The 129,867-nt window shown below is 51.3% G+C and overlaps 4 protein-coding genes across 10 annotated transcripts in view; 2 read left to right on the top strand and 2 right to left on the bottom strand.

The window, feature by feature from the left end:
* Positions 1 to 30,531, bottom strand: part of CLPTM1 (CLPTM1 regulator of GABA type A receptor forward trafficking) — a 38,547-nt gene extending 8,016 nt beyond the window's left edge. The window contains exons 1-8 of one of the 2 annotated variants that reach the window (XM_075071413.1): positions 30,427 to 30,531; positions 29,298 to 29,410; positions 17,083 to 17,206; positions 11,568 to 11,726; positions 9,317 to 9,434; positions 5,052 to 5,137; positions 2,604 to 2,724; positions 729 to 973 (exon numbers count right to left, since the gene is read on the bottom strand). In XM_075071413.1, coding sequence (XP_074927514.1) covers positions 729 to 973; positions 2,604 to 2,724; positions 5,052 to 5,137; positions 9,317 to 9,434; positions 11,568 to 11,726; positions 17,083 to 17,206; positions 29,298 to 29,410; positions 30,427 to 30,477 — 1,017 coding nt within the window. In that variant the 5' untranslated portion in view covers positions 30,478 to 30,531. Of the gene's footprint in view, positions 1 to 728; positions 974 to 2,603; positions 2,725 to 5,051; positions 5,138 to 9,316; positions 9,435 to 11,567; positions 11,727 to 17,082; positions 17,207 to 29,297; positions 29,414 to 30,426 lie in introns of both variants that reach the window. The other variant, XM_075071412.1, reaches the window with a different exon arrangement.
* Positions 30,532 to 42,111: 11,580 nt separating this feature from the next.
* Positions 42,112 to 67,749, top strand: RELB (RELB proto-oncogene, NF-kB subunit). 4 transcript variants are annotated; one of them, XM_032798050.2, is made up of 12 exons: positions 42,126 to 42,352; positions 43,686 to 43,766; positions 46,319 to 46,366; positions 48,970 to 49,484; positions 50,172 to 50,329; positions 52,082 to 52,173; positions 58,174 to 58,305; positions 60,714 to 60,818; positions 61,579 to 61,794; positions 63,475 to 63,543; positions 64,346 to 64,423; positions 66,406 to 67,749. In XM_032798050.2, the coding sequence occupies exons 2-12, from the start codon at positions 43,715 to 43,717 to the stop codon at positions 66,720 to 66,722; spliced, it is 1,782 nt and encodes a 593-aa protein (XP_032653941.1). In that variant the 5' UTR covers positions 42,126 to 42,352; positions 43,686 to 43,714; the 3' UTR covers positions 66,723 to 67,749. The 4 variants fall into 4 exon arrangements, with proteins under 4 accessions (XP_074927519.1, XP_032653941.1, XP_074927518.1 ...); XM_032798045.2 differs by lacking the exon at positions 42,126 to 42,352 and adding an exon at positions 42,765 to 43,052; XM_075071418.1 differs by lacking the exon at positions 46,319 to 46,366 and having other exon boundaries at positions 42,112 to 42,352.
* Positions 67,750 to 75,077: 7,328 nt separating this feature from the next.
* Positions 75,078 to 119,520, top strand: CLASRP (CLK4 associating serine/arginine rich protein). Of its 3 annotated transcripts, none has more exons than XR_004376155.2 (23): positions 75,078 to 75,098; positions 82,912 to 82,990; positions 83,479 to 83,554; positions 85,389 to 85,502; positions 87,081 to 87,178; positions 91,221 to 91,322; positions 93,230 to 93,309; positions 93,921 to 94,005; positions 94,806 to 94,951; positions 95,774 to 95,870; positions 96,822 to 96,900; positions 97,294 to 97,367; positions 102,039 to 102,080; positions 102,408 to 102,629; positions 104,800 to 105,054; positions 105,454 to 105,633; positions 105,927 to 105,970; positions 110,100 to 110,160; positions 110,251 to 110,309; positions 110,732 to 110,778; positions 110,859 to 110,941; positions 118,577 to 118,601; positions 119,285 to 119,520. XR_004376155.2 is itself a non-coding variant. In XM_032798043.2 (23 exons), the coding sequence occupies exons 4-23, from the start codon at positions 85,404 to 85,406 to the stop codon at positions 119,325 to 119,327; spliced, it is 1,917 nt and encodes a 638-aa protein (XP_032653934.1). In that variant the 5' UTR covers positions 75,078 to 75,098; positions 82,912 to 82,990; positions 83,479 to 83,554; positions 85,389 to 85,403; the 3' UTR covers positions 119,328 to 119,520. The 3 variants fall into 3 exon arrangements, 2 of the variants coding, with proteins under 2 accessions (XP_032653934.1, XP_074927515.1); XM_032798043.2 differs by having other exon boundaries at positions 105,927 to 105,966; XM_075071414.1 differs by having other exon boundaries at positions 75,082 to 75,121; positions 105,927 to 105,966.
* Positions 119,521 to 126,443: 6,923 nt separating this feature from the next.
* Positions 126,444 to 127,861, bottom strand: GEMIN7 (gem nuclear organelle associated protein 7). The gene has a single exon (XM_032798086.2). The coding sequence runs from the start codon at positions 126,916 to 126,918 to the stop codon at positions 126,505 to 126,507; it is 414 nt and encodes a 137-aa protein (XP_032653977.2). The 5' UTR covers positions 126,919 to 127,861; the 3' UTR covers positions 126,444 to 126,504.
* Positions 127,862 to 129,867: the final 2,006 nt, after the last annotated feature.

Below are 129,867 nucleotides of genomic sequence, written 5' to 3' on the forward strand. Positions count from 1 at the left end.
CTCAGTCCTTTGTGAGACCAGTTCAAGACTGGGCCTGTGCATACTTGGAGCACTTCCTGAAGCCACAGAGTGGCTGATTCTCTATCCCAGAAGAAGAAAGGTGGGTGTTGGGTAGAGAAGGCAGGAGAAGGTAGAGAAGGTAGGAATCAAAGCAGGAAGCCAAGGGGACCTGGGCAAGCCCAACAGTTGCAGGGCCAGAAGGGAAGTGCTGGATCTTCCAGATTTATGCAGAATGCAGCAGCACGATCCAGACTCTGCTGTGATTTGATAGAAAAAGGAAATTGAAGGGATCCCAGATGGTGGTGATGTGTGGGCCAGAAGAGAAGGATCAGGAGAGGGTAGGCCACTTGGGAATGTTCTGAAAAGTGCCTGAGCTACTTAGGGGCCTAAGATGCATTTTCAAAAGTGACTTTGCCATTTGCAAGGCTCCTAAGTCACTTAGACTTTTGAAACTCTTACCCTAGCAGCTCTGGTTTGGCTATGTGAAAATTAAGCAGATAGTATGAAATGAGGAGCTGCTGGAAAGGCCATGAGTGGAGAGGTACATTTGGGAATCATCCACACAGGAACAGCAGTTGAAGCTCTGTGAGTGGGTCAGAAAGGGTGGAGAGGTGCGAGTCTAGGACAGAGGCCTGTGGGATCTCCGTGGAAAGTGGCAGAGAGAGGCACCCACCAAAAACAAAGCTGGAGAAAACCCACCCAGAGGAGATTTGTCAAGGCTGTCTAACCTTTACAGAATCCTGCTCCTCATCCGATTGCTCGTACAAGTCCTCTCCCAGGAAGTTCCACAGGGACTTGGTGCTCTGTGCGGCATAGAGCTGCCAGCGCCACAGCGAGAGTGGGCAGAAGGAGAGGCGGAAAGGTAGCCGCTCCACTGTCTCGTTGATGGGGAAATAATCCTTCTGGAGGTTCCAGTAATCGTTGAAGTAGAGGATGGGGTAGTAGTCACCACTGACCGCATCGAACTTCACATCTGCAGCAATGGGAGAGAGCGCAGACACAGGCCTGAGAGAGCAAACAGGAATGGGATATCACAAAGAAGGCTACCTTCACTCACTAAGACAGACAATGGAGACCCACCTCATCCTGCAACAACAAAAATCATCCTGGACCAGCACCAACAGAAACCCCAGACCAGCAACTGCTTTTGTACAGCTGGCTGGTACATGGAGCCTGAGCCTCCCGGCCTTCCCTCAGGAGAAAGATGCCAGCTCCTACAGCACACAGGGCACTAAGCGATGGCCAGAGTGTGAAGGAGGGGGTCTTGCTTTGCCACAGATGGACGGGAGAGTATAGCACCTTTCTCTCAGTGCCCAGAGCTCAAACCCATTCCCTCTGTATATTACTGACCAAGCGCAGACTCAGGTATTGAAAGCAGTCTGACAGCATCCAATTAACACCCTCTGGAAACCAGGCCATTTGCAGGATTCCAGTATATCAAACTGGCTTCCAGGAAGTTTATGGTGCCAGCTATTTTCTTCTGAAGAGTGTTTGTGATTTGAATCTCAAGCTGATGGATAGCGCCGATCTAACAACCCTGGAGACGGATGTTCATTTAGCCACAGAACAGCATGGGAAGCAGCAGGGAAAGTCTGCCACAAACATCCTTCGCTGATAGCGTAACAGAGTCCTTACTTAGGGGGCCACCTGGTGAGAGTTTACGCTCCATGACCCATTCGGTCCTGGGTTGCCAGTGAGACATGCAACACAGGGGCCCAATTACATGGGTGAATTGGTAGGGGTTTTTGGGTTTTTTGTTGTGTTTTTTGCTGTGGAAGCCTGCCTCTTAGACGCTGCACTGAAGCCATTAACTCACTTCCTGTAAGCAAGCTTGGTAGAATTCAATTTGCTTTTTTCAAAATAATATTGACAGCTATCAATGCTTATTTTTTTCAAGTGTTTATCCAATTTTTACCTATTTTTTCACAGTTGCAGGATATTATGGAGGGAGGTGTCTGACAATAATTATTTAATGACAGACGTTGAGATTAAGAAAGTTAAAGGTCCCTAAAAAGGTGCTCTGCTCTAGCTCTGTTATTGCTGGCATTATAACACCCTCTTAAGCACGTTATGGTTGGACTCAAGTTTTCAAGCAGCATTTTTCTTACTTTGTCTACCTATCAATATTAATCATCATTGATGGAAAGAGTCGTGTGTATGTGGTGAAATCAGTGTTTACCAACATTTACTGCTAAAAATCCAATCCTTCCAAGCCTACTCACAAGACAATGAACAGACAGGAACAATTTAGTTACTACCAACTTGGGAGAAATTTATACTACTGAACTAGAGGGAAAGTCTCCAATATTCCATTCCCAAGCCCCTCAACTGCCCAATCCACAAGCATGCTGAAGAAATTAAGCTAGTCCAGAGCAGACAAAACCAACTCCACTCGCATGCAACTACTACATTACAACAAGTGCCCCAAAGTGGGCAAATAACAGAGGGAAGCTCTGCAGAGAGCTGAGATGAGAGGAGATGACAAGACCAGCTATAAGAACTAGACAGATAAGCTGTGAAGAGATGAGGTCTTGGAGCAAACACACACATTCCAAAATGGCATCTCAGAGAAAGGGAAGTGCTGGCAGATCCCAAGTTCTTACATTGGTCCAGAGGCGGTGGCACACTACCCTTCACCCAGGGAGTATGATCGTCCACTATGTTGATGGTGAGATTAGGGTGCCAGTGTGAGATCACCTCCACAGGGCCAAAATCTTCTGCTCTCTGCAACAAAAACACAAAGTCCCATTTGGTACAGGGTACTGGGGCATATCATTGCTCTAGCGATAGCAAGAGGGCGCCACATATACAAAAACAGCCAGTGCAGCTCATTAGATTTGGGCACTGTAGGTAATTTTGGATTTGGTCCTGGGGAAAGAGAACACAGATAAAGGCACTGGACTTCCATAATGCAGCTAGAGAGACCATCTTACAGGGATGTAAGGACCTGAAGGGTTTAAGACCATGAAGGAGACAAAGGGGAAGACAGTTTCATCCAGATCTTGGCCAAACGTGGGCAGATGTAGATAGATTAGAGGACATAAACTTACTCCTGGAGGAATTCTGCATCATTGCGCAATTCAGAATTTCCTTTTCCCCAAAGAAATGAGCTGCAGTGCTAACAGCCACTACTAGGGGCCACCCGACATTGCAGAGCCCAGCTCGCACATAGGAGAGGAAGACAGGAGAGGGAGCTAGAGGGTTCCTGGCAGCTGCAGTTCCCAGCATGCCCTGGGAAGGAGAGGGCAGCATGTAGGAAGCACTGTGCAAACCTGGGACAGGCATCACGCTGTTTCTCCCTCTGGATCCCTGGCCTGGGGCGGGGGGAAGGATGATGATTATGTAGTGTTATTTTGACAGATAAAATTTGTAGAATTTTAAAAGATTGTGTGCAGAATTTTTAGTTTTAAACTGGGAGATTTTTTTACAATTTAAAACCCATAAGAACTCTGCTAGGTTTTAGGGAGCAAGGGTCTTCGTAATGCTAGTTACTAACCCTTCTAAAGGCACCACTTTGACAGGGCAGCTCTAGGCCAAACTGAAAATTTCTGAACCAGGTCAGGGCATGTGTCTGGTAGCTCACTTCAGCCAATCAACCCCTTCAACTGTCCATCAGTTTTCCCCCTCCTACGGGCTTTTTTGAGTCTTGTGTTTTTGCTATCTTTGTTCTCCTCCAGCCAGGAGGGAGCGAGAGATTAACACATTAAGAATGACCAGACTAGGACAGGTCAATGGTCCACAGCCTACTAACCTGTCTTTCGACAGCGATCGGCAGCAGAGGGAACGAACAGAACAGGGCAATTTACTGAGCAATCCATCCCAGCTTCTAGCAATCAGAAGTTTATGGACACCCAGAGCTTGGGATTGTCAGCACCAGCCAGTCACAGATAGGCAAACAAGGATTAGATCAGACCAGACCACAACCAGCAGGGTGACCTCTAATAATGCTTTTCTGCATCTCATTAGGCTATAAATCAGCAGCACCTGTGATCCAGTCTGGCACCTCCCAGCAAATAGCACTGGGCTGTCCTGGGCCCAGAGAACATTCAGAACAGGAAAGCACATGCCTTAGGGGTGAGAGCACCAGCTCTACCCTTTGCAACACAAGGGCAGGAGGAAGTCTTCTGTAGCTGGTTTCTACTTCTCTATCATTCTCAGATTTGTATCCATTTTCAACAGCAGGTTTAACTGGGCTCCCTTTCTGAGTTAACCCTTTAACAGAGTTCTGCCTGGGACCCTTCTCCTCCTCAGTCACAGACTGTCACAGGACTAGAGAGTTGAGCCGAAAAGGAGAGATCCACAGGAGAGGCAGGAGGAGAAGTGATATAGCAGCAGCACGCATATAGGAGCAGGAAAAGGTAGTTGAAACAGAGTCAGAGTCCCCCAGTGCAATTGTCTGATAAAGGGGTGAAGGAAAACCTTGTATCAATACATCAGAGGGAGGACAAGGTAACAGTTCATTAAAGAGAAGGAACAAAGTACCACCCTGTGTAGGCAGGAGAATTCCACAGAAACATCTCCGCAGTACCAAGGATCAAGGAGGGTGAACCAACAAACATCTAGGGAACATTTTGGACTTATTCACTGCTGAGTCTAAGTTCTACTTCCCACTGTTTGGGAAAAGCATTAACCCACAGCAAACAAAGGGATACACGGATGATAAAAAAAATCTGATTTCTTAATTTAAATTATCAATCCACTTGTAGCAAAGCAGCTATTCCCAGGGCAACGATACCTGGGATACAGGAAATTCTGCAGATGTCCAAGTTGTGCTAGGGAGTTAAGATGTACTTTGAAATGTCTTTACCATGTGTTTTACAAGTCAATTTGACTCTTGGCCTCTCTGGGAAATGCTGTAGGCCAGTGTAATCGCTCCAACACCCCACCCCAGCAGAGATCCTGACCATTCATCCTATTCTCTCTCGAAGTGGAAGTTAGTACCTGACTGCAGCAAAGCCTAAACTTCTCTCCAAGCAAAAAGACACCTGGGTGTGGAAGCAGAAGTGAGAGAAAAGCCAGGGCCTTGCTGAATGAGGAAAGCAGTTAGATACCTTTATCATTTCTGGATCTGCTTCCGTCTCCCCCGTCAGAAGATTCTTGGTTTTCTGGAACCGTCGACGTTTATATTTATTTATCACTAGAAGGAAAGAGACAGGCAGGCAGATGTGAGTAATGCTGAATTCTTCCACTTATCAGTAACAGACTCTGCAGGAGGCAGCCGCCCAAAACAGATCCACTTCAAGCAGCATCTCCCTGCTTCTCCTGAGCTCATGATTTGGGACAAAGTGGACCACTGACTAGGTGAATGAAAATCATCAGTCTTTGACACTTCCTGAAGATCTTTCGTCCAAACTGGACATCTCGTGACACCCCCTCCCCCCCATGTAATAACCTTGTGACCGCCTGTGGGGTCACGACACCCAGTCTGAGAGCACCTGCTTTAGATGTATACAAATATTAAAAAACCTTATTCAAGGTTCACAGTAAATTAATATAAGCAAAGCATCCAATGGAGACAGAATAGGTTCTTAAGAACATAAGAATGGGCATACTGCATCAGACTAAAGGTTCATCTAGCCCAGTATCCTGTCTTCCAACATTGGCCAATGCCAGGAAATGAACAGAACAGAGAACCATCAAGTAATCCATCCCCTGTCATCTATTCCCAGCTTCTGTCAAACAGAGGCTAGGGACGCCATCCCTGCCCATCCTGGCTAATAGCCATTTGAACCCTGTTATAGTCGGCCTTCACAACATCCTCTGGCAAAGAGTTCCACAAACTGACTAGGTTGTGTGAAAAAAAAATACTTCCTTTTGTTTGTTTTAAACCCGCTGCCTATTAATTTCTTTTGGTGACCCCTGGGTCTTGTGTTATAAGAAACAGTAAATAACACTTCCTTATTTACTTTCTCCACACCAATCTTGATTTTATAGACCTGAATCATATCCCCCTTAGTCGTCTCTTTTCCAAATCAAAAAGTCCCAGTCTTATTAATCTCTCCTCATACGGAAATCCTCTGACTCCCTGTATTACACAGGACTTCACCTAGTTACTCCGGCATCGAGCCCAACGGTTTGTCTGGCTGAAGTATACCTTCCAGAAAGGCAGTCAGCTGGAGAATCTGCCCCTTCCCTTGGCAGTTTGCACCCATGGTTAATCACCTCCCTGTTAAATTTGTGCCTTATTTCTAATAAAAGTGTTTGGCTTTATCTCAGTAGCAGCTTTGCATATTTCAAAGACTATCTCTGCAAAAGCCACATTGGAGAGATTTCTATAAACCTCACTGAGATTATGCTCAGATGACATTCTACCTAGCTTCATGTTACATGACAAAAGACAGCCACATTCCCATCCTACGCAGCACAACACACTCCCTTTCCAACATAAAATTGCACCCACTCACTTCTGATTCATAGCACATAGCTCTTCTGTAACTCTCTAGGATCACCCCAACTTCTTCACGACTTCTCAGAAATAAATTTCACTTACCATTCTCCAGAAAACAACTCCTAGCTCTGTTGATGCCCATCTGTGTGTGTGTTTTAAACACACAAACATGTCCCTTTCCAAAGGGCATTTATTCAAATTTGTATAATAAAAATAGAGACAGAGTTTAAAGCCAGAAGGGACCAACAATCTCTAGTCAGACCGTAAAAGGCCCTTGAATTAATTCCAATCTTGATTTTAAGAGAGTCAGTGATGGAGAATCCATGAAAACCTTGTGACTTTACTAAAAATAGCTGGGGGGAGGGAATGGGAGTGTGCAGAGGAATGATTGCTGGAGCCCCATGGGGGGGCACCCCTCCGCCACAGAGAGGCACAGAACCCCCGCTCCAGCCCACAACCGTGGTGCATAGTCGTGGCTCCAGTCCTGGGATGCACAAACAAGGGAAAGTCAAGTACAAGTAGAGAGGTTCTTTTGCCTCTGTATTCCCAACTGGTGTGTCCAGTTCTGGTGCCCACAATTCAAGAAAGATATTGATAAATTGGAAAGAGGTCAGAAAAAGAGCCATGAAAATGAATAAAGTATTAGAAAACCTGCCTTTTAATGACAAACTCAAGGAGCTCACTATTCAGCTTAACAAAGAAAAAATTAAGGGATGACTGGATTACAGTACCTACCTGGGACACACATATTTGATAATGAGCTTTTCAGTCTAGCAGTCTAACATGATTAATACTTGTTTGTCCAGCTGCCAGGGCAAATTGCCCCGATATTTTGCACTCCGGTGCACAGGCGGAGGGGGCTCACGCCTTGAACTCAGCCCCGGCCCCGCCCCGACTCTGCCCCCTCCCTGCCCCATTGGATCTCTCCTCAAATCCCTGCCCTGGCCCCACCTCTTCCCCAAGCATTCCTCCTCCTCCCACCTCCCTCCCAGGCTTGTGCAAATCAGGGAGCAGCAGGACGCTCAGGGGAGGCGGAGGTGAGCTGGTGTGGTAGGGGGCGGGGAGCTGTTGGTGGGTGCTCAGCCCCCACCAATTTTTCCTATGCTCTGGCGGCTTTTTTTTTTTTTCCTTTCTTTTGCTCCACCAGTGCCCCCCCGCGCCCCCATGTCCCGATATTTCATGTCTCTCATCTGCTCACCCTAATCCAATGTCTGGAAGTTGAAGTTAGAAAAATTCAGATTGGAAAGAAGCTACAAATTTTTTAATAGTGAGGATAATTATCCACTGGAACAACTAACAAAGGGTCATGGGACATTCTCCGTCACTGGGAATTTTTAAATCAAGGCTGAATTTTTTTTTTTAAAGTAAGAGATTTTCTACTTCAAATGGAATAACGCTGGGAAAGTTCACTGGCCTGTGCTGTACAGGACGTAACAGCAGTTGTCCTACTATAGACAAAAGAAGGGGGCACGATCAAGTAAGTTTGAGAGCCACGGCTGTAGAATCACACCACAGCTTGCCACACAAAGGGTACATGTCACCAACACGGCACTACGGTAGCCACTCAGTTAGTTCTTCTAGTATTAGAACACTTCTGTACTGTGACACCAGTTATCGCACATGGCTCAAGCACTATGTACATAATCAGGTGGTCATGGAGTTTAAGGCCAGAAGTAGGGTGACCAGATGTCTCAATTTGATAGGGACAGTCCCCATATTTGGGCCTTTTTCTTATATAGGCGCCTATTACCCCCTACCCCTGCCTGATTTTTCTCACTTGCTGTCTGGTCACCCTAGCCAGGAGGACCCCCTGTATTCCCTATAAGCTGGGAGGCTGCACGGGAGAGATTTAAGTGCCGCCCAGCTGATTAGCTGAGTCCCCACAGCCAGCTGCATGTGTTCAGGTGCCCCTCCTCCAACGCTGATTTCCCCAGCAGCCAGCTCACACACTCCCTCCCGCCCGCATTCCCATGTACCCCATCTCTGCAGAGCCGGGGACAGGAGACCACAGGGCTTAGGAGAGCTTTCCGTGTGTGTCTTAAAGAGACAGTGCACGGTTTTCCCCAGCAGCCAGCACACACACTTGTGTTATTGCTGCTGTTACTCCTTGGTACTTCCTGCAATGCACACGTATTCTCTGTAATTTTATTCTTTCAAAGTGCATTATTTTAGTGTTTTGACTGGTTTATACATTTCACAATTTTTATTTCTCTTTAAATTTGATTCTTTGAGTAGTGAGTTCTAAAATGCCTAACCTGTCCTGGTGGAGTAATTATCCCTATGGTAACTTTTTAAAAACATAAACAGATTGTCAGGTTTTTTGTTTCTACTGGTGGTGCACATCTGCACATACCTTGGTACACAACATTTATTACACACATGGATAGAAAAAGTTAGAGGGAACATTGGGGACCGCCACCTCAGAGTCTGACCGCCTATATATCACAGGCCACCAACAGTACCCAGCAAACACACAGTAAACTCAACAACCAACATTAGATCTAAGCATTACAGCTCACAGGAGACTAGACTATTTCATGCCACAGGCAGAGAACAGAAGGGACGGAGAGCCGCCAGTGCCCAAGATCCCCACAACTGCAGGGAAATGATTATGTGAGATACACCAGATAATCTTAGCAAGTGACCAGCACCCACTGCTGCACAAGGCGAAAAACCCCAAGATCCCTGCTACACTGACCACAGGGAAAATTCCTTCCCAACCCCATGTATGGCAACCAGTTCAACCCTGAGCACATGAGAAAAAACCAGGCAGTCCAGCACCTGAGAAAGAATGCTCGGTGCCACCTCAGAGCCCTAGCCCACCCCAGCCAACGTCCCATCTCCAGCCATGACCATCCCTGATGCTTCAGGAGAATGAAGTCAAACATTGTTGAACCCCACCACTCATGCCAGCACGAGCTGTCTTACTTCGTGATGTGTGAACCGTAGCAAGCCTTCTGTACAAGTTCTTCTGTTTGGGATCCGGATGGAAGCCACTCTTCGTAAAAAACACATGGACATACATGGAGCCATTATGCTGCACGCTCTGAAATCACACACGCCAACAGGACAGTTAGCATCCTCATTCCCTGCACTGGAAAACCAGGAATGACATTGCCTAGGCTATGCAGAGCAGTAAGCATCAAGAAGTGTTCTGTTCCTGTCAAGACACGTTGTCTTCCTCTTCTGGATGCATTAATAGTATCCGTTATGCTCCAGTGAGTCCACTAGCCAATCCAAAGTGATACGGCTACTCCCTGTGCAATGAAAAGGCTTAATACGTACAGTCTGTACGAGGGGATCATGACGACACTGGTTTTATAACTAGATTTACAGATCTCTACAATTCTAAACATAAAGCTTCATCACCACACGATCATTGCTCTTTCCAGGGAAGGGCCACGCCTCCCTACTCCAGTCTGCTGTTTGTTTATATTACTACAGTGCCAAGGAGCCCCAGTAATGGACCAGGACCCTGTTGCGCAAGGTGCTGTACAAACCTGGAACAAAAGACAACCTTGCCCATAAATTAGCTCTGTGCATAATACATATGAACACTGGGAGTGGCTGCTCTTGGAATGCTATTTGTCTACTCATGAATGGCTAAAGAAGGTTTCCCATGCACTGTCTGGCTATAAGAAAGGCAGGAGCTCACTCTTAACCATACAGAGGCTGCAAAGTATTAAAGCTTTTGGGGTTACTCAAGAGATGAACCTGTGACAGATGAATAAGACTGTTCTGTATTACAGTAACACCATGGGGCCTGAGGGAGATGAAGTCCCATCGCGTGGGAACCGTTCAGGCATGGATGGTTTGAAAAACATGCAGCTTAATAGCACACAAGTCCAAGTGGGCATAAAAAAAGAGAATGTGGGTGAGAAGTTGAGAACAGCGATGGAATCACATGGCCCCACCACCTCAATGGCTCCCCTTGCAACTTGGCCCCACCACATCTTATCTTTGGCTCTACCCACAGCCCAGCCCAGCCCACTCAGCGGCTCCAAGTAACTTTGGATTGTTTTTTTTTTAAATGTTTAAAAGATTAAAAAGTAAAAGACAACCAAGCCAGGCCTTGGTAATCCCCAAGGGCCATTTGTCTGCCACTGCAGTGGTGAGTGTCTTGCAGCAGCAGATTTTTAGGAGGGTTCTGGAGAAAGATTGGGTAGTGGCTTTACAGACCAATTTAGAGATGATGATCCATGCCTACTTACAGCCCAGAAGCAAGCACTAAGGGAGCTACAGATAGGCAGGCTATTGAGGCAGACACTGCAGGAGGAGTGGCAGGAGCCCACTTGCTAGCAAACAGTAACAGCTAGGAGGAGGGCCCTGAAGAGTGATAGTGTGCAGCTGAAGTCTGACACAAGGTGAAAGGGGGAGCTAGCGAAGCAAATGGAAGAGGGAGAGTAACAGTCCAACTGATGTACCAGGAACACTATCTCAACAACAGCATTTTGAACAGGCCAGAGGTAGCAAGGAACCAGAGTCAGGATGGGACATGAGGGGCCTGGGTGAGAGTTTTAGTCATATAGGCAGAGAGAGATGGCTGGGTTTGAATAAAAGAAGATCAGGCAATCAGACTATCAGGGTTGGAAGGGACCTCAGGAGGTCATCTAGTCCAACCTCCTGCTCAAAGCAGGATCAATTCCCAACTAAAACATCCCAGCCAGGGCGCTGTCAATCCTGACCTTAAAAACTACCTCCCTAGGTAATGTTCTAGACTTCACCATTACTGGCAGAGCAGCAGCTCGTCACCAACCAAAGACCGCACCCATTTGCAAATAAGAAAATGGGGCTGGTTTTGCAAGCTGACCAATGCTTTGTGCAGGTACACCTCAGCATCTGACTCCTGCTCTGGAACACAAGGACAGAAAGGACACTGCAGGCAGGGGAGTTTATTGCTGGCCAAATCAGGAGAGTGAAACTCAGGCCTGCAATACAATGCCAGCTACACCTTACTTATGGAAAGTTCAGTCACTCCATAAGATCCCTGAAGGCTGCAGAGGGAAAGCCTGCAATGCCTTAGCCTAAGCATTTCATCTAAGGCCTTAAAAGGAGGAGGACAGAGCAAAAGAGGGGAGAAAACAACTCATCTCCAAGTCAGTGCTCCATTCTGTGGCCCATTATCCAGTGTCAGGAGAAAAACCACCTAGAAAGAGAGAAATCACAGTTATGTACTAACCTCAGGAATGTCTAACTCTGCATAGCGTTCATAGCACCCATCCGCATTCTCACCACCGGTCCAGTCACCATAGACAAGGTCCCGTTGCTCCCAAAACAGTGCTGAGGTGACATTAAAATCTGTAAAGTGCTCATGCTCTGAGATATAAACATGAAGATCCTGCAGGGAGAAGAGAGAAGGGTTGCTTCTGGCAGGCAGTTCAGGATGATGGTGACATCAAAATAGCAGAGGGAGGGTGTGTGAAAGGGGATACTCCCAGGAGCAGATAGTCACCCTGGACGGAACTCCAACTGAAGTGCTGTTTTACTTACCTGTGAAGTGCAGTTCTGCTCTGACAAGTGAGCCCTTTTGACTCAGCAGATGGCTCACAAGACAAAAGACGTAGCACTGCTGCCTAACGTAAGTTTCTCCCGCTTTTGACTCCTGTTAACCATGCAGAGGCAGCACAGGAATGAGAGGGGAATTGGGAGTCTGTTGTGGCTCATGTGCCATCAGGATCTTTAGCTGCATGGCAGGACTTGGCAGTTAGCCTCTGTCATAACTACGTGATCCACGCAGGGCAACACGGTTGCAAAAGTTTACATGACTGTACAATCTTTATTGCTGAGCCAGAAAGACCCCAGCTTGACTCTCAGATCCCACGATGGGTTTGCAAGGAAAACAGCTCTATATCTGTAAACTGAGCAGGTTAGCTATGGAATCACTAAGGGCTTGTCTACATGGAAAAGTTATACCAGTATAAGCTAAGGTCTGAATACAAACAGCTATAGTTATACCAGTATAACTCCCTGCGCAGACACATTCATATTCCCATAGAACAGGGCCTTTTTTAATTTAGCTTATGTTGCTTGGGAAGGGGTTTAAACTAACCTGAAAAAAACCACTCTTGTTCTGGAATAAGAGTGTCTGCACAAGGAGTTACAGTGGTGGTTTAATTATAGCTGTACAACTGCAAACACTTTCCTAAGTAGACAAGCCTTAAGGGCTTTTACATAAAGCACTTCAGTGTAGATGCTACTGTCACTGACGGGAGGGATTCTCCCATTGGTGCATGCAATCCACCTCCTGCAAGAGGTGGTATTTAGGCTAGAATTCTTCCATCAACCTGGCGCTGTCTACACTGGAGTTAGGCTACGTCTACACAGCACACCTTATAATGGCACAGCTGTGCTGCTGCCACCGTGCCATTGCCAGATGCGCTGTGTGGCTGTTCTTTATCATCGTGAGGGTGCTCTCCTTGTGAAAGAACAAAACCACCCCCAACAAGGGGCAGCAGCTTTGTCACCGGGAGTAGCGCCGTCCGTACCAGCTCTTTTTGTCGTTAAAACTTTTGTTCTTTGGGGGTGTTTTTTCACACCCTCAGCAGCTAAAGTTTTAGCAACGAGAGTGCTAGTGTAGACATAGCCTTATGTTGGTATAGCTATGCCTCTCAGGGTGTGGATGTCACACCCCAAGACACAGCCATATCGATGTAAAATTCTAGTGTAGACCAGGCCTAAGATAGAGAACATGGAATAAGTTCTGTGATGTGACAAATCTGTCTATGCTCTGAGGCCACAGTGCCACTCAGAACTGCTGCAAATCTACATGCTTATGACACTGTCCAACAACAGACTTCAAAACGCGAGAGCCAACCTACAGCAGGAAATGCACTAGCGTTATCTCGTCCCTTTTAAAGTTAAGAAATTGGAGACAATGAATGAACACCCTGCTTCAGCTGCATCGTGGAGTAGAGGATTAGGGGCAGGGCACCACATATTCGATGTCAAAGTGGGACAACCCCCATGGCAAACACCTCCCTCTAGGCAGAAGGGAACAGAGCCAACCTCACTGTCTCATCTCCCTGGGTCTCAGCTGCTGAACCAGACAGCCCTGGTCATCACCTGCACTTCCAGCTTCCCTGTTGCCAACTAGCCCCCAACTTTTGCACTTGATCCCTACAGCTTGGTCCCATGGAGCAGTGCAGGAAACATATGCTGGAATCCAGTTAACTCTCCACTCGTGGGGAATGCTGCAGAGCAAAAGGCGGGTGCAGACAGGATCCAACAGAGCAGGGAGACAGGACAAAACATCAGCACTCAGTCACAGCAAAACCCACAGCAAAACACAACTCTGCAACATCTTGGAAACACTCTAAGTTTGAAGGTGCAGAACCTTGGAGTCCATAGGGTCCTGAGTGAATGGGGATTTACACCTTAGAGCTATTTTGTTGGCTCTCTGCAGCCCTGCACTGGCATCACAGCGGCAGTTTCTGCTTGTCTCAGTTTTAAGGTTATACGACTAGAAACATACATTTAAAAAAAAATGAGAGCTGAGATTCTGAGCCCAATTCTGCAGCAAGAGCCAAATACTCGCGGCCATGGTTAGAGGCACAGGCCTAGGAGACAAAAGACTGCAGCTTGACACTGGTCTGCCACAAGTTTCCCACGTGACTTTTGACAAGTCCTCTTGGTGCTTTGTTTACCCAGTGTGAAAATGAGGGAGGAGGGGATGATGTGCGGGCAGGAAGTGAGTGCAGCTGCACAAAACCGGGGTGACATGCATGGTCAGTCAGCGGAAGAAAATGGTGAACCTGCAGTGTCCCAGCCCCATAGCAGAGCCTGTTGGCACAGACCCATTTGGGAAGTGCTGATTTGCGAGAAGCACGGAGCTGACAGGGAGCAAAGTCCATGGGTGAACACGTTACAAACTTTGCTGGATGTGCTCAGTGTGTGATGTCCAAACCCAGAGTACTCTGGAAAGAGGCAAGACACTGCTCCCCAGTAAGGGCTAGCCCAGCTTTCAAACCTCCACTACTTCAGCTCCAGGGCTGCTCGAATAAAGGCCACAGGAATCTGACAGTGGCAGGTTAGGGTTCATTTCCCAGAATTCTGTTTTCACTTCCCTCCTCCTCAAGCTGCTCAAACTTCAGAGCTTGAGCCCCCAAGTCTCCTAACCAGCACCTGGCTGATTGCTGGGGGAAGAATGTTTCCCTACCACATCCTTCTCTGCGTCCCACCATGGATAGGAATTGGAAAGAATTCTTCCAGACTCCTATCCATTAATGGAAGGAAGTTATTTAAGGGCTCAAAACCACTAGCCAGAAAACCGTGGTTTGGGGACCAGGGTGTTCTTTGCACACTCAGGACAAGATATCTCCACTGGCTCCCATTTTTCTGCCCTTTAAACCTCTCACTCATTTCCCTCACTCCTACACGTTCTCACTCCTACACGTTCTCACTCTTCCCCACCTGTCTCTTCTCATTCCCGCTTTACTCCTGGGGGAATTCTGTGCCACTGCACATGTGCAGAATTCATATCCCACAATGACTTGAATTCCCTTTGCTTTCTGACAGGAAAGCAAAGGGAATCCACAAGAGCTGTCATGTAACCCTCCCCAGCAGTATGTTTTGGGTGCCCAGGGAAGCCAGCAGAGAGGTAAATCACTGCAGGGCAGAGGACAGGACTGGGGAAGACCCAGCTGGTGGCTCCTACACTGTGCTGGGCTCAGCTGGGCAGGACAGGACTTCCTCTTCCCCCACACAGCCTCCAGGGCTGGGTCAGACCCACCCCCAGATTTCTCCCCAGTCTTCAAGAAGCTCTGCAAACACCTCCCCCAACATCCTTTTTGCACCCACCGCTCGTCAGCTGCAGGGGGAGGGATCACAGTATGGGGAAGATGCTCCCCCATCCACCCAACCCCCATGCATCCAGACTCCTGCATACCCAGACCCTCCCTCCAAGTCTCACCCCCCCCCCACCTAGATCCCCACTCCCCCAGCTTCTGGACCCCACACTGAACCCCTTACACCCAGACCTCCCTGCTGAGCGCTATTCCACACACCCCAGACCCCTCAACCCCACTGAGCTCCAACTACCTTCACCTGACCCCTCTGCAGAGTCCCATTACCCTTGCACCCAGATCCACCCCACACCCAGATCTCCCACTGAGCTGCCCGCACCCAGATTGCCCCACACTGAACCCTCTCAACCCACACCAGGATCCCCCCCCATGCTAAGCCCCTCCACATTTGGATCCTGCCGAGCTGAGCCTGCCTGCTCACACCTGGTGCACCTGGCACAGAGGGGCAGGGCTCTGGGGTATTTCTGGGGCAGCCATGGTCCTTGTGCTGCATCTGGGTCGGGTGCAGCCTCACCACTGAGTTCATGTCACGGGGGAGTTGCAGAGAGATCACCCACCTCCATGCAGCCAGTGGCCTGTGGTCCCCAATGCCATGCTGGAGCCTCCACATTCATTTGACAAATAAAATTTGTAAAATTTTAAAATAGTATGAAGAATTTCTTTTTTTTTTGGGTGCAGAATGCCCTCAGGAGTACCACTTCAATTCCCCATCTGAGAGCCAGGCCTGGGTTTTCCCACTCCCTAGCTGCTCCCTAGCGTTCCTACAAGTGCTGCTTCCTTCAGCTCATAATCTAGCCCTCTGCAGCAGCTGCACTGCTTGCCCTTCTGGCTGTGAGACCACCTCTCAGGTGCACTGATACTCAAACTGCCCTTCCCTCACAGGGACGATCCCAGTGGCTGCAGCAGCTCCCACCTGGCCATGCCCAAGAGGGACAGGAAGGTATCTGGGCTAGTTTATATGCAGGAGAGAAAGGGGTTGCTAGGTTCCCTCTATGCCAACCTTCAGCATCAAGAAACAAGGCTGCTCAGGAAGGGGCCTTTACCCTGGGAGAAGACCAATATGGAGCGAGAGGAGCAGTGACTATGTAGCAGGCTGGGAATTGGAGACACCCTTGGGAGCAGAAGAAAGGGAAATGAACTCCCCACCCCTAGATTCTATTTATGGCAAAATCCCAGTGGGACCTGGAACTAGGCCCACATAACTCAGCTGAGTTCACTACAATCAGAATACACTGAAAAAAATGCCCGTGCCTTTGGAATTCATCAGCTGCACAAAGTTACATGTACCAAAGCATGACCTCCCCGCCTGCCCATCAAAACAGCCCTTTCCTCCCAAACTCTTCCTAGAAACAGTCTCCCTACCATGTTCCCCTTCCCAGAATTAGTCCTCTCCCCTCCATTGCATCATTCGCTTTTTCAAGGTTATTTTCACACCCACAAGGGCTAGAAGCTGTTTTTTTGGTTTTTTAAAAGGAAAGCTGAGATTCTGGAAGACATTTATGATACAGGGTGGATTCTGCAATTCTGTGCAACATAGGAGACCCATACTGCCCTTTTAGAGCATCTTGAGGATTTTGGCCTGTGTCAGGTACATTGACTAATTCAGTCTTCCCACCCCGGGAGATGGTATCATTTTCCAAGTAGGGGCACTGAGGTGACATGACTTACACACAGTGCAGTGCAGGGTTCATTTCCCAGAGTTCTAGTCTTAGTGCGCTGCCCCAAGCACTAGTTACTATCCTCCTAGGACAGGATGATACAGACACAGCATGAGGCCATATTTGCCCTACCTCTGAGATTGGCCGTAACAACTGTCTGATATCCATGCAGTTGCAATGGCTACCCCTGCTCAGAACCTGGGTCAGCTAACAGGCCTGCTCCTTTCACCATTACCATTAAAGTGTCTTTAGGGAAAAGGTTGCGGCTCGGAACGCGGGGTGCTCCGCCAGCGCTACTCTGATCCTGTGGTGCCGGCCCACGACGGAACCAACTGCTGATCGCCCAGATGATAAAGATCCTATGGAAGAAAGAGGAGGAGTGAATTAACACTGACATTTTACCCAATCCTTCTGACACAGCCAAATGCCCCCCTTAATCACATAACAGAAGCCCCACACCCCAAGCCTTCAACTGAAGTGCTGACAGATCTGCTAGGAGGACTGTGCTTGCTGTATGGCCAGCCAGTTCTGTAAAGAAGAAGCTTTCACCGGTTTCTCTCAGTCACGTTGCTTTCTCAGACTTACAGACTGTGGTTATGAGGCCCAGCCAAGGCAAACTGGTTCTGTGCCAGTTCACGGTTACAGACTCCTGCTGAGCAACACTATGAAAAACTGACTAGGACTGTGCTGGAAATTAAAACCAAGTATGCTCAGTACATGACATCGACACAAAGAGCTGAGAGAACACCCAGTGAGATGAACGAGCCATTTCACACCTTTGCAAGCCTCATATGGGTGTGCAGAACATGGACCCCTATGTTAGGCTCCAATATGGAATCCCAAGTTTCTCCTGCCACTTGCTGTCTCTAGCTGGTAGATGTACTCTTCATAGCCCCTCTACCACCACTTTCCCTCCTCCCTCTGGCCCTTCTAGTTCTACCACAGAGAGGCTGGGCAGCGTTGGTAGCTGAGAAGGAGCAACGTGTGCCCAGCAGGAGGCTCCCATATGCCCCAACCCCGCAGGTGCCCCATAGTCATAACCTCTTCACTGTCACCACCACTTCAAGAGAAGACCAAACGAAATTCACAGCCAAACAACTAAAAACCAGAACAGTAGTTGCCTAGTTTCCGACAAGACCCTGAACAAGGGGTTACATTTGTAGCTCCTGGTTTTCAGAAGTTTTAAGTTCAGCTTTTCTCCACATTCTGGAAGGGTACAAGGCAGCATCCACCAGGCAACCTGAGCTCTGCATTAACAAACCTCTTCAGCCGTCCAAATAGTCCATGAAAAAGCCACATAAGTGAGAGGTGCCCAACGAATTCTCACACCGTTCGACAGGACAAGGCAATAGAGTAAGTGAGAATTTACTGGGATACACAGTCCACAGAAGTTGGCAGTGAAGTCAGCTTTCAGTTAAGTACCCCAAACCTAAATGCACCTATAGAAGGCTGTGCTGACGCTTGAAAATAAACTATAGCGATACCAGGGACTGAGAGAACCCCTAATCACACAGAAATCTGCAATACTGGATCCCTACCTAGTAGATCCCCAGATTCCAAGGCCAGAGGGGACCACTGCAATCAACTAGTCCGTCCTCCTGTATAGCATAAGCCAGAGAACTGCCCCAAGATAATTCCTTTTGAACTACAGCCTATCAAACGCTACTCAGCCCTTTGAGCTAAGAGGGGGCATGCCAAGTAGGTATTACAATGGATTTTGTACACTTAACACTGAAACAGCTAACTATGTGTTGCACACTTCCAAGTGGAAAGTCCTTACTGCCAGCCCTTCTGCAAGCTAATTTGCCTTAATAAGTTGAAAAGTTCAAAGTTCCAATTCTTTCAAGGTTCAGTACCACAGAGGTATGCCAGTTACATAGCCAATAGTTACACCAAAGACTTCGCAGGTAGGAATTTATTTTCTAGAGCAGTTAGCCACAAAAAACTTGTTAAAAATGTGTTAAAGACACAGAACCAAGAGAGGCAGGACACTTCAGACACTGAAGGTGCGTGCTGAAATTTGTGTCCTGCAAGTCTCGCATCTACTCTGAGTGCCACATTCCAAGCTCAACTTCTTTATCTGACCAGCCCAAGTCAGCCCCCTCCGAGTCACTGGGCTGAATTCCCACATCTGCTCTGTTGAATGTAAACTTCCACCCTTTACCCTCTAGGCCCCTGCTCTACTCTCATCTCACCTGCTGTCTCCACCCTCGCTACAACAGTGCAAGCCCCAGAGTACACCTACACCCTGATTAAAAAAAAACCCCACAACACCAAGTCTCAGAGCTCAGGTCAGTGGGCTCAGGCTGATGGTCTCAAGCTGTGGGACTAAAAATAGTGTAGCCACACAGGCTGGAGCCTAGGCTCTGAGACCCTCTCCCCTTCTGGAGTTTTATAGCCCTGCAGCCCAAGCCCTTGAGCCTAAGTCAGCTGATGTGCCAGAGACGGATGTGCCACAGGTCTTTTACTGCAGTGTAGACATACCCTCAGAGCCCTTACTATTCCACATGCCAGCCTGGCCCATGCGTGGAACAACCCTCCAACTCTACTACCCCTGCGACTAGATAGGTTTGTTCGAATCCCAGGATTTTTCAGGAAAGCAAAGTGGCCGAAGATTTAGTTCTCTCCTGGCTCAATGAATCTTTTTCCTGGCCCATGGGCAGGAAGCTGAGTGGTGATCACTTCCGATGAGAGTCTGCCAAAGCAGACGAGAGTCAGAGCACCATGTGAAAGAGTAAGAACATGATCCTGGTGGTGTCAGGGAAAAAATAAATTCCTCCTTTGAGAACGTGGCATGAGGAGGTGGGTTATTTTGAGGAGGCTGGGTGCTTTGTAGAGGGAAGGCCAGGGCATGAAGGGCCTATGAAGCTAAAAAAGGGTGGGGTGGGGCAGATGGGGGAGAGCTCCTTAGAAAATGGTGGGCAGTGGAAATCACAGGGGAGTTTGGATTCTGCCGCCTCTGGTGGAGATCCTTAGTCTGCTGCCCACTATAGCCATGTCATTGCCACCTTAAGGTGACTCGGGGGGAGCACAACGCTACCATGTGCTGGATATGCAGAGACTTGAGGGCAGGGTGGAGAGCAAGTCAAGTCCTCAAGCCTGTGGGTTGTAGCAGGACAAGACAAAGCACAGAGAATGTGTACAAGACAAAAAACAACAGCTGTGACCACAGCTCATCTGGCTGATCAGAATTGTCTCACTGGTGCCTCACACTTCCCCATCGGTTTCTGGAATCTACTATGTTGTATCATGTCTGTCTTTGATTGTAACTTCTTTGGGGGCAGGAAGATTAATTGATTCCAAAGCTAGAAGGGACCATTGTGATCATCCAGTCTGACCTTCTATATACCACAGGCCAGAGAACTGCCCCAAAACCATTGCTAGAACAGAACTTTTAGAAAAACATCCTGATTTTAAAATGGTCAGTGACGGAGATCCCCAACCCTTGGTAAATTATTCCAATGGTTAATTACTCTCACTGGCCCAATCTGAATTTGTCTAGCTTCAACTTCCAGTTATTGGATCACATTAGACCTTTCGCTGATAAACTGAAGAGCCCATTATTAAATATTTGTTCTCCATGTAGATATTCATAGACTAATCAAATTGCCCCTTAAGTCTCTCTTTATTAAGCTAAATAGATTCAGCTCGAGTCTCATTACAATACATGTATTCTAATCCTTGAATCATTCTTATGGCTCTTCTCTGACCCCTCTCTTATTTATCAACATCCTTCTTGAATTACAGACAACAGAACTGGACACAGGGTTCCAGCAGCAGTCACCAGTGTCAAATACAGACATAAAAGAACCTCTACCCTACTTGAGATTCCCATTTATGCATCCTAGACTTGCATTAGCTCAGGCGTCCCCAACTCGATGTGCGCGGGTGCATCTTAATGCGCCCGTGTCCTGGCCTGCAGGAGAGCACCCACCGAAATGCCGCCGAATTTCAACGGCATTTTGGTGGGGACACCTCTTGATGACGATGCTTGTCGCCAACAAGTGACGTTATCGAGAGGTGTTGCCCCTGAATTTCGGCAGCAACGCCTCTCGATGACGCCGCTTTCCGTCGACAAGTGGTGTCATCGAGAGGCATCGCTCCCGAATTTCGGGGGCGACGCCGCTCGATGACGTCACTTGTTGACAGCAAGCAGTGTCGAGAGACATCGTCGCTGAAATGCCCCCGAAATTCAACGGCATTTCAGTGGGTGCTCCACTGCCGCAGTCGTCCTTCGTCCGGCGCCCACCAGACAAAAAGGCTGGGGACCACTGCATTAGCTCTTCTGGACCAAGTGTCATACTAGGAGCTCATAGGAGCTGATCCTCCACAATCCCCAAACCTTTTTCAGAGTCAGTGCTTCCCAGAATAGAGTCCCCCATCCTGTAAGTATGGCCTAAGACTCATCAAGTCTAAGGGGAAAAACAACTGAAGACAGTTGGCAGTTTTTCAAAGAGACATTAAGGGCACAAGAGCAAACTACCCCACTGTGTAGGAAAGATAGGAAGTATGGCAAGAGACCAAACTGGCTTAACCAGGAGATGTTAAGTGATCTAAAACTCTAAAGAGTCCTACAAAAAGTGGAAATTTGGTCAAATTACACAGGATGAATATAAACAGATAACACAAGTGTGTAGGGACAAAATTAGAAAGCCAAGGCACAAAACGAGATAGAACTAGCTAGGGACATAAAAGGAAACAAGAAAAACATTCTACAAATACATTAAAAGCAAGAAGACGACCAAGGACAGAGTAGCCCTGTTACTCAATGAGGGGTGGGGGAGAGACAGTAACAGACAATGCAGAAACGGCAGAGGTGCTTAATGACTTCTTCGTTTCGGTGTTCACCAAGAAGGTTGGTGGCGACTGGACATCTAACATAGTGAATGACAGTGAAAATGAGGTAGGATCAGAGGCTAAAAATAGGGAAAGAACAAGTCAAAACTTACTTAGACAAGTTAAGAGTTTTCAGATCACCAGGGCCCGATGAAATGCACCCTAGAATACTCAAGGAGATGACTGAGGAGATATCTGAGCCATTGGCAACTATTTTTGAAAAGTCATGGAAGAAGGGAGACAGTGCGGAAGACTGGAAAAGGGCAAATCGAGTGCCCATCTATAAAAAGGGAAATAAGGACAACCTGAAGAATTACAGAGCAGTCAGCTTAATTTCTGTACCTGGAAAGATAATGGAGCAAATAATTAAGCAATCAATCTGCAAACACCTAGAAGATAATATGGTGATAAATAACAGTCAGCATGGATTTGTCAAGAACAAATCATGCCAAACCAACCTGATAGATTTCTTTGACAGGGAAACAAGCCTTGTGGATGGGGGGGGAACCGTTAGATGTGGTATATCTTGACTTTAGCAAGGCTTTTGATACTGTCTCATATGACTGTCTCCTAAACAAACTAGGGAAATACAACCTAGATGGCGTTACTATTAGGTGGGTGCATTACTGCTTGGAAAATCGTTCCCAGAGAGTAGTTGTCAGTGGTTCACAGTCATGCTGGAAGGGCATAACAAGTGGGGTCCTGTAAGGATCAGTCATGGGTCCAGTTCTGTTCAATATCTTCATCATTGATTTAGATAATGGCATAGAGAGTACACTTAAAGTTTGCAGACAATACCAAGCTGGGAGTGGTTGCAAGTGCTTTGGAGGATAAGATTAAAATTCAAAATGATCTGGAGAAACTGGAGAAATGGTCTGAAGTAAATAGGATGAAATTTAATAAGGACAAATGCAAAATACTCCACTTAGGAAGGAACAATCAGTTGCACACAGACAAAATGGGAAATGAATGCCTAGGAAGGAGTACTGCGGAAAGGGATCTAGGGGTCATAGTGGATCACAAGCTAAATATCAGTCAGTGTAACGCATTGTAAGCAAGACACAAGAAGTAATTCTTCTGTTCTACTCCACGCTGATTAGGGATCAACTAGAGTATTATGTCCAGTTTTGGGCGACACATTTCAGGAAAGATGTGGATAAATTGGAGAAAGTCCAGAGAAGAGCAACAAAAAATATTAAAGGTCTAGAAAACATGACCTATGATGGAAGATGGAAAAAATTGGGTTTGTTTAATCTAGAGAAGAGAAGACTGAGAGGGGATATAACAGTTTTCAAGTACATAAAAGGTTGTTAACAAGGAGGATGGAGAAAAATTGTTGTTCTTAACTACTGAGGATAGGACAAACAGCAATGGGCTAAGACTGCAGCAACGGTGGTTATGCACTGTGATAAACTGCCTCTAGAAGTTGTGGAATTTCCATCATTAGGGATTTTTAAGAGCAGGTTGGACAAACACCTGTTAAGGATGGTCCAGATCAGTGTTTCCCAAACTGTGTTCCGCACAATGTGAATAGGTGTTCCATGAAAGAATCATAATTAGAAAAAAGGGTCTTTAAATTATTTTTTATTTTAAATTTGGCATATTTGAAGTGTAGTTTACAATTCTTTGAATGACTATAATTTAACATAAAACTTTTTCCAGTTATTGATAGATCTTGTATTGAATATCATGGCGTAAAGAGAATGTGGCACATCTACCCCTTTTGGGCATGTTTCAGTTAGTGACGTCGTACCCCTTCCGCTCCAGGCTGCGCGAACTGCAGTGGTATGCACACACCATTCTCTTTACGCCATGTTGAACATAACATTCACTCAATATGTTCAAACCTGTGGGTCTTTACTGTGTGTATGATAAGCACAACTAAACTAGCTTCGCTCAAAACAATATAAATATTTGTGACAAAAAAACTTGAAAAAAATCAGTATTTCTAAATATTGTTACTAAACCTAATCACCATGGATTTGTGGCTAAAAGAAGGAACTTAGAAACAAAAAGCAAATTCTTCTGGTATTCCAACTGTGGCCAAAATAAACAAGCAAACTACTGTGACACTTCAAAGACAGGATGAACAATCACAGTCTTTTGTTGCCGAAAAATCTGTTAGTACTAGTGAGTTATCCAAGGTGAAAGAATTTCCACTGAAGTACATCAAGAAACAAGAAGCAGGTGTTAAAAAAGACCGAAATGAAAGTATGATAAAAGTTATTTGTCTTTCGGTTTTGTGTGTGTTGGAAATAAAAATGTTCTTGATGCGCAGTGCGTTGTGTGAAACAAAATACTAGCAAACAGTTCATTGGCTCCTGCTAAACTTCGTAGGCATTTGGAAACCAAGCATGCTGAATACAAAGATATAAATTTTTTCAAGAGGAAGCGTGACTCACTTGGAAATTGTAAACTTTCAATGATTAAAATTGCTAAAACAGACAATAAAAGTGCAACAGAGGCATCTTATCGAGTAAGTTACCGTACAGCACTTGCCGGAGAAGCTCACACTATTGGAGAAATGCTTATAAAGCCTTGCGCGAAAGATATTGTAATGCGCATGTTGAGCAAGCAGTCTGGTAAAAAAAATTGATGCTGTACAGTTGTCAAATAATACTGCTGCATGCTGTATTAAAGATCTTGCTGATGACATAGAAAAAGAGCTAGTTTGCCGACTGAAAATTTGCCATGAGTATTCACTGCAGTTAGATGATTCCACTGACGTTTCAGGACTTGCTGCGCTACTAGTATCTGTCCGATATAGGTTTAATAATATTATTGAAGAGGACCTGCTCTTATGTGAATCTCTGCAAAGCAACACAACTGGAGAAGAAATATCCAACTGCATTAACAATTTTATCAGAAAGCATGAAACTGGTTGAGGAAGATGTATTGATGTATGTACTAACGGTGCTCTAGCAATGATCGGGAAGATGAAGGGAGCTGTAACGCGAATCATAAGTATGGCACTAGAAAGCACTAAGAACCATTGTGTTTTACATAGACAAGCACTTGCAGTTAAAAAAATACCAGCATATCTGAAAATTGTGCTTGATGAAGCAGTACAAATTATCAATTTTGTCAAATCTTGACCACTTCAATCCAGGTTATTTAAAATTGTTTGTGAGGAAATGGGTAGTCAGCACAAAGTGCTTCTTTTACATACAGAAGCAAAGTGGCTATCCAGAGGACAAGTGCTTGCGAGGCTTTTTGAGCTTCGCAGTGAACTACTGGTATTCTTCACTTCAGATAATTCAGGAGGAAAATTTAATGACTGTCTGACAAATTCCTCATGGCTAATGAGACTTGCATATCTTGCAGATATTTTTGCAAAATTAAATGAGATTAATCTGTCGCTGAAAGGAAAGAAAGTGACTATTTTTACTACAATGGATAAAATTTCATTGTTAAAAAAGAAACTGGAATGTTGGGCATCTTCAGTTGAAGAAAATAACTTCAACTGCTTCCCTACAGTCCATGAAATTCTGACTGAAATAAATTCTACAGTCCATGAAGTTTCCAGCCTCATTTTACAGCACTTACATGGCTTGTAGGCCTCTTTATTAGAATATTTTTCTACAACTACTGATGATAATGCTTGGGTTCGAAATCCGTTTGTAATTACAGCCAAACTAGTCGGCTTTACTGCATATGATTATGAAAGCCTAACTGACTTAATTTCTGACTCTGATTTGAAACAGAAGTTTAAGGATCTCTCGCTGAATAATTTTTGGAGCAGCCTATCAGAAGAGCACCCTAATGTGGCTAAATGCGCAGTTTGAGTGGTTCTTCCTTTTGCGACAACTTATTTGTGAGAGACAGGATTTTTGTATTATACTGCAATATAAACCAATATAGGAATAGACTTGACTCTGCGCCTGACATGAGGATTCAACTTGCGAGCATTATTCCTAATATTAAGCGAATCTGTGACAGAAAAACGCAGGAACACCAATTCCATTAAATCCAAATTTGTATCTTTTTTTATAAAAATAGATTTTCCTAGTAAAAATCTAATTTGTTTGGTGTTTGTGTATATATAAAAATAGGTTTTTTTAAATAGAACACTTTAATTTTGACTCTTGTACTTGATTTTTGTACTACTTTATATGCGCTTTCCAGTTAGAAATTGTTAGTTCAAGTTATTTTAAATTTGTATTTTTGCTTTGTTTTACAAAATAAAATATATTTGAGCATAAATAATTTTTTATTTGAAAACCAAATGACTACAAAATAATATTATAAGCGTTCTGTAACAGGCTAAAAAGTGTTTCGTGGGCAAAAAAGTTTGGAAAATGCTGGTCTAGATAATACTTTAGTCCTGCCTTGAGTGCAGCGGATGGGATTAGATGACCTCTCGAGGTCCCTTCCAGTTCTATGATTCTATGACTTGTAGGCTCTAAAGCAGGGGTCGCCATGGCGCCCGCCGGGGAGTCTACGTGCGCCCGCGTACTGGCCACCGGACGAGCATCTGCCAAAATGCTGCCAAAATTTGGTGGCATTTCAGCAGCAACACCTCTGGATGACGTTGCTTGCCACCGACAAAGTGCGTCATCTAGAGGTGTTGCTGGCGCCATTTCGGCGGCGATGCCACTGGATGACACTGCTTGTCAGCGGCATTTCGGTGGATGCTTGTCCACCGCCACAGTCCTCCATGGCTCGCTGTCTGGTGCCTGCCAGACAAAAAAGGTTGGGGACTGCTGCAAAGGTTTGCATTGTTTTGTTTTTGAGTGCAGTTATGTAACAACAAAAATCTACCTTTTAAAGTTGCACTTTCACGATGAAAAGATTGCATTACGGTACTTGTATGTGGTGAATTGAAAAATACTATATCTAATTTTTACAGTGCAAATATTTGTAATAAAAACAAAAAGTGAGCACTGTACACTTTGTATTCTGTGTTGTAATTTAAATCAATATATTTTAAAATGTAGAAAAACATCCAAAAATAGTTAATACATTTCAATTGGTATTCTATTAACAGTGCAATTAAAAGTGCAATTAAAACTGCAATTAATCGCAATTGCTTTTTTTGTGTTAATTGCGTCAGTTAACTGCAATTAATTGACAGTCTATTTTTAATCTCTCCTCACACGGAAGCTGTTCCATGCCCCTAATCATTTTTGTTGCCCATCTCTGTATCTTTTTCAATTCTAATATCTCTTTTTAGTGATGGGGCGACTAGATTGGCAAACAGTATTCAAGATATGGGCATACCATGGATTAATATAGAGGCATTATAATATTTTCTGTTTTATAGTCTATTCCTTTACTAATAGTTCCTAACAGTTAGCTTTTTAGACTGGAGCCGCACATTGAGCAGATGTTTTCAGAGAACTAGCCACAATATCTCCAAGATCTCTTTCTTGAATGGTAACAGCTAATTTAGATCCCATCATTTTGCATGTATAGTTGGGATTATATTTTCCAACGTGCATTACTTTGCACTTAACATTGAATTTTACCTGCAATTTTGTTACCCAGTCATTCAGTTGAGTGAGAGCCCTTTGTAAGTCTTCGCAGTCTGCTTTGGACTGACGTATTTTGAATAATTTTGTATCATCTGCAAATTTTACCACCTCACTGTTTACCCCTTTTTCCAGATCATTTATGAATACGTTGAAGAGCACTGGTTGTTGAACAGACCCTGCAGGACATTGCTTTTTACCTCTCTCCATTCTTAAAATGGACCATTTATTCCTACCCTTTGCTTCCTATCTTTTAACCAGTTACTGATCCATTGGATCCCTCTTATCCCATGACTGCTTACTTTGCTTAAGACCCTTTGGTGAGGTCCCCTGTCAAAGGCTTTCTGGAAGTCTAAATACACTATATCCACTGTATCCCCCTTGTCAACATGTTTGTTGATCTCTCTCAAAGAATTCTAACAGATTAGTGAGGCACGATTTCCATTTATGAAAGCCATATTGACTCTTCCCCCGACAAAGCATTTTCACCTGTATGTCTGATAATTCTGCTCTTCACTATAGTTTCAACCAATCTACCTGGTACAGAAGTTAGGTTTTACTGGCTGTAATTGCCAGGATCGCCTCTCCAGCTTGGAGTTTCATTTAAGAAGACTGTTAGCCTGGGAACCTGTCTTAAATACAGGACTGTTCCAGTCTTGAATGAATTAAGTTAACTTAGAAACATGGTAGGGGCCTACACCAGCCTGGAAAGCTTATCTAGTCTGTAAAAGACTTGTTCTAACTCTGGGGGCTGGGAGCTAAACAGCATCAAGCTGTATGGGAATCTTTAACCTAAGCTATTTCAGTTCCCATGGGACTTTATTTTTTCCCCTGTATTTCCAATGCTCCTGACTCTCCACATCTTTTTTCGTCACAATATTAGAGCCCACAACTCTCAATTCACACACAAACTACTCATCACCATCACCACCAGTGGTAGAAATCTCATCTGAAGCTGATCACGTATGTCCATTTTTTTTTTTAAATATTCTTTCACAGTGGCCGTGCAAATGTTAAAGAATTTTTTTTGACTCTACCACATCTGCAAAACCTCCAGCAACAATTTCTTTCAGGTTAACAATTAACCTGATTAATCACATTCTTTCCACACAGTGGCTGTTGTGAAGCCTTCCTGTTCCCAAAAAAACTGAGCAGATTTAGCTTGAACTGTCCGCAGCCATAGAAGCAGGACAATCTCTGAAGGAGACACACACTTGGCTCTCTCCAGTCACATTTTGACCAGCATTGTTCACTCAGATTCTGGATGTCCTGGGACAACATTCTACTCAACTCATACTTTATCTCCTCCTTCAGTGCTGCTGAAGGCTAGTTGAGAACACTAACATCTACTCAGAGAAGGGCACGATGCTCACTGCTCTAGTGGAGGCATCTCTTCAGATTCTGCTGAAAAGCTCTCACTCGATGCTGATTGTCACTGGAGAGACTAACTAATACCCATATTTCCATTTTTGGTTATGAAATGGAGAAGCTGTGATGAGACATTCTGAAGTAGCTCAATGCCTCGCACTTCCCACTGACAACCAGGGCTGTGACCTGGGTATGTACAGAGACACGGCTATCTCCTTTCAGTAATGGATACAGATGAGGTGCCTGTGTCAATACTAGATCATGAGGCATTAGTCTCTCAACTGCAGTGCATGGTAGAGTGAAAAAGCTGAGCTCAGGTGGCTCTGTTCTTCTCCCTCCCACCTGGAGGAGCCCCAGAGATTAGTGTTAGGCAATGCAGTTAGGGGACTGCAGCATTCTATGCGATAGGAGACTGGTGGCAGAGCTGGCGGGTGAAACGTTGAACTGTGGGCGAAGTGCTGTCAGTATGCAGATGACCCCAACTTTATAGCTTTGTCTCAGACCAGAACATGTCTTGCTCTTGCAGCAGCGGCTGGGCTGTGGGGTTTCTCAAGAGACCAGAGGAGCGGGAGTTTTTAGTTGTCAATGTGCCCTTGCTGAATGGCAGTTTTTAATATAAGATGGGATCTGTTGATGTTTTGTTACTAAATGTATTTGTAATAATGCCACAGCACCTACAGCCAGGGGCAAGCGACTCAGAGGCCAAATTGAAATTAACATCAGGTTTTTAATATGTGTTGAGCACAGGGCAGCTGGGGAATCAGCCAGGACTCACCTGAACAACACTCCTTTGATGACTTGCCAGGCATTGGGAGCTTGTTGCTGGGGCTGGTTCTGCTGCTGGGTCTCTGCAGTTGGGGCCCCCCTGACGGTTCCATTACTCATTACCTGCTTTAGAGGGAGGAGCAGATACGGGCTGCTAAGCAGTGCACAGGGCAGCAGATTATCTGGTATTGCTGGTGGGAAATGGCCACTTGTTGGGCAGGGCCAGGTGGTTCCCCCAGCTGGCTATGCAGGACAAGCCCCCAACCAGGGCCTCTGGGGGAGCCCAGAGCTCCAGTCTGGAAACAACACGGGAGCGTCCATGGATTCCAGGACTGAAGGACCTGGGCCCTAACAGAAGGGATGGGGCGGTCCAGAGAGATGAAGCCAGGCGGGAGAGGAGGCTGGAAGCTGAGTCGGGGCAGCCTGGCGAGGAAGGCGACTGAGGGGGTCAGGAAGCAGAGCATGGGGGGAAAGGGAGGAGGTGCAGAGCTGAGCTGGGACCGACCTAGGGACAAGTGAGGGTAAGGGGGGCCCGGCTGAGTGGAGCCGAGCCGCGAAGCCGAACACGGCCAGGGCAGGGGAGGGAGGAAGCGAGGAGCTGAGACGGCCAAGCCTGGCGGGGGGAGGGGGCAGAAGGGGGTCGAGCCCAGGGAGAGCAGAGTCGGGCTAAGGTGGGGAGCTGAGCCGCCCGGCCCGGCGGGGGAAGGGGCCGAGCCCGGGGAGAGCGGAGCCCAGCGGGCAGGGGCGGGGAGAGGAGAGGGGGCTGAGCCGCTACGCGGCCGGCGGGGAGAAGGGGGCCGACCTCGGGAGAGCGGACCCAGCGGGGCAGGGCGGGAGGAGGTGGGGCTGACGCCGCCGGCCCGCGGGGGAAGGAGGCCGAGCCCCAGGGGAGAGCGGAGCGCAGCGGCAGGGCGCGGAGGAGGTGGGGGCTGAGCCGCCCGCCCGGCGGGGAAGGGGCCGAGCCCGGAGGAGAGCGAGAGCCCAGCGGCAGGGGCGGGAAGGAGGTTGGGGCTGAGCGCGCCCGACCCGGCGGAAGGGCCGAACCCGTGGAGAAGCGGTTTGAGGCCCGCGGGAACCGACACCGGCCCAGGAAGGGGAAGGCTCCAGAGGACCCGGCGACACCGCCACAGCGCCGCTACCTGCTCTCCGCCGGAACCAGGAAGCGCCCGCCTGCTCTCCGGCGCCGCCATCTTGCTGCACCGATACCTGCGTTGATTCTCGCGAGAAGCTGCTCGCGGCCCCGCCCCCTTTGGAGGATCACACTGATGAATCTGGTCATTGTGACTGTCCTCGCTGAGGAGCCAGCAGTTCCTGCGCGGTCAGTGAATGGGGCCGTGCCGTTAATGGGGGGGAGGATTGAGCTGAGAGGAGCCGGTGCTGAGCCGGATGGGGGCACGGGGCGGGGGTATAGTGGAGTCTTGGGGGGGTGAGCCGGGGCGGTGTGGGTAATTGGGGAGGCTGGGGTTGGCGGGGGAGGAGTGGGGGGAGCTGCGCCAGAGGGGGAGTTAGTGGGGGGAGCTGGTGCTGAGGGAGCTTGTGAACTGGGTGAGTAGTGTGGGGGAGCTGGGCTAGGGGGAGTGGCAGGGGGAGTAGTGGGGGGAGCTGGGGCTTGGGGGAAGCTGAGCGGGGGAGTAGTGGCGCGGAGCTGGGGCCTGATGGGGGAGCTGAGCCGGGGGTAGTGGGTGAGCGGGCTGAGGGGGAAGTGGCGGGGGGAGTTAGGTGGGGGAGCTGGGCTGAGGGAGTGCCAGGGGATTAGTGGGGGAGTGGGGCTGAGGGGCCTGAGCGGGAGGATAGTGGGGGAGCTGGGGTGAGGGGAGCTGAGCCAGGGGGAGTAGTGGGGGGAGTGGGCTGAGGGGTGACTTGACGGGAGGGTTAGTGGGGGGGAGTGCCTGGGCTGAGGGGGAGCTTGAGCCAGCGGCAGTCAGTGGGGGAGTGAAGCTGGGGCTGAGGGGGAGCTGCAGCCGGGGGAGTAGTGGGGAGGCTGGTGGCGGGAGGAGCTGCCAGAGGGGGAGTAGTGGGGGGAGCTGGGGCTGAGGGGGAGCTGAACTGGGGGAGTAGTGGGGGGAGCTGGGGCTGAGGGGGAGCTGAGCCAGCGGGAGTAGTGGGGGGAGCTGGGGCTGAGGGGGAGCTGAGCCGGGGGAGTAGTGGGGGGAGCTGAGGGAGTTGAGCCAGAGGGGGAGTAGTAGGGGGAGCTGGGGCTGAGGGGGAGCTGAGCCAGGGGGGAAGTAGTAGGAGGAGCTGAGGGAGCTGAGCTGGGGGGAGTAGTAGGGGGAACTGAGCTGGGGGACTGTAGTTAGTGGGGGAGCTGAGCCGGAGGAGGCATAATGGGCAGGAGGGGTCGGAAACTGAACTAGTGGTGAGGTGGGGGAGGTGATAGTTTTAATCTCTTATTTTATGTGCCATTAAATGTGTTTCTCCTGCTACAGCTAAAACCTGCAGTGTGAGGCCCCTAGTGCTGGATGCTCAATCCAGAGCGGGCTGTTCAGTCTCTGCACCTTGGCTCCCCATCCCCACACTGTGGATATAGCACTTCTCCATCTCACAATGGGGTTTTGAGGCTCTGTGCAGAGGTGCTCATAGTACAGTGCTGTGTGTCAGATAAGGACCTTAGGTAAAAGGTTATATTGTTTTAAATCAAAGCCATTTAATCACTGATTGTAACCATGATTTACATCAGCAAGCATGCAATCTTGATTTGAATAATCAATTTTAATCTTATTTTGTATTTGTAGTGTTCAGTTCTTTTCCTAAGGATAGGTTTAATCTCATAGGCCTGGTGTACACTGGGGAGATGGGGTGTCGATATAAGATACACAACTTAAGCTACAGGAATAGCGTACCTGAAGTCGATGTATCTTATTTCGACTTACCTCCCGTCCTCATGGCGCGGGATCGATGGCTGCAGCTCTCCATTGACTCTGCTTCCGTCTCTCGCCCTGGTGGAGTTCCGGAGTCAACAGGAGCGCATTTGGGGATTGATTTATTGCATCTAGATGAGACGCAATATTTTGATCCCCAATAGATTGATCGCTACCCGCCAATCTGGTGGGTAGTGTGGACCTCCCATAGGCTCCTAACCGTTAAAACATAGAATCATAGACTATCAGGGTTGGAAGGGACCTGAGGAGATCATCTAGTCCACCCCCCTGCTCAAAGCAGGACTAGCTATATCTGAACTAAGCATCTAGTCTTGCAAATATAGTTAAGTAATAGCAGAAAAGAAACGGGTTAGATTACCTTTTATTTTAGCTTGGGAATTTTTCCTGTGCTAAAAGGGAGGTTTAGTCCTGTTTTTGTAACTTTAAAGTTTTGCCTAGAGGGGAAATTCTCTGTGTTTTTGAGTCTTTTGTTATTTAGTAAAGTACTTACCATCCTGATTTTACAGAGGTGATTTTTTTAACTTCTCTTTAATTAAATTTTTTTTTTTTTAAGAACCCGATTGATTCTTCATTGTTCTTAAGATCCAAGAGTTTGGGTCTATGTTCATCTGTACCAATTGGTGAGGATGTTATTCTCAAGCCTCCCCAGGAAAGGGGGTGTAGGAGCATAGGGGGATATTTGGGGAAGGTAGGGCTCCAAGTGGCCCTCCCTGAATGTTTGCTTAAATCACTTGGTGGTGGCAGCGATACTAAGGCAAGGAAGGAATTTGTGCCTTGGGGAAATTTTAACTTAAGTTTTTAAAAATAAGCTTAGGGGATCTTTCATGCAGGTCTCCACATCTGTACCCCAGAGTTCAGAGTGGGGAAGGAACCCTGATATGGTGGCAGCACAGTGGGATCTTTTTGAACTAAAAGCCCAGTAGGATTTTAAAAGGGCAATTCCCTGCCCCCCCCCTTTTTTTTTTTGGCTGCTTAGAAAGCAGAGAGAGTTTTGTGTTTTTTTAAGCTATGGAGCAGCTGGAGATTTTTTTCTCTGCCTGGGGCAGGGTAGTTAACTTCCTACAAGGGAATTCACAAGTGTTTTTTTTTTTCTTTCTAACTTTCCGAGTTAAGATAGGATGACAGAAAGTGATGTCCAGAAAAAACTGGAATTAGCCAGATCTGAAGCTGAGGAAAGAATAAAAGAACACAATAAACAGGTTACCAGGGAAGAAGCTGCCCACAAGAGAACTATGGAGGCAAAAATGGCCAGGGAAGAAACTGCTCACAAGAGAGCTGTGGAGGCAGAGGAAACTACTCACAAAAGAAACTGCCCTGCACCGAAGGGTGGCTCTATAGACTGGCCGCTAGGCCACGCTGCCCTGCACCGGAGGGCTGCTTTATAGACTGTAACCACTAAGCAATGCTACCCTGACCCTAGTAGTGTAGACTGTCACAGTGGCTCTATAGACTCTGGCTCCTGGGCCCCACTGCCCTGCACCAAAGGGCTGCTTCATAGACTCCGGCTGCTAGGCTGCACTGCCCCACACTGAAGCTTTATAGACTGTGACCGATAGGCCACTCTGCCCTGACCCTAGGGGCTGGATCGTCACAAGTGGTAACAGCTAATTTAGACCCCATCATTTTATATGTATAGTTGGGATTATGTTTTCCAATGTGCCTTACTTTGAATTTATCAACATTGAATTTCATCTGCCATTTTGTTGCCCAGTTACCCAGTTTTGAGCGATCCTTTTGTAGCTCTTCGCAGTCTGCCTGGGACTTAATTATCTGGAGTAGTTTTATATCCTCTGCAAATTTTGCCACCTCATTGTTTAGCCCTGTTTCCAGATCATTGATGAATATGTTGAATAGGACTGGAGCCAATATAGATCTCTGGGGGACACCACTATTTACCTCTCTCCATTCTGAAAACTGACCATTTATTCCTACCCTTTGTTTCCTATCTTTTAACCAGTTACCAATCCATGAGAGCGCCTTCTGTCTTATCCCATGACTGCTTATTTTGCTTAAGAGCCTTTGGTGAGAGACCTTGTCAAATGTTTTCTTAACATCTAAATGCACTAGATCCACTGGATCCCCCTTGTGCACATGCTTGCTGACCCCCTCAACAATTCTAGTAGGTTGGTGAGGCATGATTTCCCTCTACTAAAACCATGTTACTCTTATCCAACAAATTATGTTCATCTATGCATCTGACAATTTTGTTCTTTACTTGTAGTTTCAACCAGTTTTCCCAGTACTGAAGTCGGGTTTACAAGCCTGTAATTGCCGGAATCACCTCTGGAGCCCTTTTTAAAAATTGGTGTCACATTAGCTATCCTCCAGTCATCTGGTACAGAAGCTGATTTAAATGATAGGTTATAGACTACAGTTAGTAGTCCTGCAATTTCACATTTGAGTTCCTTCTGAACTCTTGGGTGATACCATCTGGTCCTAGTGACTTATTACTGTTTAGTTTATCAATTTGTTTCAAAACCTCCTCTAACAACACCTCGGTCTGGGACAGTTTCTCAGATTTGTCACATAAAAAGAATGGTTCTGGTTTGGGAATCGCATCCTCAACTGTGAAAACCGATGCAAAGAATTCATTTAGTTTCTCTGCAATGGCCTTATCGTCCTTGAGTGCTCCTTTAGCATCTCAATCATCCAGTGGCCCCATTAGCTGTTTAGCAGGCTTTCTGTTTCTGATGTACTTAAAAAAAAATTGCTATTACTTTTTGAGTCTTTGCCTAGCTGTCCTTCAAATTCTTTTTTTGACCTTCCTAATTATATTTTTATAATTCACTTGCCAGAATTCATGCTCCTTTCTGTTTTCCTCACTAGCATTTAACTTCCACTTTTTAAAGGATGCTGTTTTGCCTCTCACTGCTTTTTACTTTATTGTTTAGCCACAGTGGCTCTTTTTTGGTTCTCTTACTGTGTTTTTTAATTTGGGGTAAATTGAGTCATTTAACTTGAGCCTCTATTATGGTGTCTTTAAAAAGTTTCCATGCAGCTTGCAGGGATTTCACTTTTGGTGCTGTTCCTTTTAATTTCTGTTTAACTAACCTCCTAATGTTTGTGTGGTTCCCCTTTCTGAAATTAAATGCTACAGTGTTGGGCCACTGTGGTGTTTTCCCCCATCACAGAAATGTTAAATTTAATTATATTATGGTCACTATTACCAAGCAGTCCAGCTATATTCACCTCTTGGACCTGACATGTGCTTCACTTAGGACTAAATAAAAAATTGCCTCTCATGGGTTCCAGGATTAGATTTCCAAGAAGCAGTCATTTAAGGTGTCAAGAAACTTTCTCTGCGTCCCATCCTGAAGTGATATGTACTCAGTCATTATGGGGATAGTTGAAATCCCCCATTATTACTGAGTTTTTTATTTGAAAAGCCTCTCTAATCTCCCTGAGTATTTCACAGTCACTATCACCATTCTGGTCAGGTGGTCGGTAATAGATCCCTACTGCTATATTCTTATTATTGGATTAATTAAATTTATTAATTAAATAAAACGGCCTTAAATGTTCTGGATACATAAGAAAAAAATAAATTATCAAAATATGTCTTACATTTAAAATTAATTAACTGATTATTCACCAAGGGAAGTATGATCTGTTAGTGAACTGAACTGATTGTTTTTGGTCACTATGTCTCTCAAGATTTTAGATCTAGTTTTTATCTCCTCATATCTCATTTTTATCTGTTGACTGGGAGAGGAAAACAAGCTTTCCTGTTTTTTTTAAGTCCCAGTCAGTTTCTCGACTTTGAATGAACTAGTCATTAAACTGAACTAGTTGAATAAAGTAAAGTGAGGAAAATATTCTCGATGCACTGCAGAAGTGCCTACCACTGTCCAAAGTTGGTTTAGCATATCAACAAACTTTGTTCGCAGCATAGGTGCCAACTTTCCCCAGTGCCAGTGTGTGCTAGCACCAGTTGGTGCTCGCGCTGCCCCTGGCCCCGCCATGGCCCCACCCCCATTCTAACCTCTTCCCCAAAGTCTCCGCCCCCTCCCTGCCCCATTGGATCCCTTCCCCAAATCCCTGCCCCGATCCCGCTTCTTCCCCAAGTGCGCTGTGTTCCCTGTGCTTCCCCCTCCCTCCCAGTGCTTGCCGTGCAAATCAGCTATTCTGCCACGCAAGTGCTGGGAGCCGGGGGAAAAAGCAGGCACGTGGTGCGCCCAGGGGAGGAGGCAGAGGTGAGCTGGTTCAGTGGGGCAGGGAGCTGCCGGTGGGTGCTAAGCACCCACCAGTTTTTCCCCATGGATGCTCCAGCCCTGGAGCACCCACAAAGTCAGCACTTATGGGTCCAAGTATGTAGCCAGGGACTCCCCCAATTCAGTGACTAGACTGTCTTTAGAACTTTGGCAGCAAACTTCTTGCTTAAATGATACTAGACCATCGAAAGTTTAGACCTTAATATAGGTTGTCATAATTTCATTTCAAATAGGTGTATTTTAAAAAAGAATGATGTAATTAAATAAAAATCCAATATTTTTAAAAATGTTATTTGTATCCACCCTGACAGATGGCAGTCCCTAATTTTTAATGGGTTCTGAACACTACCAAGTCCCCAAAGGTTCCTGTGAGATTAGCAGGTGATTAGCTCCTCTGAATATGGTTCAGGTGCCTACAGTCTGGTAATTACAGCCTGTGACTGTGATTTTTGGCGGGGGTGAGGGCTGACACACCCATTGATTCAAACCAACTGCGGGGTGCTCAGCACCTCTTAGAAAAAGACACAGGATGTGATGTCAGTTTTCACGATCATGTACCACTGCCTTACATAGCATTTTTGTGTGCTGCATGTGTAGGATCAACAAGCAGTGCCCCAGGTAAGGCAGAGGGTGATTCTCCCCACTGTCAGGCATGGTTGCAAGATGTTTTGGGTTAACCTACTTGCCTTTCAGCTCTGAACAAACAGGTATATATCGTGCAAATAAGGGTCTGAAAATCTGGCTCAAGGCCAAAATTTGCAAAAGTGGCCCCCAAGTTTTGGTATTTTAATGTTCGGTACAAAACTTGAAATGCTAGAATGTGATTATAGTCAGGCGGTGGCGCCATTATAGAGACTAGTGGAGACTAGTTCACTGTTCAGCTGTCAGTTTTTCTGAGTGCTCTAAAATCTATGTGCAGGTTTAGCTTTTCTTTACAAAACTTGACATCTTCAGGAGGATCTAGAGTAGCATTAATCATAGGCGCCGACTCTGTGGGTGTTCCAGGGCTGGAGCACCCCTGGGGAAAAATTGGTGGGTGCTCTGCACCCACCGGCAGCTCCCTGCCTCACCCAACCCCTGCTCACTCTGCCTCCGCTCCGCTTCCTCCCGAGTGCATTGCTTCTCCCCTAGGTCCAGTGCTTGCCGCTGCAAAACAGCTGTTTCACGGCAGCAAGCGCTGGGAGGAAGCGGGAGCACAGTGTGCTGGGGAAGAGGCGTGGCCAGGGTGGGGATTTGGGGAAGAAGTCCAATAGGGGCGGGGACGGGGTGGAGTTGGGGCCGGGACTTTGGGGAAGGGGTTGGAATGGGGGCTGGGCAGGGGTGGAGTTGAGGCAGGGCCAAGGGGGTGCAAGCAACCACTGGCACTGGGAAAAGTTGTCGCCTATGGCATTAATGGTCCAAACTTGAGGTCAGTTGAGCCAGGGGTTCCTAACATACAGAACCCCTAAAATAATCACATGACATACAAATGTTACCGTTCTTATCCCTTTTTTTTTGTCCACACTTGAGGTTCAAACTCCGGCTCTGATCCTTTCCAAACTGGAAAGTCTCCAATGGAGACTGATCTCAAATCATACACTGTATCCACTGTCCCTCTGAGGAAGCAACAGGCTAAAAGTTGGACTTCCACTGAAGCCTAAGCCATGCTGAGGAGCCAGTGAAACTTATTTGCATGGGAACCAGAGGATGACTGGGGCTCTAAGTCAGAGGGTTCATGGGCAGCCTGACATCAGAGTCAGTGAGTGGCTGAAGGTGGCATGCTGTGGCCATTGAACCTGCCCAGCACGCAGGTACTGTGTGAGTCCTGCCCTTCACAGCTCTCTGAGGGTGTGGGTTGTGCATGTTAGCTGCTCCTCTGCCTCTGTTCTGCAGTTTTGCTCTGAGAGCAAAGCTTCTGGGGTAAGAGATGATGTTTCAAAGTGCTCGAAAGTGCCACCCCCCCGCTCCCAGATTTTGCATTACACGTTTGGCCAAGGCAAACAGCATTAATTAGATGGGGGGTTAAAGATTCTAAGAAGCAGCAGCAGCAGCATTCAGGGGCTGTAATTATGCCTTGTGCTCCTTCCTCATTTCCTGAACAATGGGACTGAGTGTGATCAAAGAAAACCAAGTAGCTGCAGTTCATCAATGTTGGCATGATCACAGGGGTTGCTGAGCAACAGAAAATGTACCCAGAATAGAGAGCCCTATTGTAATGACTGACACAAGGTCAACATTGACTAATGTGGCACCTGGGTATTCTCCTCAGCCCAAACAGTAACTTATGTTCCTTGTGAAAAGTAAACACAACATAATTTGCAGCTTTCTACAATAATTCATCCAGTGTACACAAACCAAGGGGTCCTGTCTCTGCCTGGCCCCTCGAAACGTTGGAGCTTCTGGGAAAAAGGGGAAAAAAAGAGGCTGGCTGTCTATGTTGCATGCAGGGTCTGGGAGTGGGGAGCAGCTTTCCCTTGCAATAATTAGCCCAGGGGATGGGGCACTCAGCCAGGATGACACCCAGTTCAAGTCTCCCCTCCTCCTGAGGTGGAGAAGGGGTTTGAACAAGGGTCTGACCACTAGGCTATAGAATGATTTTAACTCTATGGCCCAGTTAATGTTGATTTATTCAATTTTATTAAAGTGGAACAACTTCCATATGCGAGATTAAGAGAGGCCCATATTGGACTACCCTGTAGAGTTGTGTGGGCACTCAATTCATCAGGAGCAGGGGGAACTTGCCCTAGGGTCTCCCAAGTTCAGGGTGTGTCCCCTAGTCATTAAGCTAAGGGTTATAAGGAAGGGCCTCCTACAGCAGCCTTGCCCTGCAACCTTAACTCTGCCCTTTCCCTATTAGCGGCCTTGTCATCACTAGATTTGACCTTGTATTAGTTACCCTGTAGCATTAGTGAACACGACATAGGTAATAGGAGATGTTCTTATGTGTGGCCTGCCTGACCTTGATCACTTCACCACCCTGTGCAAAGCTGCCCTGTGTTCCCACTCCTTGTCCTAAGGATCCCTCTGGAACATCTGCCCTTCAGTGCACGGGCATGGCTCCCACTGTTACACCACCTCTGGCCACAGACCATTGTACTCCTCTCTTTGCACAACCCACATAGGCCAGGCCTTTTGGGTGCAGGTGTCCCTCTTCTCACATTGCAGCATGGCCACCTGCTGCAGGCAATCCCTGACCAGTCACTGCAGCCATCCCTAGTGCAGCAGGGGGCATTTGGAACAGCTGCAGAGAGAATATGCTCAGGGCCCCCCACATCAAGGGCACATTTCCTCTGCCTTGTTACAGGGCAGTGCTTGCAGGAGCCCACCTGCAGTACATTCCCTGTGGCTCAGAGCAAAGTGAAGGTTGCAGGGCAGGGCAGGGCTGACGTACCAGGTGTGACAAAGTTGGGGATTTTTGTAGGGTTTTACATGAATAGTGTGTGCGTGTTTCGGTTTCCCTTTGTGCTGCATGTTTAACAAGGTGGGGGGAGAGGGTTTGTTGTTGCAGAGGACCAGGTGTGGCCTCGCCTAGCAGCTGGGACCCCAGCAGCCAGTTCTGGCCAGTGGGAACACAATGGGCTGAGGAGAGAGGACCCCGGTGTCCTGACCAACCACTTCCAGCCATGAGAGGAGAGAGGGCCCCAGCAACCTGTTTACCTGGGATGGAAGACAAAGGACAGGGGAGGAGCGGTTGAGGCTGGTGATATAGCATGCCTGGCTGGAAGGAGGAGGCTTCTGAACTGGAGAGAGAGCAGTCAGTGCCCACCTGGAGGCTGGACAGACCTAGATGTACTGTGCTGAGGGATGCTAAGCCTGAGGGTCCAGAGAGTTTCCTGTGCTGTGTTCAGACGCTCAATAAACCCTCCTGTTTTACGCTGGCTGAGAGTCACTACGGTCTAGAGATCAGGGTAGCATTATTCCCTCTGGGTGTGGAGGCCCCGGGGGTTCAGAGCAAGTGGACTCCTTGAAGGGGCCCATGGTGAGAGACAGGTGTGCAGTGCTTAGGGCTCAGAGAGGTGCGGATCCAGGAGGCGGAAGGGCTTACGGCTTAACTCCCGAGACAGAGTGGACCCCTGAGAAAGTCTGTTGCTCTGAAGGGGGTTCCTCCCAGGGCCCGTATGGAGCCAAGAGAGCAGGCAGGGGCAGGGGGCAAGTGGAGCAACTTGCACCAGGCCCTGGGCCCCGCAGGGGCCTCCACGATAGTTTTCAGGGGCCCTCATGAGAATTTTCGGCGGGTCTTTGGCGGTAGGTCCTTCAGTGCCACGAAACACACCCGGATCTAGTGAAGGACCCACTGCCCAAGACCCGGAGCTGCTTCTGCTCTGGGTCTTCCTCGGCAATTCAGCGGCGAGGGCTTCTTCTGCTCCAGGTCTTCAGTGGCAGTTCAGCGGCAGGTCCTTCACTTGCTCTGGGACCCGCCTCCGAAGTGCCCCAGGCCCCCTGAATCCTCTGGGCGGCCCTGCGAGAGAGTGCATGAGTCCTTGACACCAGGACTCAGTGTCCCCTGGGTTTCAGTGGGTTCAGGCTGGGTGCATTTGACATTCCTGACAGGTATGAGATGCTGCCAGACAACTCTAACTCTGCATTAATCAAGTTTGGGCCAGTGAATTTTCAGAGGTGCTGAGCACCCATTGGCTTCAGCTACTCAACACCTCCAAAAATCAGGCCCAAGATTTTTCAAGAGGGGCTTGCAAAACCTGAGACTGCAAACCCAGCTACCACATGTGTTGCCTAAGAAGGTGGAGCAGCCCAGTTGTGCTCATTATAACCACACAAGCCATTGCTGGACCTCTTCTCCCTCCATTTAGCATCTGTTCTGGTTTGAACAAAAATTCATTCAGCGGAATTACATGACCTGGGTGACGGAGGAGGTCACTATATGAGCACAGTGGTTCCTTCCGGGCATAGAATCCATTAATATTTTGTGCCTTGTTTTAGATGGTAATGAATGCTCAGGACACGGACTGTGTCTTCTGTGTTCATAGCCCAGCCCCATCTTCTCTAATGCTTTCATACCATGGGTCACCTTTTAGTAGAGTCTCTCAGGGACCTCCCTGCCACGGCCCATTCGGTGACTCCCTATGGCAAGGGATTACTCTGGTAGAAAAGGAATAGTAGGAAACTGCTTGCATATTTTTAGATTCTTTTAATGCAAATTTGTAGCAGTTGGAAACAAAATAGGAAGTTGTGGCCACACCGTGTCACCTGCCACCTCTCCTGGCCGGAATGACCTGCCTCCTCCCCTGGATGAACTGTGCCCCCTGCCTCCTCCCCTGGCCGGAGCGTGTCACCTGCCACTTCACCTGTTGGAATCGAGTCACCTGCCACCTCCCCGTCCAGTCGGTGCCACCTGCCACCTCCCCTGGCCGAACCATACCACCTGCCACCTCCCCTGTTGGAATCGATTCACCTGCCACCTCCCCTGTCTGAACTGTTTCACCTGCCACCTCCCCTGGACTAGCAACAAGTGCTAAACTGACAACTTGTCCTCTGCAGTAGCCACTGACCTAGCACCTACTCAAAGCCAGTGAAAGGAATAAGGCCGGGCCTCTGGGCCCTTCCAGTAACTCACCAATGGGCTCCCCCAGGCCAATGAGATCAGAAGAGCCTAGCAGGGACTGGACGGCGGGTGCTGCATGGTCCTGGGCATGGAACTACTCTGAGTGCTCGCTACACTCACTGCCACCTCCCTGGCCCTTCTGCCAGCCCGGACCCCCTCCGCTGGCCGGGCCCCCTGCGCTCCTGGCCTTGGCACCACGTGTCCGTTCCTGCTGGCCAAGCCGCTCTCTGCCGAACAGCGGCCCCAGCTTCCGGAGGCCGGGGAAGAGCTGTCGGGTGTGGGGAGTCGGCGCCCCCCGCCCGGCCCTTCCCCTGCCCTGCAGGTGGCCGGGAGCCCGGAAGCTCTGCCGAGCAGGGAGGCGAGATGCGGGCGGCTTAGGGGGCGACCCCAGCGTGAGGCCCGCGGAGAGAGGGCACTTGGCCGGCGAGAGCGCTGGGTAAGGCCAGGTTTGGCCTGAGCTTCCTCCCACCCGGGGGGCGCTAGTCCCACAGGGCAGGGGGCGCTGGGGGCAGGGGCGCTGCAGGGCGCAGGCAGGGGGAACGGGGCGCTGGGGGCGCTGCAGGGCGCGGGCAGGGGGAACGGGGCGCTGGGGGCGCTGCAGGGCGCAGGCAAGGGGAACGGGGCGCTGGGGGCGCTGCAGGGCGCAGGCAGGGGGAACGGGGCGGTAGGGGCGCTGCAGGGCGCAGGCAAGGGGAACGGGGCGCTGCAGGGCGCAGGCAGGGGGAACTGGGCGCTGGGGGCGCTGCAGGGCGCAGGCATGGGGAACGGGGCGGTAGGGGCGCTGCAGGGCGCAGGCAAGGGGAACGGGGCGCTGCAGGGCGCGGGCAGAGGGCTCGGGGCTGGGCGGAGGTCCGCGGGCACTGGCCGGCCAGCTGCGCCAAGCCTAGCCGGAGCGGGCCGCCTTCCCCAGAGCGGGGCTTTCCCGTTTTACGGGGATGAGCTCACCGGGGCCTGTAGCCAATGAGGCGGCGGCAGCCGGCGGAGCTGGGGAATTCCAGAGCCGTCGCCTGCTCGCCGCCTCCCTTGACTGGGGCTTTGGGGGAGCGAGCCCAGCGCGGGGAGCCGAGCGCCAGGCCCCGCCATGCGGGACACCAGGGGACGGCAGCCGCGGCCGGAGGAGCTGCCTCTCCCGCGGGGTGAGGGGACGCGGGGTCGGCGCTGCGGGCGGGGTGCAGGGAGCTGCGGGGCGTCCCTGGCGGGCAGGGGCGGCTCCTGCCAGCGTTGGGGAGGGTCAGTGGGGATTGCAGCTTGGCCCAGCGGGACCCTTAGGCCTGCGGGGGGGACGAGCGACCCCTGTGGGGAAGCGTCCGGGAGGCGCCCCGGGGAGGGGAAGGGGCAGGGGCGATCCCCGGGGGATCGGCTTTGCTGTCCAGCGCAGCCTCCCCGGTATAAGCATCTGGGACCCTTCAATCGCTGCTTGGTGCCACCAGGCTGGTGCAGCCCCTTGCTTGCTTTGCCTGGCACAGCCCCTCGCCCGCTCAGCCTGGCGCCTGGGACCTGGTCCCTAGCACTGGGCTCTCTGAGTCAGTGCTTGGCTGGGGTGAGGTCTCTCTTGGCTGTCTCTGCTCACAGCTGGAGCCTGGGGTGTTGCCTCCTTCTGGGCCAGGCGCTTGCGGGGCTCACTCTTTCTGGGATCTCCCTAAGCACCTGCCACAACCGCCGGGAGCCACCTGCTGATTCCTGCCAGGTGCGGTGTGGGGTGGCAGTGGGTGGGGCACAAGGCTGGTTGCTGTTGATTGATGGGGTAACAATGGGTCCTGTCTTTTTAGGTGCTGTTCTTCCAGACCCTGGCCTGGTCATGGCACATACAGCGCAGGCCTCTGGTAAGGGAGCTGCGATCTCAGATGAAGGTAATCCCCTTCCCCGCTAAAGCTGATAATGCTTCTGCCTTGGCTAGCGCTGTCCATGGTCCGAGCATGGAGCAAGGATGAGAGCATGAATCTGTCCAGCAGCCCCATTGCATGGACAGCATCATTGCCCCCATTTTACAGATGGGTAAACTGAGGCACAGAGAGAGGCCAGGCCATTGGGGGGGTGGGTGGCAAAGCCAAGTTAGAATCCAGGAGTCCATGCTCCTGGGCTTGTGCTCATTTATGCCAACTGTACAGCCTCCCCACTCCCACGTCTGTAGTCTCTTTCCGCCATGCCTGGCTTGGGCCTGTTGGTGCTGCTCCCCATCCCTTGGCAGCAGGGTCTCACTCCCCAACCTGATCTCCCAAGGGGGCTTGTGGAAAACGTGCATTTCAGTCATGCCTCTACATTTCCTCCCACTCCCCTGCAGCAGGGAGAATCTTGCACAGCTGCAAGAGTGCTGAACTTCAGCACTGTCCCTTGTGCAGCTCTCTGACACAAGGCAGAATCTCTGCAGCGTTGCATGGACACCCGCCCCCCATACCTCTCATCTGCGTTGGCACTTGCTGTTTATCCCTCTGTCTCCTGGGGGAAGGGGCAGCTCTTGCTGGTTAAAGGCTCAGTTTGTACTTTCACTGCAGGCTGAGCGGTACCAGCAATCCCACAGGGCTGAAACTGCCACATTGCTCCCTTCTCCCTGGAGCAGACCGGTGCCCCTTGAAATACGAGTGTTCCCCAGCGTAGGGACCACTACCACAATGCTGTCATAACTATAAATGGAAGAGTAACAATCCTCCTGTATACAATTCTATAAAATCCCTCCTGGCCAGAGGCACCAAAATCCTTTTACCCGTAAAGGTTTAAGAAGCTCAGGTAACCTGGCTGACACCTGACCCAAAGGACCAATAAGGGGACAAGATACTTTCAAATCTTGCGGGGAGGGAAGGCTTTTGTTTGTCCTCTTTGTTTTGGGGGTTGTTCGCTCTTGGGACTAAGAGGGACAGGACATCAATCCATGTTCTCCAGATCTTTCTGCACAAGTCTCTCATATTTTAAACTTGTAAGTAACAGCCAGAACAAAGTAAGTCACCAAGCAAAATAAAATAAAATGTGCAAATCTATGTCTAATTAAACTGAATACAGATAATCTCACCCTCAGAGATGCTTCAGTAGGTTTTTTCCTCAGACTGGACATGTTTCAGGGCTGGGCACAATTCTTTCCCCTGGTACAGCTCTTGTTCCAGCTGAGGTGGTAGCTAGGCAGGGCCGCCCAGAGGGGGAAGCAAGTGGGGCAATTTGCCCCGGGTCCTGGAGGGGCCCCCATGAGAATATAGTATTCTATAATATTGCAACTTTAGGGCCCCCCGAAATTGCTTTGCCCCAGGCCCCTTGAATCCTCTGGGCAGCCTTGTAGCTAGGGAATTCTTCATGATGGCTCTCCTCCTCCTTTGTTCTCTTCCACCCCTTTATATATCTTTTGCAGTGACAAGCTAAATTGTTTTTTTTCTTTCTAACTCTTGAGCGTAGCTGGCTTAGACCCAGAAAGGCTAAACACTGAATGCTATAAAAGTCTCTGTTAACTAAGCAGCCCCTAAGACGAGTGCATCCCAGTTTCACTGACCTGCAAAGGGGGTGTGACCCAGCACAAAAAAGCAGGAAAATAAATACCAGTAACGCCGCTAATAAACTAGAACTGGCCAGACTAAAAGCACAAAAAAATTTAAAAAATCATAAAAACCTGCTTGTAGTAAAACAACTCAAAAAAAAAAAAAAAAAAGCTTATAAAAAAGCAGAGAAAGCCAACAAGGCTGCCCACAAAAGGGCTATAAAGGCAGAAAAAGCCAAAAAGGCTGCCCACACGAGAGCTGTAAAGAAGAAAGAAAAAAAGATGGAGGAGGAAAAAAAAAGAGAAAGCATAACCTGAAGATAGAGAGGGTAAGGGCTAGGCAAAATATACCAGCCAATCCTAGCAACCCCTCTCCAGGTACCGCTTCCCGTCCTAAAAATTTTCCCCACCTACAAGGCAGGCGATGATACCGAGGCCGTCTTAAAAAATTTCAAAAGGGCCTGCCTTGGGTACAGCATCTCTACAGACTGGTACATGGTAGAGCTGAGACCGCAGCTCAGCGGACCCTTAGCAAAGGTGGCGGCTAAAACGCCTAAGAAAAACATAAACTTTTTAAAAACAAAGAGCACAAACAAAAGCCTTCCCTCCTCCCCCCAGATTTAAAAGTATCTTGTCCCCTTATTGGTCCTTTGGGTCAGGTGTCAGCCAGGTTACCTGAGCTTCTTAACCCTTTACAGGTAAAAGAATTTTGGTGTCTCTGGCCAGAAGGGATTTTATAGAATTGTATATAGGAGGGTTGTTACCTTTCCCTTTATAGTTATAACAAGCGCTCATACTCTTTCTCTGGGATCTGCTGTTGTATTGTCTCCAGCTGAGTGGGTGGCAGCCTTTACTCAGCCCCTCTAATGTGGGGAGGGTCTGGTTTGAGACATAAATCTTTAAACACCTGAATCAGAAACGCTCTTGCTTTGATTTCCTTTGCAGATGAGTTAGGTGAGTGGACTCTGGGAAACGGGGGTACAGTAACCTCAGGTAAGTGCAAGTGCTCTAGGCCCATGCGAGTGCAGACCCAGTGCATGAAACCCTGGCTGGAGCAAAGGGGACAAATCTCATGTAAGTGTGGTCTGCAGGGGAAGGGACAATGCAAGGCAAATCTGCAGTCCTGCCTCATGCACCCTCCCCATGAAGTCAATTCCAGGACTTCAGCGTTGGGCCCAAAGAGCAGGTAAGGGAATTCCTGGGAAATGGGACCACATACAAGCCACAGCTTGCAGGGATGCCTCCTGCAGCATCCCGGGGATCCACCTCCATGCTTTCCAAACCACCGCGGGGCCTGGCAGCCAGGAGAACAGGGAGGGTGCTACAAAACTCACACAAGCTGAGAAGAATGATCTCATCAGTTACCATTCCATACATCCAACTTCTACCACTAGGAAAACAGTGGGACGTCCGGGAATATGAGAGGCAAACAAGTACGTTAAGAATGCTTGGCCTTCACCTCCGCTCCTGGCTCCTCAGCCAGCTTTCTGGCCATGGGATGATATTTGTAGCCAAAAAGCCACTGCCCTGAGCAAATACTAGCTTCGTGCCCATGAGAGAGAAGAGGCAGTTCTTAACCCTGGCACAGGCTGTCTCTTTAAGGCAGGACCCACAATTAAGGGGGCTCTGTCAGAAACTGGGTTAGGACTTAAAAAAATTAATTGGTTAGTTTCAAAAAAAGGAAGTTAATAATGTTCCTTGAATGGAGGCTCTGACCTAGTGGTAAAGCAGAGTGGAAGCTCTGGCGTTGTTCTCGCCTTACACTCTCTTAGGCCAATGCTTCTCCATATGGCCTGGTCCATATGCAGAGTTGCACTGGTTTAGCTGAAAGCATGTCACAAAGTGCAGTGTTTGTGTGGGGAAGCTGATGTCGGGTTCCGCCTGGTTTAGCACGCAGTGATGCCAGCCATGTTCAGACTGAGGGTGGATAAGGGTCTGCACTCAGAGTTGCACCGATGTCTCTAACCTGATACAGCGTGACGCCTTTACCTGAACTGGTGCGCCAGGGACCTTTTTCATATTCCAAGCGCAGAAGGAACCATTGAGATCACGTAGTCTGACCTCCTGTATACCAGAGGCTGCAATGCGCCCGGAATGCTAGGGCTGCAGGGAGGTTGGGCAGGCAGTTCTAGTGGGAGAGATGCCTGAGTGTTAGGGCCATGGGGTGGGCAGGTGGGCAGGACAGCCGATTGGGTGAAGGACCTGGGTGCTAGGGCTGTGGGCTGGCAGGCCTAGTTGGTAGGGCATCTGGGTGCTAGGGCTGTGGGGAGAGTGGGCCAATCAGGTGAGGCACCTAGGAACCAGGGCTCCATGGAGGGTGGACTGATCAGGTGAGATGCCTGTGCCCCAGGACTGTGGGGAGGGTGGGCCACTCAGGCGAGGCACCAGGGCTGCGTGGCGGGTGGGCTGATCAGGTGAGTTGTCTGTGTGTCAGGGCTGTGGGGAGGGTGGGCCCACTGGGCGAAGTGTGTGAGTGCTAGGACTGCTGCGAGGATGAGGCACCTGGGCGCCATGGCTGCGGGGAGGGTGGGCCCATCAAGCAAAGGGCTTGAGCACCAGGGCTGGGGAGGGGCCCATCAGGCAAGGTGCCTGAGTGACATAGCTGCTGGGAGGATGGGCTGATCAGGTCTTGTGCCCAGGCCCCAGGGCTGCGGGGAGGGCGAGGCGCTTTGGCCCCAGAGGCCGGGCCAATTGGGTGAGGCACTTGCATGCTAGGGCTATAGGGAGGGCAAGGCACCTGGGTGCCAAGGCTGCAGGGAGGGCAGGCCGATTGGGTGAGGTGCCCAATGGTAGGGCTCTGGGCGGGGGGCAAGGCCCATCAGGTGAGGCACCTGGGCATCAGGGCTGTGGGTAGGGTGGGCCGACCTAATGCATGAGGTGAGTGAGTGAGGGGCAGGGATGCTTAGGCAAGTGCTGTGAAGCATCTTGGCCAGATTCCCTGCTGCTTGGTGCGTGAGCAGTTGCTGACTTCAGTATAAGGTGACCAAGTGTTGTTCTTCAGTCAGGACTGAGGTGTTTCTGAGAGACCTGCTCTAGCTCGAACAGGAATGAATTCAGGGAAGCCCTGTGGCCCCTGTTACATGGGAGGTCAGACTGGATGTGCAGGATGGTCCCTTCTGGCCTCACACTCTTGGTCTCTGTGAAGACAGGTGTGAAACGCTCTCAGAGCGGAGCAGGAGCACTTGGTTCTGGCGTGGCTGGCACTGATCCTGCAGGGCAGCAACAAATCAAGCTCATTGCTTTTTGGTATCTCCCGTGTATGTCCACTCACTCGCGCACGCACCAGAGTCAGCGCAGTACAAAGCTCTGAACCCTCCAGCCCTTGCCTGGGGATCTGCTGCCTTGTTTGCTGGCGCTGGCGCAGTGGTGGCCCTGCAGTGGTGCATGGCTCCTCTCGGAGGGTCCCTCTTCCTGTGTTTGCACATGGAGGCAGGACATTCAGAAGAATATCAGTTTAGGCCTGCCCTTTCCCTGGGTCTTGCTAGGGCAGTAGTGAGGGTGGAGGTTGGCCCATCATGGCTCTCCTCCAGCCCATTCCTAGCAGGAGGCCAGCCTGTTCTCCTGTCTCACTCTCTGGTTCTGTCCCCATCCTGCAGAAATCATCGAAGAGTTAATTAAGGAGGATGGATTTCAGCCACAAGCCCTGCCCTTTCTCTCCAAGTCATCTCCCAAGGGCACAGCCAAGCTGGTGCCCAGGGGCTCAAACCCAGCCGTGCCCACTGGGATGCTGAGGCTAATGGAGCCGACAGGATCTAGCCCACTGCAAGGCGGCTTGGTCTCCTTTGGCAGCTCCCGTCCCGCCGCGGCTCACGTCCTGCTACCGGACTCTCAACGTCCCCTGCTGTCACAGAGCCTCAGTAGCCTGCAGCTGACGCCCAGGCTGGTACCCAGGGGGACGACTCCACCCCCTGCCAGCCGGCCCCACTGGGCTTCGCCCATACGCTCGCCAAAGGAGCAGTTGGAAGACATGCTGGAGCCTCCCAGGCTAGTGATCACTGAACAGCCGAAGCAGCGGGGGATGCGTTTCCGCTATGAGTGCGAAGGCAGGTCAGCTGGCAGCATCCTGGGCGAGAGCAGCACGGAGGCCAGCAAGACCCTGCCAGCCATCGAGGTGAGTGTGAGGGAGGAGCAGGGGCCAGTCTCCTCACAGCAGGGAAAGGGGCTGGGGGAAGGCCAGAGGCAGCCTTGGCTGCCTGTGCCTCATGTGTTGGGAGTGACTGTTCCTCTACCTGTCCATTAGTGCCCCCCTCACAGGAGAGGCAGGGGCCGGGGACTTGCCCCCCACCTGGTTCTTGGCTCCCCACCGAGGTTGGGGGAGGGATACCAAGGGCCCTGGCTGCTCCTGCTGAGTGCCCATGCTGCAGTCACAGCCCCGGCAGCAGTGCCGGCACCTGTGGGCTTGGAAGGGCCTTGTGACTGCCAAACCTAGCCTTTCTCTGCACAGTCCTGGCCAACCTAGCACCGCTGCTGGTGGTGGCGATCCGGGATCCTTCGCTCCCAGTGACCAGGCCTGCCCTTGGATGATCTCTGTGGGTTTTGTTGCCGTTTCATGCTGTGGCAGTCAGGATCCCTGGCTGGAAAGTGGTGCTGGGCAGCCCAGCAGGCGCAGGGTTGCTTGCAGGCTCTAATCCGCTGAAAGGAGCAGCCGTGCCTTGAGCTCTGCCCCCTGTGGAGGGGGGCAGGCAATTTACTGGGCAGGTTAATGACACATTGAACCCAGAGTCTGGTCTCTCACCCCCTTGGCGTGACAGGGGACTTCCAGCATGGCCTTGGCTCTGATCTCTTGCACTTTCCCCAGCTGCTGAATTGCCAGAAGATCCCTGAGGTGAAGGTGATTGCGTGCCTGGTGTGGAAGGACTGGCCCTACCGCATCCACCCTCACAGTCTCGTGGGGAAAGACTGCAACAACGGACTCTGCGAGGTCACCCTGAGGCCCCAGGCCAACCCCAAACACAGGTACCAGCTCCCTGCTTGGCACAGGGACTCCAGGGCTGTCTCCGGGGAGGGGGCTGCCGCGGCCCCACATGCAGTGCAGCATCAGGGGAGCAGGCGTGGTAGCTCCTCTCCACACATGGCTGAGACCAGGCTGTGAGCTGGTGCTAACTGAGCTCACGTGGGGACAGGGCCTGCTGCTCACAGCTGGGTGCTGCGCTCCCCCTCGCCCTCTCTGCGAGGCTGAAGGATTTTGAGGAACTCACGCACAAGTAGTTTCAGGGTGGTGGTTACCCAGAGTGCTCCCCCTCCCCCACCATGTGATCAGCACCCAGTGTCCCCTTTGGGGCAGAGTGGGATATCTCAGGCCACATCAGTTGAGCCGCTCCAAACCTCTCCAGTACTAAGAACAGCCGTACTGGGTCAGACCAAAGGTCTGTCTGTGGCAGAGTCATGGGTCTGGTGCTCTGGCTCTGCTTTGTATAAAGTCAGACAGGATTCTGGGTAGCCGCTGTCCAGGGCAAGGAGCCTCTTCGGCTACAGCCTTCCTGGTCTGATCTTGGACCATTCAGCGTTCCTGTTCACACCGTACACTTCCCCTTGGTGAGTCCACCTGGACGGGACCCCTAGGGAAGCCAGAGGGTCCTGCACCTCCACTCCACAGTCAGCAGTGACTCTCAACCAGCATTATGAAACAGGTTTATTAGTCGACAGGAACACAGCATAGAACAGAGCTTGGGGCTGAAGCCTGGGGCTCTGAACCCCACTACCCAGGGCAGAAGCCGAATCTTCAGCAGTGTAGCTTCGTAAGGGCCTCTGCGGCGTGGGGCCCTCGGCAGTTACGCTGCTTGTATCCCCTAATGCCGGTTCTGACTTTTCTATGCAGAAAACCAGTTCTAGTGGCACAGATGGGCCATGGAATTTTTATAGCATGTTGGAGTGGGGCCTCAGAAAGAAAAAGGTTGAGAACTCCTGCTCTAGCAAACTGCCCCGGAGCTGTGTGTGTGTTGGGGGGGACTTCCTTCACTTCGGAGGAAGTTAATTAGGCATCTGTTCAAGCTAAGCCAAAGTGAGGTACCCTGACCTGATGCCAGAGAATCCTCATGAGGACTGCTCAGATCTCGGTGAGCTGTGTGCCCAAGAGAACACTATGAGCACCATTGTCACTGCCATGCAGGCATGTCCGTCCCTGACGTGGATGCCCTGATTCTGGGACAAGAGTGGCCTTGTCCTAGGGTGGCCACACGCAGAGCACCCTCTTGTGGCAGGCCATAGCACAAGTGCACCTGCCTCAGTTTCCCCTCTCAGGTAATCCAATAGTTTCACTTTAGGCTTTTCTTGCTCAGTAATACCCCTTCTTGGGGCTGATTTATTACAAACCCCCCAACAGAAGTCCTATATTCCATTTCTCATACCCAGGGAGGTGTGTGTGTGTGTGTGTGGGGGACATGACGACAGATATCCATAAGTCTCTGTCTCTGTTAAGGTGCAGGCCAGTCCCTGGCAGGCTCTGGGCACCATAAGTGAGAGCCTAAGAGAAGCAGTGTCCTACCAATCTCCTGACCCTGATGGAAGGGTTGCTTTGGCTGAAAGGGGGGTGATGCCCAGGCCCTCCCTGGGCTGTGGTCCCAGGTGGTGGCACTTCCTGTGCAGAGCTGGGGTTCCTCTCATGTGGCACCTGGCAAAGCCTTGGCTGGTCCATGGTGGCTGGCCGTGACCCCAGCCCCAGCCTTGCCTGCCATGTCTCCAACACGTCTCCCCTTTGCTTCCCGGCAGTTTTAACAACCTTGGCATCCAGTGCGTGAAGAAGAAGGAGATTGAGGCAGCCATAGAGAAGAAGCTGCAGCTGGGGATCGATCCATTTAAAGGTGCGTGGCCCCAAGGAGCCCTGCCCCCCTGCTAACCAGGCAACTCCATCGTGACGGGTTGTCAGTTTGGGAGCCATGGGAACCATTGCACTCCTTTAACATCCCAGCTTGGCCGGCCTTTCCTGCACTGCTCTGTTGGTGATTCATAGCCTCTTCAGGCCTTGTGGCACCCAACATGACAGCAGGTGGCACCACACACCCAAACTGAGTTACCTGAGTGCCTTACTCAAAGACAGGCAGGAAACAACAGCCAGTTTCCCAGCTCCTCCCCCCTGCACCTTTGCTGGTGTATAAACCCCAAATTGTACCGTCTTGCCCAGCACAGGGATCTGTACAATGTAAGCTCATAAAGTTTGCCCTCCCCTCAATGTGGGAAGGATATGCACAATACGCTTGTGTTAACCAAGCTGAGATTGTTCCCAGACATTTCACTCAAAGGTACACTGGTTTAGATAAAGCAAAAGCAAGTTTATTAACTACAAAAAGATAGATTCTAAGTGATGATAAGTGATAGCAAACAAAGCAAAGTGGATTACCTAGTAAATAAACAAAACCTCAAACTAAGCCTAAAATACTAGAAAGATTGGATATTAATTACCAGTTTCTGACTCCTCTGTAGTCAGTTCAGAAGTCCTGACCTGCTCCCAGCACCGCACGCGCACACACCCACCCACCCACGTCCCGGCTCTGTGCCTCTCCTTTGTTCTTGTTCCCCGGCAAACATCACCATGGTCATCTTCCGTAGTCCACCAGCTGCTCATAACATCTGGCTGCCTGCAGAGGGGCTGGGTCCCCCTGGTCTTTAGCTGCTGGATACCAAATGTCCAGGCCATTGTCTGGTTCCTGGCCCCAGACAGGTAAGCGACAGTCACACCTGGATCTCCGTGTCTTTGCAAAGAATAAACACCCTTTCCCCCCGACCCAGTTAACTATGCAGCACATAGAACACGCACTATTCATACAAACATTACGAAAAATTCCCACTTTGTCCCATCTCTTTCCCTTTGGGACTGAACTGACTGGGGTCACTTTAGCTGGTGACCTGGGGAAGTTCAGGTACCTCTTTCCGTGACAAAGCATGTGCTCCCACTAACATGAATCACTTCCTAATCATAATCTTAGAGGATCAGATTCCAGCTCAGAAGCTTGGCATTAACCCTTTTCATTTGATATAGCCACCAGGAAGGGCTTCTCAAAGTCTGGATTTACTAGGACCCTGGCTTAGAGCTTCCTTCAGTGAACAGAGAGCCCCCCGGCACTGCTTGGTCCAGACCACCTGGTCTGGCTTCTCCTGTTTTGCACAGTTTAGTGATGGGAGCTAAAGTGAAGCACAAACCTCTGGCAGCACCCCACCATCCCAAAAAAGGCCTGGGCCTGTTTCTTGGTTTGGGGAGTGGGCCAATCTCTGATCGCTTCCACCTTGGCTGGTTCTGGCCTTATGCGGCCACTGCCCACCTTGTGGCCATCCCTCTCAGTAATGAATCCACCAGGCGCTGGAAGGTGGCAGGCGCCTCCTTGAAGCTGAAAGGTAAGACCAAGATCTCAGAAAGTCCTATAGGGGCGATGAAAGCAGATTTCAGCCTGGCATCTGGGTCCAAAGGCCCCTGCCAGTAGCCCTTGGTGAGATCCATAGTAATGAGGTAGTGCTCCCTAATTTGTCTGGAATCTCGTCAGTCCTGGGTATAGAGTAGGCATGAGACATGCTGATGGCATTAAGATTCTGATAGTCCATGCAGAATCTGATTGATCCATCCTACCACAGGTGAGGCCCATGGGCTGGTGGACGCTGGATCACACCAAGGGTCAGGGTGTCCTTGACCTCTCTCTCCAGGGCCTGGACTGTGTTCCCAGTGACTCTGAATGGGGGAATACTCGATGGGAGGTTTGGTTCCTGTCTCGGCCCAGTGGACAGCTAGGTTAGTGAGTCCAGATCTGCTAGAGAACAGCAGCTGGTAAGAACACAGCACCACTCTCCTCTCTGGCTGCTAGGCCTGGGTTAGCTGGTCAGAGAGAGGAATTGACTCCAGGAGGGAGGCTGGCTCTTTTCCCAGGGAAGAGATCCATCAGGAGATCATCCTCTTTCTCCCACTGCCCACACACGGCCATCACCAACCTCTCCCCGTCAAAGTACGGCTTCATCTGGTAGACATAGAACACTGGCATCTCTTAGCCCGGTTGGACAGTTCCACCACATACTTCACCTCCCTCAGCTGCTTGATGAGCTTAAAGTACCCATCCCAGGCAGCCTGGAGCTAATTCTTCTGCACTGGGATGAAAACCATCCCCTGGTACCTGATGGCATAGGAATGGGCACACACTCTGTGGTCGTACCAGACCTTGTTTCCCTTGGACCCTGGCTAAATTCTCCATGGCCAGACCCATCAGCTCAGGGAATCTTTCCCTAGAAATATAGGACATACTGCACCACCAGTTCTCCATCAGAGGAGGCCTTCCCCTCCCTCTCGTCTCTCATCAAGTCCAGGGGTACCCTCCCTCTCCTTCCATACAGCAGTTCTAAAGGGGAAAACCCTGTGGATTCCTGGGGCACTTCCCTGTACGCAAACAGCAGGTGGGGTAGGTACTTGTCCCAGATCTGCGGGTGCTGGTCCATAAACATCCTCAGCATCATCTTCAAAGTCCCATTAAGCTTCACCACCACCACATTGAATTGAGGGTGATATACAGAGGCCCCAGGTGTGCTGGACCGCACATTTCTCCGACAAGCACCGGAGCAGGGAAGACATGAAATTGGACCCCTGGTCTGTAACAACCCCCCGGGGATCCCCACCCTGCTGAAAATGGTCAGAAGCACATCTGTCATGGTGTCTACCTCAACAGAGGACAAGGTCACTGCCTTGGAGTAGCGTCCGAGTAGTGAAATCTACCACCAGCAGAATGTATTTGTGCCCTGACCAGGTCACCTAGCTGAGGTCACCCAATATGTCCATAGCCACCTTCTGAAAAGATTCCTCTGTGATGGGCAGGGATGTCAAGGCTGCTTTACCCTTATCCCAGGCCTTTCCCATCCTCTAGCTGGGATCACAGGACCTGCAGTACTGCTGGACTGCGTCACAGTCTCTGAGCCAGTAAAAATTCTGCAGCAGCATTTGCTAGGTGCGCTGGATCTCCTGATGTGACAAGAGAGGGACATTATGGGCCATGTACAGTAGCCTGTGGCAGTTCTGGAGGACCACCAGCTGCCTCCTGATCCCCCATGGTTCCACTTTCCCCTAGGGAGCCCATTCCTAGTACAAGAATCCCGTATCCCACAGGAGTCTGTCCCTGCAGGATTCCTTAAGGTGGTTTGCAGCATTATGGCCAACAGGGTCCTCAGCTTCTCTAAGGAAGGAAGGATCATTCTGCAGCTCAGTCTGAAATTCAGTTGCTGAAGAAGGGAGTGGAACCTGGCTTCACCTGCTGGCTGGGTCTGGGGACACAGCCCTCGCCAGGGCCGGCTCCAGGCACCAGCTTATCAAGCAGGTGCTTGGGATGGCCACTCCGGAGTTGGGCAGCACTTTCAGGTATTTGGCGGCAATTCGGCGGAGGGTCTCACTCCCGCTCAGAGCGAAGGACCTCCCGCTGAATTACCGTAGATCGGGATCGTGGCTTTTTTTTTTTTTTTCTTTTTGGCTGCTTGGAGCGGCAAAACCCCTGGAGCCGGCCCTGGCCCTTGCTGCTGTGCCTCAGTTTCCTTACCTTGGGACAAAGCTCTTTCCCCAGTTGGAGGCTCCTGAAGCCCTTGCTGGGTAGTGTGCCTGGCACCAGGGCAGGGTGGCCCTCTCTGGGCAAGGACCAGGGCACTGTGGGTGCTGCCTGACCACTCCTCCAAATCATTCCCCATCAGGACTTCCAGTCGTTCCCACATCAGATCCCAGACAGCTAGATCAGTCACACCTGGATCTCTGGGACTCTGCAAAGAATAAACAGCCTTCCCTGCCACCCCCAGTTAACCATACAGCACATAGGGGAAACCGAGACACACAGAGTAGTCATGCAAAACATGAAAAATTCCCACTTTGTCACAAATACATTTCAGAACAAAGAACTCAAGCCACACTTACAGGATGGGGGACTCTATCCTGGGAAGCAGTGACCCTGAAAAAGATTAGGGGGTCATGGTGGAGAATCAACTGAACATGAGCTCCCAGTGCTATGCTGTGGCCAGAAGGGCTAATGCGATCCTGAGATGTGTAAATGGCATATCGAGTAGGAGGAGAGAGGTGATTTTACCTCTGCATTTGGCACTGGTGCAAATGCTGCTGGAATCCTGTATCCAGTTCTGGTGCCCACAATTCAAGAAGGTTGTTGATAAACTGGAGAGGGGTCAGGGAAGAACCACAAGAATGATTAAAGGATTAGAAAACCTGCCTTAGAGTGATAGACTCAAGGAGCTCAGCCTGTTTAGCTTAACAAAGAGATGGTTAAGAGGTGACTTGATCACAGTCTATAAAAGTACCTACCAGGGGAACAAATATTTAATAATGGGCTCTTCAGTCTAGTGGAGGAAAGTCTAATGTGATCTGATGGCTGGAAGTTGAAGCTAGACAAATTCAGACTGGAAATAAGGGGTATGTTTGTTTTTTTTTCACAGTCTGGGTAATTAACCATTCATAGAATCATAGATATTAGGGTTGGAGGGGACCTCAGAAGATCATCTAATCCAATCCCCTGCTCAAAGCAAGGCCAATCCTCAAATGGCCCACCCTGGGTTTAGCAGGCCAATGCTCAAACCACTGAGCTATCCCTGCCCCTCTTCCTTAGAACAACATACCAAGGGGTGTGGTTGATTCTCCATCACTGGCCACATTGAAATCGAGATTTAGTGTTTTTCTGAATAATCTGCCCTAGGAATTACTTTGGGGCAGTTTTCTGGCCTCCTTTCTGCAGGAGGTTGGGCTCAATGATCATGATGGTCCCATCTGGCCTTGGAATCTAGGACTGTGACTCTGGGAGGTGGTACTTTAACACCCCCCCCCCCATCTCACAAGAGTTGGTAGCATTGATTTTGCCCCTACCCATTGGCCATCACATGGGGTAGGAGCTGTGGGGGAGGAGGTCCCCGCTGGCTAGTGGGAATGCATCATTGGGCCATTCTAGGCTAAAGATTGGTGTTGCTCGGTTCTACTTCCCCTGTGGTGAGAGGGTGGACAGAGGAGAGAGACTCCAGACCCTAGCTGGCCTGGCTATTTGTTCTTTGTTCTCCTATAATGCCAAGGGGTCCCAGTCATACACCAGGAACCAGAAAGTTCTGCCCCAAGGACTTTACAGTCTAAGTACAAGCCAAGAGGCAGCCTGTGGATACAAACAGACGGAGGAGCACAAGGAAATGGGGGTCTCTGCACACCCGCAGCCAAGCTGGTGTCAGTTGTCTGTAGGCATCACGGCAGAGGAGGGATTTGCAGGAGGACAGTGAAGGAGCTTTGGGGATGTGTTCAGGGAGCTGCTCCCACAAGTGAGGGCAGCAGGCGAGAGAGTAGGAAGGGGTTTGTCTGAAGATGTCACCAGTGGGGGATGGAGGCTGGCGTCATAGGCTGGTAGGAGGTGAGCATCGACAGCTCATCTGTGAATGATAGTTGTGGGGGACAGGCTGGAAAGGGCCTTGGTGAAGACGAGCAGCATGTTGGATGCCATACAGCAGTGGTAGCCAGTGGAGTGATCCCAAGAGAGGGGTGACGGGGGCAATGCAATGGGCTGGGAGAATGAGCTTTGCAGCAGCATTCTGCACAGCACAGAACAGAGCGAGGATGTACCTGTCAAGGCTGGAGAGAAGGATGTTGAGGTCTTCAGGATGCGAGATGCTGAGAGTCTGGAGGAGTTTTAGCTCTGGAGGGATGGGAAAGCCCGGATCTTCGAGATGTTCTGCAGAAAGAATTGGCAAGACTTGGACGCATCCTGGCTTGGGTCAGCTTGGGCATAGCCCTGGGATGGCTTTCCAGACACTGTAAGGGCGCTCTCCTCCTGGAGCCTCAGGACGCTGAATGCCCTGTTCTCTCTCTGCAGCTGGCTCCCTGAAGAATCACCAGGAGGTGGACATGAACGTGGTGAGGATCTGCTTCCAGGCCTCATACCAGGAGCCCTCAGGACAGATCCGGCACCTCAGCCCCGTCCTCTCCGAACCCATCTTTGACAAGAGTAAGTAGCTGGGCTGCGGCAGGGGAGTGCGGGGTGGAGTGGAGTGATGCAGGGGGCCATGATGATGCCAGAGGAGGGAACGTGGCCGAGCCAACATTCCCTAGGATGACAGTGCTGGGCAGAGGACAGGGTCAGCACTGCAGCCATGTCCCGGCACGTCTGGACACCCAGCCTAGTGGGGGACTGCGGGGTGGTGTGGTGTTTCAGACGGAAAAGGAAACTCACTGCAATAGCTCAACCTGCCCTGGCTGAGTGAGAGAAGTGTCACTAGGCCGGAGCCTGCATGGCCTGGGCCCTGTCTGAGAGAACCAGGCTGAGCAGCCCAGTGCTGCGCAGGTTGTTTCTATTGCTGTGGTGTGAGTGTGCCAGGAAACCTCCTGCTGGATGGGCTGTTTGGGGCAGGGCTGGTATTGCAGCGATGCCATGGTGGGGCTGGGCAGCCCTGTGCCAGACAGGCTGTTTGGGGCAGGGCTGGTATTGCAGCGGTGCCATGCAGGGAGTCAGCAGCCCTGTGCCAGATGGGCTGTTTGGGGCAGGGCTGGTATTGCAGTGGTGCCATGCAGGGGCTGGGCAGCCCTGTGCTGGACGGGCTGTTTGGGGCACGGCTGGTATTGCAGCGGTGCCATGCAGGGGGTGGGCAGCTCTGTGCCAGACAGGCTATTTGGGGCAGGGCTGGTATTGCAGCGGTACCATGCAGAGGGTGGGCAGCTCTGTGCCAGACAGGCTGTTCGGGGCAGGGCTGGTATTGCAGCGGTGCCATGCAGGGGCTGGGCAGCCCTGTGCTGGACGGGCTGTTTGGGGCATGGTTTCTATTGCAGTGGTGCCATGCAGAGGCTGGGCAGCCCTGTGCTGGACGGGCTGTTTGGGGCAGGGCTGGTATTGCAGCGGTGCCATGGTGGGGCTGGGCAGCCCTGTGCTGGACGGGCTGTTTGGGGCAGGGCTGGTATTGCAGCGGTGCCATGGTGGGGCTGGGCAGCCCTGTGCTGGACGGGCTGTTTGGGGCAGGGCTGGTATTGCAGCGGTGCCATGGTGGGGCTGGGCAGCCCTGTGCTGGACGGGCTGTTTGGGGCAGGGCTGGTATTGCAGCGGTGCCATGGTGGGGCTGGGCAGCCCTGTGCTGGACGGGCTGTTTGGGGCAGGGCTGGTATTGCAGCGGTGCCATGGTGGGGCTGGGCAGCCCTGTGCTGGACGGGCTGTTTGGGGCAGGGCTGGTATTGCAGCGGTGCCATGGTGGGGCTGGGCAGCCCTGTGCTGGACGGGCCGTTTGGGGCAGGGCTGGTATTGCAGTGGTGCCATGCAGGGGCTGGGCAGCCCTGTGCCGGATGGGCTGTTTGGGGCATGGCTGGTATTGCAGCGGTGCCATGCAGGGGCTGGGCAGTTCTGTGCCGGACGGGCTGTTTGGGGCAGGGCTGGTATTGCAGCGGTGCCATGCAGGGGCTAGGCAGCCCTATGCCGGACGGGCTGTTTGGGGCAGGGCAGGTATTGCAGCGGTGCCATGCAGGGGCTAGGCAGCCCTATGCCGGACGGGCTGTTTGGGGCATGGTTTCTATTGCAGCGGTGCCATGCTTGGTGCTATATGGACCAGTAGGAAGAGATGGTGTCTGCACTTGAGAGGTCACACTAGGGATGGGACATGTGGAGGGGCTGGGGGTGATGGTTAGTGCAATGTTTTACCTGGTGTATAGGATCTTTTCCCACTGGCCCGTGGACTGGCCATCTCCCGCCCCCATGGCAGATGGGGACTCCTGGGGGGATCTGAACGAGGAGGAGGGAGTGGCTTACAGGCCAATTCGTGGGCAGCCGCTGGCCTATCCACTGGCGTGCGTTAGTGCACTCTACTTGGAGGAATGGCAGCCTGCCTCCTGTGTGTCATGGGCCCTGCACTGCCAATGACTGAGGGAGGCTCTCGTGGGCATTTGGAGCCGGCTGCCAGTGCCACGAGGCTCTGGGTGGCTGTGGGGGACAACACAGTCTGTTCCCTGGGACAGGGCATCCCCACCTGGCCCCAGAGCTGACGCCACCCAGGTCAGGCAAATAACCAGAATGAATTTTTAAAAGCGTGAGCACAGCCCCATTGGCCTTTTCAGAGACTGCAGGTCCCCTGTGTCAGCCAGCCAGCCCTGCATGGTGGGGCAGGGGCAGGGATGGCGGGGAATGCCCCGTGCCTGCCTGCCTGCCTGCCAGCCCCGCATTGTGAGGCAGGAGTAGAGGGGGGATCCCCCATGCCTGGCCAGCCCTGCGTGGCTGGGAAGGGATAGGAGGGTCCCTCGTGCCAGCCAGCTAGCCCTGCATGGTAGGGGATAGGACAGGGTGGCTCCCTCATGCCTGCTGGCCCCATGTGGGTGGGAAAGGCCGGAGCAGGGCGAGGAGATCCGTGCAATGGCTGAACTGAGTATTGTCGTCTGCAGAATCCACAAACACATCAGAGCTGAGGATCTGCCGGATGAACAAGGAGTGCGGGCCCTGCACGGGCGGGGAGGAGCTCTACCTGCTCTGTGACAAAGTCCAGAAAGGTAACGGAGGGGAAGCAGCTCCATAGGACTGGGGAGATGGGAGTGGGTCAGCTAGAATGGGGGGTGGGAGGAGGCATGGAGCTCTGGTAGACGGAGAAGGGAAATGGGGGGCAGATGGGCTGGTTTTGAAGCCCTGCTAGAGCGAGAGGCGAGGGGAGGTGATGGTGTGGGGCCAATGGGGGGCACATGCTTACTCAAAAGTTTGTAGAGCTCAAGGCAGGAGGAGCCATTAGATTAGCCAGTCTGACCCAGCATCGCACAGGCCATTGCATTGCATGGAACTGCCCTGTGCTGAGCCCAAGGACATAGTTACCCCAAAGGGTTTCAGTCCTCGGACACTGCGCTACTAAGAGCCACGGGCAGAGAACTGGAGAGACCCAGGTGCCCCCAGTGTCCAGGCCCCTGCCACAGCAGAGAGTTGATTAGATGAGACGTGGCCAGCTGATATACACCTGTCAGCCGGGAAAGGCGAAATGCCCCAAAGTCCCGTCAGTCTGATCTGAGGGGAGGATTCCTGCCCTGCTCCAAACCTGAAGGTCAGCATGACCCTGAGCAAGTGTGTGAGAGCCAGCAGCCAGACAAGTAGGCAGGGAGTTCTCTGTGCTACCATACTGTGTGGGCCTGGGGTCTCCTCCCATTGAGCTGGATCTGTGCCCCAATCTGTGCCCAGCTCCTCCCACTCAACCCAGTCTCCTGGGGCACCCCCTTGCCTGCCAGTCACCCAGTCAGGTCCCCAGCCCTCACCCCGCGTCCCCTGCAGAGGACATTGCCGTGGTCTTCCGGAGGGACGCATGGGAGAGCAAGGCAGACTTCTCGCAGGCCGACGTGCACCGGCAGATAGCCATCGTCTTCAAGACACCCCCGTACCAGCACCTGGACATCCTGGAGCCGGTGGAGGTGGAGGTGTATCTGCAGCGCCTGACAGACAGTGTCTGCAGCGAGCCCTTCCACTTCACCTACTTGCCCAAGGACCATGGTAACTGCCACCCCACAAAGCCCTTCACAGCCCCTTAGGGAAAGGGGAGGTCAGGGGAGGGCCCAGAGCAGCCCCTCAGGGGAAGGGGAGTCTGGGGAGCCAGGGCAGTCCTCGCCAGACATAGCCCCTCATGGGTAGAGAGGTCGGGGGGCCCAGTGAAGCCCCTGCCAGTCACAGCACCTGGGGGGAGGGGGAGGACTCAGAGCAGCCCCCACTGGTCACAGTCCCTTGGGGAGAGGGGAGGTCAGGGGAGGGCCCAGAGCAGCTCCCACTGGTCACAGCCCCTCAGGGGTAAGGAGAGTCAGAGAGGCCCAGCACAGCCCCTTCCAGTCACAAAACTGGGTGACTAGGCAATAAAATGGCAGATGAAATTTAATATTGATAAATTCAAAGTAATGCACATTGGAGAGCATAATCTCAACTATACATATACAGTGATGGGCTCTACATTATCTGTTTCCACTCAAGAAAGAGATCTTGGAGTCATTGTGAATAGTTCTCTGAAATCATCCGCTCAATGTGCCGCAGCAGTCAAAAAAAAAGAACAGAATGTTGGGAATTAGCAAGAAAGGGATAGATAATAAGACAGAAAATATCACATTGCCTCTATATAAATCCCTGGTACACCCACAGCTTGAATACTGTGTGCAGATATGGTTGCCCCATCTCAAAAGAGATGTACTGAAATTGGAAAAGGTTACAAAAAGGGCAACAAAAATGATTAGGGGTATGGAACGGCTTCTGTATGAGGAGAGATTAATAAGACTGGGACTTTTCAGCTTGGAAAAGAGGCGACTGAGGGGGGATATGAAAGAGGGCTATAAAATCATGAGTGGTAGAGAAAGTAAATAAGGAAGTGTTATTTACTCATTCTCATAACACAAGAACAAGGGGCCACCAAATGAAATTAATAGGTAGCAGGTTTAAAACAAACACAAGAAAGTATTTTTCCCTCAGGGAAATGGAGGTTGGGGGGCCCCTACTGGTCACTGCCCCTCAGGGAAAGGGGGGTCGGGGGGACCAGAGTAGCCCTTGCTGGTCACTGCACCTCAGGGAAAGGGAGATCGAGGGGCCCCCACTGGTCACTGTGCCCCAGGGAAAGGGAGGTCAGGGGGGCCCCTGCTGGTCACTGCCCCTCTCTGGGAAAGGGGAGTCGGGGGGCTCAGAGCAGCCCCCGCTGGTCACAGCCCCTCACAGAAAGGGAGGTTGGAGGGCCTAGAGCAGCCCCTGCTGGTCACTGCCCCTCTCTGGGAAAGGGGGATCGGGGGGCTCAGAGGAGCCCCCGCTGGTCACAGCCCCTCACAGAAAGGGAGGTTGGAAGGCCTAGAGCAGCCCCTGCTGGTCACTGCCCCTCTCTGGGAAAGGGGGGTCGGGGGGCTCAGAGCAGCCCCCGCTGGTCACAGCCCCTCAGAGAAAGGGGGATTGGGGGGCCCAGAGCAGCCCCTGCTGGTCACTGCCCCTCTCTGGGAAAGGGACGTCGGGGGGCCTCTGCTGGTCACAGCCCCTCAGAGAAAGGGAGGCCAGGGGGCCCCAGAGCAGCCCCCGCTGGTCACTGCCCCTCAGGGTGGAGCAGGGCACGTGCCCAGCTGGTGCCAGGCAGGTTTTGGGATCCCTTGGGCAGAGGTGTGTGGCAGTTTCCCATGATTCAAGCCATGCCCTCCTCTGCCTCAACCTCTGCAGACGCATATGGGGTGCACGTGAAGAGGAAGCGGGGGATGCCCGACGTCCTGGAGGAGCTCTCAGCGTCAGGTGGGTGTGCAGGCCTCACACCAGGGCAGGCTGGGGGGCTGCAGGGATCGGGCTACCCTGGCCATGGCCCTTGCAAGAAGCTCTTGGCTCCTGGGCCGGTTCTGCCCATGCCAGGGATGACTGATGACTCCAGCCTGGGCGCTGGAGTTTCCGGTGGGACGGAATGAGGGGCTGGGTTCCCAGCTCTGCCTTTGGCTGGCTGAGGAGTCACTCCCCGCGGTGTGCCCCCATCTGCAGAACGGCACCAGGGATCTGACTCCTTGGCAGAGCACTTGAAAAGGTGGGATTTATTGCCTGCCGCAGACTGAGCGGATCTGTGAGGGTGGCTGCTGCCCCCAGCCCCGCTCCGTATGGAGTCCTGATTCCCCACATACACCCCTACTTGATGTGAGGGCCTGATCCCCTGCCCACTCAGCATGACGGCCTGATCCCCCCCATCCACACCACTCAGCGTGACGGCCTGATCTCTCTCATCCACACCACTCAGCGTGACGGCCTGATCCCCCTCCTGCCTCATCCACACCGCTCAGTGTGACAGCCTGATCCCCGCCATCCACACCGCTCAGTGTGATGGCTGATCCCCCACCATTCACACTGCTCAGTGTGATGGCTGATCCTCCCCCCCCCCGTTCAGAGTGACGGGTCAATGGAGTGCAGACTTCAGGTTCCTGCTGTCTGAGGAGACGGGAATCCTGCAGGGTCTGTTCCCACTAGGCTTGCTGCTGCTCCTTCGGGTGCCCATTGTGGGGCCAGGCTGCCCATGCTAGGGCGCTGTGAGGTGCCTTCTCTTCTTGTCCCTTAGACCCTCACGGGATTGAAGCCAAGAAGAGGAAGAAGAAGCCAGGTTACATGGACCATTTCCTTGTGCCCCAGGCAGCAGGTTAGTTGTCTTGTGTCAGGACATGGATTGGAATGTCGCTGGCTGGTGCCCCTGTGCAGTGCCCCTCCCCATATGGTGTATTTGTCTGGGTGTGTGTGTGCAGTGTTCCCTTCCTACATATGGGAGGGGTCCAGAGGTGCTATGACCCCCTCCACACTGGGCGGGGGGAAGGTGGGGGCATCCAGGGGTCACATGGCAGGGGCAGGTTGGGGCATCTGGAGTTGGCATAATGACCTCCTCCACATGGGGGAAGATAGGTGGGAACCTGAGGGGACACACTGATCCCCCATGTGGGGACCTGTGGGGCACTATGATTCCAACACATTGGGGGCTGTGGGGAGCCTCTTTTTTTGGTGACAACAATGTCAGGGCCTCAGCTCCCAACTCCCAGTGGAGCCAATGTGAACTGGGCTGCTCTGCCCCCCCGAGAATTAGCCCAAAGGCATCCTGAGCTGGGCTACCACTGCTGGAACCCCCAAGACATTGCCCTCTGCCTCCCCAGACAGGCAGCACTGCAACCCAGCCGGCCAGCTCTGTCCCCAGGAGCCCTCCAATGATTGCACTCCCCACTGTGATGGGATCCCTGGGGTGCAGCCTGGGACTGTGGGACCGCCGTGGCCTCTTCACTCTCCAGCCTGGGCTGTCTCTCACAATGCTTTGCTAGTGACAAGCAACAAACCCCTCCAAGTGCTGTGATCACTCAGCACAACCACATGTGGAGCCCCAGATAGATTGCATGAATGCTTCCAGAGCTGCTCATGAATCACACACAGAAAGGCACCAGAACCAAATCCTCCCCAGCTCCCAGCCTTATAGCTCAGGAATACACTGTCTTGCACTGCTCAAGACGCTTTCTTGAGCAACGCAAGTGTATTAATTTGTTCACCACTTCATCAGTAGAAAGTGGATATATACCAGTCTTTGCAAACCTGAGCAGATTTACCAAACACTTCAGGCAAATACATTGCTAAAGATATACTATAAAACAAGTTTATGACTACAAAAGATAGATTTTAAGTGATTATAAGTGATAGGCAAAAGTTAGTTACCAAAATAAGATAAAATGTAAGCACACAGTCTAAACTCTCAACCCTATTAGCCTGGGCAACATCTACATTAAGCAGTTTTTCTCACCCCACTGGATATTGCAGTTCATAGTACATAGATTTCGCCCTTGAAGCCTGGGCCAGTCTCCTCTGTTGGAGTCTTCAGTCTTCTGAGCATCCTTGTTGCTTGCAGCATAGGTGGGGGAGGAGAAAAGGCCAAGCAGGTGCCACTGTGTTCTGTTTTATCCCCTTAGTCCATGTGCCTGGAGAACACAAGTCCAGGCATGTCTGATGGGCACTGCTGAGTCCCCAGGCAAGGTTGAGCAATTCCCCTGGTGTGGCCTTGTGTAAGTGAGTCATTGCATTGTAGCTCCCTTGCTGGACTATGGCTGCTGATGTCTGTTCAGCACCCACCTGGGCATTGGTTACCTCCCTTGTCATTGTCTCTGGAGAGCTAGTATCTGGGCACTTCCCAAACCCACAGCATATTTTAGTGAAAACCATACAAGATAATTCGTATAATTTTATATGCATTAATGATATACGCATTTAGACGGAACAGTGGTTTTCAGCAGATTGTAACCTTTCCGATGACGCCTCACATGGCCTGCTTTATATGAAATATCGCAATTACGTACAAATGATGAATATGAGGGCTACAGGGTACGCCCCCGAGATATGGAGTGTCACACCCATGGACCAACCACGGTATTGCCTCGCTCCAGCCCAGACTGGCGTCTGGACATGCTGGCAAGGTGCAGGCTGTTCCCTTGGGGGGCCTGTCTGGCCACATCCCCACTGCCCCGCTACTGCCTCCCCACTTAGGAGGATGCCCGTCGCCTTTCCCTGTCATCCCAAGGTAGCCTGAGCACCACGCTGCATTCCTGGGCGAGCAGGGCTTTCTAGCTGACTGAGCCATTCCTGTTCTGATTGCAGAGGAAGGCTTTGCCCTCCACCCCAGCCTGGAGCACATCACGGTGCCTGAGCCCTTCGATTTCTGCCTGGTCCCGGACTACGCCTCCTACAGCTGCCTGAACCAGAGGGACATGCTGCCTGCCGCCTGCTCTCCCATGGAGCTGCCAGGCTGCCTTGGTGCAGAGTTCCCCTTGGACACCTACAGCCCCGCGCAGAGCAGCCCTGTCCCATTCCTGGCACCTGGGGACAGCTCCACGGGTGACATTGAGGGTACTGCCAGTCTGGTTGGAAGTAACATGTTCCCCAGTCAGTACAAGGAGGCCTACGAGCGGGCATAGCTGTACACGAGGTTGGGAGGCGTGTGAGGAGCAGTTGAGCCTCGTTTCAGACCTGCCCCGGCAGGGAGCCCCTTGTTCTGGCTGGGCAGGGCATGGAGATGGCAGGACTGGGCCACCTGGTTGTTGGCAGAGCTTCCCGGGCCTCCCGGCAGCGAGCACAGACGAGACTGTCACTGCAGGGCCTACCTCCAGAAGACCAGCTGAGACTAAGGGGTATGGAGAGAGAATGACAGCACTCCCTTCCCCTAAGACTGTGGGCCGTGAGGAGTGTGTCTGCCTGGGAATATTCCACCTGGAACTGGAGGGGTTCCATGTCCCAGCCTCCTCGCTGTCAGCATATTCACTCTGCAGTTCCCCTTGCTGAACTCCCTCCAGGGCTCAGGAGCTGGCTCATCAAGGCAGGGCCTGGCCACAGGGGCTTTGCAGGGGCACTGTGCCCAGGGTTTGACTGCATAGGCTGCTGCAGGGGGTTCACGCTTTGCACTATATTTATAGGGGTTAGTTGTAGGCACCACTTCCCTGCCATAAACGAGGCCAACTCAGGGCAAAGGTGGGGCGGGGACAAATAGGAGGGCCACACAATCACTGTCTGGCCCCAAATCCTGGCCAATCAGGGCTGAAGAAATTTAAGGTCTGCTCCTCTTCCTGTTGTAGCCAATGGCCAGGCTCCCCTGGCTGGAGCGAGGACAGCTGGGCCATTGGCTTTGCTATTGATAAGGGGATGGTTCCAAGATCTTCCTGAAGGCCATGTCTTGTGCAGGCTGGGTGCCCGCTCCGCAGCTGTCCCTGCAGCTGCTGACCTGAGGAGGGTGGGATTAGAGCACAGCCTCACACCTGGCAGTGCTGAGATGCCAGCTGGAATGGAGCTGCTGGGGAACCGGGAGCCAGGACTCCTGGGGTCTCTCCACAGCTCCACCACCGACTCATTCTGTGACTCTGGGTAGGTCACTCACCTCTCTGTGCCTGTTTCCCAAGTTGTAAAATGAGGGTGCGTTGTGATGGATGGTAATAAAAACAATACAAATACGTCTCTACTGTCTCATCCTGAATCACTTTACGAGCCCATATACCAACCCCGGGCGGGGCGGGGGGGATGTCGCTATCGCTACAGTGCGCCCAGCTCTAGGGTGCAACCCAGCAGACATCTCACAGCAACAGCATGCCGCAACTGAGAGCAGGATGCAAGATAACTGGGGGGTTGGGAGATATAGGGAGACCGAACAGAATTACCCAGGCTCTGGGCATTAATATTACTCATCTTACATGTCCTCCACCCAAGCAGCACTGGTACTATACTGACACAGAGGGCAGAGTGCCCCCCACATAGCAATGAGGCCTGATGCCGCCAGCTGTGAATGCTGAGAAGCTGGCAGCACCAGGTGTAAGGCAGCAGGTTAAGTGCCCGAAGACCCTTTTGTAGCCCGGGCTAACTCTGTCCCCCCGTAGCAGCTACTTCACGTATAGAGATTTGTGCTGCTGCTGCCTGGGTGCTAACAGAGCAGCTCCTACTAGAGCATGTCCTGCAGGCTGCTAAGCTGCATCATTGCCAGCTGGGTGCATCATTCTGCTCAACATTAGCTAAGTGTCATACTGTTAACTCTAGGTGGTTCTCCCCAGTCAGAGCCATTAGAGGGCCTACTCCCCATGTCCTGGGGAAACCTGTGTCCACAGCTACCCTCTGGGACAGGCCCACAGGGAGCCTGTGGCTGCCCCCACTTCTCAATGTCTCTCTAGCTGCTGCCTCACTGCTCAGGAGGCGTCCAGGGGCCCCATGGCCTCTCCAGCTGCCATCCCATCACCCCCTTCTTGGGGTGCTGTTCTTGCTGCCTCAACTTCTTCCCCAATCCCTCCTGGCCCCCTGCAGGTCTTTTGAGTCTTCGTCTATGTGGATCTCACCGATGGTGCACGTGTCTCAGCTTTGACCGTGTCTACTGGGGCAGCGCTGGCCCCCTGCATCCGCTCCTACTCTCCACCTACGGGCAGAATGGCTCTGCCCACCTCCCACTTCCCTTCCTGGCTGTGGCAGTGAGATGTAGCACCGGGGTGTCCTTTTACCCAAGTGACTGGTGGGTCTCAGCAGTGGCTAACGCTCTGCTTGCTGGAGCAGTGCATCCTCTGACTCCTTCCAGAGGTCTCTAAGGCCACTCCATGATACCATGGTATCTGGATGCTTGCTACCAGGAGGAAACCTTTTGAACATCAAGCCTAGTTCAGGCAGAGAGGGGTGGGTTGTGGGCTTCCCACTGACAAAGCATCTAGAACCACAGTTACTGTACGGTAAGTACTCGCTCTTTACTGGAGTCCCTGTCCATGTGGAGCCCACTCCAGTGACTAGCTAGTAGCTCCCAGACTAACCGGAGGAGGGTGTGAGGAGTCCTAGCTAGAACTGACTAAATAAGGATTGCAGAGCTGCTTTCCCAAATCTGGCATCACAACTAGTAACCAGCCCCCTGGTGTAATTCGTGATGAAGGCGTGGGCTGCGCTCCATCTGTCTGCCCTCGAGGTCTCTGAGAGGAATACTTCTGAAGCGGTTGCCTGGGCTCTAGTAGAGAGGGCCCTGCAGACTGAGGCCAGGGGCATGTCTGCTAGCTGGTTACAGATTGTTCTAACTGATGGAGTGAGCTCTGAGAAGAGACGGCTGGATTAACCCATCGCTGGGCTCTAGACAAACGCACACTTCTGGGCTTCTGCTTTCTAATATGAACTCCAACAAACAGCTGTATAGGACACTCTGCAGCCAAGCTCACCCAGTTGTGGATCTGCTGGGCCCGGCTCTCATCTCGCTGCTGTGGGTGCTGCTCACCATGATGGGGGCATAGCCTGGCCAAACCTGAGTGGTGCTACAACCCCGTCGGCCAGGTCACAATGCCACTCAGGTTTGGCCCAGCCACCCCTCTGTCATGGTGAGCCTAACCCCCAGAAGCAGCAGGATGAGCAGCTGGTCCCAATGGATCCACAGCAAGGCCAGACTGGCCATGAGCAGCATTCTGTATAGCTGTTTGTTGGGCCAGCCCCTCCACAGCCCATACCTGCCTGGGTGCCAGGCACATGTCTAGTTTGCCTATGTGTTAATCCGGCCCTGCGAAGAGATGGCCTGACCTTCCGCAATGCTAAAAAATAAACAGGGTGATTTTCTGAATGGCTCCATGTTGCCTAGAGCCCTCCTTGATTACTTGAAACGAGGAGCTTGGATTCTCCCAGGTTCAAGTGCAGCTTGGGGAAGAAAACGGTGAGGTGGATGGTTTGGTTTAAATGAAAAATCAGACACCACCTCGATGTGCTTACGGTGGGGCCTCAGACCCATCTTCTCCCTGTGGATGACAGTATAATGGAGCTGTTATTAGTGCTTGGCTCTCACAAAGCCTCCTAGCTGGGGTGACAGCCACCAGGAAGGTGGTTTGGAGAGTGAGATGGTGGCGATGGTCCCCGGATAAGGGTCAAAGGGGGTTCCTACCAGGCTCCAAAAGAACTACATTAAGGGTCCAGGAAAGAGGGGCTCACGGACTAGGGTTAGGTGTGGACCAGTCCTTTTAGAATGAAACAGCCGGACAGGAGAATTAGGGTGACGAGACAGCAAATATGAAAAATCGGGACAGGGGGTGTGGGGTGTAATAGGAGCCTATATAAGAAAAAGACCCAAAAATCGGGACTGTCCCTATCAAATCAAGACATCTGGGCACCCTAAGGAGAATACCATACCGATTTGCACTGGAGCATGGCTAATGGTGAGGCTCAATAGCTTGAGGTGAAGGACGTAGTCCAAAATCTTGGCATCTAATGGGCTGACACTGTATTATAAAGGAAGCCCAGATAGAAAATCTTTCCCACTACACGATCAATCTCTGGATCAGGGTGCTTCCTCCTCTGTATAAGGATTTTTTTTGTATTCTGTAAAGCAGACCCTGGGTGTCGTGCACAATCAGCCAATTTTCAAGCCATGAGATGTAAAGAAGTTGGATCTGGAAGGAGAATTTGCCTCTGCTCCTCTGAGATAATACATCTGGCAGACTGGAGCCTTGCAGACAGAGCAGTAGGTCTGTGAAGCAACACTGATGCTGTAAGTATTACTGTGGTCACATCCTCCTTGATCTCTTTTTATGACCCTGAAGATCAGGGAAACAGGAGGAAAGGCATAAAGAAGGCCTTGAGACTGGGATATGGGGGAAGCATTTAGGAGGGAGCCTGGGCTGGTACCTGCTCTGGAGCAGAAGAGAGGGCATTTTCTGTTCTTGTTAGTGGCAAACAGGTCTACCAAGGGGAAGCCCCCTCTGTGGAACACAGGCTTGAGAACAGAGACCACTGGTGGCTGGCGGAGTACTGTCATTGAGGTAATCCACCAGATTGTTATTTGCTCCTAGTTGGTGAAGGGCCATGGAAGTTTCCACAGTTTGATTCCCTTCGCACAGAGCCCCCCGCTCCTCCCCCACCCTGGCCTGTTGATAGAATACATTGCAGTGGTGGTGTGTCTATCAGGATCTGTACTGTGGTCCCTTCTGTGATGAAGTGGGACTGGTTTTAATGTTTCCTCTGAATACTGTGTTGGTGCCTCAGCTCTGGCTGACCCTCTGTTGCCTGGCAACTAATGGCCAGGACCTTCCCCCCTGCAAGGGGATGCTAAAGGTGTTGGAGATAGAGAGAGAAGGTGACCTCCTGGCCGGGAAAGAGACAAAGCTGAGAGAGGAGGGGCTGGAGGGGGTTTTCAGTCTGGAGCTGGCTGGGGATGAGGCGTGAGGGCAGACGTGGGGGTCTGCCTCGCTGGGCCCCAGAATGGATCTGGCCAAGGGGTCTGGTTCTCTGCACCTACAAGCTCTGTTTTAGACCGTGTTCCTGTCATCGAATAAACCTTTGTTTTACTGGCTGGCTGAGAGTCACGTCTGACTGCAAAGTGGGGGTGCAGGACCCTGTGGCTTCCCCAGGACCCTGCTGGGGCAGGCTTGCTGTGGGAAGCGCACAGAGGGGCATATGCAGAATGCTCCAAGGAGAGATCCAGGAGGTGAAGACGTGTGAGCTTCTTGCCCTGAACAAGTCTGCTCCAAGGGAGAGGAGGCTCCCCAAAGTCCTGACTGGCTTTGTGGGGAGCCGTTCCAGAGCATCGCCCAGGAATTCCGTGACACCTTCCAGCACAGTATTTCTTGTGGTCTCAGGTTGGCTGCTGCTACTGCCAGGCATTTTGTGAATACTTCTGGAGTATAAACAGGCTGGACAGTCGTACCCAGTATCGGTAGCTGTTGTGTCCCACTGGAAACTGGAGATATTTTCTGTGGGCTGAATGAATCACTGTGTGAAACAAGCATCCTGAAGGCTGAGGTGGTAGAGATTCTCTGTCCTCTATGCCCTAGTGTGGGGGACACATGGACATGCAGGACCCAGGCATGGACCCAATGGACACTACTGGTCAAAAGATTCCAACCTCATGCATGCGAGATGCATATGCACCATACTGGATCCAACTGGACAAAATATCTAGAAGAACCCCACTTACTGCAAAGGACAATAGAACCTTGATTTTACAAACTCCAGCTTTGGGAACGACCAGTTTCATGAACCCCTTTTCCTGACCAGGGAAAAAAATCCTCACATAACAAAAGTGATGTCGATGAAGACTAAGTCAACATCCCTTCACATTCTGATGCCTTCAGTGCACCGGAAATTGCTCTGCAGTGGCATGAAGGACTGGAAGAAAGCCATGTAGTGCCCTACATCACAGATCCACAGGGTTTGGTCTAAGCCCCGACCTGTAATCAGTCCCGTGGAGTGACCCTTTTAGTGTGCTGGGCCCCCAGCATCCACACACTTCCACAGGGTTAGGACCGTGGACTCCATAACTGAAACTGGGCCTTTGGGTACCAGTGATCCCTGTGGTTCCCTGCTGCAAGTCCAAACTCTTGTGGGAGGCTTGTACAGTGCCCTTTCAGGACGCAATGCTCCCAATAAGCATTTACAATGACACCAGGCAGCCTTTTCAAAAGAAGATAATCTAGCAGTCACCAGGCTTACAGAATCTGACAGTCGTTAGAGGAAGCAAAAGTCAGGACAGAGTTCAGCCTGGCCAACATCAGGGCTCTACCTCAACAAGCTCCTGTAAGATCCATTTTGGCCCTGTCTCTGTACCTCTGTGTTTGGTTCTACATGTGTGTGTGCTGTAGGTATCTCTGAGCTCAGCTTTTAACATGGCCACCAATCACTTTTCCCCTTTGTTCTCCTGCTCGGAGCTCTTGCTCAGCTTCCCTGCAGAGAGGTGGGGGGAAATCTCCTTCCTCTTGCCAGTTGGACACTCGCTAGGTGGAAATATCTTGGCCATTGGGGTTTCCATTTTCTCTTTGGCTCTTTCATTCACACACGTAGACTTTATTCAGTTTATTATTGACTCTGATTTCCAACCAGCCTGCTGAATCAACACCTCATCCCTTCTCTTTACACTCAATGCAAGGCAGCGTAAAGCCCAAGGGGAAACTGAGACGCACATAGGTTTCATAAAAATATTACCAAAATTCCCACATTTGTCACACCACACTCATGCACCAGACCGGCTCTTTTTGAGATGTTCAATTCTAGGAACTTTTCAGTCCTCAATTAGTTTATAAGAACGGCCAAACTGGGTCAGACCAAAGGTCCATCTAGCCCAATATCCTGTTTTCTGACAGTAGCCAATGCCAGATGCCCCAGAGGGAATGAACAGAATAGGTAATCATCAAGTGATCCATCCCCCATTCCCAGCTTCTGGCAAACAGAGGCTAGGGACACCATCCCGGCTAATAGTTCCTTTTTGAACCCTGTTATAGTCTTGACCTTCACAACATCCTCTGGCAAAGACTTCCACAGGTTGACTGTGCATTGTGTGAAGAAATACTTCCTTTTGTTTTAAACCTGCTGCTTATTAATTTCATTTGGTGTCCCCTTGTTCTTGTGTTACGAGTAAACAACACTTTCTTATTTACTTTCTCCACACCAGTCATGATTTTACAGATCTCCATCCCCTTAGCTGTCTCTTTTCCAAGCTGAAGTCCCAGTCTTACTAAGTTCTCCTCATACAGAAGCTGTTCCATACCCCTCATCATTTTTGTTGCCCTTTTCCAATATATCTTTTCTTGGTGTGACCACATCTGCACGCAGTGTTCAAGATATGAGTATACCATAGATTTATATAGAGGCAATATGATACTTTCTGTATTATCTATCTCTTTCTTAACGATTTCCAACATTCAGTTCCCTTTTTTGACTGCTGCTATACATTGAGCAGATGTTTTCAGAGAACTATCCATAATGACACCAAGATCTCTTTCTAGAGTGGTAACAGCCAATTTAGACATCATAATTTTATATGTAGACATAGTAGGGACTGTTTTCCAATGTGCATTACTTTGCATTCGTCAACATTGAATTTCATCTGCCATTTTGTTGTCCAGTCACCTAGTTTTGAGAGATCCTTTTGTAGCTCTTTGCAGTTTTCCAGGGACATAACTTTCTGGAGTAGTTTTGTATCATCTGCAAATTTTGCCACTTCACCGTTTACCCCTTTTTCCAGACCATTTATGAACATGTTGAATACAACTGGTCCCAGTACAGACTCCTGGGGGCCACCACTATTTACCTCTCTCCATTCTGAAAATGGACCAGTTATTCCTACTCTTTGTTTCCTTTCTTTTAACCAGTTACTAATCCAGGAGAGAACCTTCCCTCTCATCCCAGGCAAGCCCACTGGCCTGCTCAGGGGCAGCTCTAGCTATTTTGGCACCCCAAGCATGGCAGCATGCCACGAGGGGCGCTCTGCCGGTCCTGTGGCTTCGGTGGACCTCCCGCAGGCGTGCCTGCGAAGGGTCCGCTGCTCCACCAAAGCTGCAGGACCAGTGGATCCGCCACAGGCACGCCTGTGGGAGGTGCACCAGAACTGCCTGCCGCCAGCGCGGCGACTGGCAGAGCGACCCCCCCGCAGCATGTCCCCCGCCAGGCGTGCTGGGGCCTGCAGCTGCTGTAACCATTCTGTGGGCCCTCACTGCACCAAAGGGCCCTGCCAAGGTCACCACGGACCTTCTGGCCAGGACTAAGCACATCCCCTGACCCCCGAGGAGTTGTACTTTGGCTCCCTCCACACCGGCCCCTCCCTTCGCCCAGTCCCAGGCGCCCGCCCCGTTCCCGCCACAGGGCATCTGCGCGAGACCCCCCCCGCCCCGAGCTCCTGCGCCCGCGCCGCCGCCCCGCAGGTGGCAGGAATCAGCTGCCTTAGCCCAGCCCGGCTCCACCCCGCGGGGCGGGGCCCAGCGGGGCAAGGGCAGCCATTGGCTGAGGAGATTTGTTCACGTGATCGGCATCAGCGACTCTCCCTCGCCCCCTCCCCCCCTTTTCCGGTTCCGGGTCAAAGACTGCGGCCCTCGCAGGTGAGTGGTTGATGGCGCCGCTGGTAGGAAGCTTCTGTGGGGGCAAGTGGGGGCCGGGCGGGTGATGGGAGCTGGGCACGTTCCACCCCCTATGTCCCCCTAGGCGGGGCGGGGGGGGGTGATGGGAGCTGGGCACGTTCCACCCCCATCTCCCCCGGGCAGGGCGGGTGTGGGCCGGGGGGGTTGATGGGAGCTGGGGGCACGTTCCCCCCCATCTCCCCCCGGGCTGGGGGGTGACGGTAGCTGGGTATCTTGCCCCCTCCCCCGGGTGGGGCGAGTGGAGGCCGGGGTGTGTGTGACGGTAGCTGGGCACACCTCCACCGCCCCCGTGCGGGGAGTGGGGGCCAGGGTTGATGGTAGTTGGGCATGGAGGGTGGGCAGGCTCTGGGGGTAACGGTACCTGGATATGTCCCCCCCCTCCCCTCCGGTATTGGGCGAGCAGAGGATGGGGCTATCAGTAGCTGGGTACAATGATACAAATTGGGTTCTCAACCTTTTTCTGAGACTGTGTGTGCCCTCCCCCCACTATAAAAACTCCACTGCTCACCTGTGTCACAGCTGCTTTTCTGCATATAAAAACCAGGCTGGCATCAGGAGGTAGCAAGACGGACAGTTCCCCAGAATCCCAAACCGATTGCTGAGGCTTTGGCTTCAGCTTTCTGGGCCCCAGTGAGTATAATGCTCGCACGGGTTGGTGGACCCACTGAAACCTGCTCATGCTCCCCCAGGGAGCCTCAGATGCCCTGTTTGAGAACTGGTGATATAAATAAAAGAATAAAGTAAGCTGAGTGAGTTCGGGCCATTGTGTGATGTGAGTGGGGAGAAGGCTGAAAGTAATCTAGGTATGAGGTGGGATTTGATAGCAGCCTTCAACTACCTGGACGGGGGTTCCAAAGAGGATGGAGCTTGGCTGTTCTCAGTGGTGGCAGATGACAGAACAAGAAGTAATGATCTCAAATTGCAGTGAGGGAGGTGAAGGCTGGATATTAGGAAAAACTATTTCACTAGGAGGGTGGTGAAGCACTGGAATGGGTTACCTAGGGGGATGATGGAATCTCCATCCTTAGAGGTTTTTAAGGCTCATCTTGACAAAGCCCTTGCTGGGATGATTTATCAGGGAGTTGAATTAAATGACCTCCTAAGGTCTCTTCTAACCCTAATCTATGATTCTATGATCCTAAAATGTAAATGAATGTTTTGCTTCAGTTTTCAGTAAGGATTGTAACATGGAACATGTGCAGGAATTTGCCTGGAAAGCAGTTACCCCTGAAAAAAATGTGGGTGTTGTGGGAGCTAATCAACTGACCTCACAGTGTGATATTATGGCCAAAAGAGCTATTGCATCCCAGGACAATATAGACAGAGGATCCTCAAGTAGGAGGAGAGACGTTCTTTTACCTCTGTGTTTGGTGCTGGTGTGACCGTTGCTATAATTCTGTGTCCAGGTCTGATGCCCACAATTGAATGATGTTGATAAATCAGCGAGGGATCAGAGAAGTGCCACGAGAACAATTGAAGGATTAGAAAATATGCCTTATAGTGATAGGCTCAAGGAGCACAATTGATTTAGCATAACAAAGGGAAGGTTAAGGGGTGACTTGATCACAGTCTACAAGTGCTTACATGGGAAATGAATATTTAATACTGGGCTCTTCAGTCTAGCAGACAAAGGTATAACATCCAGGGGCTGGAAGTTGAAGCTGGATACATTGAGACTAGAAATGAGGCTTACATTTTTTAGTGAGATTAATTAGCCAATGGAACAATTTATCAATTTATCTCCATCACTGACAGTTATTAAATCAAGAGTGGCTCTTTTTCTAAAAGATCTGCTCTGGGAATTATTTTGGGGAGGTTCTCTGGCCTTTGTTATATAGGATGTCAGATTAGATGGTCACAGTGGTCCTTTCTGTTGTTGGAATTTATGAATTAATAAAGATATTGAATAACATTGGTCCCAAGACCAATCTTTGAGGAACTCAACTAATAACCTTTCAGTTCATCTTTCAGCACAAGCTATTGTCTTCTCCCCTTAAATCAGTTCCTCATCTACCTTACAGTGCTTATACTGATCTTCCCTAATTTAACGAATAATTTCCCATGTGGTACTTTATCATATGCTTTACTGAAGCCCAGATATATTAAATCTACTGAACTTCTTATCTGAAAAATTGCTTATTCTCTCAGTGAAGGATATCTGATTAGTCTGGTGCGATCTACCTTTGGAAACCCGTATTGCATTACATCTCCATCACCTCTAGGAGTTTAATTATTATTTACTTCACAATTCAAAGCCTTGCATTCTATTGAGGTCAGACTAACAGGTCTGTAATTGCCAAAGTGATTTTTTTCCCCTTTCTCAAACATAGACACAATGTTAGCTATTCCCTAGTGATATATGGTTCAATGCCTACGTATGTATATTTATTAAAAATTCTTGCTACCAGATTAACTAGCTTATATGCCAGTTCTTACAATATTCTGGGAGGGAAACTATCCAGTCTCACTGATTTGAGAGCATTAAGTTCTTTAAGTTTTTGTTCCACCTCAGATGTGATAATTAGCATTTCTAGACATTCATTTCCATCAGCTATGCTGCTTTTGTGCACATGTTCCATGTTATCCTCCTCACTGAAAACCCAGGCAAGTATACATTTAGTTTTTGGGCCACACCTAGATTCTGTAGTCTTCTTCCCATCTGCACTGCATAGTGGCCCAACCTCATCCTTTCCTTATTTTCTTTTTATTTATATAACTAAGAAACCGCTACTTATTTAGTTTAATATCTTTGGCAGGAGCTAATTCAGCTTGACTTTCAGTAAGCCTCCCTTTATTTCTATGTTTTCTAACCTCCATGATGTAACTTTCTTTGCTTTATCAACCCCTTTTTCCATTCCCTAAAAGTTCTCCGCTTACTCCTAGTAACCTTTTTAAGGTGACTATTTATCCTGCTGGCTCTGGAGTCTTTCCCTACAAATTTTTTTCCCTTGTGATGCAAATTTCAGATAGTTTTCGATTAGGTGATTTGAAAAAATTCCAAGCCTCCTTCACATTTAAGTCCTTGAACTCCTCAGTCCAGTTGATTTCTTTAACGAATTCCCTTAATTGCTCAAAATTCTGCCCTTTTGAAATAAAAAATCATAGCTGATGACCTGGTTTTAATGACCTTTCCATTTAATTTTAACTCAATCAATTCGTGGTCACTTGTTTAACGTTATTTCTTACAACCAGCTCTTCTGTGATGTTCTCATTACTTACCAAAAACATGTTTAAAATTGCATCACCCTCTTGTTAGTTCAGAGATGATTTGATGAAGAAAACTGTTGTCATCACATCCAGCAATAAGTGGGCCTAACTTGTAGCTTTTATTCTGTGATCTACAGTAGAACCTCAGAGATATGAACACCAGAGTTATGGACTTACCGGACACCCTGTGGAATCGGAAGTAATCAGGCAACAGTGGAGACAAAGAGCAAAAAAACAAAAACATACTGTTCTGCCTTGGGGTTTAGCTCTGGGGCTCAGGGCTTCAGCCGGTTGGGGCTGGTGGAGTGGGGTGGCTCAGGGCTTCTGCCTCATAAGAACACTGAGGTGCACAGCTGTAGAGGGGGGATGCACTGGGGCTTGGGGCTTCAGCCCCACAGGAAGCGGCGGGGCTTGGGGCTTTAGCTACAAGATGAGTGCTAGTTTCATCCCCAGTGTTCCCCCTGTAGCTAATGCCCCAAGTCCTGGCGTCCCCAATGCTGAAACCAGGAGCAGAGCCACAGGGCTGAAGCCCCCAGCCCTAGTGCTTCCCCAAGGTCTAAGGCCCTGAGGCCTGGTGCTCCCTCAGGGCAGAAGTCCGGAGCCATGATCCCCGCCGCCTGGAGCACTGACTCCACCCCCACCGTGGCTGAAGTCTATAACATCTTGTTAAGAGTTATGGAACATTTCAGATGAAGACCAAGGACAGGGTAGGCATGTTAATCAAGGAGGCAGGAAAAACAACAACAGAAAATGTGGAAATGGCAGAAGTGCTAAATAACTTTTTTGTTTGTTATTGACAAAATGTTTAGTAGTAATTGGACATTTAACTTAATGAGTGCCGGTGAAAATGAGGTAAGATCAGAGGCTAAAATAGGGAAAGACCCAGTTAAAAATTGCTTAGACAAGTTAGATGTCTTCAGGTCACCAGGGCCTAATGAAATACATCTAGAATATTCAAGGAGCTGACTGAGGAGATATCTGAGCCTTTGGTGATAATCTCTGAAAAGTCATGAAAGACTGGAGAGATTCCAGAGGAGTGGTAGAGGGCAAATATAGTGCTAAACTAATAAAAGGGGACTAAGGACAACCCACGGAATTGCAGACCACTCAACTTAACTTCAGTAAGATAGTGGAGCAAATAATTAATTGATTTGAAGACACCTAGAAGCTAGTAAGGTGATAAGTTAACAGCATGGATTTGTAAAGAACGAATTGTGTCAAGCTAACCTAAAAGCTTTCTTTGAAAGGGTAATGCTCCTTGTGCATGGGGTGAGGAGAGCGGTAGCTGTGGTACATCTTGACTTTAGTAAGGCTTTTGATACTGTCTCACATGACCTTCTCATAAACAAACTAAGGAATTACAGCCCAGATGAAGCTACTGTAAGGTGGTTGCACAGCTGGTTGGAAAACCATTCCCAGAGAGTAATTATCAGTGGTTCACAGTCAAGCTGGAAGGGCATAATGAGTGGGGACCCGCAGGGATCACTTCTGGGTCCAGTTCTGTTCAGTATCTTCATCAGTGATTTAGATAATGGCATAGAGAGTACACTTATAAAGTTTGCAGACAACACCGTGCTGGCAGGGGTTGCAAGTGCTTTGGAGGATAGGAATAAAATTTTAAATGATCTGGACAAACTGAAGAAATGGTTTGAAGTAAATAGGATGGAATTCAGTAAGGACAAATGCAAAGTACTCCACCTAGGAAGGAACAATCAGTTGCACACATACAGAATGGGAAATGAATGCCTAGGAAGGAGTTCTGCGGAGAGGAATCGGGGGGTCATAGTGGACCATAAGCTAAATATGAGTGAACAGTATAACACTGTTGCAAAACAAGAAAATGTTATTCTAGGATGTATTAGCAGGATTACGATAAGTATTTCTTCCGCTCTACTCCGTGTGGATTAGGCCTCAGCTGGAGTACTGTGTCTAGTTCTGGGTGCAACATTTCAGGAAAGATGTGGACAAATGGAGAAAGTCCAGAGAATAGCAACAAAAATTATTCAAGTTCTAGAAAACATGACCTATGAGGGAACAATGAAAAAATTGGGTTTGTTTAGTCTGGAGAAGAGAAGACTGAGAGGGGACATAAGTTTTCAAGTACATAAAAGGTTGTTACAAAGTTGAGGGAGAAAAATTGTTCTCATTAACCTCTGAGGATAGGAGAAGAAGCAATGGGTTTAAATTGCAGCAAGGGCAGTTTAGGTTTAACATTAGTAGAGCCCTATGCAGATACGAAATTTATATCCAGAAGCGACTCGCGCGTTCCTGGACAGTAGTCCCTTCCATGCATGTTTCCTGACCAGGAGCACTTGGACACACACAGCATGAGCTGAGACAGCTGCCGGTGAGCCTGGTGCCCAACCCGGTGGGCGGGGTAGGGGCAGTACAGCCACAACGGAGAAGCTGCCTGGACTGGGCACTGGCTCCTGCGAGCGGCAGCCCAACCTGCTGCTGCTGCCACCGATGCAGTTCCTGGTCGAGCCCTGCAGCTCCACAGATACCTGTTTTATATCCACATCCACAGATATAAATTTTGTATCCACGCAGGGCTCTAGACCGTGTTTCTCAGATGTTGCCACTGTGGCCGCAGGCAGCTGCCAGGGCTTTTCTTGCAGCCACGGCATCCTGTGGGGCAGTGGGGGGGTGGCCACAAGGAGGGGTTGGGTCCTTACCCCGAGCTTGAGCCACAGACGCTGGATGAGCAGACAGCCAGTGTGAGTTCTTCACCTTTCCGGGGGTGGTGGGGCTCAGGCTTCCATCTTCAGCACTGGTGTGGCAGGCGGCAGGTTCTGGCTGAGCAGCAGTGGGCTCCGGCCCTGGGCTCTGAGCGTGGGGCTTTGGGCTCTAGGTTTTGGCTGCCAGGGCTGAGTAAGTCTGCTGTGAAAAGGGATATTTGTATGTTTGTTAATGTCACTTTTCACTGTCTCCCAGCTAGCTAACAAGTCTGCTGCTGTGAAAAGTGATATTAACAAACATACAAAGCAGACTTACTAGGTAGCAAGTCTTAAAAACAAAAAAACCAAACACACGACCACAAAGGCAAAGGAAACAACCCCCCCCCCCCCCAAAAGACAAGATTGTACAGGGCACCCTATTTGGGTTTCTGCTCTCTAAAGAATAGAGACAAGTGTGTGTTGTTGTTGAATCTGCCAAAAAAAACCCCCCAAATCCTACATACATAAATTACAATGATTTGGACATGGACATGTGCATATTTATTTGTTTTTTCCCTAAAGTTAAGGATTTTAGGAAAAATTGTCAAAGTGGCCACCAGCAAGAGTTGGTGGCCGCACTCTGAGGCCACCAAAAAATGTGCTGTGAGAATCCCTGCAAGACATTGGGAAAAACTTCCTGTCAGTGTGATTAAGCACTGGAATAAATTGCCAAGGGAAGCTGTGGAATCTCCATCATTGGGGATTTTTAAAAGCAGGTTAGACAAACACCTGTCAGGGATGGTCTATATCAGTGGTTCCCAACCTATTTACCATTGTGGGCCACATGCAGCCCATAATGTGTTATGTGAGCCACATCCAATGCTACCTGTATGGCCCTGAGGATGTCACATGGGCTGCAGCTATATGCTGATTGGGCCGCAAGGGGCCCACGAGCTGCAGGTTGAGAACCACTGGTCTAGGTAATACTTAGTCCTCCCTTTCAGTCATACGGTTCTATGAAATTTGAGTGTGATTATATGACCGGGTTGCTTTTAATAGGGTAGAGGACATGGTTCAGCAGCCCTGGTGCTCTCTTCTGATTTATGTGTCATATTCCTTAAAGCTCGTACATCAGGGGTTCGGCCAGCTGCCTGCTGGGGTCAGGAAGGGATTTTGTTTTCTTCAAAGTATTCTGGGCTTTTTTTTTTGGCATGCTTCATCTGATGCCTCAGGCATGGCTCTAGGTGGAGAGGGGATATTGGGTGAGGATGGCACTGAGCACTGTCTCAAGTGCTTGGCTGGCTGGTTCTTGCCTACAGGCTCGGGTTCTCCCTTATTGCCATATGTGGGGTGGAGGAAGAATTTTCTCCCAGGTCCGAGTGGCAGGAACCTTGGGGTTTTTTCATCTTTCTCTGCAGCATGTGGTGCTTGTTGCTTGCCAGGATTATCTGGGTGTATCTCACATAATCATTTCCCTGCCATTGTGGGGGCCCCTCAGTCCCTCCTGTTCTCTGCCTGTGGCATGTAATAGTCTCGTCTCCGGTGGGCTGCAATGCTTAGGTTTCATTTCGGTTGTTGGGTTTTGTGGTGTTGGTGGCCTGTGACACAGGAGGTCAGACTAGATCATCTGGTGGTCCCTTCTGATCTTAAGCTCTATGGGTGCTGCTGCCCCTCCCACCACTTTGGTGGGGGATGCAGGGTGCTGATGTCTGGGCACGGTCTCCCTGGTGTGGGGCAGGGCATAGGAGGTTGCCAGTGTGTGGTGCTGCTCCCCCATGTGGGGCAGGGAATGGGGGGGTTGCTGGTGTCTGGGCACTGCCTCCTGGTGTAGGATGAGATGGGTGCTGCTGCTATCTAGGTGAAAGCTACTCAGCTTTAACTTTTGCCCATCCTGTGCCCTTTCCATGCAGGAGCTTGTCAACTTCTTCAAAGAGAAGCAAGACGTGATGTAGCCGCCGCCGCCTCTCTTGGATTGGGAATATTCCTTCAGTAGGTCCATTAACAGAGAGGAAAGCCTTCTGCCCTTAACCTCAGGCTAGAGATGGCAAACTTGGAACTGACAGAGCCAGTCTCCTGGGCGGGGGGTGGTGGTCCCTAGTAAGCTTGGGGTAGAAGCAGCAGCAAAGTCTGCTGAGCCAAAGGAGCTCCTGGCTAGCCTGACTCTCCTCAGGTCTTGGCTGTGATACTGAGTATGAATGTGTGGGCTGGGGCCCATAGTAGAGACCTTTCTCTGCAGAGTGGGAAGAACTCCTAGCCCAGGTTGGGGGCAGCCCAGCTCCTGTTCTGTGCTGGGGTCAGTGAGGTGATTCTAGTGAACCTGTGCTGAGGGCAGAGCTGCTCCTGCACACAGCATGTGTCCCCTTGAGGGAGGGACCCCCATTCCCCCACACTGATAAACCCCTGGCTTTCGCACTGTTTGTTGTAGCCCTGTGGTGTCCCTGCCCAGGTCACTGACCTGCAGTGTTCTCTTTGTTCAGGCTCCTCTTCCCTTGGCTCATGGGCTGTGCTGACTGAGCAGCGGCTGCTGTTCCCAAGTCTCCACGCTGTTGTTCTGTGAGTATCGCCCTCCTCCAGCTTGTGACCTCTCGGAGGTGTCTCTTGAGATTAGCCTCCTTTGGCGGGGCACTCAGAGTGTCTCTGTGGAAGGGCTGGGTGACTGTTCCGGGGGCTGGGGGGGGGGGGGGGGGGATTCCGGGGCTGGCATCACGTGGAGGGGGGGGGGAGAGGGGAATTTGTGGGCAGGGAAAGGCCTGAGCGTGAGGTGTGAAGTGGACTGGAAGGGAGCTAATGGGGCTTTTCAGTCCCTGACGCCAGCCAAGGGCTCTTGGGGCTTGTCCTGATGTGAGCGCAGCCCATGTCTGCAGGGTATCTTTGGGATGCTCATGATGCAAGCACCAGTCTGGCTTGGCCATCCTTCCTTTGCAGGCTGAGAGCCAGTGGCAGCCCTGGGGTCAATTCCTGCCCCATCACAGACATCCTATGTGATTCTGGGCAAGTCACTTCGTCTCTCTGGGCCTCAATTCCCATCTATGCAATGAGGGTAATAGTCCTGCCCTGCCTCACTGGGGCATGCGGATAAGTACACGAAAGACTGACATGCTCAGATGCCGTGGTGATTTGTGGGGGGTGGCGGGGAGGGCAGCAGAGAGGTACCATAACTGAGTAGGTGTTCCTGCTGCCCCGCTCACTCCCTCTTGTGGTGTATTTCCTTTGAATTAGCTGTCCCTGTGCTAAGATGTTTTTCTCCTTTCATTCCCTGCCTCTCTCTCTAATCTCTATGCATTGTCTTACACTAGTAACCTCACTACTGTAATATCCTTCCAGCCTAACTTGCCAGCCTCAAAGCCAAGAGGCTGTTTTTCACCTGCTCAGGTACAGACCAAATAGACCCCTTGCTGCAGTTATTGCCAGAAGCTGGGACTGGAGGACAGGGGATGGATCGCTCCATAATTCTGTTCTGTTCATTCCCTCTGAAACGCTGGCACTGGCCACTCTCGGAAGACAGGATACTGGGCTCGATGGCCCATTGGTCTGACCCAGTCTGGTTATTCTTATGTTCAGCCCACTTCTCCAGGATCCTCCAACTCTCCTATTCACGGCCCTTGCCTGACGCTGTCCTCTGTACCCTTCTGCCTAAGACTTTGTGTTCCTGGAGTCTCTCAGGGCGGGTGCAGTGTAGGAGATTTTAACAGCCTCTCATTCCTGGTCCTGGAGTGAGGAGAGCAGCATGATGCTTTTCTGCCCTAGAATACTTAGCTTTGTCTACGCTCCAAACTTACGTTAGTATAACTGTGCATCCGACAAAGTGGGTGGGTATTCACCCACGAAAGCTCATGCTCCAATACATCTGTTAGTCTATAAGGTGCCACAGGACTTTTTGCTGTGTTGCTCTGGAGTGTGGAAAATCCACACCCCTGAGTGATGCAGTTATACTGACCAACCTTCTGGTGTAGACAGCACTATATCGATGGCAGGGCGTCTCCTGTCAATGTAGCTACTTCCTCTTGGGCCGATGGGAGAACCTCTTCCATCGGTGTAGGTAGTATCTTCACTAAGTGCTTCAGCAGCACAGCTGCACTGGTGTAGGTGTAGACAAGCCCTTAATGTCATGAACCCTGTGACTGGCTCCCTGGGGCTGAGGTTTGGGGGAGTATTTGATTGCAGCCATTGGCGATGGCTGTGGCATCCACTGCAGTGTTGTGCAGCCGTGTTTGTTCCCGGCTTAACCCGTAACGCTCAGTCATTGTGCTTGCTGGTGTCTGTGCGCAGAGTGGAGTCTGCGTTTCTATCCTCGGCTGTGTGCACACATCCTAGAGGGCACCCCAGTCTCTGGGAGTGCTGAGAGGTTGTTGGTTTTACTCAGTTCTGTATTCCCTCCCTTTGACAGCTTGCAGACAGCAGGATGTGGCACGAAGCCCGGAAACATGAGCGCAAGCTCCGTGGGATGATGGTCGATTATAAGAAACGAGCTGAGCGTCGGAGAGAATACTATGAAAAAATAGTGAGTGTCCCTGCACAGTCCTGGCCCCGTCCCCGCCATCCCGATCTGTGGCCCTTGCTTTTAGGTTGGGTAGCGCTCCCATTGTTTTCTCTTCCCATGTCTGGCTTTATGCAGCTTTATATATTGCTGCTCAGTTGCAAAGCATGCACAGGAAGTGTCCAAGGTGTGTGTCTGCTACTGCTGGGACCTTCGGCCCTTCCTCATTTCTGTGACTTGACTCTTGCATTAAGTTTTTGCCTTTAACGGTGGTTAGGCCAGGATAGGTAGTACCAACTCTGTTTGTCTCAGGCTAGAAACACCTCTGTGCTGTGGGGTTTTGCTGTAGATCAGGTGGCTACAAACCACATTATAGTGTTTCGCAGGGAAAAATTAAACAGTTGAGTCTCTGAAAGTATCGGCTTTCCCTGTGCAGAGTGTGGGCCTGCACTCTGAGCTCTGGCAGTATTCACTGTGCATCCCTCCAAAGCCGAGGAAGGAGAAATGGAATGAGGCCTTGTGGCAGCCACTCCTATTGCCTTGGAAGCTCAATCCTCCCCTGAGAGTGCAGTCCCCCTTTTCCTAAGTGAATTGATATGTGTTGAATCCCATACCAACGTCTGACTTTCTGAGCAACTGCTGCTTCAGGAGGCAGAACTGTCCCAGAGGTGCTGTGACCGCAGAGCAGCATGCCTGCTGTTCCAAGGAGAGGGATGCAGAGTTGTGATGCTGACTTGGGGGCAGTGTGGTTGTCATGGTTTGTTGGCCTGCTGTGCTCTTGTGAGGTATTATGTAGAATTGAATTCTTGCAGGTTCAGTTTCCTTTCTGGAAGAACAGCAGGATTACAGGAAACATGCCACATGCAGGAGTGCCTGATCTGCGGCATGACTCTTTGGCCTGCTTCCCTGGGGTGTGTCCCTCTCTAAAATGCAGTCCTGCTCTGAGCTATGGTTAACGCCATATCAAGTCTGCTCAGTTTACATGTAAAATGGTTTTTTTCCCTAGCTGCCAGCATCACAGAATTCATCTGGGATCTGTGAGCAAACCTTGATTCTTTTGTTGCACAGCAACACCAGTAACAAACGTTCTGCAGGCCAAGCTGGGTCTGCTGTACTGCTTGTGCAGTCCTGTAGCCTTTCTTGAATGTGCTTAAGTGCAGCTGCCTGCCGCGTAGGAAGCAAACTGGGTGACACATACGAAGGAATTAAATCCAGCTCCTTCTGTCTCAGCTGTGCTGGCTCTGCAGGACTAAGAGCAGTGACAATTGTTGTCACTAATGGCATCAGACTTGCCCCTGATAAGCGCATGAAGCAGGTTCGAGTAAGCAGGGACTGCTTCTGTTGTCGCTCTTCAATGTAGCTTGGCACTTTAACTCCTGCTGCCTGAGATCCCCAGGAAGTGTTTAACACCCCCCTTCACATGGTATTGTCAGACTCTCTGCTCTGGAGGGATTTCACTTGTAGCTTTAATGAATCCTCAGTCCTCTTACAATGGCTTTGGACTCAGCCATTCAGCGTCTGCATAACTTGGTGCCTTGGTCAAACTGACCAGATCCCGTAAAATGCCAGCTTTATACATCTCGGTGTTTGTGCTTCTTCCAGAAAAAGGACCCAGCTCAGTTCCTCCAAGTGCATGGCCGGGCGTGTAAGGTCCACTTGGATTCTGCCGTTGCTCTTGCAGCTGAAAGTCCTGTCAACATGTGAGTAGCTTGAGCGGGCCCTGCCTGCTAGCTCTGCACTGACAGGCTGGGAGCATAGTGAAGCAGATGGGGATTGTGGCTGGAAGGCCCTCGAAGGGGCACCATCAACTTGTTCTCCCTTCGGTGTGGCTGTTGTATTGCTAGTGGGATCCCCTAAGGTGACCGAATGAAGGAGGAGAGGGGGAAGGTCTGGAGTGTTCCTGTTTGTCCGCTTTTGTGGGTGGTCCTTGATGCTGGGTCCCTTCTGTGGTCAGTTCCTTCCCCTCATGTTCACACAGCACTTAGAAATCTCTTTAAAAAGAGGGAAGAAGTGGCTGTAAATCCTCCAGAATTGGTGGGAGGCTTGAGGCCCGTTGCACCTGAAGCTCCTTTGCTGTCTGCACTTCAGGTTGACTGTTCCTTGAGCATGCTGCCTGCCAGCACGACTACCCAAAGATTAGTGGTCGCTTGGCAGGAGCATGCCATCTTGTGCGTACAGTTCTGTACCCTGGGGGGAGAGAGAGAGACACACACACACCCCTACACCCCCCCCACACCCCCGGGCATATGGTCAGCAACTCAAGACAGGGATCTTAGGTCCAATCCCCAGGAACAGTGGAGCCTGTGGAAATAAGTCAAGGTACGTGGGTGGGGCCCTACCAAATTCACAGCTGTGAAAAATGCATCACAGACTGTGACATTTGATCTCCACTGAAATCTGGTCTTTTGTGTACTTTTACCCTGTATTATACAGGGGAGACCAGCATTTCTCAAAGTGGGGGTCCTGAACCAAAATGTGGATGGGGAGGGATTTTGAAAGGTTATTCTAAGGGAGTTGCAATAACGACCCTTACTTCTGCACTTCCTTCAGAGCTGAGTGGAAAGAAGCGGCGGCTGCTGGCCAGGCGCCCAGCTCTGAAGGCAGCACCGCCAGCCGCTGCAGCGCAGAAGTAAGGGTGGCAATACCACAACCCCCCTACAATAACCTTGCAATGCCCCCACTACCCTCTTTTGGGTCAGGACCCTACAGTTACAGCTTCGTGAAATTTCAGATTTAAATATCTGCAATAATGAAATTTATGGTTTTTAAAATCCCATGACCATGAGATTGACCAAAATGGACCGTGAATTTGGTAGGGCCATGGCAAAGCATGGCCTTCGCCAGACCTCTCTGTGGAGCTGGGGTCCTGTAGCAGGTTTGTGTTGGGGCTGGGAGACCACAGGGATCTGTTCTCTCTGGCACAGGCTGACTATGGGACAGTGGTTTGAGGGGAGACTGTCCAGGCTCAGACACTCCCTCCTCAGGGCTCCTTCTGACTCTTTATCCTCCCTGAGGCCAGGTGGCCTCTTTTCAAACTGAGGCAAATTCAAAGATGTTGCCCATTCCCCACTGCTCCCCAGGAGTAGGGCAAGTGCTGGATAGAGGCACCTCCGAAACCATGCTCTGCCTGACGTTTACCTTTAGGACAGTGGTCCCCAACCTTTTCGTCTGGCAGGCGCCAGACGAAGGACCACTGCGGCGGTGGAGCACCTGCCGAAATGCCGCTGAATTTCAGCAGCGACGCCTCTCGATGACGCCGCTTGTTGTTGACAAGCGTCGTCATTGAGAGGCATCCCCGCCAAAATGCCGCTGAAATTCTGCCACGTTTTGGCGGGTGCTCTCCTGGGGGCCAGGACCTGGGCGCTCGCAGGTACCGCGTTGGGGACCACTGCTTTAGAAGAAGCAGAAATGTCCAATCAGCTCTTCCCTACGTTTGCGGGGCGCTCGTTGATGGGTGAGCAGTCAGCTGGACTGGCTGGGTTCTTTGCTCTTCATTGGAGGGCTGGGCATGTCAGATCTTTCTGCCAGCTGCCAAGTCTGAGTGAAATACCCGGGAAAAAGGAGTTCTAAGGTGTTAGGCTCCGCCTCCCTCCCCTCCTGAGTGCTCAGTTTTCACGAGTGTTTTCCAGCAGATTGAGTACGCTGTGTGGACAATTCCTAATGTTAATAATGAGCAGAGACCCCTCCCCTGCACCTTATTTTAAAGGACCCCACAAGCCCCAGGATTTTCCTTTGGCAGCACCTCTGAGGAGATACCCATTACATGTAACAAGTTCACTTGTCGTCCTCCCCACTGGGGGGTGAGTAAAGTACGAAAGTCCAAGTGCCCCAGTGTTTTTATACTGGACCATTTCCCCCTGCTGAGGTGAAGAACAAGACTCTCAAAGGAGGGCGCTAAGGCTCAGGGTAACAGGTGAATTAACGGGGGAGGGATAGCTCAGTGGTTTGAGCATTGGCCTGCTAAACCCAGGGTTGTGAGTTCAGTTCTTGAGGGGGCCACTTAAGGGTCTGGGGCAAAAATCAGTACTTGGTCCTGCTAGTGAAGGCAGAGGGTTGGACTTGATGACCTTTCAAGGTCCCTTCCAGTTCTAGGAGATTGGCATATCTCCAATTATTATTAAATTAATTTAGGTGGAATAAATTGGTCAAAGAATCAAAGGTGGTCACGTGACCTGGTCAGAATGTTAAACAAGGTTCAGGGTTTGGTATGCGGAGACCTCAGCCTGCTTAGTGCCATGGCATACATACAGTTAAAAATCCCTGTAGCCTTTTATTACAGATAAGAAGAAGTAGAAACAGTTGAAACATTTGAAATGTAAAGTATTGAGGCTTTTATTGTAACAGCATCTCTTGTTTGCTTTCCCTTTAGCTGGAGACCATTTTTAGAAGGGGAAAAAACCCTTGTGGGATAGTCTGTTGGATGAAATCAAATATAAATCTTTTTTGGGGAAAAGAGGAAAGACGGGCTGGAGCTGTTGTTGTTAAGGTTTAATCCTGTTTCCTAGAAGACAAGACAAATACGGTTAGAAAAACACAGGCACACCACATCATCCTATCAGCCCCTTTAAGACCTGGCAAACTTGTACCAGCATCAGGCTATGTAGGGTCTTCCCTTTAGTTGCCTGTCTGATCACAGGCTTACAGCGGTGTTTGCAAAATACACCTCTACCCTGATATAATGCGACCCAGTATAATGCGAATTTGGATATAACGCGGTAAAGCAGTGCTCTGGGGGGGGCGGGGCTGCGCACTCCGGCGGATCAAAGCAGGTTTGATATAATGCAGTTTCACCTTTAATGTGGTAAGATTTTTTGGCTCCCGAGGACAGCGTTATATCGGGGTAGAGGTGTATACAGTCTTCGCCTGCCAAGCCAGACTCTTATTAAACAGAAGGCACAGGAAGAGGGATAGGACAGAGAAGGACAAGGGTGCACAAGGAGGTGCGGGACAACAATCCCATATCCCAGATAGTGTTTTGGGATTTAGCTGGTGGAGGTGGTGCTGTCATCCGAGTCCCTCTCTTTGGCCTGGTCTGGGATTAGAATTCTCTTGGGATTAGAATTTCCAAGGCTCAGCAGTGGTATGGTGGATACCAGTGTTTCAGGAGATAGTGGGGGTAGCAGCCATCGCTCCTCCTTGATTTAGTCACTCAGCATTGTTCTTGTTGTTTTTTTCCCCCACCCAAAGTCATTCCTTTTGAGGACCCCAAGATGGAGTGATGGAAGGAATAGCACACCCCTTCGTTATCTTGTTTGTCAGTTCGGCTTCGTTTTTGACACACCAGTGTGAGGTTATTGATTTCCGGTCCCACACATTTTTGTTTACCTGGCATGATGTCCATCTCACATACTTGAGTTCTATCAGGAGGTCTTTCTATTTAGACTCATTTTGTTTTTTCTGTCTCACTTTGGCACCTTTTCCCACTGACAGTTATTCTAGATTATTGTGACATTTAATGAAGTTTTAGCCACTTTCCCACAGTTAGGCGTATCCCTGAGGTAGGCCGACTAGACACCGATTGTCACTGCACACTGGCTCTGGCTAAGAGTGTGTCCCATTGCGTACCATGCAGCAGAGCCAGTGCACAGACGTCACGGGACTGAACTGCATTGGATCTAGACTGACTTCCCCAGCACCTCTGGCTTGCTCTTCATAGCAGCTTGTCTCGCCGGCAGGTCTGTGATTTGTACCCAGTTGAGGTGCTAAATGACCTTGGTTTGTCTGTTGCTCTCTTGCCTGCAGGATGCCCTGGCAAGGGGATACGAACAACATGATCGACCGGTTTGATGTGCGTGCTCACCTGGACTACATTCCCATGTACACCCCACCACTGCTCAACCCAATGTAAGCCATTTCCATGGAGTACTGCTTGGGAGCTCTTCTCCGGAAGTCTCCAACCTCTTCCTTTCTAGCAGGGCATAGAATGCTGAATGATCAGTGCAGGCCAGTGGGATTTGGGAGCATTCTATGTTGTTGCTGTTGCTATCCCTTAGGGCATAGGGTTGGTAAATGTAACCTGACCCCTGACTTTTCAGGCTGTCCAACACCGATGGTGATGGGGAGCTGCAGTGGGTTCTTCAAGGGTGGATCTGCTTCTCATGGCTCTTGAAGGACCATGTGGCACTGGGGACTTGGTTACACTTGAAACTCCAAAGCGCTGCCGTGGGAACGCTCCCGCAGCAGCGCTTTGAAGTGTGGTTGTGGTGCCAGCCCTGGGAGAGAGCTCTCCCAGCGTTGCACATACTCCACCTCCCCGTGGTGATTAGCTTGCAGCGCTAAGAGCCGTGCTCCCAGCACTGGGGCACTGTTTACACTGGCGCTTTGCAGCGCTGTAACTTGCTGCGCTCAGGGGTGTGTTTTTTCACACCCCTGAGCGAGAAAGTTGCAGCGCTGTAAAGCGGCAGTGTAGCCAAGGCCTAGGTTTCCATGTTTCTGATCGGTTCTGGGTTAAATGTGCTTGACTTCCAAGTAAAACGACTGTCTCCTCCGTCCTCCCTCCATTTACCAGCTCTGTAGACCTGAGTCTTACCAAGGACTCTTTTCACGTGTCATTGCTATAATGTTCCCCCAAACAAATAAGGGGACCAGGGCAGCTCCATGGGCTTGCCCAGATATGACTGGTGGGAACAAAGCAAGTAGGACTGCTGTGGTTGAAGAAAGGATCGGATTCAGCTCCCTTAGCTCTATTGGCTCTGCTGCACTAAGGAAAGCCAAAATCATTGATGGCGGGAGGCCCTAAAGCCAGTTGGGACTGGTTCACGCATGGAGCAGAGCTAAGTAGAGAGCTCCATTTACAGAGTCCATTTTGGAACAGAACTTCACTGAATGGGGTTTTTCCCTTGAACAACTGATCTCTGGTACTTGCAGCTCTGACCCTGGCATTAAAGGGAGCTGGGATCTACCTTAGTTTAAAAATTTGATAAGAATTGCCAAGGCATAAGACTCTGGAGGCTGCCAGATGAAAGGAGCAGGCTCTGTCCCTGCACAGCTCTGCCCATGTGGCTCCCTGCTTCCCATCCTGCTGTAGAGAGAACTGCATTGGGTGGACTGGGCTGGAGGTGGATTTATTTGGGAAATGGCCAGTAGACTTCTAGATGGGTTCCCTTCCTGCCCATCCCTCCATCTGCCGCTCCTCCCATGCAGATTCCAGACTTTGCAAAGTCTGTACCGAGGCCTGCAGAAACAGCTTCAATAATTAAATTTCACCAGCCAGCTCTCCCCTCTCTGAGCTTGTTTCCTTGAACTTAATGTTTCTAAGCCAAGTCAGCTGTAAGTGGGGACGACCCTGCGTGTCTCCCAAGCACCCCAGATTTCCCAGAACTCCAGGCATGTTGTCCCCCGTGAAACTTTAGGCCAACTGGGTTTCAGGGAAGGGAGAGTTGCACCAGGTTTGTAAAGGAGAGCTGGCTTCAGCCTTGCCTATGGAAACTCCCGTGTAACTGTGCAGCCTCCTGCTGAGCTCTGTTAATAGCCCAGGGAAGTCATTGATGCTCGGGGACAGCCACCAAGGGGTTAACGTTGCACTGTTTGAAAAATGAAGTTAGCAGAATGTCGCCACAATTGCTTTAGGGTCCAGTTTCCATAAGTGCTTTGCTGAGATGTGACGTGGGAGCCTGAATCTCACAGGAAGTGACTTGTGGAAATGGGCCGTGGGCTGCTTAGTCACTGAGGTGCTTCTGAGCCAGTCATCTTTAGTTCTGTCCTGTCTGCCCAGTTGTGTCCTAGTGCCAGTGTGTGTTCTTCCTTCTCAGCTCTCCTGAGCAGGAGTCGGACGAGAGGAAGTGTAACTACGAGCGCTACAGGGGTCTGGTGCAGAACGACTTCGCTGGCAGTAAGTGTCTGTTGGAGACCACTGTCCACAGGGGCACGGAGACATCCCTGGGGGCGATGCTATGAAGAGAAGCTGGCTCTGGTGAGACGTATCAGCTGGCAACAGCAGGGCATGATTCCTGACACCGCTCTGTGAACTTCTGCTCTGCTGTGCTCTGCCAGGAGCCCCTCTGGAAGGGAGGGAGGGACCCTCCCTCCCTCTCCCTCATGGCCCATTCGGCTCTTGGGTTCTCTGCCAAGAATAACACTGAGGGGGGCAGTTGGTGCACATTTGGTAACTTGCACGTCACCCAGCTCTTCACCTTGGAGTCCGCAAGCAGTCATCAGCTGGTAACAGCTTTTAGCCGCTTCTGGGCCAGGCTGCATTCCAACCAATGGCTTCTAGGATTCAGGATCAGCAATCGATCCCCGTTCCCCTATGCCCTCCCGGCTCTCGAGGCAGGGATCCTGCTCTGCCCGTGTGGTTTGATGATGCGTACAGGAGAGGTTCCCTCTTACCTGTGTCACCTCTAATGAGCCCCAATGCTCAGCTGTAATCAAGGCCTGTTGGCATGGGTGTTTGCCCTCAATCTGGCATGTAACTCCCTTGTCTGTTTGTCTGTCTGTCTGAAGTCTCGGAGGAGCAGTGTCTCTATCAGATCTATATTGATGAGCTCTATGGGGGACTCCAGAAGCCCAATGAGGATGAGAAAAAGAAGTGAGTATGGAGGAAAAGAGGCTCGGTGCTGGTCCCAAGTGGTGTGCATGCTGAGCTGCCCCTCTAGGCATGCTTTGGAGGAGACAGAAGTGAATGTATTTGTGCCCCAAGTTGGATCAGAATGAACAGCCACTGCCCTCTGAGCCCCATCTCCCCAGGCCTGGGGGGAACCAGTCCTTCCTCTCTGCCCTGCCTCGGAATTAGGCTTTCCAGGGAGTGTGGGAGAGGCTGATATCTGATGCTGCAGAGGAAGTCCTCCCCTCCTCTTCCTGAATAATAAAGCTGCTGGATGGGAGTAGCACCGGGGACAATTCCTTCCGGACCCTGGGGTGCTCAGCTCGTCCCGAAGCTGGAGACTGGGTTATTTCTGCCTCGGTGCCAGTAGTCCGACTAGTCAGACTGCATGTGTAGCACCACCAACGTGGTGGCTGCCGGCCAAAGCCCTGCAGAAGGGCCCTGCCCAGCGATTGGGAAAGCTGGAATGTGAAAAAAGGCAGCCCTTTTCCCCTGTGCCTCCTTGCCTGGTGCCTCAGCACGGCTTCAGGGGAGGGCAAGGTGATTCACTTAGGTGTCTGGGGCCAGGGGAGGCCTTCAGTGCCCAGGGGTCTTTCTGTAGTGGTTCTCTGTTAACTACACTTTGGGTTTTCAAATGTCACCGGGGCAACGGGGCAGGGGGGGTGTCAACAGAGTAGCCCTTTGAGAGCAGGAAAGGCTGGTGCTGCAAGACTCCAGGGACTTCGGGTGGGTGCCCTGTGCCCTTGCCCTGGCAGCACACGTTCACAGCCAGTGTTTATGCCCAGGCTCGCGGAGAAGAAGGCCTCAATTGGCTACACATATGAGGACAGCACCGTGGCTGAGCTCGAGAACTCCTTGGAGAAGCGGGGAGATGAGGAGGACTCTGAGGAGGACAGCAACACGGATGAGGATGAAGTCATTCCGGATATCGGTGTGTCTCACTTGCCCAGGCAGTCCTGCCTCGGGATATCAGCTGTCCAGGCTATGGTTGGGCAGCCCCACTGCCCCACCCCACATGCACAGACCAGCTTTCCCAGGCCTTGTGCTTACAAATTCATCCTTCAGGTGCCAACTCCCCAGTGTGTTGGACACATGCCGGTTTTACGTGGTGCCTGGGTGTATCTCTAGGGGAGGGGTGTAGGGGAGCAGTGTGGTGCAGTGTAGTTGCTCTGGGGAGTCCTGGCTAACATGGGGAACCCCAGCTAACCTTCCCAGTCGTCTCCTTCCTTCGTGCATCGGTGGTGCTTGCAGGGGCCTAGGGTGGTGGCTGGGGTTGTATGCTCCTTCCCCTCCCCCCCCCAGCAGACCTGTCTCTGCTGCTGATTCGGGGATTGTAAATAGCTCCTGGGGAATAGGAATCTGGTGGCTGACCTCAGAGCCCCCGGGTTGGGCGGGAGCTGCTGTCCCTGCTTCCCCAGCTGAGCTCAGTTAGAGCTGCTGCCATGTGTTCCAATGGGGAGGATGAGAGGGGCTGCTCCCCAGCTCCAGTCCCTCAATCCTGTGAGCAGGGGTGGAGGAGCATGCTAGGGAGGGGGCATGTTAACTGAGCACAGCACCAGACGCGGGCCTCCTGAGAGGCCCAAGAAAGTCCTGTGGTCCCCATGTTTCAAACCTCAGCTGCACTATGGTGCAGCAGATATTCCAGCAACACCCCAGGTGGCCCTGGGGCAGCTGGAGAGCAGCCCAGCTCTGCTGTCTGCCCCGAGCGCTGGCGAGGTCTGTCGGCACTCTGACATGAGTACTCTGCTTGCAGATGTGGAAGTTGATGTGGATGAGTTAAATCAGGAGCAGGTGGCTGACCTGAATAAACAGGCGACCACGTACGGGATGGCTGAGGGGGACTTCGTCAGGTAAGGCCCATGTGTGAATCAGGGCTCAGAGCCGAGCTCCAGGCGCACCACCTCATCTCAGAGAGCTTCAGATGCTCTGGGGGGTTGGATTGCCGTAGTCACGAGCCACATAGGGAGCTGTGGCTACTGTGGGCTGTAGGGGGCAGATGTACCCACTGGGGGTTGGTGTGGGGGCTCCCGTGGCAGCAGGTCCTTGGCAGCCCTGGCTTATGTGAAGCTGCTGCTGCCCCTCTGCCCACATGCACTGAGAAGGTTGCTTTGGGGCAGATGTGTGCAACTGTCTGGATGCTGCAGGTGTTGGCGAGAGGCTGGTGCAGCCTCAGGGCAGCCTCGTGTGTTTGGCTTGGCTGGCTGCCTGCTGCATCACCTACCATACGTGTGAAGTGCCAGCCCTCGGTGGGAAGGAGCGTCCAGCTCTGGCATCAGCACTGCTCCCATCGAGGGGCAAAGCATCAGACCCAGGTGGCAGGAGAGGTGCAGGGTTAAAAGCAGCTCCTCTCTTCACTGATGCACCTGGGGCAGCAGTGGCTGCTTAGTTAATTTTAGTGTAATACCCTTTGGATGGCATCTGTCCTGCTTTCCTGGGGCAGCCCAGACGCTGCTGCTGCTGCAGGGGCTGCTCCAACGTGGAGCTTCCTCCCATGTGCCAGTGGCATCCTGGTACCGATGGTACTGTTCAGCTGTAGGCCCAGCTTAGCCCTTGACTCTTCCATTGAAGGCCCAGGCGCTCTGGTAGCAGCCTCTGTGCTAGAGGCAGATGCTGGGGCTGCGTCAGGGTGGGGGCAGAGCAGAGGCTCTTGGTTGCCATCACCTGTTGTGGCAGTAAAGTCCCTTTGTCACAGCGCACCCATGCCCCTGCGCTGTGTATCTCTATCCAGGGGCTGGGCAGGGCAGGCTCTGTGAGTGCTGGGAACAGCCACACTTAGCCAACTCTCTTTCCTTTTCTGGAAGGATGCTGCGGAAGGACAAAGAGGAGGCAGAAGCCATTAAACACGCCAAAGCCCTCGAGGAGGAGAAAGCCATGTACTCGGTAAGGTGCAGCCCTGGGGAGGGCTGTCCCAGCCAGGCCTCTTTCCAGCCCTGCTCTGATCTGTCTGTATTTCCCAAGCCTGGCAAAGCTCCTTTCCCCATGGGTCAGCGATGCCCTCTGGAGACCTCTTGTGCTTTCCAGGTAGGCCCTGCTTCCCGAGAGTTAGCAGTGGGACGCAGAGAAGGTTTTAAAAGACCTGGCCATGTTAGCCAGGGCTCCCCACAGCTGACCTGCACCCTGGCTGGGGCAGCTCATCCCAGAGGAGCTGGATGGGGCAGACTCTCATTTCCCACCTCCTAGTACTGGGGTAGAGCAATGGAAGTGCTGAGCCCTGGGCTGGGAGTTCCTGGCAGGCTTTCCTCCACCACTCAGTGCTGGGCCTTTCTCATCTAGGGCCGTCGCTCTCGCAGACAAAGGAGGGAGTTTAGAGAGAAGCGCTTAAAAGGAAGAAAAATCAGCCCTCCCAGGTAAGGCAGTGACAACATAACGACCCCCTGGAGCAAACTAGTCAGCCAGAGGGGACTGACGAGCAACAGGGTGCTGGGGCGGGGCCTCTGGCACTGGCTGTCCTGGGCGCAAGGGCTCTTGTCTCCCGTATCTGGCCTCTGCTGCGCTGTCAGGGCAGCTCCCCCGGCCCTGAACACTCCTCCTGGAATCGTGGTTATTTCAAACAACCGACTCTGAAAAGGCTCCGTCCACATGGATTCTGCTAGTGCAAGCTCACCAAGGGGCCGGGTGGTGTGATGCTTTCTTTGACCAGGGGTCTGCGTGTAAGGTAGGGACTCTCCTGCTCTCTCACGAATTTATAAGTCAGTGATCTGGTAAATTCCCTAGCTCTGTCCCTTAAGGCCTCGAGGTGGCTGGCTTAGCTCCAGATGTTCCATGTGCTTCCATCCCTGCCTCTCCTTGTCTGGACTCTTCTCCTCTGAACTCCTTTAGGAGGGAGGCTGGTGTCACCGTTCCTTTGTGGGTCACAACTGAGAATACCAAACACAGGACAAACTGCTGAGAAATAGGGCAGACACCCCTCAAAACTGGTGGTGATTCTCCTATAAGATATACCAAACCAGCAACAAAAGGAAACTTCTGTTTCACCATTTCGTCACACTGGCTAATGGGAAGTCAGAGAAGCAGTCTCCTTAGCCATTCCAGTCCTTGTATGACCATCAAAAACACTAGACTTAATGAGTGGTTATTTAAAACCAATTTCATCAAACAAAGGTTTCTTTACCCAATAATCATGCCATTGCCAATCCCTTAATACCTAAAATCTAAAGGTTTATTTATAAAAAGGAAGGTGAGAATTAAAATTGGCTAAAGGAATCAAATAATACAGTAATTGCAAAGTTCCTGGATCAGGCTTGTAGCAGTGATGGAATAAAGTGCTGGCTTAAGTCAAGTCTCTGGCTGCCAAATCATTGGAAGGTCCTCGAACCCTTGATTAGAATGCTCCCATTAGTATGAGTTCATTGTCCAGAGGTCTGAGCAGGCAAGAGGCAAAATGGAGATGTTTCTAGGGACTTTCATAGCTTCTGCCAAGTGAAGGGAAACCCATTGTTCTCATTGTGGAAAATTACAGGGAACAAAATGGTGTTTGGAGTCACATGGGCAAGTCACATGTCTGTGCATGCTTTGCTTCGTCATAGTAAAGGCTGTCACAGGAGGCATCTTCCACTGTGAGTTAAAACAGCAAAGAGTCCTGTGGCACCTTATAGACTAATAGACATATTGGAGCATGAGCTTTCGTGGGTGAATACCCACTTCATTGGATGACATGCATCTGACGAAGTGGGTATTCACCCACAAAAGCTCATGCTCCAATATATCTGTTAGTCTATAAGGTGCCACAGGACTCTTAGTCTGGATCTGTAAAAGCAGCAAACACGGCTACCCCTCTGGTTGTGAGTTAAGTGCCCTTTGATGGCCCATTCAACTTGAATAGTTCCTTCACAATGTCCTGGCTAAACATCTTGTGGGTGTTTCCACACGAGCAAACATTTGATATACAGGGTTATAGTTAATATTCATCACGTCAGATACAAAAATGATACATGCATAAAAATAGCATAATCCTACTCAGCAAATCATAACTTTTCTATTGACACCTTACTTTGACATACTTTGTGTAAGATCTGTTGCAATTATATAACAGTTGTAGCAACAATCATCTACATGGTCATATTTTAATCAGACAATGAACATCACACCTCTAACCCAAAATTGGTGCAGGAAAGGGTGTCCCAGACACTGCTGAATACATCATAGGAGCTTCCCATTCTTGGTTCTATATTACCATAGCTTCCAACCCAGTATTGGAAGTATCAGTGTCTAACAGAAATGGTTCATCAGAATCATGTTTGGCTAAAACAGGCGTTTTCTTTGTAAGGTTCATTCTGGAAGTAACAATGTTATTGAATTCCTTTACAAACCAAGGTAAAACTTGGTTAGATCATTAATGGCTTGGATCTGCTCTTGCATGTCTCATATGATCTTGCCATGAGCTAATGAAAATAGGTAATTTATCCATGCAAGCTCTGGCAAATGTTTGGAACCCAGTTAACATCAAGTCAATGTAGATATTAATGTTCTCCGTAGTGTAGGAATCTTGGCAGTTAGCCATGAAAGCAATAGGGTGATGTGCCTTAGTTTCCCTTTTCATGCAGTACGTTAGCTCTATAATGCCTTCTCTGATGTGAAAAGTTTTAAGACTGGTGGTTACAGGCACTAGCTGTGAAAAAACAGTATCACAAGGCCTTTTAACATAAAGTGTGTTGTCATGTAAAGAAACAATAACCCTTAAAGGCTTCTAGCACATGGTCAGTTCTTATGTACCACTCCCAACATGTTTAAGGGTTTTTCCGAAAGATCGTGCTCACTGTACATTTTTACACTTTTTGGTATCAGCAACCAACAAGGCACAGGAGTTAACATTAGCAATAATATTAACATCAGATCCGTCACGTACATTTAGAAGCATTTTTTGTCAGGCCACGCCTCTGGCTCAAGACTGAGGTTTTGGCATTTTAGGGTTAACTTGTGGCTTCCATTAGCAAGATGAAGTTTTTCCCTTCCTCCTTGTCCTGAAGGGTCCAAATCTGACCTCTTTTGTGTAGCAGAAACCATTGGCTGACTAGGCGTGTCCTTTTTGCTAACAACTATGGTATGGGCAAGGCTTTCTCCTCCTCCCCCCCCACCAGTCAGGTAATTTGCATCAACACATTTTCAGATTCTTAACCATTACCAATTGCAAAGCTGGACTCTGTCTTAAGGAGATACCATCCATTTTCACTAGCATGTTAGACTCAAGGTTCTTTTGTCCTTCCATTACCAACCTCTGCTTCCACACAGAATCAGATGTCAAGTGCACTAAGAGACTAAAAGTCATATCTGAAGTGTCTAGGGGGGAAAGTTTGCTTGCCATCCCCTGTGTTCTCAAGAGATAATTCCACAGCTGTCCTACTCTGTAGATTCAGCTACTCAGTCCTCCCTCTGATCCTGAGTCACAGACTGTTCACTCACAGAATCAGTATCAGAGGGGTAGCGTGTTAGTCTGGATCTGTAAAAAGTGGCAGAGTCCTGTGGCATCTTAGGCTAACAGTTAGCCTATAAGGTGCCATAGGACTCTGTCGCTTTTTACAGAATCAGTATGGAGACATTCATGTTCCGACGTCGTCGTCTTCCCAACAAGCTGGTCAAGCACAGCCACTTGGTCTTCATCATAGGGCCGTTTAAATTCCCTGCCAGTTTTCATTCCATCTGACGCCTTCTCTAAGTTATTCACACTGGGTTTTTTCTAAAGCAAAGTCAGTGGATCTGTTTTCAACAGAAAAATTCTGGCTGTTAGGAACTGAAACAAATCTCTCAACAAACTGTTGCCTTCTACGAACAGAAATTCGTCCTGGTCTACCTCCAATTAATTCACTTCCACACCCCTCAGTTACATCATACTGCTTTGCAAAAACAACCATGAGGATTCCTCTCCTTAGGAGCTTCTTTAAGCAACAATTCACATTTATCTTGCTCCACAGAAGCATTGCTCTGCGGAGCCACAACCAAACTCCTTCTGATTGTCACTTACAGTCAGTCACCTCTGGCCCATTAGGATTTTTACACAACACCTTTTAGGCAAGCTGCTGGACTCCATAGTTAGAGGCATTCTCCTTCCCTTTGCAGCTTTCCTCAGTGGCAACACACAGATTACCAGGCTCAACACACACTAGCTTAGTTACAAGTTTCCACACTGTCAGTGGGTAACACAGTTCAATCACTTTCATGCTCTCCTTGTGCCCTGGCTGTGATATCAACCCACTTAAACAAAGTTGTCATATCTTTACCCAGCAACACACTAGCAACAGGCAAAATAGAAGCACCAAAATCATCTGGTCACAGGGACTAACTGGATGTGACCTAATTGCAATGTCATTCTCCCCAGCAGACACAAACTTAGGAAACTTCCTTCCTGGGCTTTAGTTAAATCCAGAACCGATTCTGATGCAACTGATAATTTTTCAACCATCATAGGCCGACAGGCTTCTTCTGTCCTCTCGCTCTGTGATGCACAGCAGTTCTCAGCCTGCGGGGATGCATGCAGCACAGTTAGCGCACAGCTGTGGCCCAGCTCAGCTGTGTGCTAAAGGCCAGCCCGCGTGCCGGGGGTCTGCTGGGTTCTCAGCTACCCAGCGCGGAGAGGTCTGGCCGGGCTGCCCTGGAGGGCCAGGGCTCCCAGTCCCACCCCTCGCGAGCCCCGAGGCTGCCGCTGCTCTGCCACCCGGCCAACACAGCCCAGATAACACATTGTAGGCTGCAGCTGGTACCTCGGTGTTCTCACCTCCACGTAGAGCCAGTACAGGCCGTGTGCACCAGGGTTACCTTCCCTCTCTGGGAGAGGGCTCTGCTCCATTCAGTAGATGAGGTCTGTGGGGGGCTGTGACCCTAGTGAGGCGGGTTAAACCCAAGAGGAGTAGCTCTGCCCTGCGTCCTGCAATGAGTGGGGCACTGGGGAGAGTGAGCGGCGTGGCTGTGCTGCCAGCTGGTCGCTCTTCAGGGCACCTGGCTGCTGGTCATGTGGCAGGCTGTGCTTCTTGGATCTCTCCATGGTCATTGCCACTGGCTCTCCATAACGTGTTCTCTCTTTGCAGCTATGCGAGGAGAGACAGCCCCACATACGATCCCTACAAACGGTGAGTGCCTGTAGCTGCTGGGCATGGCAGGAGTGGTTTGCTCTGCCTCTGCCACTCCTGGGGGAGAGGCCACTGCAGCGACAGTCTCTAGGGATTCTTGTAGTTGACAGATTCTGGCTGTTTCTGAGGGGCCCTTGGGCTGGGGGAAGGTGTGGGAAGGTGCTGGAGCAGGTGCTGTGGTACATGCTGGGTCTGCTGCAGCCCTAGGAAGGTCCAGCAGGGGTCCAGAAACTGCATCTACCCCAGTGTGCTGTCCCCCTGGGGGAGCTTTTGGTAAATTCCACTTCCCACAGTGAAGCAGCCCGTCTGTTCTCCCGTTGTTCCCAGGTCACCTTCAGAATCCAGCTCCGAATCCCGCTCGCTCTCTCGCTCGCCTTCCCCAGGCCAAGAAGAGAAGATCACGTTCATCACCAGCTTTGGGGGGAGTGACGAGGAAGCAGCTGCTGCTCAAGCCGGAGGAGTCCCTGGGAAAGCTGTCTCCCTTGGCAAGCCGCGCTCCACCCAAGTGCATCAGGGCAGCGCTGCAGCAGGTCATAGCTCCTCCTCCCGGTCGGTAACTCCCTCGTCTGGCTCGCTTTCCCAAACCTTAACACCAGAGACTCAGCAGGGGCTAACGGCCCATCTACGTGATCGGCCTGCACCCTCTGTGCCCCCGATGGGCACCAAGCCAAGCTGCCCCGGTTTGGAGACCCTGTCCAGTGAGAGCTCTTGGCATCCAGTCCTTTCCAGCTGCCATTTCATTGTCAGCACTGCCCATGGGTTGGCCATTTGCTATGTGGGGTGGCCAGTTGGGGGCACTCTCCAGGAGACTGAGCAAGAGGCCTGTTTGGGTAGACAGTGCCTGGAAGGCCCTGAATAGCCAGATCCTCGACCTGTGAGAGGAACTCTGTGGAGCAGCCTGTCCTGAGGCCCAGGGAAGGGACCTGGTATGTCAGTGAGCGGGAGAGATTCTTGACATGGGGGATCTGGCAGCTGGAAAGGGGCAGCTCTCCTACTTGCCCACAGTATCCCTTCCTCTCTTCTCCTTGCATTTTCTCCCCCTCCCGCAAGTTGCCTTACTTCTTGCTCCTTTTCTCAGCGCACTGGCCTGTCCCAGCTCCCTCTCCAGAGGAGCAGGGCACATGAGTGCAGGCTGAGAGCTCACAAGCTTGTCAAGGGCCTCGTATGCACCGTATAGACCAAGCTAGCGCCTGGCCTCAGGGCCGTGGCTGCATCATTGCCATTGTGTGTCTGTGGCTAACTAGCTTGAGCAGGAGGCTCCACTCGCACCCCCTTGCACAGTGCTTGGCCAAGGCTGTGTAGGGAGATGGAGCTGCAGACACTCTGCAGAGCCCCTGGGTGGTGCCCTCCAGTGGAACTGCATGTCCTGGCGTCTGGGCTGGGACTGCCTAACATTACTGCCCCCCTGCAGCATTGCCAAGAGCCAGAATCCCAGTTTGCCCTAGTAGGTCTGCCCCATGGGAGAGTCGTCACACGTTGGAGCCTTCCTGTGGCCCACGTGGCAGGATGGTGATGGTCCATTCCCCCAGCCCTCAGGACTGCTAAGCCACTTGTCTGTCTTAGGCAGTGAGGCCATGGGAGGGGGCTGTGAGAAGAGCCCAGCGTTCCCATTGGTGTTTCTCAAAACCACTTCACTCCTAACTCACTGTGCCAGCCAGAGCTGAGCCCGGTGTGGCGCCTGTACCTTGCTGGAGGCCTCGTTGGAGGACCCAGGCCTGGGCACGGTCTCAGCCCTTAAGGGGAGGGGCATGATAAGACTTCAGGCTTTTCCCCAGCATTGTGGTAGGATGGTTTAACCAAACCCGCATTGAGCCAGGGCTGACCAGCCTGTACCATTACAACTGGGTTTCCCCTGCGTGCTCTAGGACCATGGAAGTCATTGCTAGCCCTGTCCTCCGCAGGGTCTTCTGGGGCAGATGGGAAAGACCAGAATGGACTTTCTAGCCTAATGAGCCTTCACAGCCTCTGGCTGCACGAAGGCCTTGGCCCCACCATTCTCCCTGCAGCCTACCTTTGAGGGTCCTCAGTGGGGAATGGATGGTGGAGGATTCTGGTAACGGAAGGACAGACATGAGTTACTGAGCCCCTAGCCCCTCCTCTTGGAGGGCTCCCCCTGTCAGTGAGCCCTGGACACCCCCAGATGCTCTCACACTGTGCACAAGGGAATTGGGCAGCAGGCAGTTGCGTTGCAGCCACTGATGTGCAAGCCCTGCCCCTGGGGACTGGAGTGGAGATGCTAGCCACCAGGGGGTGATGGTCCACAGGGTTCTCTCCGCAGCTGAAGCATAGGGACGCTGCTGGGGGAGCAGGGGCCACTGAACATGCTGAGAGTCATTTGGGGCACTGCTGTCTGTTTCATAGCCCTCTCCTGGGCCAGCATGCAAGGATCTTGGCAGCAGTGGGGGAGGTTTTCTAATGCCTTCGTGTGGCCCCACAGCCCACTTGTCTCCTGGCTCTGAGGAGCTGCTGTATTGAGAGTGGCTCGGAGCTGGCCTGGGGGAAGAGCTGGTAACAACCATCACAACATGCTTGTTCCTCCTTCATGCCAAGCCCTGCTTCTTGGCGTTGGCTGTGCTAGCTGGGGGCAGAGACCAGGGGCTGAGTCTGCCCAGTGCTACTTAGGGATAGGGCAGGGATCTTGGCGCGCTGTGGTTCTTTGGCACCCCATGTCACATCTTTGCCCTCTGTGAATGGCTTGCGTTGTCTCTGTCCTCTATAGGAGACACTCCTCCTCCTCTTCCTCATCCCCATCCTCCTCGTCCTCTTCGAGCTCCCGCTCCAGCTCCCGCTCCCACCGAGCCAGTGGGCACCACCACCAGTCCAGCCGGTACCGCCGCTCCCACAGCCGACGGTATTCCCGCTCCCGCAGCAGGAGCCGGCGCTACTCCGGAGGGGGCTCACGGGATGGCCGCCGGCGCTCCAGATCACACTCAGCTGATCGGGGCCGCCGGTACAGCTCCCGTCGCAGGTCCAGGTACGTCCCACCCGGAGCTGTGCAGTCAGCTGGGTGGGGGATTGCAGGAATTTCCGAGCATGGCTTGTTCATCCTTCAATGGGGCCCCGCGCTGCTGCAGCCTGCAGGAAGGCACCTCTGGAGGCCAAGGTAGGGACAGGCTGGGTGGGGGTGAGATGGCAGCTTTACATCCTGTGTTCCTCCTCCCTTCTCTGTACCTCGAGGAACCGGAGGCCACTGACCCTCTGGATGGGGCTATGGTAGACAACGTCACTTCCCACAGTTATCCGCAGCTGTGGGATTGGCAACCCTAATGCCATGCTACTGCTCCACTTCCAGGGGGAGGGAGGCTGGCATGCACTGTGGTGTAGGGAAGGCCTGGAAGCCTGTGTTCCTTGGCTATGTCCTTTGCACTTTTAGGAGCCATTCACGGTCCGGGGAGCGCTATCGCCGGAGCGGCCGAGCGGGGAGACACTGGAGTAGCAGTCGGAGCAGCAGGAGTCCCAGCGATTCACGAAGCCGCAGCAGATCAGCTTCTCCAGCAAGAGAGAAACTGCTGAGGCCTGCAGCTTCCCCAGCCGTGGGGGAGAAACTGAAAAAGTGAGTGACTGGAGTCCACTCTGTTCTAGCTCTTCCCCGGCCTCCCTTCTGCATGCTGTGTTTGGCCTTGAGCCCTGCAGCAGAAGGGGCTTCTCCTGCCCCTGCCCTGGGGAGCGCTGGCACCCGGCAGTGTGGGTACGGGAATGGAGACTTAATGCCAAGCTCTGTGTGAGCTGCCTGGTCTGCTCGTGTCTGATGGGGGAGGTTAGTGCTGGGCCTCTCTCTCCCAGACAAGGACATGGCATCCCATCTGCTCCACAGTGCTTCTGATCACAGCTCTTTTCCCTCTCTAGGGCTGACACTGCTGGTGGTAAAGAGACAGGAGCTGCCAAAGTCAGTAAGAATTTAACCTCACCTGTTTAATTCACATCACTGCAGAACAAACTAAGGGACCCTGTAGTTCACGGGAGTGAGGAGATGCAGGGACTTGTCTGAATGAAGGGCTCCTTGACTGCGTTTGAAACCCAAGTCCCCTATCCCTGGGCTGGAAATCCTGAGCCCTCTCCTCAAGGTGCAGGCCTGCCAAGCCCAGTAGCTCCTTATAACCGAGAATGGATGGCAGCTGTCATAGGCAAGTGCCAACAGCCGTGCCTCCAGGCAAGGGGGTTAACGGAGGAGTCTCAGCTGAGTGACAGGTGGGGATGGGTTTCGGGTCACTGTCCCTTTCGCTGAATTCCTGGGAACAGAAGACACCTTCCCTGCTCCTGGCTCCACAAAGACCCTGGTCCGCTGGGTAGTAGCCAGTCCATAGTGGGGGGGCTGGCCTGTAAGGGGGCTAACCCTGATCCCCTACCTTCAGTGACCCCTGTAAGTGGATGAACCTGTGTCCTCTATTGCACTGACTAAGCTAGAATGCAAGAGTGCCAAGGTTTGGGATCATTGCTGTCCCTGAAAACCAGCCTGGTGCCTCAGACCCCCTGGTGGCTTCACACCCACCCCTCCCTTGCCAGCTGCGCTCTCCAGACCCTGCTGGTCTGGGGCTTGGCCTGCTCTGCTGCGAGTGCTTTGTGACTGTGCTCCCGCTGCCTGCCTGGGTGCAGGTGCATAAAGCAGTAAACAAAGCGCCGCCAATGGGAGCTTTGGGAGACTCATTGAGGGGAGAAAGTGCTTTGAGCTGCCAAGGGGGCTGGGGCCAGGAGACGCCCTCCCTTCCCAGTTGTTCGGTTCCTGGAACAAACCTCCTGGTGTTTTCGGACTCCGGGCCTCGCAGCTGTGGGATCCCTGCGTCATTCTGGGTCCTGCTGCCCGTTCCTGGGCGGTAGGTTGGAACGGCTTGACCCAGGGTTAGGCTTGACCCAGCCCTCCCAGGCTGCATGGCCCTGACTCCAGATGAAGCCCCTAGGAAGGAGTTCCAAACATGGAGGGAGAGGTGCTTGATTGGAAGCAGGAGGCCCTGCTGTACTCTGCTAGGCCATTTCATGGCCAAGTCAGCCTGCAATGCAGAGAGGCGCTTTGTATTCTGTTGATCCTTGTGTCCTTGAGATCCCGAAGAGGAAGGGAAAGCAGGCTCACTGCGTTCCTACCTAGGATCCAGGTGTGCACTGGCTCTCCAGGAATGGGCAGCAGGGTGTCGGCTTCCCTCCATGTGTCTGGGAAGGGGTGGCACCCAATGAACTCCTGATGGTCTAGATCCCAAGATTGGGCCCCTAGGGAAGCCAGGTGCCTGTGTGGGGGTGTGCAGTGGGATCCTCTGCAAAGCAAGGGAGGGCGTGCCTAGGGGTTACCCTGGCATCCCTCTGCCTGCCGCTCTGCAGGTCATCTCCAGCCATCATTACCATGGGGAGCCTTTGTGTGACGCTTAGGGCTCAGGCTGTCCAATGGATGTTGTCTGTCAGAAAGCGAGCGAGCGAGGGGTGTGTATAGGCCAGGCACCTTCTTGGTATGATTTGAATGTGGGGAGCTGTTCTAGCCCCAAGGCAATTGTCAAACATGTTTTCTTGTCTGCTTAATACGCTGGGCTAATCCATCAAATTTGCTAAAGCACTGGGGAAATGTCAATCAACATGACTGACAGCCAACAGCAGCAATCCACACGCTCAGTCTTGGTGGACTAACTTCTCCCATTCAGAGAGTAAGTCTTGGGGACGAGCTTCTGCATTTCCGCCAGTGGGCTAATGGAGGTGAAGCCCTGGCCAGCCTGGCCCTCCATGAATGGAACTGGGCTAGGGTGGCCAGGGCTCCCCAGCACATTCTTTCTTGGCTTGAATCCCTGCGAGAGATCAGTGCTGTCCCCAGAGACGTGGAGCTGCTGCACGGGTTCACTCTGATCCTGCCTGTGATAACTCTTGGTGCCAATGCTCAGGAGAGTGCTAGGCTGACCTTAGCAGTAATGTAGCAGGAGTCTAGTATCCAGCTGCCCCACTGTGGGTTGATCTGGCTTGCCATAGGAGCGCTTCTACCCTGAAGGACTGCAGTGGTCCCATGCCACTGGTGGATTGAGGGGGGCGTGTCAAAGCCTGGGCGCACTCTTGTGGCAGTGGCATCCTGAGTGCCGGAGGGCTAACCTGTCTGTAATCTGTAACTTAAGGCATGTTAAAGCTGCCCAGGTCACATGCTGGGCAGACTGAATTTCCATGTGGGATTGGAGGGTGTTAAATCAGAGGAGTGCTCCAGGGCTTGGCTTCCTTTGCTCCAGGGAGCCCAAACTGTGGCACCAAGGCTGCTAGCTGGCCATGAGCTCCAGGGTTTCCCTTAGCTGGGATTGAAAGCTGCACACTCTAGCAGCCCCTGGAGTATTGCTGGTGCTGGTCTCCTCCCAGCTGCATGAACAGACGTGGCTGGCTGGGCTGAGTTCCTCCAGTCCCCAAGTCCTTTTTGTGGCTGTTAGAGGAGCAGCAGCCTCTGCCCAGCTCCCATCTACACTAGAACCAACTGGAGAGTGGCCTTTGGCCCCTCCTTTGGGTGCCCCTGGGTGCCTGTGAGTGGGTCCCTGCTGGCCTAAGTTGAGTTGCATATTCTCACCAGTGAAGCCTCTTGCTTCTGGCTGGCTGTCCAGAGGGCCGTTCCCCAGAGCTGAGAGGCCCAGCTTGGCATGGAGCCTGAGAGTGCTCCCAGAAAAAGGCAGGAAGTATATTGTCCTCCCCCTCACCCACCTTGAAGTGATGTAAATGCAGTGTCCAGTCAGGCCAGGGACCCAGGCACCATTGCAGGCAGCTCCAAAGAGAGCCCTCTTCAGTGCACGCTGCAGCCAGGAGAACAAACCAGAGACTAGGGTGCAAAGGATGGGATAGAGATTAATGGGTGCAGACTGTGTGCAGCTCTGGTCACCCCATCTCACACAGGACACCCTAGAACAGGAGGTTCAGAGGAGAGTGGGGACTTGATCACAGTCTACAAGTACCTGTGTGGGGAACAAATATTTAATAACTGGCTCTTCCATCTAGCAGCGAAAGGCCTAACACGGTCCAATGGCTGGACATTGAAGCTAGACAAATTCAGATGGGAACTGTGAGAGTCATTATCCATTGGAACAACTTACTAACAGTCATGGTGGATTCTCCATCACTGGCAACTTTTAAATCAAGATTGGATGGTTTTCCAAAAGCTCTGCCCTAGGAATTATTTTTGGGCCGTTCCCTGGCCTGAGTTATGCACATTGGTCTCTTCTGGCCTTGGAATCTACAAATCTGTAACAATGGTCAAAACTCTTGGCTGGAGGGCGGGAAAAGATTTGACTTTATTCCCTTAGGGTATGTCTACACTGCAGTTGGAAGTGGGATTGCAGCATGTGTAGATACGCCTGAGGTAGATTTGATCTAGCTACCTTGGTCCCTAGAAGCAGCTGGCCTATGCCTTCACTCCTTCCGCTGTGACTTCAATGCCATTGTTACTCAAGCTAGCTTGGATCGAGTTCGGTCAAAGCTAGCTCCAGGATGTCTACAATCTCACGTCCTGGCTGTAGGGCAGACATTCCTCTAGAGGAGGTGAATAAGAAGCGACAGGAGAAAGTCTGTGAATTACTGACTGGTCGAGAAGGGAGATTGGGAGCATTTCCCTGCCTCACAGCACTAGAAGGGAACAGTCCATGAAATTAGAAGGGGAAAATTCCAAACTGATGAAGACATCCACAGACTGACTCTCATATTTTATTCAGAAGGAACTCATTGACACAGGATATTGTTGTGGCCAAAAACTTGGCAAGATGCAATGAGGGACTGGCTGTTTCTGTGGCTGACAAGAATATCCCGAGTTACTCTAGTCAACGCAACACAGAACATTGGAAGTGGGGGGAGAATCTCCTCCTTCAGGGTCTAACCCAGTCTCTAGGTGTCAAGGATCAGGATGAGACCTGCCGGGGCAGGTTGCTCCTCCATCTATCCGGTGCAGGGTTTCCTGTCTCTTCCTCTGAGCCATCTGGTGTAGGAGATGCTCTCCTCAGCAAGAGTGCCTCCGGATCTGATCCTGTCTGGCAGTGCCGATGTCCCTGTGCCTTCCCTTAACACGTCTCTGTTTAACTTTCCTTGTAGCCAAAGCTGACTCCGCAGGAGAAGCTGAAGTTGCGAATGCAGAAGGCTCTCAACAGGCAGTGTAAGCAGGACTGGTTTCATCGTGCAATTCACTTGCCGCTTTGGTCTGGCCTTGTGGCAGCTGCTTAAAATCTCTCTCTGTCTCTCTCAGTTAAAGCTGACAAAAAGGCAGCACAAGAGAAGATGATGCAACAGGAACATGAAAGGCAGGTACGTGACCCAACTGCACCTTGACGTGGGTCAGTCTCTGCCTCTAACCACTGCTGCGCCACTACTCCCATTTCACACCCCTGAGTGGAGTGTCTGGGCATTTGGAATGGGCTCTCCCTGCAGACCCCTCTGCCTGGTTAGGAGCGCTCATCGATGTGTTACCCAAGAGCAGAGGTAGCATCCACAGCGGTGGTCCAGGGGCGCAATAGGCAGGGGTGGGGAGTGAAGTCAGGGCAGCACTGCTGTGCTGAGGGGAGTGTGTGTGTTTTGGGGTTCACCCTGAGCTTGGGAGGCTGTGCCTCAGCTGAGCTTTGAAGGGCTCTGCCCACAGAATGAATGTGTAGCAGCTGCCTCTTGGGGGCACCTCGCTGCCTGTGCATGCCACGTGGCGGTTGGCTGATCTGTGCCTCTCTCTCTTTCAGGAGCGAGAAGACGAGCTGCGAGCCATGGCCCGGAAGATCCGAATGAAGTAAACTCTCTTCCTTCCCCTGTTGTGCTCTGGGCGTGTTCTCTGCAGGTTGTGCACTAAGCCCTCTTGTTTCTCTGCAGGGAGAGAGAGAGGCGAGAGAAGGAGCGGGAAGAATGGGAAAGGCAGTACAGCAGGCAGAGCCGCTCCCCATCCCCACGATACAGTGAGTACCTACTGCTTGGCACCGCCCTGGCAAATGACTCCTGTGCTGTCAGAGAGTGGGGGCAGGCACAGACTGCGGGGCAGGGAGTGTGATGGGTTCGGCCACAGAGACCCCCTTAGAACTGTCACCTCGTGCTGAAATTACCTCTGAGCCTGTTTCCCCTGCCAGCTTGGGCCTCCAGAACCCTGCCTTGTGGAGCCAGACATGTTAGCCTGCTGCAATATAGACCAGGGTCTGGACCAGGCCCCCAAAGCTGCAGGCTTTAAGTGAAAACCACTCAGCAGGTTACTTGTCTCTAGCACCCAGACACCCAGTTCCCAGTGGGATCCGTTTTACTCTGTAAAAAAGTTTATACAGGGTAAACCCATAAATTGTCTGCCCTTTATATCACTGATGGAGAGAGATGCACAGCTGTTTGCTCCCCCAAGCATTAATCACTTACTCTGGGTTTACTAATAAACAGAAGTAATTTTATTAAGTGTAAAAAGTAGGATTCAAGTGGTTTCAAGTAATAACAGACAGAATAAAGTAAGTCACCAAGCAAAATAAAGCAAAAATATGCAAGTCTAAGAGCAGTACATTAAGAAACTGACTACACGTAAATCTCACCCTCAGAGATGTTCCAATAAGCTTCTTTCACAGACTAGACTCCTTCCTAGTCTGGGCCCAATCCTTTCCCCTGCTACAGCCCTTGTTAGTTCCAGCTCAGGTGGTAACTAGGGGATTTCTCATGACTGGCCTCTTTGTTCTGCTACACCCTCTTTCATAGCTTTGGCACAAGGCGGGAATCTTTTGTCTCACTGGGTCCCCACCCCTCCTAAATGGAAAAGTACCAGATTTAAGATGGATTTTAGTATCCTGTGACATGGTCACATATCCTGTGAGACCCCAACCTCCATTCTTCCAGGGGGCCCACACGTACACAGGAAGGTTTGCAGGTAAACAGAGCCATTTACAGGTCATTGATTCTGTAGCGCCTTAATGGCTTCCACTTAATATGTTTACATCAGTAATACAAGTTTATAGCTTAGTCTTCTAACTCCAGACACAGAAATAATACATGCAGACAAATAGGATGAACACACTGAGTAGATCATAAGCTTTGTAATGATACCTTACAAGAGACCTTTTGCATAAAGCATATTCCGTTTACATTATATTCACATTCATAAGCATATTTTCATAAAGCATATGGAGCCCAGCATCACAGGAAGCAGCTGCGGTTTGGGAGCTGGCTGTCTGCAGAACTGGGGAGAGAGCTGCTCCTTGCTCCAGTATTTACTGTGATGGTATTGCGGTGGCTGTGGGCTAGGCTGGGAGGTGACTCTATGCTACGTGTCCAGCAGATGTCACGTTTCATCCTCAGCCTGTGCTTTGGATACTGGCTGGGTTTCCAGAGATTAGGGCCTAAATCTTCAGAAATGGCCAGTGATTTTGAGGCCAGTGGGAGACCCCTCCCCCCTACTCCCAGTACCTTCGAGGTCAGTCTCCTGCAGTCCCTCAGAGCAGCTTCTTCAGGGGTCCAGGTGTGTGTGTGAGGGGGAAGCATGATGTGTGGTGTTCTGGGGGAACAGTGCCATTTGGGTAACTTCCAGCCTCACTAATGGCTCGTGCCCCTGGAGAGCCAGCACCCCAGTGGGAGTTGGCTGTATCCAGGGCTTCCCTTTTCGCCAGGGGTTAAGAACATAAGAACGGCCAGACTGGGTCAGACCAAACGTCCGTCTCTCCCAGTGTCCTGTCTTCCAACAGTGGCCGATGCCAGGTGCCCCAGAGGACAGAGCTAAATCAAGATTAATAAAAATAAAAAATATTGATTGTATGTGAGAGTTTAAAAGTGGAATTAGCTTGTTCTGTTTCCATCTGACTAGTAGGACTGCGAGAGTTAGGTTACCCTCCCCTGCTTGGAGGGTCAGGCCTGTACCATTCAGTACGTCCTTTCCCCAGAGCAGTTGGCTGATCTCCCTATCAGCCAGCTGCTTTCCGGTTAGTCTCCAGTTGCTGAACTGGATGGCTCATGCTTGACTCCGCCATTTGCTAACTGTTAAAGAGAATTTCAGAGCTTACATAGCATTTTTTCTACTAAGATGTGTCACTCTTAAAGTGCTCATCTGTTCTGAGAGAGAGAAGAGCAGGGCATCGTTAACATCCGTTCTGAAGTCACATGGGAGCTTCTGGGAATCCCACCCTGAGATGCCTAAATATAGGCTGAAGGGTCTCACCTGAGGTCTCACTTCTGAAAATATTGGCCAGTATATTTAAAAAAAAGAAAAGGTCTTTGAGATGTGTTGCTCATGTCAATTCCAATTAGGTGTGTGCCTGGCAGCCGGAAGATCTTTCCCTGGCGGTATCCATTGGGTTGGCCTGGGCGCCCCCTGGGGTTGCACCTTTATGGCACTCAATATAGGGCCCTGCCAACCTGCCATCCCCTAAGTTCCTACTTACTGCTAGTGACAGTTAGCCAGAACCTCTTTAACTCTTGCTTTGGCAAGTGCCTCCAGTCTCGCAGTGTCTTTTTGTAAATTGTGACTATAGTTTATCCTACTTGTTGTGGTAAGTTAGATCGTTAGGTAGTTTCTTTCCAAGTTTCATTTTGGGAGTACCCCTCTCCCTCAATGCTCTCCCGGCATCGGGGCATGCCACAGTCCCTGGGTTTTAAAGCCTGCAAGGACTGTGGCAAGTCTATGCCCAGGAGCAACCCACACACTTTGTGTCTGAAGTGTTTGCGGGAGCACCATCAGAAGGAGCGCTGCAAGATTTGCAGGGGGTTTCGCTCCAGAACCCTTAAAGACTAGGACCAGTGTCTCAAGATCCTCCTTATGGAGGCTGTGCTCTACCCTCAATTGGACCCTAAGCACCTCCTCATCGGTGCGGAGTGTGCTGGCGCTGAGGAAGGACTGTGAGAGACCCTCTGCACCACCCTAGCTCTGTCCACAAGGCCTCGACACAGGCCACAGGGAGGCACCGATCTCAGTCTTCGGTGCCCCCCCAAAAGAAGAGGAGGCCGGAGAGGAGATGCTCTCTTCTAGCTAAGCTCAAGGAGCAGTTGGCTGTGAGACCCGCGTCAGGCCACGCCACCAACCAGGGTCATGCCGATTCCTGCCCCCACGGGGATCCAGTCAAGTCCGGACCCTCATTGCTCACTGGCCAGCCACAGCTGAGAGCTGCAGCTCCCCTCCACGCTAGAGGTGTTTTAGGTGGCAAGGGACCTGCTGGAGCTTATAGCACCATCCTCCCCTCCAAGGAGAGACAAATCACCAGGGCCAGTTCGACCCTCGGTGCCGTCAAGGGACAAGTCATCCCCATCCTGCATTGCCCTGCCACTTATTAAAACTATCAGTGAGGCCACTAAGACCTTGTGGCAGACCCCGGCCTCTCTGCCTCCCATGGCAAAGAGGAATGAGCAAAGGTACTTTATTCCCTCAAAGAGAGATGATCACCTTTATACGCACTCTCTGCCAGATTCCCTGGTAGGGGACGCGGCTAACCAGCATGAGCGCCAGGGCTATCAGGGGCCCTCCCAAAAAAACTGGAAGGTGAAGAAATTAGACTTCTTTGGCAGGAAGGTCTATTGGACGTGGGGGTTGCAGCTCCGCATTTCAAATCAACAGGCCATTGTCAGTGGATACAGCTACAACACCTGCGGAGTGATGGCCAAATTTGAGGAGCTGCTGCCACAGGACTTCAGCACAGAGTTTTCTGTGCTGGTTGAAGAGGGCAAGCTCATCACTTGAGCCACCCGCACCATGGCAACAGGGGGTAGCCATAATGAGGAGCTCCTGGCTACAAGTCTTTGGTGTCCCCTACGAGGTCCAGCAGACTATCTAGGATCTCCCCTTTGAAGGCTCGGCCTGTTTTTCAGAAAACAGACGCAAGGCTTCATAGCCTGAAGGACTCGAGGGCCACACTCCAGTCCTTTGGCCTGCATACCCTCACTACACAGCGGAAACATTTCAGGCCACAACCTCCATCATGGTTCTACCAGCCACAGAACAGACAGGATGGCTCTTGGAGGAACAGGAATGGCAGGAAGAGGCCCCACCCTTCCCCACACCAGGGCTATGGCCAGTCAAAGCCATCTTCAGGCCAGAAGACGACTTTTTGAAGGCACGCTCAAGGACGACGCACCAGCATGAACACTGGATCCCACCCCACCTTACCTTCTTGAACAGATTATCCCCTTTCTACCCATCATGGACCCATATTACATCGGCCCACTGGGGGCTCCACATGATAGGAAGGGGAAACTCCCTCCAATTCTTGGCCCTTCTACCCCCCTTCCCTGTCCCTCTTCAGGGACCCTTCTCAAAAGCAACACTTCATACAGGAGGTGCATTCGCTCCTGTTGCTAGGGGCAGTGGAAGAGGCTCCTTAGGAGCTGAAGGGCAAGGGCTTTTATTTCTGGTATTTCATAATACCAAAAGCCAAAGGCAGCCAATTTTTGCATGGTCTCCATTCTCCTTTCATTGGATCCAGGGGGCTGGTATGCCACTCTCAACTTGAAGGATGCGTACTTTCACATCGTAATCACAGTCCCACAGAAGGTACCTCAGATTTGTGGTGAACCACAATCACTACAGTTCACGGTCCTCCAGTTCAGCCTCTCAGCAGCACCTTGAGTGTTTACCAAGTGCATGGCAGTCGTGGCCACGTTCCTGCACAGGCAACAGGGTGTTTCCATACCTCAATGACTGTCTGATCAAGGGCTGCCCCAGAGAGCAAGTGGAGGCGCAAGTCGGGTTCATAACAGCAGCTTTCGATGAACTAGGCCTTCTCCTGAATGTGCAAAAGTCAACTCTGTCCCTGGTCCACCGGATCGAGTTCATAGGGACGGTATTGGACTCCATGAAGGCCAGGGCATACCTCCCGGAATTGCAGTTCCAGGGCCTGGGCAACACTATTTGAAATCTCAGGCAGTTCCCTACCACAACTGCAAGGAATTGCCTGAAGCTTCTGGGACATGTGACTGCTTGTACCTATGTAATACAGCACGCCAGGTTCAGACTCCAGCTGCTCCAATTGTGGCTGGCCTCGGTATATTGGCCAGTTCAGGACAATCTGGACAAGGTCGTCACCCTGCCTCGTCTGGCCCTTGACTCCTTTCTGTGGTGGTTCGACCCCAGGTGGTATGTGTGGGAGTTTCCTTCACCAGACTTGAGTCATCTCTCTTGTTGGTGACAGATGCATCAGCCTTAGGGTGGGGTGCACATGTGGGAGACCTCAAGACACAAGGTCTCTGGTCTCAGGGGGAGCTCACTGTCCACGTCAGCTTAAGAGAGCTGAGAGCGCTCTGCCTAGCATGTCAGACATTCCAAGTTTATCTGGAAAGGAAATGTGTATTGGTTATGACAGACAACACCACCAGGCATGTTTTATATAAACAATTGGGGGTGCACGCTCCTCTCCCCTCTGCCAGGAAGCTGTGGGACTTCTGCGTAGCTCATTCGATACAGTTGGAAGCATTGTACCTCCCCGGAGTACAGAACAAGTCAGTGGACTATCAGCAGGTCGTTCCACGGCCACAAGTGATCCTTGCACCTGGATTTTCTGAACTCCCATCTTTCAACAGTGGGGGTTTCCCCAGATAGACCGGTTTGCCACATGATGCAACAAGAAATATCAGTTTTGCTTCTTCCTGAACCACAGCCCAGGCTCCATTGTGGGCACGTTCCTCCTTTCATGGGAGGACCACCTCTTGTATGTGTTCCCTCCCATCCCTCTCGTTCACGAGATGCTCCTCAAAGTTGAGAAGGACGAGGCCTCAGTCATATTGATAGTTCTAGCCTGGTCCTGTCAACACTGATACACATCTCTCCTGGAAATGTCCGTGGAAGCCCTAGTCACCTTGCCGTTCTTCCCAGATTTTATAATTCAGGATCCAGGCCATCTCCAGCACCCAAACCATGAATCGTTGCATCTCATGATGTGGAAGCTCCATGGCTGAATCCAGTGGACCTGGTCAGACAAGTCCTCCTTGGCAGTAGGAAACCTTCCACGAGGGCTACCTACCTGGCCAAGTGGAAGAAATTTTCAATCTGGTCGGCGCAACCCTGTCTGTCTCCAATGCTCGTGTCCCTTCCCCTCATACTGGACTATCTGATCCACCTCAAACAAGGGCTGTCCATGTCGTCAGTAAAGGTTCAGTTGGCTGCCATTTCTGCCTTCCATCCAGGTGCAGAGGAACGATCGTCTTTTGCCAACCCCATGATCAGTCATTTCCTGAAAGGTCTTGACAGGCTGTATCCGCACTTCTGACAGCCGGTCCCAGCCTAGGACCTCAATCTGGTCCTTTCCAGACTAATGGGGCCACCTTTTGAATCGCTGGTGACATGTTCTCTATTGTACTTCTCATACAAGATGGCATTTCAGGTAGCAATAACATCAGCCAGGAGAGTGTCTGAACTTAAGGCCTTAACATCAGAGTCTCCTTACACTGTGTTCTATAAGGACAAGGTTCAGCTCAGGCCTCATCCGGGTTTCCTTCTCGAGATTGTCTCCCAGTTTCATGTCAACCAGGACATCTTTCTCCCAGTTTTCTATCCTAAGCCGCACTCAAGCAGCAGGAAGCAGAAACTTCACTCACCGGAGGTTTGCCGGACATTGGCGTTTTATGTTGAGCGAATGAAACCGTTCCAGAAGTCACATTCAGCTGTTTGTTGCCGTAGTGGACAGAATGAATGGGCTTCCAGTGTTCTCCCAGAGGGTCTTGTCATGAATCTGGGAGTGCTATGGCCTGGCAAAGGTACCTGCCCCTCTGCTTACAGCACACTCCACCAGGCCACAGGCCTCATCAGCAGCATTCCTGACACATGTTCCAACCCAGGAAGTATGCAGAGCAGCGATGTGGTCGTCATTACACTTTCACCTTGCATTTAGAGTTACCCAGCAGGCCCGAGACAATGCAGCCTTTGGTAGAGAGGCGCTTCAGTCAGCGAACCTTTGAACTCTGACCCCACCTCCAAAATTTAGGCTTGGGATTCACCTAATTGGAATTGACATGAGTAAGCACTCAAAGAAGAAAAAATGGTTACCAAGCTTCTCGTAACTATTGTTCTTCGAGAAGTTGCTCATGTTTATTCCGATACCCACCCTCCTACCCCTCTGTCAGAGTAGCCGGCAACAAGGAACTGAGGGAGTGGCCGGTTGGCGTGGCCCTATATTGAGTGCCGTGAAGGTGCGACCCCGGGGGGTGCCCAGGCCAACCCGACGGATACTGCTGGAGACAAATCTTCTGGCGGCCGTGCCCACAGCGAGCGCACACCTAATTGGAATCAATATGAGCAACCCATCTCAAAAAACACTGCTAAGAAGTGTTTAATGAAACTGCCACCATAGCCTGCAGTGCTGCAGACACTTACCTGCCTGTTCACCTTGCAGGGTCAGATCTGTACTGTTCAGTACGTCCTTTCCCCAGAGCAGTGGGTGGAATCCCTGCGTTTCTCAGTTAGTTCACTATAAATCAGCCTCCCCGAGCCTAAAGCTGCTGGAAAGGGCTGTCCCGCTCTCCAGAGCAACCAGGTTGTCCTTCTCCTGCCCACCAAGCAGCTGCCCTGTGGGCGCAATAGCATCTCCTAAGCCCGTGCCTGCCAGTGCAGAGGCTTCATCTCCAAGTTGTAACCCTTGCTCTTTGCTTTGCAGGTCGGGAATATGGCTCCTCCAGGAGGTAGGTTCAGTCTCCCCTCACCTGGGATGGGGTAACCAGCCACCTGCAGCTCCCAGCCCTGCCCATGGGGGAGCTGTGAGGGCACCCAGTCCTGAGCCTTGGGGCAGGTGGGCACAGGGAACACATGACACTCAGGACCCCGTTCTCCACATCCTCATAGACCTGGCTTGCCCTGCTGGCCTGTGGCACTCAATGGGCTCCTCCAGTCGCTGCCTCATGCTGCTGGCCCTGCTCACACCCTTGGCTGTCCTGGCCCTGCAGTGGGGGAGGGCAGGGCTGGCTGTGCTGAGGGCAGGCTCGGGTGCACTCGGCCAGTGGTGTCCATGACAGCTTGGCTGCTGCGTGCAGAGCAGTTGTGCCTGGGCGGGAGAAGTGAGGGGAGCTGAGCCCAGAAGGGAGCCGTCACTGTGGTGCTGCTTAACTGAGGCAGGCAGTGGTTTCAGAGTGGCCCAGTCCCTGTGTCACCTCTGACTTCCTCCCACTGAACCCAAACACAGTGAGGCCCCAGTCAGGCTTTTTCATGGACCAGAGAGATTGGTGTAACTCTGATGCCCGCTATAGGGAAGGAGTGGGGGAGTGCTGTGTGGTTGCTAGTGAGCAGCTGGGGCCCCTCCTTGCCCCAGGGCTGCCCTGGCTGCACATTCCCCTCCTTGCTTTAACTAGCCTGTCTTCTCCCTTTGCAGGCGTTCACGCTCCCGGTCCAGAAGCCCTCACTACCGCCATTAGAGCATGGGTCCCAGCACAGCACTGGTCTCTGCCCCCTTGTGGTGCGATCGGCTCAGCAGGCCCCACCAGCCCTGCTGTGTAGCAAAGCTGTACATTGCTGTTCTGTTTTTAAGATGCCAGTATCGGATGATAATAAAAAATCCGCCTTAGTCCTTGCAGGAGCCTTAAACTGGGCATCTGGGACAAGGCCTCAGCTCGGTCTCCCCTTTGTGTCTGCAAGGACCTGCACCCAGGGTAACTGCAGAGCTTTCCTGTGCCACGGGACGAGGGAGGGGTGGAGCTGAGCATTTTGACTTAGGGAGGAGGGGAGTAGGTCTGTAGTGTAAGGGAATTGGGGTTGGGGGCAGTATCTGTGCCCTTCCCCCTGGAATGGCTGTGGCCTGGCCCTGCAGACAGCAGGGAAGCTGGAGGAATGAGGCTTGGAGGACACAGGGTGGCTTAGGCTGTGGCTTTCCTAAGGAAATGTCAGTTCCCTTCACCCCTGGGCCCTTTCTACTAGATGGGCTAGTGGGTGCTCTTAGGGGATGCAGGCCCAGAGGGCTGAGAGGGGAGGCTCCTTCTGGGGTGTTAGAGAGCTTATTCCTTTACCCTCTCACTTCCCTGGTTCTTCTCATGTGAACAGAGAGCAACAATACCCGAAGTCCAAAGGTGCAAACAATTTGATGTTTCTTAGGGTGAACTTCCAGCAAGCTTAAATCAAAGTTCCTTTTTCCTTATTTTCATATCCTGACTTAATTCCTGTTTGCCCCTAACTTATATAGTAATAATCTCAGCTAGACCTTAACCAATCATATTACTGAAATTTACCTAACAAATCCTAACATTGTAACATGATTAACTAATCCAGGGGTGGACAACCTGAGCCTGAGAAGGAGCCACAATTTACCAATGTACATTGCTAAAGAGCCCCAGTAATATATGAGCAGCCCCCCATCCACTTCCCAGCCCCTGCTGGCAGCCCCCACCAATCAGCACCTACTCCCCCCCCCCCCCTCTGCAATCAGCTGTTTCACATGCACAGAAGGCTATGGAGAGGAGCAGGGAGGCGTCAAGGGCATGGCAGGGGCCTTGGGGGAAGGGGTGGAGTGAGGGGCAGATCAGGGGGTTTTGCAATGAGCACGCCCCAGCACGTTGGAAGGTCAGCATCTATAGCTCCAGCCCTGGAATCAGTGCCTAGGTAAGGAGCCACATCGTAACCTCTGAAGAACCGCATGTGGCTTCGGAGCCCCAGGTTGGCCACCCCTGAGCTAAACCACCTTAATTAGTTCACACCCAGCAAAATTAATTCTACAGCAGACAGAAATAATGCAAATAAACAATAGCAAAGTAGGAACTATAATGACAAAACAACACAGAAGTGATGATTTCACAACTACATCTATAAAGACACGAGGGTTTCCTAACTGTCTATTGATAAGTGAGTTCTTATCAAACGAAATTTCTTTTTACATCTCCTAGGCTCTTCCCTTTCTCTGGAGGTGATAGATCAGCTCACCGTTCTGACAGCCCCCAGTTGCCTTATTTCAATATGACTGGTTTGAAATGTGTGCAGATGTGACCATTTGCTTCCCAGCTTATGGCTGCTCCCACTGCTTAGCCAAAGGCCTTAGCTTAAGAACAGGGTGTCAGACTGTCACAGTGAGAGAAGGCCCTTACACAGGCAGACAGTGATTTTGAATCTTTCTTTTATACCTCTATAACTAGCTACGTGATAAACATACACCTACGTTCTTAAACTACAGGCCTGAATATCTATATCCTAACATGGGGCTGTAGCTCTTCATCCACTAGCCTGGGCCTTTTCTCTAGAAGGTTCTGTTCCAGTTGGGTGTGGACCTGTGGCTACGAAACCTGTACATGGCAGGAGCAAGTAGGGTTTAAACTGATGGAAGTGTTAAACCAGAACAATTTATGCGTGCGTACGGATCAGAATCCAAACCAAGTGCCTGGTCTGGTACCTGCAGAGTGCTATTACCTAGCTCTTTAAATGCCACTATACCACTGCGAGGAGGCTGGGTAACAAAACAAGAATTGCAATTCATAGAACTAGGGGACTGGATGGAACTTTGAGTGGTCATCTAGGCCAGTCCCTTAAGTATTATCTAGACCAACCCTGACAGGTTCTAACCTGTTCTTAAATGTCTCCAATGACAGAGATTCCACAACCTGCTTTGGTCATTTATTCCAGTGCTTAACTGCCCTGACAGGAAGTTTTCCCTAATGTCCAACCTAAACTGCCCTTGCTTCAATTTAAAGCCATGGCTGCTTCTCTCCTCCTCAGAGGTTAACAAGAACAATTTTTCTCCCGCCTCTTTGTAACAACCTTTTATATACTTGAAATCTGTTATGTCCCCTCTTTCTTTCAAGACTAAGCAAAATCCAATTTTTTCAATCTTCCCACATAGGTCACGTTTTCTAGGCCGTGGCTCCAAACCTTTCCAGACGACTGTATCCCTTTCAGGTGTCTGATTTGTCTTGTGTACCCCCAAGTTTCACCTCATTTAAAAACTACTTGCTTACAAAGTCAGACATATCAGTACAGAAGTGTCACCACACTATTACTGAAAAATGGCTTCCTTTCTCATTTTTACCATATAATTATAAAATCAATTGGAATAAAAACGTACATTTCAGTGTATAGAGAGTATAAACAAGTCATTGGGTGTATGAAATTTTAGTGTGTGCTGACTTTGCTAGTCCTTTTTACTAGCTTGATCAACTAGCTAGATGAGTTGCTATACACCCTGGAAAATATCTGAGTACCCCCGGAGTACACGTAGCCCTGGTTGAGAACCACTGTTCTAGTTCTTCGATCAGCTTGTTGCTCTTTACTTTCTCCAATTTGTCCACATCTTGCCTGAAATATGGCACCCAGAACTGGATACTCCAGCTGAGGCCTAATCAGCAGAGTAGCAGAAGAATAACTGCTGGTGTGTTGCTAATTTGAGCTGGTTGGTATTAGTGAAACCTGCGGGAATGATTTGCGTGCTTAGGATATTAAAGATCAATGGTTGTAACCTATTTAGTAGGAGGAATAAAATGAGCAAAAGGGGAGGGGAGCTTGATGTCAAAAGGGCATTACCTGTTTGAGACACTGATAACAGAAGAAGGGGATGGTGCACATTTATGGATCAATGTCTAATAGATAAAGCACGAGATGGGGTATGAGTTGATGTCTGCAACAGCCCACCATACACTAGGGAACAGGCTGACTGGCTCCTTACACACCTATCTATAAAATGTAGGGAAAATACGGATCCTGGGAGACTTCGAATGACGTGCTGGTGGTCTCATGCTGCCTGTATTAAAACATCCTTGTGTTTGGGGGGCGGGGGCAGGGCTTGCTGCTTGGCCCCTCTTGCTATTTAACATTTTTATTAATGACCTGGAACAAAATAAAATCATCACTGAAAAAGTTTGCAGATATCAAAATTGGGGGAGTGGTAAATGAAGAGGACAGGTCACTGGTTCAGAGCAAGCTGGATTGCTTGATAAACTGGGTGCAAGGAAACAGTGCGTGTTTTAATACAGGCCATCCCTACAGGATGGGGGCCTAGCCTGGGAAGCAAGAACGCTGAAAGTGTTTTTTTTGGGGATGGAGGGAATGCTGGATAATCAGCTGAACTGAACTCCCAGACTAATGCTGTGGCTGAAAGAACTAATGTGACTCTGGGACGCATAAGTAGGGGACCCTCCAGCAGGAGCAGAGAGGTTCTTTTACCTCTATTTGGCACTGGTGCCAACACTGCCAGAACCCTGTGTCCAGTTCGCATGTCTGCAACTCAAGAAGGATGTTGATAAATTGCATAGGGTTCAGAGAAGAGCCACGAGAATGACTAAAGGATTAGGAAACCTGCCTTATAATGAGACTCAAGGAGCTGAATCTATTTAGCTTAACAAAGAGAAGGTTAAGGGGCAACTTGATCATAATTTGTAAGACCTCCGTGGGTTCTTAATTCAGACATTACCAGTCACACCGTCCAGTTACTCAGCTGTAAATCAGACTTAAGGTCTCACAAATGAAATGAGGCCAGAAGGAAGGAAAAGAAATGTTACAATTGTGGTAGAAGCATGTGTAACGAACAGGAGGAGTTGGAAATACTCATGTGTGACGTGGTGTAACTGAAACTGGCTGGAATATTAAAATCACTGGCTGCAGCTCCGGTAGGAGGCTGAAGGGGAATAGCTAGCCCCTTACATCATTTATCACACACACAACTTTTGGGTCATCTGAAAACTTTTTCAGTGATGGTTTTAATGTTCTCTTCCAGGTCATTAATAAAAATATTCAACAGCATAGGGCCAAGAACTGGTCCTGGAGGGACTCCACTGGAAATGGACCCACTTGATGAGGATTCCCTGTTTACAGTTACATTTTGAGACTGTTAGCCAGTTTTTAATCCATTTAATGTGGGCCATGTTCATTTTTTGTTGCTCTGGGTTTTTTTTAATCAAAATGTGTGGTACCAAATTAGATGTTTAACAGACATCTAAGTATATTTCGTCTCCCCTAGTACCTTTATCAACCAAACTTGTAATCTCATCCAAAAAAAAAAAAGATTGATAGTTTAACAGGATCTGTTTTCCATAAACCCATGTTGATAAATTGTTTGCTGGTGGCAGAGAACAGGAGGCACTGAGGTGCACAGTGCCTGAGGCATTTGCAAGGGCCTTTGAGATGTACCCAGAAAACCCCAGCAAGTAACCTGCACCGCTCACTTCAGAAGAAGGCAAAAAACCCCAACCTTGCCAATCTGACTTGGGAGGAAAATTCTTTCCTAACCTCATATATGGTGATCAGTTAGACCCTAAGCATGTGAGCAAGAACCAGCCAGCCAAACGCCTGAGAAGGGAAAGTAACAGTACCTACCACCCCGCCCAGTATCCCATCGCCAGCTGTGGCCATCCTCAATGCTTCCAAGGAAAGAGACAAACCAATAGCACCATCACAAGCCCACGCCGACTACACTGGGGGAAAAATCCCTGACTCCCAATAAAACTAGACTAGATCCAGAAAGTGATGAGAGAGGTCTGGGAAACTTGCCTTACACTGAGACTTGAAGGAGCACAATATCTGTACTTTAAAAGAGACCATTAAATGGTGGCTGGATTGTGATCTATAAGTATCCACATAGGCAGAAGTTATCAGATACTAGAGGGCTCTTTAATGTCACAGATACAGGCAGACTAAGACCCAGTGGCTAGGAGTGCAGACCAATGGATTGGAACAGGATAATTAATTTACTAAAGGTTGTAGTGGATTCTCCAGCACTTAGAATATCAGGGTTGGAAGGGACCTCAGATCACCTAGTCCAACACCCTGCTCAAAGCAGGGCCAATCCCCAGACAGATTTTTTTTACCCCAGTTCCCTAAATGGCCCCCTCAAGGACTGAGCTCACAACCCTGGGTGTAGCAGGCCAGTGCTCAAACCACTGAGCTATCTCCCCCAGTCTTTCACTCAAGATTGGATCTTTCTAAAAGACACACTCGAGCTCAGACCCAAGTTTGGAATGCAGGAATCTTGCCATGATCCCATACGGTTTAAAAACATTAAAATCTATAAACTCCCCCGTTTTAGCAGAAACATCCAGTGCATGTGCTTACCAAGCAATCCCAAGACCCAGCTACAGCTACCAACAATCAGTCCTCCATGACAGGGTTGTTTTCCCCTATTCACAACACATCTATGGCTCACTATGCTGAAGCTGGGAGGACACCATAGACGTGTCCAGCAAACAAAATGGGGGCAAGATGCCTGTCTTGTCTCATGTTCACAATTAACTTGAAGCACAAATATTCCCCAGGCAAATGCCAAGCACAAACTCCAGCTGCTCAGTGCCTGGGAGGGAGGGAGGTTTTAGGGGCCTGATCTTCAGGGTCCTCGGCAGGTTCTGAAAATCAGGTCTAAGACATCTCCCATTGGATTCCCAAAAAGTGCAAATGGAACCTTTAGTCACTACCAAAAACCTTGGCCAATTATCTCATTTCCAGGTCAGAGGGGTGAGCCCCATGGCAGGTTCCAGAGGAGAGATTGAAATCCCTGCTCCACTGATGCCAATTCACAGAGGGCATTAGCTTGCCAACTTTCATCTCAAACAGCTAGGCTCAACCGCTCTGCCCCATCAGGCCAATAATCCATGCAGCCACGATAACTTGCAGCCTCCCCCTGCAAGCCAGCAGGGTCCTCTTGTCCTTCTGAACTGGCCAAAAGGTACCAGGGAGATCAGATATTAACTACAACCTGAAAAATTTGAGCTGGAAAATCCTATTGCATCTAGTGAGCTGCCCCTCCGCCCATGCTCGATGGTGCTCTGCAGACTTCTACCGGCTTCCCAGGAGACCAGTGCACAGCCTGAGATCTTGCTCCTGGCTCAGCTTCATCCCATTACTTTTCAGCCTCACCTCAATCACAGTCCAAACAAGGGCAGACACGTTTTCTAATGCTGCCTAGGCCATCACAGTGGCACAGGCCTCATCTCTGTACATCCCAGCTTTGTTCTGCACCCTGCCCCACACTATGCTCTACAGAGGCCTAGGGGGCTGGCAGTTCAAACCTTAACAGCAACAGAAACTGGGAGACTTTGGTTTTACTGCTGCAATATCCTTCCCTCCTTCATGAATCCCGCACTGGGCTGGGTGTCTAGACAGAAGGGAGGAGAGGGGTGCAGCAGTGATAGAAACCTAAGGAGCCTTGTCTTTCTTCCCCAATTTGAATAGGTGCTCATAGTTACTCACAGGGATGCCAGTTGCTCACCGAGCCCCCCAGATTGGTAACCTTCAGTGAGCAGATTTAGTGATCATGAGCTATTTGCAGAATGATCATTTTGGCCTCTGTGGTCCAAAGTGGTGGAAACTTTTAGGGGTTCTATTCAGTGGGGCCAAGTCGATTATAGGATATCATGTTTCTATAACTAGCAGTTAAAAGAAACAGAGATGAGTTGTGCCAAATGGATGCCGCTCCATGCACCCCCACCCCTAAGCTCATTTCCACTCCAATTCAGGGCCATCTCCAGATCAGCACAAATGGGTGGAGGGGAAGCATCACTTTCCAGCTATGATGCTGGGGCCTGCAGATTCACCTCCACTCTGAAAGGTGAAGAAAGGACTCTGCAGGCTGTACCCGAGTGTGTTTTTATTAGAAAGCAGGACAGGTGGGAGGCAGGCTGCCTGTGGCAGTCACAGCTCGAAGGTGTAGGAGATGATGTCCGAGCAGCGGAGCAGCGCCTCCCTGTGCACACCCAGCGGGGTCTGCAGGTCGGACACCTGGAAGTTCAAGATGTCGATGTCTGAGGCGTCGAAGAAGGCTGAGACGCTGACTCTTTCGTACATTGTGAAGTGGATGGTGTGGCCAACCATAGCAATCAGGCTGCGCAGGTACCGCTCCCGCAGAGCCACGCGGGCCTGCTGCTCCCGCTCCAGATCTGCCTCATTCCCACAGCCCATAGTGGAGATGCTGATGGGGCTCAGAGCCTGGTACCGAGGGGAGTTGGGGTCAAAGCCACGGCTTGTGCCATCTGGCCCATGGGGCAGGCGGATCACGCTGACTGGCACCTTCATGGCAGGCTCCTGGGGGCAAAGGCAGCAACACATCAGCTGGCAGCACAAGTCCCTATGCTAGAGCTGTGGTTCCCAAACTGGGGTTCGTGAACCTCTGGGCGTTTGTGAAATGCTACAGGGGGTTCTCGGGGAAAAAAATCCCTAACGGTGGACAGAGCTGTCCTTAGGGACCCCGGGCAGCAGGGGGCCAGCAGCCCGGAGCCCCGGGAATTCCAAGAGCTAAGCAGATCAAAGCAAGCATCTCTATCACGCTGAGGAGACTGAAACTTCAAGACTCCTTATAAGAAACAGAAAGGGAGGTGAATATTTTTTGCTGTTTTTAAAATTAAATAGACAGCTAGGATTGTTTTTTAAATTATTACGAAGAACAAGTTTAAGCTTTGTTGTAACGTGTGCTGTTTGCCTCGACTGCTCAAGACCTGAATACTTGTGTAGGAGGAACTCTTTTGAGTTGGCTTCTTAAATACCTTCCTGCTGTTTCACATCTGATACTCCTTGATGAAACACAGGAGCCTTGTCTGATAACAGCCTTATTCAAAGTGATACAAGCTAGGAAAGAGAGAGCTTGGAAGAGTGTTGCCGTTTTTATAATGTAATAAAAATACTGTAATGATAAATAATTAATAATAAATAGTGTGTAATAAGCATGTCATAAAACAAATTTTATATTTCCAAGATCACTGCTTTTACAATTTATACTCAGGAAAAGCAGAAAATCCCTGGAAATATTAATTTTTAAGAGCAGGTTCGCGAGACTTGACATGCTAGTGAAAGGGGTTCACAGGCTGTTAAACTTTGGGAACCACTGTGCTAGAGCAATGCCTTCCAAAAACTAGGGATGTAAACAGTGGTTAAAAAAATGTAACTGTGTAACCGATTACAATTTTATTGGTTAAATGTTTAACCGGGGAACTAGCAGTGCAGGCGGGGTGCTGCAGCACCCTCATGTTTTACACAGGGCCCTACCCCCTGCACCCAGGGAGCTAACCCCTGCGCCCAGGGGTCCCAGCTGCCACCCCCAGGACAGCAGCAGAGTCTTGGGCTCCAGCTTGTTAACCAAAACCAGTAAGACTGATGCTTATCAGTGAACCAGCTAAATAAACTTTTACATCACTACCACAGACCTGCCTAGGCAGGGCGGCCAGAGATACCTGGGCCCCCGGCTGCCACCTACCCCTCTCCTCCCCCCAGAGATACCCCTACCAGCAACCCCCCTGCATCACCCAACTTCAACCCCCAAAAATACCCCCCACCTACACCACACCTGGATACAGTCAGCCCCTGGCTGCCACCTTCCCCCCAGCTCCTCCTGAGATACCCCCACGACCAACCCACCCCAAAAAACCCATTCTCCAGCTCCCACCCCACTCCACCCCTACCCAGCTCCCTCCGGAGATACCCCATCACTCTATCTCCCATACGCACCAACCCCCAGACTCCTAACTACTGCCCCCTAGTCCCACCCTATAGCAGCCTCCCCTCACCACACCTCTGGCTCCCCCGAGATCTCCCCACTGGCCTCCATCCCGATTGTCACCCCCCCAGGCGTCACCCCTCGAGCTTCCCCTGCCGTCACCCATCCCAATACCCCCCCAGGCGCCACCCCACAGCTCCAGGATCTCCCCGCAGCCCCCCATCCCGATACTCAGCCGACGGTGGATGCGACGCCCGTGTCTGGGGGTGGGCCGCGGCCCGGCGCCCAGTGGGAGTTGGCGCCGTGCTCACAATCGGCCCATTGCCCGCGCTCTTCTCTCCTTGCCCCTGTCCCTTCCGCGGTCGTGGGGGCCCCTGCCCGCCCCTCCAGGCGCCGCCCGGCGCCGGGCCCGGCTTCGCCGTCAGACTGTGCCCACTGACCCACGGCGTGCCCTGACTGGTATCCGGGAATCGCCACCGACATGGCGCCCCCCCCCTGCCCCCTGCCCCCGGTCCGCCCCTCCCTCCCCGCGCATGCCCCCCGCCGGAGCCAGGCCCGGCGCCCGGCGTTTTGGCGCCCTCGGCGGCCGGCCATTTCGCCGCCCCCCCCGCTGCTCCCGCGGCTCCGTGGCTTCGCTGCCGGCGCCGCGGGCCCCGCGGCCCCTCCGCCGCCCCCTGTGGCCGGTCCACACGGCCCGCGGGGCCGCGCCCTCCCGCCCCCCCTGCTGGCCGGTCCGCCTCGCGCCGCGGGGCCAGCAGGACCCCTCGCGCCGCCCCCTGCTGGCCGGTCACGGCGCCGCCTGCTGTTCCCCCCGGCCCCATGCCGGTCCCCCCCCTCCTCCTGGCCGCCCTCGGCGCTTTGCCTCGGTCGCCTCCCTGGCCGTGCCGGCCCTGCCGGCGGCGCCCTCCTCCGCCCCCGCTTGCCCCCCGCCCCGGCTCCGCTGGTGCACCGTTGCGTGGCCGGGTGGGCGCGCGCCGCCCCTGGGCGGCGCGCTGCCGCGGGGGTGCGGGCCTGGGCCGGCCCGGCTGTTCGGGTCTCCTGCCCGTCGCCCGTTGGCCGGTTTCCCGCTGTCGCCCTTTCGTCCGCCCCACCCGCCGGCGGGTCCTTGTGGCCCCTTCGCGCCCTCCTCCCCTTTGTGCGTTGTTCCCCGTGCCCGGGCCTTCCGCCCTTTTTCTTCGGCCCGTTGGCCCCCCTCCTGGGGGGCGGGGGCAGGTGGGGCTGTGGCCGCGAGGGTGGGAGCCCGGGCGTGGCGCCGTGGGGCCTGTGGGGTGGGGCTGCGGGCCGCGGCGTTCGGGCCGTGCGGCGCTGCGGCGCCGTGTCCGGGCCGGGTGAGGGGTTGGGCGGGGCTCGTGTCCGGGCCCGGGCTTGGGCGGTGTCGGGCCGTGGGCCGTCGCGGTCGGGCCGGTGTCGGGCCCGGTGGGGCCGTGTCCGGGCCGGGGTGGGCGGTGTCGTGGCCGTGCGTGTCCGGTGGGGGCCGTGTTCCGGGCCGTTTATGGTGGTGTGGTGGCTCGTATGTCCGGGGCCGGTCTGAGTTTGTGCGTGTAGTGATGGGCCGGGTGCGTGTGATT

The sequence above is a fragment of the Chelonoidis abingdonii genome, chromosome 11, assembly GCF_003597395.2.
Source record: "Chelonoidis abingdonii isolate Lonesome George chromosome 11, CheloAbing_2.0, whole genome shotgun sequence".
Lineage (NCBI taxonomy): Eukaryota > Metazoa > Chordata > Testudines > Testudinidae > Chelonoidis > Chelonoidis abingdonii.

Bases quoted from the DNA above. Each gene is read 5' to 3' on its own strand.
- CLASRP (XM_032798043.2), top strand. From the start codon at position 85,404: ATGTGGCACGAAGCCCGGAAACATGAGCGCAAGCTCCGTGGGATGATG. The intron at 94,952-95,773 runs GTGTGTCTCACT...CTCTGCTTGCAG, and splicing joins TGAAGTCATTCCGGATATCG to ATGTGGAAGTTGATGTGGAT. The intron at 110,942-118,576 runs GTGAGTACCTAC...TTTGCTTTGCAG, and splicing joins CTCCCCATCCCCACGATACA to GTCGGGAATATGGCTCCTCC.
- RELB (XM_032798045.2), top strand. From the start codon at position 42,998: ATGCGGGACACCAGGGGACGGCAGCCGCGGCCGGAGGAGCTGCCTCTC. The intron at 43,767-46,318 runs GTAATCCCCTTC...TTTCCTTTGCAG, and splicing joins AGCTGCGATCTCAGATGAAG to ATGAGTTAGGTGAGTGGACT. The intron at 58,306-60,713 runs GTAAGTAGCTGG...TGTCGTCTGCAG, and splicing joins CGAACCCATCTTTGACAAGA to AATCCACAAACACATCAGAG.
- GEMIN7 (XM_032798086.2), bottom strand. From the start codon at position 126,918: ATGTGTTGCTGCCTTTGCCCCCAGGAGCCTGCCATGAAGGTGCCAGTC.